The sequence below is a fragment of the Scaptodrosophila lebanonensis genome, unplaced genomic scaffold (assembly GCF_003285725.1).
Source record: "Scaptodrosophila lebanonensis strain 11010-0011.00,11010-0021.00 unplaced genomic scaffold, SlebRS2 tig00001412-arrow-pilon, whole genome shotgun sequence".
NCBI classification, from domain to species: domain Eukaryota; kingdom Metazoa; phylum Arthropoda; class Insecta; order Diptera; family Drosophilidae; genus Scaptodrosophila; species Scaptodrosophila lebanonensis.
Genome location: NW_022060739.1, coordinates 6111752 through 6243948, shown reverse-complemented (window position 1 = coordinate 6243948; position 132197 = coordinate 6111752). Strand labels below are relative to the sequence as shown.

At 38.3% G+C, this 132197-nt stretch overlaps 4 protein-coding genes across 4 annotated transcripts; 2 read left to right on the top strand and 2 right to left on the bottom strand.

The window, feature by feature from the left end:
• Positions 1-11192: 11192 nt before the first annotated feature.
• LOC115631270 lies at positions 11193-37005 on the bottom strand. Its single transcript, XM_030527982.1, has 15 exons — positions 36660-37005; positions 35887-36626; positions 31790-31816; positions 23090-23226; positions 19943-20317; positions 19462-19710; positions 19246-19343; positions 19129-19164; positions 18696-19068; positions 18417-18500; positions 14062-14277; positions 13856-13927; positions 13750-13802; positions 13415-13718; positions 11193-12347 (listed from the first exon to the last, which is right to left on the bottom strand). Exons 1-15 carry the CDS (start codon positions 36978-36980, stop codon positions 12214-12216), a joined length of 3219 nt encoding a protein of 1072 aa, XP_030383842.1. The 5' UTR covers positions 36981-37005; the 3' UTR covers positions 11193-12213.
• Positions 37006-43795: 6790 nt separating this feature from the next.
• LOC115631031 (rab3 GTPase-activating protein catalytic subunit) lies at positions 43796-71044 on the top strand. The gene is made up of 6 exons (XM_030527652.1): positions 43796-43903; positions 43960-45162; positions 45225-45397; positions 69252-69811; positions 69928-70157; positions 70219-71044. Exons 1-6 carry the CDS (start codon positions 43796-43798, stop codon positions 70738-70740), a joined length of 2796 nt encoding a protein of 931 aa, XP_030383512.1. The 3' UTR covers positions 70741-71044.
• A 24344-nt stretch (positions 71045-95388) lies between these two features.
• LOC115631752 lies at positions 95389-99421 on the top strand. The gene is made up of 2 exons (XM_030528589.1): positions 95389-96238; positions 96333-99421. The coding sequence occupies exons 1-2, from the start codon at positions 95389-95391 to the stop codon at positions 96395-96397; spliced, it is 915 nt and encodes a 304-aa protein (XP_030384449.1). The 3' UTR covers positions 96398-99421.
• Positions 99422-99790: 369 nt separating this feature from the next.
• LOC115631751 lies at positions 99791-102410 on the bottom strand. Its single transcript, XM_030528588.1, has 2 exons — positions 101561-102410; positions 99791-101466 (listed from the first exon to the last, which is right to left on the bottom strand). Exons 1-2 carry the CDS (start codon positions 102408-102410, stop codon positions 101402-101404), a joined length of 915 nt encoding a protein of 304 aa, XP_030384448.1. The 3' UTR covers positions 99791-101401.
• Between the last annotated feature and the right edge of the window lie 29787 nt (positions 102411-132197).

The window sequence follows — 132197 nt, the reverse complement described above, 5'->3', positions numbered from 1 at the left end:
ATTCACAAATTGTTTCAGTTGCCTAAGCTGAAGTCGATCACACTTCAATAGTTTTCTGGCTATGATAAAGGCAATATATTTTGGGGTAGCTTAGACTAATAGTGAAGCCTGCGAAGAGTTCGAAGAGCAATTTCAAAAGGCAGCTGAAGCCGGGAAAATGAAGTCAGGAAAAGTCAAAGATAAATAAACATCAACCCATTTGTTGGAAATAAGGCAATCCTTAATTCATTTAGACATAAGGCCACTACTTATTCGATGCAAAAGGAAACCCATCAATTGATTTATTTTGATGGCGAGCTAGCAAAGAAGGACTTGCTGCTAATATTTGGTAGCGTCAGCATTCTACCTTCTATCTTCCTGCAAGCTAATACCAGGGAAATTAATGCAAATAATGTAATTTAATAACAAAGCACATTAATATGTTGAGTACTGGAGAGGCCAAGAAATATTGCCAAAGCTTACTGCAACTTTAATATGGCTAGAAGCTGCTAATTCATGGCTTAAAGGTAGGCTGTAGGCTTTGTAAGAATACGAACACCGTGTAACCAATACTTCTAATAAGCAGATGCCTCCAATAAAAATCATCAATAAAAAAATGTCATCAGCTTGCTTATGTGGCTCTAGAAATTCCCCAACCGATTTATATAAAGTATGAATAATTAAATAAGAGTAAACTCTTAGTTTAAGGTGTATTTGTATTTTTCTATAAGTTTAATTTATGTTGTTGTAAATAGTAACATTATGATTAAAGTTTAACATTTAAAAAAATAAATTCCCGAAATGAATTCTTTGCGCTACCTTCTACTGATTCTATACCCTGTTTAGAAACTCTATGAGCTTCTCTGCAATCTTACTGAACCTCAGCTAGAGTCACTAATCACAATATCAATCATAAGTGGATTATCCCTGATCGATAAAAATCCGCAAAGCACTATTTGCTTGTCAAACAGTTCTACTTGGCAAGTTTAGTGGAACCAAGCTTAAAGTTAGCTTAGTTCGATGCTTAAAATACATTCTCCCACGGTCATAAAAATTAATGCCATGCAACTGTTGCCAATTTGTGACACTTGACAGCTGCTGTTGTCACCTGTACCTCTCCCACTCCCACTCCCTCGTCCGCGCCCTCGTCCACTGCCTCTGCCTCCGTCTCTTTCTCTCCGCCTGTGGCTGGGTCTCGGCGCAGAGCTTGGCGTAAATCACGATGCAAAAAATTAACATAATGTGTGTCTCTGCATGTGTGTGTGTGTGTGTGTGCGTGTGCGTGTGGTCGCCCACATAACGGTGAAATATTATCGACGCACACGGACAATGCAACGGAAGGAGGGACAACAGGCACAAAGGAGAAGACCAGAGAAGAGAGGCCCAGACCAGACCAGGGCCAGGCCCAGGCCCAGGCGCTGCCTGTAAATATCTTCATGCCTCAACAGGCACGTTCGGCCCGCAGACATTTTATACACGGGATATGCCTGGGATGGGTTGGAATGGATGGCCACGGGGAGTGGGAGAGGGAGAGGGAGGGTGGGAGAGGGTGAAAAGGACAATACAAATATAACAGATCGTATTGCATTCACACAAAATTTATGTTTATTTTTAGGAAATTATGATAATCAACAATGTCTAGCAATTTCTACGAGCGCCAGAAAAAAACTGAAGCGGGCAATGAAATGAAATTATGAAAAATTATGCACACAAACAAGCTGTGTTGTTGCTGTTCATGTTCTCCAACTTCTTGAAATAAAAGTATCGAATTAGCGAAATAATATCAGATATCCTGCCATTGAATATCGACAAGAATGAAGACGACGTTGTCGAGAACTACTGGGAGTTCCACTTGAATTGCCAGCCGGCATGCTGCTCTGCTTTTTTTTAATTTCTTCTTTGCAATTCCAACAACTCGCTGTCCTGGCAGCTACTGAGGGCTAGGGCCAGGAGCAGCACAGGACAGCTGTCTGTCTGTGGCACTAGAAGGATTGTTACAGTTCCACACACGCAAAATCAAACCGCAGTATATGAGTTCTGGCTCGACATATGTAAGCCTTTTGGCATTTGGCGCTAATCCGAGCGAGTTTTCTTCAGAGTCCTTGAAGAGTCCCTTCTTATATGCAGTGCACTGCAACAACAGCCGGCCACAAAACAACACAAAGGGGCAGCGGCATACGCGTATTGCGCAATGCAAAAAAACAAAATCGTTTTTGCCTCAGTGCATTAGAATCGAGGGATTGCAGGGATCGAGCCTTTCAGAGTGGTCCCTACTTGAGTCACTGAATGGCCAAGGATTTATGAAATAATGGGCGCAAAATATGTTTTTCCTTTATTCTCAATTCTCATTCTCCTTTCCACATACTCTCACAGACACACACAAAAGGCGGCGCTGTTTTTTGTTGAGCGGATTTGTTGCGGCTGCGGGTTGGCAGCTAACTGCTTTAATATTGGCAAGGAATTAGACAGCCAGCCGCACCTGTCGATTGATATTTGATGATGATGACACATATGTGCAAATAATTGCAAGCAGCAGAGATACACATTTCCACTGAATCCACAAGAGTCCGGTATGTGAGATATTACAGAACCAATCATACTTATTTAAGGCTAAAGCTATTATCCTTTGTATAGCGGCAGCTACTTGTTTGCATTTTTCAATAATATTCAAAAAAAATTGAGTCAATCGCAATAAGCAGTTGTAAGTAAACGATCATTAGTTCAAAGAAGTTGGCAGTCGCAGGACATTTCGGAGAGTTGAAAAAGAGTTGTTACTGCTTTACATTTTATGGCCTTTAGGTCATGTTCATTACTTTAGTTGTTGATCTCTATAAATGCTATTTAAATAATTTACATTTTCAAAACAGTATCTGTTTTGTCTGTTTACTTCAAAGGAATTTTAGGTGATCTTTTGGTTGCAAACATGTAAATATTTACGGTTTTTAAAAATTTGAATATCATCCTAAAGTTACTTGTTGATGGGTTTGTAATTACGAGTATGATGATAGGGTTAACATTTTTGAGAATAGATAGTCTATATGGCAGAATAGTGGGACTTGATGTGAGAATGTGTTCAATGGTAATTAGCGCTTAGTTGCGGAAAGGACATTATTGGTGAGGTATGTCCAAGCCGAATGCTATAAGTTTTATATGCGTGTAAATATTAAAAAACTTTATGTTTTAAATGCTTTTTGTTTTTCTAACCTAACCTATGTATCTTTAAATACTTTCTGTTTTAAATACTTTTTGTTTTTCTGCGAAAATATATATTCCTATTTTTCAGTAAAGGCGACACTGACTTTATAAGGAAACTCTATAACAAATAAACTATAAATATTTCGTTGATATTGGAAAATTAAAAAGCTTGAAATTGAGTAGTGTTTCTTTGCCTTCTATAACTCTATGATGAATTTTATAAAGTTCATCAAATATAGCAGCTCCTATTACTTTTCGTTTGTTAAAAGAAATTTCTTCATCAAATGGAATTGTAGAATGATCATGAATTTTAATAACTACATTATCTTCTTTAACTTTTTTTAGAGCTTTATATTTATATTCTTTTAGACACTTTTTCCGATATTCATTTAGAGGGTGAAATAGTCGGGACTATTTATTAGTACTTTAAGTAAAAAGTAAAGAAATGAATTATGCTGTGTGATCCGTCGGAGGATGCTCAGTTGGCAGTCCTTTGAGCAAAAACAGTCAGTGTCGTAAGAAACAGCTCGAAAAGCACAAGTAAAAACACTTATGTGCCACTATCTTTAGAATTTATTTATTTATTTATAAATAAATAAATAAATATACAAAGAAGACTTAAATGAAAAATACACGAGGGAAATGTATAAATAATAATAAAGTGTTAATGGAGTATAACCAACTCACTATTGTATAATTGAATATCATCAGAGCAAGATTTCACCATAAAATTACAGATGAGCAGGCGACTTCAATTTCTCTGCAGCATGAGTTATTTTTTGTGCTTCCTTAAAATCAATCTAGTAAACACCACTAAACATTGAATTGCTTTTCATCTTCAAATAAAGATGTCTTTTAAGCAGAAATCTAACAAATCAACACTCAATTTCTCTTTAGTTACCTTTGAGGTTTTTCTGTTTATTGCAATTCTTGCATAAGTATTAACTTATTTAAGCGATTTCTGATATAACCTGCAAGGCCAGGCACTCACCACTCCGCAGGAACACACTCACACACCCACACACCCACCCACCCACAAGAGTTGCAGAAATTAAAACAAGAATAATGATAATCCATAAATTGGTTGGAGGGGCAGTGGAAAGGCCAGCATCGGCCAACAGGCAAAACAAATAGTTGAGGAGTCCGACTACAAAGCCAATTAAACAGAGGACGCCGGCACACGCCTAGATACAATTAAAAGAACAATATTTCATATGGAGGCGCTGGACATTTGTGCGATTGCGTTTTGGTATCTGTCGGATGGCGAACTGGTTAATTCGTATCTGGGCAATCGATCGGTCGAGAGGGATGCCATGAAACAAAGAAAAAAGTTTCAATTAGAAAAGTTGCAATATGATTTTTTCCTGTACGATCGGGTGGAGGCCAACAATCGTTAGTTGCGATTGCATTTGGCATGACTGGCAGGAGGAGGGGGGGGAGGTAGGGGCCAGTTAGAGGTGGAGGAGGCGTGGTGCATCATCGAAGTTATGAAATTAATTTTCAGCTGGAGCTAAGCTGCCGGTCCATTGCGTGTTGGACATCATTTGGCAACGTTTATTGACTTGCCACAGACTGCAACTAATTCGATTTGTTTTGGCCATTAAATGGCAAACAGGGCGCCCTCTCCCTCTCTCTCTCTCTCTCTCTCCCTCTCACTCACTCTATCTATCGTTCTGTCTTGCTGTCCAAATCAACTCTTGAAAGACGAACAAAATGGTTCTGTGTAATGCAATTCGAAGTTCTGTTTGGCGCATAAAGCGAACATATGTTGCATTAATTGTCGATGTTGCCACACAAAAAAAGCAGTTGAACTCATGTTCAATGATTTTTATTGCTGCTCAACACAACAACAAACATAACAAAGAAAGAGAGAGGGCGAAGGGGAGAGTGGGGTGGAGGGAGAGAGGGAGCGAGGGAGCGAGGGCGAAATGAAAAGAAAAATTGCGCACAAAACATTTTTCATTACGTGATTTTCAAACATGCCGTGTTATGTTGCCTCTCCTTGCCTCAGCCATATAAAAGGGGGCAAGCGAAATGTTTCTGCTGAAGTGGCGACAGCAGGCAAAGTGCCATGTATACAACAACAAAAACAACAACTAATACAACAACAACAACAGCACGAGGGGCTCTTTAGGGTCGTCCAACGTTCGCAGCCATAAGGATCGCATCGCATCGCAGCGGATCGGATCGGATCGGCGGCACTCAAGCGAGCGCTTTTGCCTGAGCTTGCAACGTCGCTGTGTTGCTGTTGTTGTCGCCGTCTGCGGCATCGTCTTCTTCTCTGCAGCCCTGTGGCTGCATTCCCACACGCGATCGCAATCGCTGCCAACAGCAAACGACGAACAGTTTGCAGCGCACTGCAGCAGATACAAATGTATCTATGAGCTACAAACACATGCGAGCACTGCTCCTCATAGTCGTAGTCGCGACTCAATTACAATTTATTAAAAAGCCGCGCTGCCTGCCGCACATCCACTGATTTATAACTGAGCAAGTGTGTGCTCAGCAATCGGGGAGTGCAGACCCTTTTGGCCAATGTTCACGTCTTCTATTTTCTCCTCTTCTTGTTCTCCTTTTTGCTGCTCCGTCCGGCCAAATTGTCGGCTTATTTGTGTGTGGAAAATTGTGTGCCTGCCATGGCAGCCGCTTCAGTTTTAAGGCTAGTCGAGCCTCCACAATATGGCGCTGGTGGTGACAGTCGCTTGTCAACAACTTACACGCTCGCGCACCCAGCACATGATCTACGAGTACGAGTCCAGTACGAGGAAGGAGAGGCGCAGGCGCAGGCGCAACATCGCTGCTGGGATTTGCGTTTGCGCAGGCGCAAAAGACCGCGAACAGCTGCATTTGTTAGTGGGTACGAGCTGTATTTTTGGAAATGTTTCAAACTCAACTTGAAACGACTCAAGCCAAACTAACTTGATCGTGTATCGCGATGTTAAAAGGCCTGTCGGTAGCTGCAAAAAAATATATGGATATCATGGATTCGAAAAGCGTTATTGTTTAGTTTCTTTTTTGTTTTGTGACTGGCATTTAGGTATTTCAAATTGAAGAGAAGCCATTTGGCTATTCGAGTCGGCAGTCTGGCAAAAACTACATTCCAATTATTATTATTAATTATCTCAAGCTGATATATTACCTACAGAACTCTTTCTGTTTTTAGATCTCACCAACATTCTCATTTCATGTCTTCTCATAAAATGCCTTAAATATATTTGGATTCAAAGCTATAGGACTGAGTTAATTACTTAAGCTGGCGCCAAAATCTAGACACTTTAATCATTGACATTCATAATAGTAGAATATACGATCAGATTGAATCTAATTGCTAGGCTAAGTCTTAGCTTTGTAGTTGTTATTATTATTAAGTAGTTATGTGCATATTAAGGAGTATATTAAGTATTTTTATCAACAATATTAATGGTAATGATTTAAAATAATAATTTAAAGTGTTTATGTATATGAAGGATTATATTAAGTATTTTGATCAACAATATTAATGATAATGATTTAAAATAATAATTTAAAGGTTTAAACCATCTCTCTTTGCCTCGGTAACATTAAAGAAGCGAAGTGTTCTTGGCAATTTTCGAATAATTTTCTGCCAAAGATTTCTTCTTCTATATTTATGCTCTATTGTTGTGTCAATTGTGCCTGCAAGGCATATGTTTGTTATTTAAGATTAAATAATGTACATCTTTAAGACTAAGAGATTCAGCAGCGTATTCAGTTTTCAACAGTAACTATTTTTCCAAACAACACTTCTTCATACGTGCTAAAACTATATAAGACGTTTGTTTCATGTTCTTGTTCATTGTCACATTACACATCTATATACATACTATATATATACAGTAGTTATAGTTTCATATAATTTTTTATTTCCCCATTATTGCATATTAGGACTCATATCTCTACCTCACTTGTACATTCATAACTTCTTTAAGAAAAGTAAATAAATTAAATATTAGAGTTATAGTTATAGAATACAACTCTGCATTGAAGCTCTCTTTTGATGAATAATAAGTCGAGGCCGACCATATCAGTTCATTATAGAATCGGTGTGGTTTAAAAAAGTTTCTGCATCAAATAATTGTGTATTTCTAATGCTATGGAAACCAAAAAGCATATTGAGAATGTTGAAGTCATAGCTGATGTTTATTTTAATAAATGATATGATATTTGAACATGAACAGTTCATATTTATTTTTGTGTATACTTAAAACCTTAAATGCTTTTTTCTACAGCACAACAATCTTAAACATACAACTTACCTAACTGGTGATTACAATCATGCCAAAGTAGTTTCCGGTTTTTCAATATTTCAGGAGTAAAATTGCAATTGTTTTACATTTAAACTTCCAACAAAGGTTTAAAAAAAAGTCAAGTCAAAGAGTTTTAAAATCGAATCAAAATAGATTATTTAAATTCTAATAAAATTATGTGAATTTCGAATTATGAAACAGTTGGCTTTCTTAACTGCCTCGCTTCAAGTTCGCTGAATCATCGCTTCACGCATCCTTTTTTTCGTCCTGACCCACTGCCAATGTCTGCTCTTACTTTCAGCTTTCTACCTTTTGTTTGATTTATTGTCACAGCAGTGCGGAGAAAACAAAACACAACGCAACAGTAAAGATAACAGTTAGAGAGCCGGCTACACACAACCCGCTAATCAAGGGCATATAAAACCCCATATTAATGCATTTAACACAAAATATGATTGCCACAATTTCTGCGGCCCGGGTTTCCGAAACCCACAATCAGCTAAACGTTGTGCGCGTTAAGAGGAATTCCAAAAAAGGGGGAAAAATATTTGCAAGGCGCGCGTACGAATCCAAAACTTCGGCTACTAATGCAAAGGCCAAGCGGCGACAGTTGTCGATTCGCTCCGACTAGGGAGAGACAGGCAGAGAGTTGGACTTGGAATTGGAGTTGGAGCTGGAGCTGGCGAACCTGGCAATCAACAGCATTCCTTTTAATTTCAACTTTTTGCAGGGACGCACGACGCGTCGAATCGAGCCGAGCCGAGCCGACCAAATCAAAAAGTCAGAATCAAAACCAATAATAAACTTAAATCGATAATTGAGGTCAAGAGAATTTTGCGTATTCGTTGGCCGCTCAATTTTCATTGTGGTGCGGCCCTAAACGTACGTGATCGTTTAACTGTAAATTAAATATAATTTCCCAATAATAATAATCACAATAGTAGTTCTGTTTAGCTGACCAGCGCCTCAACTTTCGCAAATCTTCCTCTGATGATCCCTTAAGCCGTCGCAGACGCATAAATCATTCCACCGGCCTCGAACAGCGCGAACATTTCATGGATCGATAACTGTCTGTCGCTGTCGCTGTCGCTGACTGCCTCAAATCCTCTGACTGACTTGTTGAACGGCCGTCTGTTGCCACATTTTGGGGCAATAAGATAACGCGCGCCACATTCGCGCAGCTGAGGCGCTTTATTAACGTTTTCGACCGCTGATCGATTGGATTTCGTCTCTCACGCCTAAGATGCCTCGCCATATCTGTCTGTATAATTAAATGCTAAGCAACTAACTAACTAACGAGCTGTTTTTCTCTAGAAACTTAGTAATAGTTTTGTTTGCACATCAACTTACAGTTTCATTTGCATTGTAGAAGTTTTCTTTGAATTCAAATGAATACTGTGTGATTAAGAATGATTTTTATGGGGAAACAATTTATTTTTCTCCTACTGCGAAATGGTCATAGATATCTCATTATTTTTATTAATGGATTGACTTTCAGCGTCGATATTGTCGTTGAAAGAAGTTTGAAATTGAAAGCTAGTTTCATACTTCTTTGATTGCACAATTATTTCAAGAATGAAGCAACCTCAATCAACATCATACGATTATTAATAAGTACCCAGTACTCTATTCGACCTCTCTATTATTTGTTGGTCTATGTCTAGCCTATCAGTCGTATATATAGTGTCTTCAAAATCATGTTATTCCCATGTTAATTCCAATTTAACTTTTGTTTATCCGCCCTTTGAAATAAATCTTATACTTACTTAGTATGTGAGCGTTCCGGAAAATAGGAAGCATATAGAAGCGGCAAAGCTTTAGATTTTGAGAATATTACAAATAGCGTGATTTCAAATTTGTGAGGATTGTGTTAAAATAAAAAGCCGAAAATTGACAATTTATCATAGCACCGAATATCGACAATCAAATATCTTGAAATCGTTCCAGTTTGAATTACAATCCAACATCTTCACTTTTGTAAACAAATCTAGCTTAAAGTTTTTATTTATTTTGTTTCATTAATTTATTTCATCGACCTACAATGTAGTTGATGTAAAAGAAAAAAGAAAACAAATAAATACAATAGAGAACTTAAACTAAATAAAACTAAGGAAATAAAAAAGCTTATAAAAATGCCAAAAATATCTAATAACGAATCCGGTACGGTAAGAGAATTTTATTTGCCAAACGATCAGCTAAGCCCAGATTCGCAGCAAAGAGTAGTCAGATACGTTATTAGAATTAACAAAAAAGAAGTGGAGATGAAAAAATAGCAATTAAAGATAAAAGAAAAAAGTTCCAAGAGCTTTTGGACTTATTTAACACTGTTCCAAATAAATTAATGACCGCTAGACCACTTGTCTAGTACACCCTGTGCTGAAATAATGCTCATGTGTTTTTAGTGTCCTGCAAATAAAGCGGATCGAATTGGGTCGGTCCAGTAACATTTTCTTCTTTTTGCTCTTCGCGATTAGACAGCGAGAACTTCTGCTTATTAACGATTCTTCATTAGCTAATCGTAGGATAGTTCATGGGGTTAGGTTTCTATACAAACTGACTGCCGAAGAAGTGGATTCCTCTGTGGTATTAAGTTCCTTGTATCTTTCAGACCAATAAAGGGGACAAGTTGATTCCTCTGTGGTATTCATTTACTAGTAGCTTCCACTTCTTGCCTCTGCACGTTCCTTTTCGTGTGTTTTGCTCAAACTCTAACGAATTTACTCACCTTTTCTCAATCGAACTCTCCCTCTGCTCACTAAAAAGCACCTGTTTTCAGCTAATTCCGAGAGAATCACTGACCAACACGGCTATGAGACGGGACACAGCTCGCCGGACTGACAAGTGAATCCTTTACCGAGCAGGGCTGTGAATCAAAAATAAATTCCCCCTCGAGTCGGATTACATAGATATTAATGTAATTTAAAGACTTTGCAACTTTTTAGTGAATTATTTTGATGACATGAACTGTTCTATTTGTGGATAAATAAATTAAGGAATTACACTCGTATCTGCAATGGGTCCTATTCGTCAGGCAGGCATTCAATACTGTTAACAGCTTGGCACTCCACATCCTCCATTAAAGCTTCAATAATCGCAAACATCAACGCATTGTTATCGAATGAATCCTGCTGACAGATTTAGCTGAAATGCCCATTTAATTGACTCGTTTTAGTTTTAAAGCTGAACTCTAAAGCCAGACAGCGCTTCGGAGCAATTAAAATGTAATTAGTGGCGCAGCGATTCGAATTAAACGCTCAGTTTAACAATTTTTGATATAAATTTCGATGCAAAATCAGAGCCCAATCCCCTCCAGCCCCTCCAGCCCCTCCATCCACTCCATCGAAATGAAAAACAAGTGTTGCTTATTATTTTCTCAATAATAATTTATTATTATGTATTATTTTCAAACTTGTTCGCTTTGTTGTGTTATTGTTTTTGTTGCTGTTGCTGTTTCTGTTACTGTTGCTGTTGCTGTTGCTCCGTATTATTATTTTAATTCTCATTCATGTTTGTTGTGATTATGTACTTTTCTGTGTAGTTTTTGCAGCGAGCGGCGACTGTTGCACAATTATTTGTGGCATTCAACATTTATTTGCCATGTGTTTGTTTGTTTGTTTGTTTGTTTGTTAGTTGGTGTGTGTGTGTGTGTGTTTTGTTCTTTGCTCTTTGACTATTGTTATGACTAAAGTTAATGCGTACATATATATGTGTTTATATATGAGTATGTGTGTTGGTGTGTCTGTGTGTGTTTGTGTTTATATAATAGCATATGAAGCGTTTAAATAGTTGTTGTTGTTTTTTTTGTTCTTGTATTTTTAATGTCAATTTTTGTAACATATTTCAATGATGGGCATATAAATTTTCATATTATTTGCATGTATGTGTATGTATGTATATATTTAATAATTTTTTGTTTATTTGTTTAATGCTTAGTCAGAGTTGCCTACGCAAGTGAAATACTTCGAGTTAAATATTATGTTTAAAACTAATTTTAATAGTAGGCTTAATGCACGGCGCTAGTGAATAAATTAAAACTTACTTATTTGTAAATATTATCGGGTTCTCTTCCTCTTCAATAATGGCTTAACTAAAAACTGTGTTCTATGCCACACGCCCTCCATTCACCTCCATCTATCTGCTTAAACACTAGAAGCGGCGCTTTAAAATTTAAAATTAATATAAGTACATAGTTTTCGATTTATCTGAAATATGTGTTTTTGAATTGAAGCTACTACCAAGCACTGTTTTAATGTGTCTCTATTTAATGCTAGGCGTATCTACTAGCTTAGTCGCTCTTTCGAGTCGACGCGTTTTTGAGAAAAGTCTTTATATGCTATTTACAGAATGCAGCAATCTAATTTCCTCGCACTTTCTTATATATAGTACTCGTAGGTAGTATGTAGAACTGTAAGCTAACTTTTAATCGGGCTGCTCTACTTTAAGATGCTATTTACAACAAAATGGCGCAAACGTTTGCAACGTTCTATTCCTCCTCTCCTCCTGTTATCCTGTTATCCTCTTTTCCTACTCACTGGCTGACATATGAAGCACATGAACAATTTCATGTTCACCATCAATTTCCATTATATACTTATGTACAAACTGGGCATTATGCTAACTTGCGACTACTTATATAGTATAAGCCTTGGTGCCACGCCTACGTGCCATCGAGATATCGAATTCAATGCTGCAACTGCCGCCTGGATTGCACTTTGAGATCAAAAAACGCATCTACTTCAAGCTTACCGCCTTGGACCTGGGATGAGGGTCCCATTTAGTTGGCGCTGCCAAATAGCACCGAGTTCTTATAATAGGCCGTGGGCCGTTCGGCCAAAGGACTCTTCACATCGCGCTCGGCATTGGCAGCGCGGCTTTTGCGCTCCATTTCAAGCTCCTGCGCCAAAGACTCTACGGATATAAAGATGGGAGAGGGAAGGGAAATGTGAAATATTAAATTTAGAATGATTTTAGGTAAAATTTTAGTCGACTTAATAGCTGGTTTAAGTGTAAAAGAATTAATTGGCCTAATGTTTTTATTTTCAGTTACACTAATATTTCACCTGCAATCAACCTATAATTATGATATTGAAAAAGATGCTATTTTTAAAAATTATTTGAAACTTGATGTAATTGGAAGTCCGCTAACATTACAGCTTTATGAACTTATCACTGACTTTTGCCAAGACAAAAATAACAAAATCCCTTCAACATTTTTGCTTTAATATAACATTTCGATCCCCAAAACTATTTATGTAGATTCAAAATAAGCAAACCAATTAAAATGAATTCCAAATATGAATCTTTAAGTCGCTAATAAAATAATAAAACCTCCAAAAATGACAAAATAAAAATAACAAATTCTTGAACTTATAAATAAATACCCTTTTGTCGTATTCTCCCTATATATCTATCAACTATATCCATCATATGTCCATCAATGACATCATATTATACAGCCCACTCCATTCAGAGATATTTACATATATTCTCTCGAAACCTTCTTTAAAAAAAAAATATCCAACTACTCGACTCAGCTTTTACAAACACAAAATCTAAGCAGACCTCCCCTAAATTAGTTGTAGTTAGTTTTAACTTTAGAAATATTTGTAAAAACAAATCAAACCATGTTTCTTTATCAATGTATCACTAACAAAAAACAATTATCTAATTCTGTTTTTACACGGTTTGAAAATTACAAATTTCATATACTTGTATATTGAGATAAGGAACCAATCACCTATTTTTGTATTTGATAAATGTCTTTTTTACACGGTTGTTTCTGGAACCAATCTACCGTGTAAAAACAGAATTAGGCGTATATACCAATGCTATATGCATTTACTTGCAGTAAACAAAATGAAGGGAGAACAAACATATAGAAAGAATATAAATGCTTCGATTGTAATTCTTGAAAGTAAACCCCGTTAACTGAAAATTGTGAAGAGCCATATCTTATCCCTCTTGAGTTAACTTACCCGAGTAGTTCTGCCAGAAGGCGCCGGTGGCCATCAGGTCAATGCCCGGATAGTTCCAGGGCGCCTTTCCATTGCTGGCCGCCGCTGCTGCTGCGGCCGCTGCAGCCGCTGCCAGACTGCCCTCTGCTGCTGCTGCGGCAGCGGCGACAGCGGCCGCACTGGGGGCTGTGACGGGCGAGTGGGGGTCGTGGGAGCGCTCGTCGCGCTCACGACTGGAGCAGCGTGTTTGCTCATCGGACGCACGCTGACGCTCCATGGAGCCCTCGTGATCGGAGTGGGGCTCCCGCTTGAAGTGGGTGGGGCTCTCTGAGTGCTGGCGCTGTTGTGGCGTTTGCTGTTGTTGTTGTTGTTGTTGCTGTTGCTGCTGCAGATGCTGTTGTTGCTGCTGCTGCTGTTGCTGTTGTTGCGGCGTGGGCGTTACTGCAGCTGTGGGCGTGGCACAGCCGCGCGTTACATCACAGGAGCTCAAGGACTTGTCAGACTTATCACTGCCGCGACTGCCGCCATCGTTATCTATGGGGGTAAAGACAAAGCAGAGGGCGCTGTGTTGGTTAGAAAAGCGAAGGGAGGAACGAAGGGGTGAGGGGGTATTAGCCATGCGTATTGCGTGTGTTCGGCGGGTGCTGCACGACGACTGTTCAACTTACCTTGCTCTGGCCGACGCCCATTATCGCCGCTGCTGCTGCTGCTGCCGCACTTCGAGTCGCCGACGGCGCCAACGCTGCCAGCGCTGCCCGCACACTGATCCCCCTCGCTGCAGGCGCCCCCACCATTGCTCTTGTGCGGCGCCTGGCCGCCTCCCAACTGCTGTTGGTAGCGTATGCGTATCTTACGCTCTCGTCGGAAGCGCTTCTGATAGAGCACTGCAAGCACAAAGAGAGAGACGAAACAAGAGAGTGAGAGAGTGAAGGCAGGGGGAGAGAGAGAGAGACTTGTAACTTGAGCCGCCTGCCAACTCAACTGCGCATCCGCCTCGTGTGTGGGCGCCGCGAAGCAATTATGATTGATCCTGACTGCCTACAAAGAGAGCAGCAGCCACAGCTCTGTACGACCGTGGCCCATTAATTCAAGCGAATCATAGAAATTCAAGTCGTGCGCTCTGGGGTTGGGTTAGGTTGGTCCGGGTCTGGGTCTGGCTCTGGTTCTGGGCTTTGTGCCTAGTCGACAATCGAGCGATCAGCGATCAGTCAATGTGCGAGCACTGAAGCATTGTGACAGTCGTTTTGAGGGTGGAGCTGACATATCTAGCATTATTCCAATGCACAATGGAGCAAATGAAAAGCTTAAATGGGCAAAAATTAAGCAACATTTCTGGACTCCCCAAATAAAAGGCTTGAAAGAATGATGCTTTACCTGAAGACATGTGCAGACTTAGCCATCAGAAGAAGGGATTATATGGGATCAGGGAAAGAAGTAACACTTAAAAACTATCTCATCATCCAATTATGAATTGGGTTGAAGTAAACAATTTTAGAAATATGAATTTAATTAGGGGGTCAATATATTCATTTGCATTAGAGTACCACCACTTCGCGACGAAATAAAGCACAATAATGTCGAATTTCAAGCTGACAAGTAAAACGCAGAGACGCCTCATTTTTGTATTCTTGAAAGCATTTGTAGAAACAAGTCATTAACTAGGAAGCCTAGTCTTTTTGTCCACCATTTGAAGATATTAAGTAGCATTGGTAGGATAAGCTACTTAGTCGTTACTTTAATAAATATGCTATATACATGTATCATAAGCTGATTCCTAAAATACGCTAACGATCGGAAGATGATTTAAATTATAATTAAGACAAATTTTACACACAAGTTGCTGTTGCATTGGAAAAAATATACGAATATTAATATTTGACATTTAAATTAGACATATTTTCTTCAGAATCGCATACTAAGCATTACAAAGAACATTTTTCTTCAAAGTCCTCAGCAGCTTACAAAAGCTCTTATTGTGGGAACAACGGACAAAGAAATCGAAACCCAAATAGTGAATAGCAATACAATAATAATAATAGTAAGAAGACAGTTTTATGCCGTGGTCAGGCATGCAAATAAATTGCCTACAAATCTGTATTATTTTACAAGAGGGATTGAAAAGTAAATCTCAAAGAGGTTTCTTGTAGCAAGAATCCATATTTCAGTACACAATTATTTGTTTGTTTAAATCAAGTAAAATCCATGACATTGGTATAAAATTCAATAAATTTTCATGAAAATTATTTGTTTGTCTAACCATGTTTCAATTATTATTTCAAAACCACATACATATATTTAAAATTTTGTTTAAATCAAATGAATGAAATGAACGCCATGTCCATGAAAATATAATTTCAACTGCCCTAATTAAAAAATTGCAATTGCCAATAATAAAGCAACATCCCCAATACGATTAGATAAAGCAGTCAATATACCAGCATTATAAGATTTAAACTTTTTGAAAATAAATTACTAAGCAATAAGAAACTGTCCTCAAATCTAGGCGGCAATTAAATTTGGCAATAGTATCATAAGAAAATTGGAGCTTTCGCTGGCGGAATATTTTCACTTAGTACAATATTTCACTGCGAAATACTCCAATAATCCGAAAGCATATTGAATGTCCCACATGCCATATGCTTTACTATATACATAGTATGCATCGGTACGATCCACGTGGGTGGCATTGCGCCCACGCTTCTAATCGATATGTTCTTTTTGCAATCTGTGCAACCACAGCAACAACAACAACAACAACAACAGCAACAAGAAAACAGCCATCCGACTTCGTCTCGATGTTTATCGCAGTGTTTTGGCTTTATTATTAGTTGCAATTAGATGTTTGTGCTCCACGAGCAGTTGCAATTGCAGTTGCATGCAATTTGGCGCCCCAGCTCCGAAGACCACAGCAACATATGTTCTCAACTGCAGAGCGAACGGGGCGGCACCGCCATTTCTAAATGTAGTTTCGGTTTTTGATTTATGTTGTTTTGAATGCAAAGGCAGCGCATAATTTGCCCGAGATTAAGTTATAGCTGCCTCATGCGGCATGAGGAATGGGGCATGCGGCAGTGCAATTACACTCGAAATGCAAACTCGACTTGTGGGTGTTACACCAACTGTTGGGAGTCGAGCGGCGCTGAAATTTGAGGGCGGACATATAGGTAGCTATATAACTACCGAAACTTAAGTGCCTGGCGAGCTGATTGGAAGCCATCAGAAGTGAAGTCAACGCCTTAAATGCCAAAACAAGAAAATGCGCCAACTACGGGTCAACAATGTAAATGATGCCGATTTCTCAATGCTTATGTCTTATGCAATCTATGGGAGCTTTAAATTATGAAAGAAATACTGCCAAGTTTCGGTTTTGAGGATCGGCCAAGATTTCTCTTTAATTCCTTAAGAATGATGCTCACAAACTATGAATTCTAAAGTCTTGCTTCGAGTACCTATTCACCATTTCGGATTGACTGGAAAGATGGTCTGCATTGCGGCAACAAAGACATATGGACAATATTTAAGCCAAGACTTCTCTTTAACTTAAGCTATAGGGATTCTAGAGTGATCGATTCTTGTTTCGAGTCCCTATTCCCCATTTTAGATTGACTTGAAATATGTTTGGTATTGCGGCAGCAACGCCATATAGACATATTCAAAGACCAGATCCAGCTCTAGCGACTTTAATATGAAAACATATGGTTTAAATTACAAATTTTAAGGTAAATTACGACGAAATTGTAAGTCTCTGGTTAAGCAAATTAAAGCGCGTAATCAAACTTGTCCACCTCAGCCAAGTCGAAGCTGTAAAAAAAAACTATAGCAGTCCGTTCGATTTCAAAACATAACATTTTGTGCACGAAACTTTCGATTTAAATTAAATTTAGATCGTGCATACTTCTTTAACAACTTAACTCCTTTTTAAATATATTAACAAGTTATGTGTCCATAATAGCGCTATACTTTCAAGCTGAGTCATTAAACCAACCCCCAATCCTGCACACTAATTGACAACCCTTTTTAGAGTCATCGACTCATCCAAAAACATAACAAGCAATTAAAAGATGTTTGTGCCAAATGAAACTTTTTGTCTGTAACTAAAAGCAACTCGAATTCCACTCGCACTCGCACTCTCCCCCCCTCCTAGTTCCCCGATCAGACCAGAGACAGAGAGTCAAGCAACGACCATTATGTCTTATGATGTGGCGTCGTTCGTTCTTGTCGTCGTTTGTAGCTACTTTTTGCCAAATCATTCGAGTGTAACTAAATAATGAAATGATATTAAATTCATTTGAATTGTGATTTCTGTTGAAAAAGGCAGGCAAGCCCAACAACAACAACAACTCGAACAAGAGCAACCACTATGGGGCTCGAGGCTCGAACGGCAAAGTCTGCCTTAAAACCCTTTTGCGCTGACTTAAGGCAGCATGGTTGCGACCACCCCGAGCGCGGGAGAGGGGGGTACGCAGCATATCAGGTGTCATTGTCATTTGAGTCAGTTTGCATTAAGCGCACACGATTGGAGTTAAAACATTTGGCATAGTACGGAGTACAGTGGAAGCTCACATTAAGGGAAGATCTAGTTGTGCAGGAAATGCAGATATTTCCGAAAGAGACCCACTTTCAAAAGCACCACTAGCGTTTTACGCATGAAATTTGTACCTCAATTGGGTTAAATAGTACTAGAAGATTTACATCGAAGCATTTAATTTGCATCGCGTATTGGTTTCCTATATAAAGAGTTAATTGAGTTCCATTTATGTCAAAACAGTCCCACTTTCAAAAGCACTTCTAGCGTTTTACGCATGAAATTTGTACCTCAATTGGGTTAAACAGTACTAGAAGTTCGTTCTGGATTCGCATCGAAGCATTTAATTTGCATCGAATTGATTCCCTATATAAATAGGTCCTTGAGTTCCATTTATGTTATTGTGAGACTATTGCTCCCACATTTGGAATGGGGCTATTTGTGGAACATTTCACTGTTATATCAGGGCAACAAGAGATGGTTTCTTTTCAAACTTACCACGCAATTTACGCTCATCGACGAGCTGCCGTTCCAGCGAATCTTTGACCTCTCGTTCGCGCAGCACATCCATCTTTAGCTCAGCTGCATGGCCAAGAGAAGAAGCAAGAAAGAAAAAGGGAAAGAGAGAAAGAGAGAGAGAGAGAGAGAGAGAGGATGACATTAGTTACGGTCACGAGACTCACGACACAACGTCAGCGTCGACGTCGGCCACTTTGCATATCAAAGGCAGTTGGTCGATCGGGAGTCGTGGCATATTTAATGCTGCGGCCCACTCACCTTTCTCATAGCTAATCTGTCGCTCCTGTTGGCGCGCATTATCCGCCGCCACCTTCAGCAGACTCTGAATGTTGCGCAGCAGCGTCTCCGTCGATGAGGCGGGCACAGCGGCGTGCGCATCCAGGCCCAGCGGTCCGAGCGCCAAACCGCCCGCCAACGCAGCCGCCGCAGTAGCATCGTTGGCAGCGAGCAGCGCCTCGTTGGGCGTCAGAGCGCCACCGGCCGCACCACCCGCCGGTCCATTGGCGAGCGCTGGATTAGCCACAGCGACTGCCGCACCACCCGCCCCATTGGCGACGGCTGCAGCCGCCGCCAGCTGCGAGTAGTTGAGCGCCCGCTGATGCTGCAGAGCAGCCACAGCGGCTGGCGATTGCTGCAGAGCGGCGGCGGCAGCTGCGGCAGCGGCAGCAGCTTCGCGATCGCTGGCCGAAGCTGTGGGAGAGCCGCGTGCCAAATGCTGATGATGGTGCTGGTGCTGCTGATGCACCAGATGGTGGGCTGCCTGATGCGCTGCCGCGTGTTGTTGTTGCTGCTGCTGCGCGTGCGAAGCAGCGGCCGCATGCTGATGGAGATGTGCAGCGGCGGCGGCTGCTGCGGCAGCGGCCGCTGAGCCCGTGGACAGATTATCACGCTCCGTGTCACTCAAGTCTGTAAAGCACACACACACACATGCACAAATAGATGACAGAGTTGCATTGTCAGTCAAGTGAAGTCGTTGCTCGTCTCGCGTTTATCGTTATCGCTTTGGCATGCAAAGTTCACTCACCCTCGTCGTCTTTGCCGAGGCAGCGTTCATCGACTTCGGACTGATTCTCATCACTCAAGTTCTCCTCGTCCTCGTCCTCGACACCAATCACACCGCCCCGACTGCCATCGTCCAAGCTGCGGGCCCGTGGCGACGCCGCCGTTGAGTGACAATCGCTGCGTTCACTGCCCGCGTCGCAGTTGCTGCCGTGATCGGTGTTGCCGCCGGATTTCGAGAGATTCAGCACGGGACTCTGGCGCGTGGGTGAGCCTGCGAATGAGAAGACAAATTCCATTAGAGCCTCAACTATCTCGCTTTTCCTCAATGTTTCAACTCCACATTCACGACCTACTTCTAAAATTCGACAATTTTGTGTGCAAATTATTTGCCTGTCTGACCACAACTTTTTGAAAATTCATTTTATGTTGTTTAACTAGCAGTTGCACAGACAGTCTTAAACACTCACTAGTTTTGATAGAAGTTGTTAAAAGTCGTTACTTACAATTGCGTGAGCTCAGATCCCTGGGCTTTATGTCGCCCACAGCGCCGCCAGCGCTTAACTGTTGTCGCTCATCTGTACGCTCCTCGCGCAAACGCTCCAAATGCTTCACGATATCCTCGTAGGCGGCCCGACAATTCTCCCATATGCCCGATCGGGCCAATGCGTCCATATTAGCCGCAGACATGCCACTCTGTGCTGCCGCCTTCAGCATTTGGCTCTCGGGACGGGCATGCAGTCCATGAGGCGGCATTCCGGGGGACATGAGGGCCGCCGCGCCCGGATGATGTGCATTCATCTGCATGAAGGCCATGTGATTGATGGGCGGGGGATTGTAGCCGTTGGCCAGCAGCGGCGATTTCTCCAGACGATTCATATCTGCAATTGAATGTGGGCCATGGCGCATATTTAGATAAACTGTTTTGGAAATGAGGAGATAAATGTTGTGGAAATCTGGCTTACATCAGGTTGTCTTAGGTATGCTTAAATGTAAATCGAACAATTGAGAGGTGTTAATAATTGAAGCGACCAGTTTCAGAGGAAAAGTGGAGCGCAATGTGTTAATCTTAAAGAATGGCCGAAACGAATGGAGTAAGCAGTGTTGGAAGTTGGGCAGAAAAGCAGACTGAAAACAAAAACTTCTAGTGTCTTGGATGTGAGAAATCTGGGAAGTCTACAAAAGTATGCCTTTTACAATTTCCAGTACTTTAACAACATTTCTTCATTTCTATTCTTCATCTTCATTTATGACTGGAGATACAAGTATATAGTATTTCAAAGTTTTTAAAATTTAAACAAAATTCTAGTAGAAGAAATTAATCCTATTGGCTAAAAAAATATAACAAGAGAATTAACTTCTACAATTTATTTCATTACATTTATTTTAAAAGCTGAAAATGTTCGTTTAGTTGAATTTGCTTCTAAGCTCGAAATCAACAAATTATTGTTATAATTTATTTTGTTCGCTTTACTAATTAATTATGTCTTTAAGCTACAGCAATATGTTTAGAGAGGTTTGAATACTTGAATAATTTGGAATAAAAGCCTGCCATCATTGTGATTTGGCTTAAGCAGACCTGACTGCTGGCCAAGCAGATTTCTAATTAGATTTCTATAACATTTACTGCCGGCTAGCCTCAAATAGAGACGAGCAAACAAAACAGAGCTCGTTATATCTTTTTGTTGAATGCATATTTATGTAGACTGCCTCAATTGTTGGTAGATACATACTCGTATATATAGTAGCATGTGTGTGTTGTCTGGCTAGACAAATTGCAAATTATATTGAATATGAACTGACATGTTATATGTATAAATTATCTAAAAGCTACAAATGCCACCCTCGTGCCCGACAATTCCAGTCGGCCAGTCGCTTAGTTTTTTAATGGCGTGCAGACTGCCACCTGTTTCGACATACAAAGATACCTATATATAGTACATATATAGCCGGTATATATTAAATAGCTATTGTCTGCGCGGCCAGACTAAAAACGGCAGCTAAAAATACATGCACAACCACCTAGATACAAGAGTATCTACATATATGCTGCCCACTGAATTTGTTCTCAGCTCGCTTACATACATACATATATTGATTATATAGTATATACGTATATATATAAGTAATTTGTATGTATGTATGTATATGGGATGTCGATTTGCGCCGGCATTTGTGACAAGCTGTCATTAAATGGCTGGCCAGTGTCACTAAATTGCAACGTTTTATTAAATTGTCACAAGTTTCATATTTTTGTTGTTTGTTGTTTGTTGTTGTGTGTTTGTTTATTGTTGGTTTTGTATCTACGAGTTTGGTGCGCAAATGAAATTGCACAAATGTTCAAAGTGCTGGTGCCGCACACTTTTGAGAATGCAATTAAATTTTTAGACTGCATTCCAGTACACACTATTCGAGTAGAATACTCCCGTGAATAGTGCAGTATCACCTAAAAGTCAACGCCCATAATTCACTCAATGGAGGCGAACAGAGCAGATGAACAGAACCTACATACATACATATATGAGATGCGTGGCGCATCTTTTGATGACTCCGTGACTTGGCAGGTTTTGGGAAGACTGAGGCGTCTAAGGCGCCGCCGGCTGCGAGTTCTTAAGAAACAGAGTGTACCCAAATGAAAGAGATATTCGACTTTTATATGAACATATTAAAGCCAACGAATGTATGTGAGTGTGTATTCGTACAAATCACGACTAGACACATTAATAGAAAGGGGCGTGTCGCCTGTCAGCATTTACAATGCTCAGGAAACCCTAGAGATAGAGAGAGGTTGTTCGGACAGATACAACAGATACTCGCGTATGTAAAAATCAATTAAATTGCGCGCACAGAGTCTCATGTTACTTTTCTATGTACTTATGATAATTACACAACAACAACAATAACCACAACAACACAACAAATACACATAATGTACGAGTATCTGCAACAATTCAAAAAAGAAACCACAAATGCGCATTGAATCTGTATCTGCATTCGAATTTGTATTTGTATCTCTCTTTGTGTGTGATTTCCTGCATTACAAATCATATGCCTGCCGATTTCGGTTGATTGCTATTTGCTGCCTGCTTGTTGGTCCAAAACAACAGAAAAACGGCCTTTATCTCAAGACTCAAGACTTCCTCGAAACGTGAACAAGAAATCACATCGCGAGCCGAACGCTTTAGGTACATTTTGTATCCGTCGTAATAATAAAGCGCGCTGCAACCAAAGTGGCATCCACAAATCAAATGTTGCCCGTTCTGCCCTCAAACATGGGCTGCCACTCTGGATCTGGCTCGGACTCTCGGCCTGCAATGGCGGCTAACTGTGCAGAGGAAAAAGTACGAGTATCTGTGAACGCTGCTGGCCATGATCTGCAACTGCCAGGCTGCGACTTCAAATGATTTCATTTACAATTCAACTGCATTTGCTGATTGATTTCCACAACAACAACAGCAACAGCAACAACAACTACTACTATTACTACTTGAACTCAACAGATACGTCGTTATGTTTACGACGCTGCCGCTGGGCACGACAGGCATAACATTTCAATTCTTCTTTCAATTCATGACATACTCGTCCATCATCGACTGGCCAAATTGGCTGGGAATTTCAATGTCTAGCCAATTGGCAATCGCCAATTTACTTACCACTAATATGGCCATTCTCGTAAGCATAGTCCCCATTGTCGAGTCGATGCTTCTTCAGCTGCGGATGCTGTGTGAGGTGCGTCGGGGGCAGCGATAAGCCAACGGGGCCCCGTTTCGGCGGTCTACCCGGTCTGGAACTGCGGAATTGCAGAGAGTTACTGTTGGGTTGAAACAATGACAATGGCTTGGTATCAGTAAACGGTGATGAGCACAATATGCACAGACCAACAATAACAGAGTGGATAGCGGGGAGGATTGGAGGGGTTGTGATTTCACTTCTGGGTGAATTGTAATCGTAGTTGTGAATTGTGTTTACTTGGGGAATTTGAGTGTGCTGCGTACATTGTTGGCTGTGTTGTGCTGCATTATTAATTTCAGAAGAAGAAATTGACTTAAATTATAACATACAAGATTGATTAAAAATATTATTTATTTTAAAAATATATTTGAGAGTTAAAAAGAGCGAAAAATGTATAAAGTCATTATAGAGTTTTGTATAAATATCTAACTACCTATAATTAACAATGAAACGGAACCATTACTTGACCAAATACAAATATATCATTATTTTTAAATGCTTCATAGATTTATTAAACTGAATAAGATACAAATTCAGTTTAGGTTTAGCTGTAGTTCAGACTTGGCTTGAGTTCAGTTTTGTGTATCAATACATTCACACTTTTTTTCAGATTTAAAATCCAGCAATCAATGAAACTGTTAGATTTCTTTGAAATTCTATAATATTCTGTATTTCTGTAACTCTCTGAAAAGTGAAACTCTTGTTATTCCTTTAACAAGTGTTTCGTTTTTCCCAGTGTTCCAAGTGATTTCCAAACGTTTCTTTAACAACTACGTTTATAGAACAATGGAATTAAACTAGCTTCGCAAAGTTTTAAAAGTATTTCTGAATATAGGACCAGATGGTGTACAGCTTTTCAACGGAGAATATCATTTTTGTACCCAAAGTGAGTGAATTGGAAACCTTAACAGATATAGGGGAGGCGTACCTTTTATTCATTCGAATCCGAAAAAAGTTTAATGTAATATAGGTATGTATACTATATGTACAAGTATTTCTATATTTTATTTGAAATACAAACAAAATCTTAAAAAATCATCCCTGATATAATTCTACTTCATGGCAATAGGTATTGTTAACAATAAATCCACCACAGTAACAATACGTCTACATATGAAACGGCATTGTTGTTAACAATAAATCTACCAATGAAAGAGAAACTCTACAGTTCTATTGCTCGTAGTATAAGTTTTAATATTTCTGTAAGATCTTAATAGGCAGCCCCCTGCCGCAGAGCTTCGCACGCAACATTTCTGTGGCGATCGTAAAAAATGTGCTACCGATTTAATTGTGTGCCATAAAAAGAATAAAGAAAAATAAGAAAAACTATTTGCGTTCTTATTTAGCGTAATTTATGCCTGCAATTGCTGTTATTTGCTTTGAAAATATTTAAACAAGTCTAGGCAAATAGTTCACATACCGACCACAATGGTCCCAAAAAGCACAAACAAGTTTACAGAGCAGGAAGTTGTGACAAACAATACTCGCACTGGGCTAGAAGTTAGATAAAGGAGATCTGTATCTGGTTGCGGCTGCAAATAAACAAATACTAGTAGCCGGAAACTAAGCAAATACTCGTACACGATGCTGGTTGAGATCTCGAGATGTTTTTTGGGGCCAAGCGCCAGCTGTCGAGTGAATCAGAGATCCCCTATGTATCTCTCCACCTCCAACCATTTAGATTGGAGCCGCAGGCACGAGAGCAATTAAAAAATTACACAAAATATTTTTTTAAATGTTTGTGCGCAACAAACACAACAAATAATCGTACACAGCCAGACAAATAAACACAGGTAGCAGTTTCTAGAAGACACAGATTGAAATATTTATGGCCGTAATTGTGCGTAAGTGCAGCATGGCATGTTGGTTAACGCAATTGCAAATATTTACAGTTATTTAAACAATAAATATTTGAATATCAACCCATTTACTGCTTCTGATTCTGCTCCGAGACTTCATGGTGCAACGCGGTTGCACGATTAATGGAGTCACTGTTCGTTGGGTGCATGGGGTCATGTTTAATGTTTAATATTTAATATTTGGCATTTAATATTTGGCCTCTGCTAATGAATCGCACAACTTTCAATTCGACCATAAAAGAAATGGGAATAGCGCACGATTTTAAATTAAATTTAATACTTTTTATTTTCCGCTAAGCCAAATCGGAAGGTCGAAGCTGACGTGCAGCATGAGCGCCCATTTATGTTGTTGTTGTTGTTGCTGGTTGTTGCTGGTTGTGCGTGTGTCAGTTGGGTGTATTTGAATGTCAGTCAAGTTAATGAATTTATGAAGAGTGTTTCGTCAGTTGGGGCAACACTTGTTCTTGTTAACGGCGATAAGCAGGGCGACTTCGTGTATCGCAACAAGGTCTGTTTGCTTATGTTTGTGGGGCACTTTCATAGAAAAGCTTTCTGCGCTGAGTGAAAAGTGCATAGACGCGTTTATCTTGTTTGTGATAGCCCGAAATGGGGTTTCTTCATAATTCTCGTCATTTGGATAAGTTCGGATAAAATCGGATAACGTCGGATAACGGCATTATGATGTCCTGACAGTCATTTGCCTCTTCAAAATTTAAATAAAGCACGTGAAATACGAATAAATAACACAAAGTCTAGTTCGGTTAGATATGTAAGTAGTACTACAAAAAAACATGTTTGTACATACGGTGTATGTATTTAGTTGTTTGTTTTTTAAAAGATATATAATCTTTTGATATTTAGAACTAGTTTATTTGCGCAAATGCCTCTAAAACAATATGCTGTTTAAACAGAGTGAATTAAATAAACGGATTTTGGGCAATTTTAAATAATGCGAAACACTAATACTATAATTCTAATAACTGTCCAGTTTATCCAGTTCTACAAATATGCCTAAAGAATGAAGATCTTTAATTGTGTGCTTTGTTAGACTTTTCTAAATAATTTATGTTATGCCGGATAAAAGCGAGAGTAGTTCTCTAAAGCCGGACAATGGTTATTAATGCATACTTCAAATAGTCGGCAACGGATAACAATATTGTACGATAATTGTAAAGCAACCATTTTCAAAGAATGAAGTCCTTTGGTTATAAGCTTTCTTAGAAAATATGTAAAAACGATGATCTGCCGGATAAAAGCGAAAGTACTCTTCTAATGCCGGATAATGGTTATTATTGCCTCTATGTTTACTTCAAGTAGTCAAGTATTGAAACTATTCGCTAAATGTAATATATTTAGCTTCGGATAAGAATGTTTTACGATATTTGTAAAACAACCATTTCCAAAGACTGAAGTCCTTTGATAATGTGCTTTTTTTGAGTTTATAAAAGGGTGATCACTTGCCGGATAACAGCGATAGTTCTGCTATAATGCCGGATAATGTATATTTCTGCAGTAATGCTTAGCTCAAGTACTTGTGTGTGGAAATTATGCGCCAAATGCAATTTGTTCAGCTGCGGATAACTGTTTCTCTCTCCCTCTTATCCGCGCGATCCATGCGTACACACTTTAACTGTCAGTTAACTAATTTATGCACCGTCGCCACTTGCAGCAAGTGTCAAATTTTGTTGTTTTTTACGTTTTTACCCGCCAGCAACAACAACATCAGCATTGATGACGACGACAACCACAAACGTTTAGTCAGGAATAAACAACAATTTGTCAAAATAGTCGCACAACTACAACAAGTACACGGGGGCTGCCAAAACAAAACCATCAAAGTGTGGCGTTGTGTCCGAAACCGGTTCGTCGGCTCGTCGGTTTCTTTCGTGTCCGTGTCCAGGTCCAGGTCCAGGTCTGGACCTGGGTCTAGATCCAAATGCAAAAGGCATCGCGAAAATTGCTGTGTCTGGAAGCCAAAAGCAAACCAGTTTGCAGCTGTGCTGTTCAGTGCTGTGCGTCGCCTTCTCCTTTGCCAACAATATGTAATACATAAATATATTTCAATAATCAAGGGATAGCCGAGTTGTTAATTATTGACTTGTGGCACAGCAGCCGCCAAAATATGCAACACTTACGGGTACGAGTACGAGTACGAGTTCGAGTCGCTAACTACGACTAGTACGAGTATGAGCCCATAATATCCATTTCGAGTGACTCTACACATTTCCAATTGCATAAATGTGGGGCGTGGCCGGCATTTGTCAGCGCATTTTATATAAATACGAGTGTAGTACTCGTGTCTACCAACTTGAAGTTAAACTCAACGTCAACGTTAATGTTAACGTTAACGTTAACCCACTGCCCACGGGCGTGTCTCGTACGATTGTCGTTTTAAATTGGCAAATCAATTAAATTTATGGCCACGTTGCCACCTTGCAACGAAGCGTGTGATTGCAAACGCGAGTAAATCAATGAAATGCAGCAACAGATAGATTTTTCATAGCCATTATGCAATGCCATGTAAGTCGGGGCTTTAATTGAATTTCAAATTGTTTTCATCCACTGCTCGCATGCCATTTGTCTATTAGTTACCATCGCCTTTGAACTCTGGCGCATAATTCTCTGAGCCGCTTGCTTCGAGCTTTCCACGAAGAAGCCCTCGTCATAGACAAAGTCAAAGTATTCTTGGCCCTAATTGTCCCTTGTAGTCGGCTCGGGTTTCAGCTCAACTCGTTTAGCTGCAGTTTCTGGAATTGGCTAAACAATACGTTTTATAGAATTCTGCTGCAATGCGCTCGGCTCGTCTCGTTTGTTTTCAATGTCAGCTCATGTTGTTGAATTCATTGTAATGCGGCATGCAAATGTACAAATGACATGGCAGTGCTCAGAAGGGCCGACCCATTGCTAATTGTGGGTTCTGCAACCACTGTAGCATGTGTGTCCCAAATGGACTACGAATTGGCGGGCCTGAATGCTCGCATCGACTATTATTGAAGCGCACATTTTATTTGAATGGCCATACTTCAGAAAAGTTGCAATAATTTGAAGAGCAGTTCACAAGTTGTCAGCAATGCGCGCACTTCTTAAAGGCAGTTACAGTGTTGATCAACAACTTAATTATAAAGTGTTGATCAACAGCTTTAATTATTAAGTGTTGTACACTTGACGTCGATTGGAAGAGAGCTCTTATTTGTCAATAAAGTGAAACGTATGATGACGATCTTCATTAGTAAATAGCAGTTTTTAGTCTTAAGATGCTTGAATAGTATGATTCTTTAAAATCAGCCATAAAGGATTATGAATATATTCATGAACACAACAAATAAGTGATTTTTCTAATCTTGAACTAACTCTCTATTAAATATATATTATTATGTTTGTTTGTTTTAAAATTTTAGGCCTTATTTTAAGAATTGTTGGACACGTTGGATTGCATAGATAGCTGTTGTTATATATTTCAAAACTGCAAACATTTTAAATGAATTCATATTTCATTTGTTTCGTTATTGCTTTAGAAGCTTCCATTCCTAGCACTCTTTTTTTTGAGAAATAATTATAAACTAATAGTGCTTTGCAAAAATTATGATTGCATTACGCTAGTAATTTTTTAATTTTAATTCATAATTTTTTAATTAATGCACGTCTTTAATCTGCTACAGAATATATTTTTGCCTTACCTAACATTTTAAACTCTCTTTTGGGAAATTATAATTCAATTATAATCCTAACATGTAAAAGTTTTCAAGGCCCAGCAGTATTGGGCACACTATAATATGTAATACACTATAATTGTTGCTTGCAGTGCCATTTCCATATTCGATTTCTTTGGCAGGCAACAGGGGCCCACTCGTAAGTATTTTCGCATATTTCTGGGCCAGTTTTTGTTTGTCTCCTCATCTGCCTCTGCGCAGTGCAGTTCACTTCAATTTCAATTGGCGTGCTAATAACTCATTTAGTTCGCATAAAAATTGCAAACATGCAGAGCTGCTTTAATTTTGCCTTTTTTTTATTTTTAATTCAATTTTTTGTAGTGCTGCCTGCAACTGAAACTTTGTGTGTCGATGTGGATGTCGTGTGTGCGCGCCTTTTTCTTTCAACAGCCACAAACAAACTGCTAATACCGCTGCCACCCAGTAAGGCAGCCAGTGCGGCAGGTAGGTAGCCAGGTATAGTGAGGCACACAATAGGCACCCATACTAAGTATATACTAACTATATAGCCCGCTGCAGATCCGCCCCCCAGCCGTCGCGAACATCTCGTGCGCGCGCATTTGATTTAACTTTTTGCTGATGCTGAGAATGTTTTGGCGGCTGCGTCGGTTTGAGGGACTGGGCGGGGTGTTGGCGCTGGTGGGGCCTGCAGGGGGCTGTGTAATTATTTATTATAAAAATAAATTGAACTATTGTTGCTTCATTTATATTAACAGCAACAATGCGGACGATGCTAGAGCTGCTTTTGTTATTTGGTTACACTCAATTAAGTCGCATTTGCAAAATGCAAATAATACAGAAACAGAAACAACAACAACAACAACTCACACCTCGCAGCCAGGCGTTGCAACGGTAAAAGCACATTTAATATTTTAGAAATTTAATTAAATTTAATATAATTTTACACTTCTTTTCGACAGCCCGCGGAGTTGCTTTGACTTTTCTGATTTGAACAGTTTTATAGTTGCTGTTGTTGTTCTTGTTGTTAGCAATAATCATAAATTACAGTCGGAAAAAATTGCATAGCATTTTGATTTTTAAACAAATTATAAATCACTGCGCTATCGTAATTTGTCTTAAGTTATTTGCAATCAATTTTTTTTTCTATCGTTATATGTCATGTCTGTGTTGTTTAAAGAATTGCATTCATAGACTTGCATTGAAGGCATTAAAGATTTGTGTACTATTTTAAAAAAAGGTATTATTTTAGATGTAGTTATTAAAACAGAACGCAGTCTGACTAGAGAAACGGAATCTTGAAATATGAGATACCGAATCAAACCAGCAATCGTAATGATAGGCTGAATATTTTTAGCAAATTGTTTCTTGATCAAATTTGTGATTAATTTTAACTTATCTCTTAGATTCCGTATACTCTCCAATGACCGAATTGGGTTTGTTTTGTGCTTTAGTTTTTCATTTTCTCTCTTAATGGGTCTTTTCATCCAACAGACTGAATTATATGCGATCACAGCGGCAAATATTTTGCCCACAACTTGAAATATTTATTCAGGTAATAAAATTTTAGTAAAACCTGAACTGTATTAGGCACAGTAGATAGATATAAAAGAATGTTTTAGTCTATTTTAGTTGTAATATAATACAAGTCTCATCATTCTGGCGTTTTTTCCTGGAAAAGTGTGTGTGTTTTATTTAGAAATGCTGCAGAATTATCAGATAAGGAAGGATACCCATTTTGGACAACTTTCTCATAGTTTTTTTTTGTTCATAGTTGAGATCTGTTTTCTATAGTTCCCACAAAAATTTGCCAAGCTCAGATGATTTGCGGCCAAGCCCCCCACATATTGAGGCTATCAATAAAAATTGAGTTGAAATTTGTCAACAAATTAAAGTCGCATGGAGTCGAAGTCAATAGATTGGCATTGTTTTCTTACAAGCTTACAAGAGCGCGGGCAATTTGCATATTTGCGGTTTAGTTCAGCTTCATGAAAACTACTCCAATTTACGGGTAAGTCGAAAGGTGTGCCCACAAGCCAAGTCATAACACGTTTGGCCGACTGTCTCTCTCTCTGTGAGTGTGTGTGTGTTATTTTTTTCTTTATTTTCTTCAGCGATTTTAAACGGCATTTTAGTTAACGTGGCGCGGCTCCAAAGAGACAACGGCCAACTGTCAACTCAGATCGAATTCAATATGCTAAAGCCAGCAAGGCAAACGAAGCGGCAAAATGCGTTGCCCCAAGCCGATTGAAGACTGGACGGACTGGACTGCTTGACTGACTGACTGACTGACTTAATGAGTGACTGTTGAAGTGAGTGCTTGTGTAGGCGCACGTTAAATGTCAGTGTCAATAGTTCTTGATTCTCTATATACAAACGAGTATTGAGATAGATGTTGTTTTGCTTGGCTAACAAAAGCGCCGAGTTCGAAAAACCAAAAAAAAAAACGTAAATAATATTGAAAAGAAAAGAAGAAAGAAAGACAAAGTGCCATGTGGAAAAAGCCCAAAAAGTAGGCAAACAAATATAATAAAAATTATTGCAACGTAACAAAAACTGATGAGCTCAAGAGTGTTTTAGAGTGAAAAACAACATTAGGAATGCGAATATAATGACTTTTGCATTAGTGTGTCCTTTTTGTCTGCCGCAATACATATGTACATATATATTATACAAGTATATATCTATATTTCTCCTACTAATAGCGCTTCTTTAGAAAACACAGCCAAGTACTCGCACTGTGCCCACACACCTGTCTCTGGAACAGGACAGACACCGTTATATTAACGCTTATCAGCACATTTACACGCTCTATTTACGCTCTCTTATCCTGTCCACTCACACAGACACACAAAAACACACACACACACACACAGAATAGACTTGCATTTCCGCACTTTCGATTCACAAAACTCGTTCGGCCCATATCCGTTCACAAACAACACAACACAACGCAACGCGAACTAAGTAATTTAATAAACACATTTTTCGCTCTAAAAACTCTCAAGTGTACATCTCTATATATGCGATCGATTAATGCCGCTGCTCGAATTTATAAAATTGCCATAGTTTTTATTATACTTGAATGTTTTACCTCTCTGGTGGCTTGATCGATAGGCATCTGCAATTAAAAAGAGAAGAAGAGAGAAGTGAAGTAATACACAAGCAACAACAAAATGCAATATATGTAAGTATAGTAGTGGTGTGTTTAACTTTTAAGGAATAATATTTCATTGATACACGCTGCGAAAAAATAGCTCAATTGTTAATACATTTTTTTTTTATTGGATATTTTGTGTGGGTCAGCAATAATAAATTATTTCACTCTTCTCCGGAACGCTCTTTTCCCACTCTGCGGAATTTCTTTCTCTCTCTCTCTCTCTCTCTCTCTTTATAATAATTATATTAGCTACTAAATAACTCCAAATTTATCGGATAACGGAAAATATATTTTGTAAATATTTTGTTTATTGTTCTATTTACAGTTCTGTCTTCACTTGATGGTGTATGGCCGGTTGGGAGCTAATTTGATTCGATTTTTCCTATTCCTATTCATTATTCTTAAGTTTATATTGTTATTATTATATTAAAATGAACAAAATTATTAAAAAACAGACCCCCATAATTATAAACTATAACTAAACTAAACAAAAACACGATTTTGAAACAAACTATAAATAATTCTAATAGTAAATAATTCCAATTGTGTTTTGCATCCTTGACATTTTTTTTTATTTTTATTTAAGTTTTTTAAATAAATGCCTAACTTATTCTCTCGTTCCCCAAACGTTGTATTGTTCGAATTTTGAAATTTGTTTTCGGCTATACTATTTTATAATACTTTCTTATTTTCATCATTGCTTTGCGAATATTATGAAAATTATGATGATTATTATTTGTATTATTATTCAACCTTATTGTAATTATTACGATGTTATTTTTCTTGAAGTGCGCCATAAAACTTCAATGCCAGGCAATACAGTGTGAAAACGCACACGCCCATTCCCTACCCCGCCACCTCTGAACCGCTCCTGCCGTGCCTTCAGCCTGCGGCCGCCCTCCCTCTTTCTCTCTCGCTCTCTGAATGCGCAATAAAAACGGTTCGAAAAGAAAGCTTACGCGCTACAGCAGCAACAACAACATTACAACTAGAATACGAACAACAACAACAACAACTACAGTTTGTAATTACACTGAGCACATCCACACACACAAACACACTCACACACACACACGGCTCAGAACACGCAGTGGGGTGCGAGCCCGCTTCGAAACAGGACCATGGCCAGGCCACTTACATAAAAACTGCCTTTGGCGGTTACACGCGTTACCCTTTTTGGACAGACCGGCAGAAATGCACACATGTGTGTGAGTACGTGTGTGTGTGTGTGTGTGTGCGTTTTGGGTCTACTACATACATACTATACATGTCCGTTCTCTTCTTGTTTCAATTTAGCGCAAGTTTTTGTGCTAATAATAGGCTTAACCGCATTTTTAACTGTTCTTTTGGTCGGCTGTTGGCCGCACAGGCGCTACAGAGCCACAGAAAGACTTAATTCAGAACCTGGCTAACTAACCGACTGCCTGAACGGTCTGCCTAACTAACTGATGGCCCGCTGAGTCTGAGCCCAAGCTCTTGCTATTTTTACAGCTCTTGCGCTGTTCTGGCCATTGTTTCATAATTAACAAGATGGGTTTCCATTGCATTTATTGTGGTAAGTCAGCTTTGGTTTTTACAAACGGTTACGTTTTAAATGCTTTCTACTGCCAACGGGAGGCGACGATTGCATGGAAAGCAGGCTATTTAGTTTTAGCATTTGAAGTTAGAGTCGCATTGAACAGAAAACCTATTTCAAGAGAATTTAACACTTTCCTAACTCTGCAGAAATCGTAGACAAACATTATTAATATTATTATCATTATTGTTAACAGCATTGACATAAAAATTGGAATTTTCAATAAAATTCAGAACTCAGAGAAGCAATCATCATTTCAGATCGTAAATATGTTAAAAGTTCTTAGCTTTTGAATATCAGTATGAACTTAACGATCTCTCTATGGAATACTGATTTTTGAATCGATCACAAGGATATTTGCAAGATTAACTTTCCTGAATATAGGCTATACACAATTTATATTTCTGATTTTTTGGCTCATTAAATAGTTTGGTAACAAAAAATTGAAAATAATTTTTAATTGAAACAGAAACAGAAACATCTCTATACCTAAAAAAAAAGTCATGGATATGTGAAGTACTTTTTGTATACCAATTGTTCACTATTTGGTACTGTCTTCTAATAATTTCTAAGCTCAAATGATATATTAATTTATACAATTATTGTTTAATTTAACCTTAATGTTGGAGAGATCACAACCAAATTAATGCTGCATGTTTTTAAAATCTTCAAACTGTACTACTTGCTTAAATTGTTAAAGCCTATGCGATCTCTATAATTAATAATGATAATTTAAAGAAAAGGGTGAGTGCTTGCTTATTAAAACGAGGCGATTTTAAAATTTTTCGAAAATGATTATATATGTTTCCAAATAAGTATTGACTTTAGAAATACTTCTTTCTCCATTTAATTCGATAATATCTCTTTTATAACACCGATTAATTCTTATTTTATCTATTTATTATTTTAGAGATTATAACTCATAATGTTGATTAAACATTTTTTCACGAACTCTCTTATCAACCATTAAATTTTTTCCTATTTGAATTATTAGCAAATATGTAACAATGATTGTACTTCGATTAGAGATCACTCTATTTTACTTGAGAGTATCTTTACGAACTCTCATCAATTTATTAATCATAGAACATAGCCCTAGCCTTTAATGAGAGAGGTCAGGCTTTCATTGAAGCCACACCTAGAAAGTTTGTGTGCAAGTGTGTGTTTGGAGTGCCTGATTGCCTATTGGAATATTTTTTGCAACGTTTTTTCCACTGAAACGGAAATGCTTTGACAGCGGAGCAGAAACTACAACAAAACTTTTCGCCAACTATTGTTAGAATCGCTCAAAAATTACGCAGCTCTGGCCATGTTCTGGTGCCCGGAAGGGCGCTGGTGGGGCCCAGTTGTTAGCACTGATGGGGCGTGGCAGCCGGGGGCGGGGAAGTAGGGCCAGCAGCAGTTACGTTTGCATTGCGTATTTCCGCTAAATGTCATCGCAACGCAAATGCAAAGTTTTTTGATTAGTTGCCGGGTATACTTGAATGCAACTCTGTGTGTGAGTGTGTGTGTCCAGGTAATCGATATCAAGCCGATTACTGGATGCAAGTTCTATTTGTATTGGCAACGCGTGCGTTGCAAATGTTAAATAGTGCTGGGAGTTGGTGGGGAGGGGGAGAGCAGGAGGGACAGCACACGCAATGGGGCATCTAATTTTCAGCGTGCGCCGCGAACGGAAACAGGAAATGAGAAAATTTTGTAGCAGTGACTGACTGCTGAATGCCAACTAAGGCAAGAACTGCAGCGACTATAAAAAATATAATAACTACAGTAAACACTTGCAATAATGGGTGATAATGGCTGAGGGCCAGATCTGGCTGCATAGAGACTGAGGCTCTTGCAAAAATCTAGCAGGATGTTTAAAAATTATGGACAGCATAAAATATTGAGCCTTACAAAAACAATGTGAGAACTTTCTTTAAATGTCCAACGAATATTTAATAATTTATTCGATAGAAAATCTAGTTAGAAATCTATAAAAACTGAAACTCTAAAGTTTACAAATTGTGGCGTTAAACGAAGTTCTTTAAAGGCATTATCAAGTCTACTGAGATGTATTGATAAATAGATGCTGTTGTAATATTTCTAGTTGGGGTCCAAAATTAGTTTTGTTTGACACGATATCGGCGGAAGAACCGAGATATTTATTTGAAATGTAATTAAAAAGCATGCTGATCTCATCAAGCTAGAGAATTTCACCTATTTTTAGAAATTATTCACCCAACAATCTAGCAGCTTGAGAGAGTCATGGCTTTATCTTAGGAATATGCCCTTTTCACAATTATTTGAGCAGAACCTAAGTTTTTTGATTAATTTACACATTATTTCTTTAAGAAGCATAAAAAGGAGACTATTCTCTAGCAACTTTATGGTTCTCACTATTCTTGGACACACTATTTTCTGCCCTCAAAGGCCCTACTGTACTGCACTGAGCAGTTGAGCTTCGGTTACCTACCTGGCAGTGGTGCAGTCCCTGTAGAGCACATCGAAGTCCTTGCAGGAGAGCAGCTTGCAGCGATTGACGCCCGGCTGAATGGCGCCGAGGCCGCGCAGGATTCGCACCTGCTCCACATTGCACACCAAGGGCACAATATCCAGGCGCTTCAGCTTGGTGTACACGGTATGGAGACCGCCGACCAGGTGCTTGAGGAAGAGCTCGAAGGCCTGTGGCAGGCAGAGCATGGTCTCATTACTGATGATGAAGGCGGCCACTTTCTGGCCCCGGTACTCGACCAGCTTGCACTCGTTGGCGCTGGGATCGGATGTTGAGATGGGCGGCGGCGAATTGTAGGAGCGAGGGGGCACATGGTGATGGGCCGCTGCCATCAGTTCCAGTGGCGAGGCGTGATGCATCATTTGGAGTGAGTTGAGCAGACCCAGCGAGTGTGGGGGCAGGCCGTGTGGCATGCGGGGCGGCAGTCCGGCGGGCAGACCATTCGGTGTGGGCACGCCGCCCACATGTGGGGGCGGACTGAGCTGATGATGTTGCTGCTGTGCCATTTGGGCCATCATCGAGTGGTTGAGCGAAGTCACGGGACTGACGGCGTTCGGATGACGGGTGGGGGAGCTGGCTGGCGAGCAGCTGGACCCGCGACCCGTATGGGAATTCCGGCCATTGGGCCGATCATCGCCAGCGCCCCGGGAGCTGTTGCTGCCGTCACGATTGCTGCCGTTCTGTTGTTGTTGCTGTTGTTGCTGTTGCTGCTGCTGCTGCTGTTGTTGTTGGGCCGCTGCTGCTGCTGCCGCTGCAGCGGCTGCTTGCTGTTGTTGCTGGTGATGCATCAGCATCGCTGTGGTATTCATGTTGTTGTTGTTGTTGTAGCCGTTCGGGCTCCCCAATTCACGTGCAATTTTGTGTTGTTGTTGCTGCTGCTGCTGAATATGTTGATGATGCGGATGAAGAGGACTCCTGCTGTTGTTGTTATTGTTGTTTACTGATGTATTGTTGTTGTTGTTGTTGTTATTATTATTGTTCATCGCCTTCTCATGCAAAGAGTCGACGGCACTGTATTCACTTGTCACCGATTGGCTATCATTGACAGAATCCATGCTTCGTCATTGGTCACACTTTTTCATTTTATTTTTGGCGTTTTTATGCTGCCGATTATTTGTTTGTTGTTGTTGTTTTTTTGCACGCTTCGAATATTTCTTTTATGTTTTTCTTTTTTCTTTTTTTTTGGTTTGAAGTTCACTAAAAAAGAATAAACACACAACCATTAAATACCTAATGAACTTTTAATTCATTTATAATTATTGCTCAAAATTATAATTATGGGTTTTGTGCATTTCAGTGCGAATTGCAAAAGAAGAAAACTCAACAAATAAATGCCTAATGCGATTAATGATGAAACCTAATGAACTCAATAATATCTGAAGATTTCAAAATACACATCCAATATCTGGAAATAGTGTTTTATCTATTAACCTGATTTTATAAGAACGTCTGTGTCGTGTAATGACAAATATGATTATTTTACAACTACGTTTAATTATCATTTGATATATTTTTTTATGAATATAAGACTTATTTTGATTGATTTAATTAATTGATTACGAATTACTAAACATATAATCTACAATTTAACATTTCTCCAAGTGCCAAATCAAGGCAATCTTTATGTTTTAATTTAGTTTCATTTTAGTTTATCAAACTGTCTTCTCTACTGAACGTTTAAACAAATCTAAATGCAGCTGCAATATTTATTTTAAATAAAATTAATTTTTTGATTTAATTCACCTTCTTGAACATAACGACTCTTACAATTATTTTTAAAACTCTTCAGATATTTTACTTTCAAATTTATTTTTAAAAACTTAAATAAGTCTGTTTGATTTGATAGAAAAACGTCAAAAACGGAACCAACTCTCCTAAAAAGTGAACCCTTATTTTAGTTGAAAAATAATTTACCTTCTTTATTAATTGGTTTATTTGAGTAGTCATTAAAATTTCACAAATAGAATTTGTTTATATTTATTGTTTATTTCAATGCAAATTTTTGGAGCCAATTACACTTGCAATTTGAACTCATGTCGAGCCATTTGATGGGCACACAAATCAAAGCGCGGCACACGACACGACAATTGGTAATTGGCAAATGGAAGGAATGCCACCGTTAGACCGGATCGTAATCGTACCGTTCCGACGGCTTGTCACTGAGCTTGTGAGGCTGCGTTTGGCTGACTGGTGTTTGGCCTGCCCCGAAAAGCACACGATTGCGATTGCGACGACGACTGCGAGAAATCAACGAAACGAATTGCATTCGAAAAGGAATCGTCACACACACATACACACACACAAACGCGCGCACTCATACAACTGCGGAATGGATGCTGCAGTGAGCGACTGAGAGAGACGTCTCATACATACATACGTACATATGTATATACAAATATATGAATATATATACATATACGGATGTATACAATTCGAGTGTTATTTTTTTAACCCACCCACACCAATGCACCGTCGGTTTATATACCAACGTCAACGTCAACACACCGACACCGACATCGACGCGAGTCAGAAACGAAATGCGCGCGCAAAAATTTTATTGCATTACCTTCGCTTACGAATGACAAATTCGTAATGAAAGGCGAACCAAATGTGTTTCGTTTCGTTTCTATGGCTGGCTGGCTGGCTGGCCGGCCTGGCGGCGGCGACGACGAACGAGAAACAGCGCAGCGGCTGCCGTCGTCGCAGCAGCAGGCAGCCCCAATTGTAGACGTCTCTGTGTTTATTTGTGTGCGTGTGAGTGCGAGTGCGACTGTGAATGTGTGTGTGTTGTGTGTCTGTGTCTGTATCTGTATCTGCGATTGTGCAAAACCCGAAACGATATGTACGAATGTTTTGTCCGCTTCGAATTGCCAGCACTCACATACACACCAATACACGCACTCAGAAAAGGGGAGTGGTGTACAATTGTGCCTGCGCGTGTGTCTGTGTCTGTGGCTGTGCCTCTGCAACCCCAAAAAACACAGTGACAAACGTAATAAAAGCAAATGAAAATGAAAAAAGAAAAACGACAAACACAAATGAAATGAAACACAGGCGGCAGCAAGCAAGGACGTTCACAAAATACAATGCGCAACGAAATGAATCTAACTGAAACGGAAGAAATGCCACTGCCATGAAGCTCACACATGCACACGCACACACACGCACATACTGAGCTGCGCTCTCACTCACACTCTGCTGTGAGTAGCAGCAGCAGAGGCAGCGGCAGCGCCGTCAGCGTCACCGTCGCAGTAGCAGTTGTCGTCTACAGGCTACAGTTACATTCGTTTTATTTATTTTTTCATTTCGTTTGTTGGCTTGGCTTTTTTTGATTGCGACGATTTCATTTCATTTGTGTTTCAATTTCATTTCGTTTCACTGGCAGCCATTGCGCGCACTCTCTTGCACTCGTTCGCCACTCTAGTGCTCGCTCGCTCACACCAATGGGCTCACACAGCAGGTGGGTTGCAACCAATAAACATGAGTGAGCATCGGCAGGCAGCCGGCGCATTTACATATTTGCATTGTATGAGTGTATACATATAAATGTGTGTGCGTGTGTGTGTGAGTGCTGCCCAGTAGCGCGCGCTCACTCACTCCAATGGCTGACGACTGACTGTGACGCAGACGCTGGCATCGCTTATATAAACAAATGACAATTGTTTTGCATTTCTGCTGCCGCCCGCCCTTCTGCCGTTTTTGTTGTTGGTTCTGGGTTTTTTTTTGTGCTCGTTGTGGCCCAAAGTAAATTAAAATAAATGCAATGCATTTGCAAAAAAAGATGTCGTCGCACTCGGCGCTCTCGTGCTCGACCCGATGCGATGCGATGCGCCTTGCCTCGTCCCCGTCTCCTTCTCGTCCTTGGCCGGCGTTTGCGCAGCTGCCCTGCAACGACAACAACAAATCTCATTTTCTTATTGGAAAAGCATTTTAATTTCAATTAAAAAAGTAAATGACAGACTTTTTTTTTTTGTTTTGTTGTCTCTTCTTTACTTTTGGGCCACAACTAGAAGAGGGCCGTCCTCTACCCCTCCACCTCTTCGGCTTCGAAACTGGCGTCATTAAATTAAACTTTTCAGCGCTAGAGCGAGGCAGCAACTGCTTATGCTGCCATCTCTCGTCTGCCCTTTTTTAATGCCATTTGTGGGTTTGTCAACGGTTTTCCTTTTCGTTTCTCATTCGTTTCAATTTCTCCATTTCGTCTTGCTATGTTCGGGGCATCGTATTTATATTTCCATTTCTTGCAATTTTTTGCGCAACGTTTCGATTCAGAGCAGTGCGACCGATCCATTGTATCGTCTCGCTCGCTCCCCAACTGCTCCGATTGCCCTCTGGCCTGGGGCTGCCGCATACGAGGCAGCCGCCTTGGGGCGTTGATACTTATAAATAACATCCCAAATACTCCTCTGCTTCGTCATTTCGTAGCTGTCGCACCTTTAGCACCTTTCAATATACACATACAAATACACACAAACATATGTATAGTATATGTATACAAATACATATACATATAGCTGTAAATATGTGTGTGTTTGGAAGCAATCCCGACACCCACCCACCACCCTACCACGTGCTCTTAATGCGATGGGTGTGTTCGGCACATTTCTCATTTTCTATTATTTGCCAAAGCGAAAAATTGTGGGGCGCTCGTCGATTCCGACTCTGGCAGTCCCGTTTGCCGTTTGCCGCTTACCGTTCTTTCTGCGTTTCTTTTGCAATTTCATTTTTTCACAACCAATCGGATTTCGTTGCTCGCATTTCCCATTTGTATGAGCGGCGTTGTGTTCGCAAAGAGACACACACACACAGTACATATGTGTGTGTCCGTGTGTGTGTGTGTGTTATATAAAGTATATAAATATATGCAGCATTGCCACTTTCCGATGATTTTGGCATTTCACTTTGGTGCCAGCTCCTGCGAACAAACAACGAATTGTTTCTCCAGAATTAATGAGTTGCGTAAATAGCAGCGACCTCTCAATGCAATTCTCTTCAGTTTTCAGTCCAATGGCAATGACAACTTGAAACGTAATTAATCACAGCTGCTAAATGCAAGGGATAGTATGAATTTCTGAAGAATGCGTTAGCTATTTGTTCAATATAGGAAGCAGGAAATCAGAGCAGACTTATCCTTTAAAATAGACATGTTTAATTATGATCTTTGAGTTTTCAATTGACATAATTCTGAAGGGACTGAGGACTTGTGTTATTTTATAGAACTCTCTCTACAATACCTATTTAATTCAATTCATTTAGGGGACCTTGAACAATATATGCGAACATGATAGCAAAGCTGGTTAAGCCACAAAAAATAGGGCTGGCACTCCAGAATAACTTGGCGGCGTTTGCCATATAATATAGTACTTACATATGATCGACAAATTCGTGAAATTTTACATAAGAAATACAGTGAAAACTCCCTTAATGGACAACTCTTTTATCCGGACACTCTCTTCGGCGGACACTTTTTCTAAACATTCGATCGATGTATCCCCTTAAGCGGTAACTCCCATTGGGCGGACAAAAATTTGACGACCTCGAGTGTCCGGCCAAGAGAGTTTTCACTGTATTGTTAGATAGCCCTGTAAAATAATTATTTAACCGCAATCAAAAAATTTTAAACTAGTTTGGCAAATAAATTTTTAGTAAAAGCAGCTGCCCCTATATTTATATCTTCAAATGCTGCCACAAATCATAATATACATACGTCTGGAATTTGTAGCAAATTTTGAGTTTTTACAGATAACATTAATTCAAAAACATTTATTTTTTATTTTTGCTTTGTTTTTGTGAACTCGACTCTAGCATATTCATTTTTTTTACCTATTCGGGCATGAAATAATGCCACTGTGGGAGTCATAGCGTTATCTTCATAATATAGATTCGCAAATTCCACAATAGTTATTCAATTTAGTAATAAACAAAGTTAATCCAAGCGCGAAAGTGCTCGAGGATAGGCTATTTATATTAAACATATAAAAAAATATATATAAATAAATAAAAAAAAGTACCCATTGTGGTTGGAATTACACAAAATTGAACCATTCGAAGACTTTAGTTATTTTTACCCTGTACCCTAAGGGTAAATAGGGTACATTAGGTTTGTGTATGTAACACGGAGAAGGAAGCATCTCCGACCCCATAAAGTATTTTTATTCTTAATCAGCGAGACTAGATAAATCGATCTAGACATGTCCGCTTGTCCGTCTGCCTTCTGAAACGGCTTTCAATCAAAACAATAACAAAGTTGTCTATGAAACTTGTAAAGGCAACATATTTCAAGGGAAAGGGAATTTAAATTGGAATAAAGTTATAACCAAAACTGTAATCCCTGCCCGCAGCTGCTTCGTCATTTGTTGCTGGTTTGGCTTAACTCTATACTGCGCGCATGCTCACACTCAGAGAGGCATAGGTGCAGAGTATTTCAAAGTCGGCGCAACCAACTTTGTTCTTTTACTTGTTTTTTTTATAAAATTGTCTTCGAAATGCAACTTTTCGTTTTCATTTCATACTAAAAGGAACTGCAGGACACTCTTATGACGTCATTCAAAAGCAACGGAAAATAACGGAACTACACTAAACGCAATAATGAATAGGAGGCGCATTACGCAGGTCAGTTATTTAGCTTTCAAAATTGAATATGAAACTGTTCAATAATAATTCAATAATTCGTCATAATTCCTCAATTTGAAGAACTATCTCATTAAAACCTAACAAAAATGAAATTCAGAGCAAATTTTGTTGAATTTAATTTAATTTAAATTTTAATGTTTTTAATGTTTTTTTTTTAATTAAAAATTGCCAATGGGTGATTAGTTCTAAAATTAATTAGTCTAAGACCAATTAGTAAAATGAATTAGTCGACAAATAAACTCTGAGAAACATAAAAAACCTATTCAAAATGCTTAGCAACAAATATTCAAAGCAATTTATCATATAAATATTTATTGGCATAAATCCAAAAAAAAATTTTGAGTGTCCAAATCCTTCAACTTTAATGTTCTGCTTAAATAAAAAACAACCTCAAAAAGAAGCTCTGCCACATCAGCAGAGACAATCACCAGCGGAACATTTCTGCAACAGCTACTCCACTGTTGAGCAACTGTTACTGCTGCGATTTCAGAGAAGCGAGCTTTCGTCCATGTGACATAATCTAATAAATAAGCAAAGTTCTAAACCGTCGCAAGCAACACAATTCGGACTTCAAATTATTACACAGTTTGTTAGTCAATCCAGTTTCGTATAAGTTTCGGACACTGCTGCTTTAATACCCTTACCGAGAAATGGAAAAGTTTCGCAAACTTAGTTATTCATTTTTAAAATAATTAAATGCATATATTTAAGCGGCATATAATTTGCCAGCAACTCATTTTGCACAAATTAGTGCCATATTTTAACGTACATTCTTTCATATTAAAAAAGAGTGTCCTTTTCAACATTTTCCAAATAATATGATTACTATTTTCAAAACTAACAAGATTATAAAATTGAAATAATCCGCTAAAGACCAACATATTATATGTTTTCAAACAAGCCCAATAAAACCTAACAATATTTTGTAGAAAGCATTGCAATATTTGAATATATGTATAGCTCTTTTAATATATAAAATAAATAATCTTATACTTATTTATTATTTTTAAAAATGCAATATTCCTTCAGACAAAAGCTCATTACTATGCGAGCGTAATAGCCAAGAGCTCCATAACAGTTAGCTACATTCTATACACGCACTATTCTTTTCTGCTGATATGGCAGCTCTTGCGGTGGCAGTTTTGGTATTTTGCCCACACCTGGCCACCCCCTTCACAGATGTTGTTGTTTATGATTGACTTGCTGACTTGTTAACTTTGGCAATAAAGTGTGATAAATGGCTGAGGAAATCGACGACTCCGACTTCTATAGGGAGAACTTCAGCGCGGACTCCGATTGGGAGGTGTTCAATGCGCAATTGGCAGAAATACTGCAAAAGTGGGACGTGAGTAAATGACAATTTTCCAAACCGAAACAATTAAAACTCTGGTGAGTTTTTAGGTTCAGAATGCCGATTGGGGACGGGAGCTGAGGCCAGAGGAGCTGTTCTCCTGCAAATGGCAGGTGGAGTCTGAAACGCTGAACCTGCTACGCAACAACATTGCCGTGGAATACTACGAGGCGAAGGTGTCGGCGTCAGAAGTTGCTTCGCCAGAGCACGAGGAGGGCAGCAACGTCTGCCTTCAGCGCACGAGTTGCCATCACGATTTGATGAGCAGCGTCAACAGCTTCGGGCCGCCAATTAGCAGCTCCAACGAGCTGCACATGCTGGCTCGCATTTACGGACTGCGTCGCTTCATTGTCCTGCATCCAGTCAATAGCCAGTTTTTGAAGTCAACTTCCGAGTTCAATTTCTTTTTGAGCGCTGCCGCTGTTTCATCTGCCGAGGTGGGCAGTGTGGTGCCGATTTTTGTGCAAATCTACGATCCCAAGTGGAATTTCTATACCGGCTTGGCTTTTGCGCCAGCGCTGCGCACAAACTTTCGGCTGATTGGTCTGGACCAGCCGCAGAAGGAGTGCCTCTATCTGATGCGGCAGCTGGCCATGTTCAAGGAGAAGGTGCCCGCCTCCTACACCCAACCGGCGATGGTGTCTGTCCGCATGACCTACGCCTTGGACACGATGCGCATTCGCATGCCCATGAATGTGCCCTTCGACCATGGACTCAACTCGGAGGACATTGTGGTCTCCGGTGAGGTGGCTCCGCTAGAGACAATGCACTTTCACGCTCTGCCGCATGGATACACGCCCGAGAGCCGCACTGAGATCTATTTGGTGTACACATGGCCAGAGCTGACGGAGCATGTGGCCTTCGACAGCGAGCAGAGCTCGGATTTTGTGCCCTCCAAGGCGCCCCTGGGCCAGATATATCTGTCGGTGGAGGCATCGTCGTATCTCTCCTGCTGCCTGCAGGACTATCAGCAGGCTGGGCGAGTGACTCGCACCCTCGAATCGTATGTGGGCCGCAATTTCTCTGGCATTAGCAGTGGCGCCGAGGCAGCCAATCCTCTCGACCAGCTCACAGAGCACAAGTTGAAGACACGCCGGGGCCAGTACGAGCTGCCCTCTCGGGCCGGGCAGAGTAAACGCCTGCCTGGACCCATGACTGAGAACGAGTTGAATGAGCTGCTGACTTATCTGTTCCCGGACATGCATCCGGAGACGGCTCTATTTCCATATGCTAAGGAGAGCTTCAGGGATAAGGTGTGCAGCTCTTTCTTGCATAATTAGGACGGGTTTTTAACCAGTTTTCAACTTCTTTGCAGTTCGATCCGATGCGCATTAAGAGCGCGGTGCCCGATTCTTTGGTCTGTCGCTTAAGCTGCTTGCTGGCCACATGCCATGCCCATCTTGGCGGCTTCGAGGGCATGGCTCAGCTGTGGGCGGCCTTCACCCGTCAGCTACGCATGCTTTGGGACAACTCGCTATCGGTGCCGGGGTGAGTTAAAGACTTTTCCCAATATATTGAGCAATTGTTGTTCGATTAATTCTCATAAACGACTCTAAGCTGGCCCAGATGAGATTTGTTAATGCTCCTCTGGACTCTGATAGTGATGAGTTCTTCTCTTGACATTGATTTTTAAGCGTATCTTAGATATAATTTTGCCTTATCTTGCTTTTATTTTAGAGCCCAAAGGTACTATATACTGAGATTCTTAGATTGTAATGCAGTTTGTGGTCTGTAGTCTATTTTCCAAAGCATTTTTGTTTTGATAAGAGTTTCTCGTGAAGGCTAGACATAGAATTAATTAGTTAAAGCTATGATTGTGCTTTTCAAGGCGTTCTAGTAAGCTCCCCTTTCTTTCAGAACAAGTATTTTCAATAGAGAAACTCGTTTGCGTGCCTGAAATTTGCCTACAACGGCGTGTATCTATTAGAGGTGAAAGCACAATAGATGCAAATAATTGAAAAACAAAAAAATAATGGCTTCTAGGTCTGATCTCTCCACAAAATATAGTTCGGCTTTAAAAGGCAGTATGGATCCGCAGCCGCCGCTTTGTAACCAACTTTAAAATGCACAGACCTTGATCTACTCTTTGTTATAGATGATATTTAAACTAATTGTCTGTTAAGGCAAATATATACTGGGTCATACATTGATTAGATAATACCTCGCATATGCGTTAGACGTCTGTAGAAATCTCATATTTGAAATCTTCCACACAAATTTGAACAATCGGTATTAAACCCAACTGCTAGCCAATAATATATTTGCTTAATGGTTGGACTTGCTGAAGCACAATTAATCCTGCCGCGATTTTTGAATTTCTAATATTTGCAAATTCCAATATATAATAATAACAAAATCGTTATTATTCCATAGTTTCAGTTTCGGTTTCTTCCATTTCTTTCTCCGAAAGAAAAAGGAGAAGCACTGGCTAGGAAGAGTTTCAGCGCAGGAAACTTTCCTAAGAGGGAAGCTGATAGATATCAGAAGAGGAAACGCACCACGATACCCTAAAAGATAGATCATACTACCAGATTAAAGATCCATTCTATTTAGTTTCTTTCACCCTCAAATGCTATTCAGATACCAAGCATACCCTTAAAGGTAAATCATACCCCATACTAGCAGATCGAAGATCGATTCTATTTAGTTTCCGATGATCTACATTTTCGTAGAGAGGAAGAGAGACGAGTTTAACAAAAATATGCTTTATTCGGAACTCAATGCAATGCACAATTAAACACAAAACTTTCAACTTCCAATACAATGAAATTGCAAATTCGCTAATTATGTAAAATTTGGTTTCGCTAAATGTTTTGTTTCTTTTTCTTTTCATTTTCTTTTTTGTTTTGTTTTGTTGAAGCCGCAAAGTTAACATGTATAGTTATCGGGTTTTCTTTCTTATTTTTGTTTTGTTTTTTTCTTTATACATCAACAATTGAACGCACATACGAGTACTTATGTACTTGTGTATGTATGTTGTGTGGAATTCAAGTAACTTGCTCCGTTCTATTCATAAAACCAGGGCTCTATCTTCTCTATATATATATGTATTTGAGTCTTCTCTGGTTGTTTGTGTGTGTGTGTGTGAGAAACTAAACTAAAACTAAGCACGTGCCATCATCTCCATCTGGTTGGGTTTCTTCTCGACCTGTCTTTGCTGTCTTTCCACTGCTTAGACAATCTTTATACATAAGTAGTTTGGTTTTTCTTCTCATCTCTTCATTGGTGCTAAGGCAGTTTATTTTGTTTATTACATTGCAATTGTAATTAGCGCTAGTTTTGATTTCGATGCGAACTAATTATACACTAAGATTACATAACACCTTGTAAGTTAGCTACTGAAACATTTTATATACCTTCTTTTGTTATTTGTTTTTGTTTGTTTTGGTTAATCCTAGAATTGAGTGTGTGTTTTGTTGTTCTTGTTTGCATCCATCTATACACACATATATATAGGTATATATTAGTTGCTTGATTTGTTTACAATCTTAGCTGTTCTTTTTGTTGTTGTTTCTAAATAATTGCTCCCGTTGTCCATCTAAATTGGGTTTCTCTAAAACTAATGCTCAAAGCGTTGCTTAAAATTGCCTTAAATAACTAAGTGCCTAATTATCAGATATATATATATATATACCTCCTATGGTATGTATTTATACTATATATATTTATATATCTATATTGTTTGTCTTACTTGGCTAAGTATTTAGTGCCAGGCATGCGCGTTGCGTTTCTGCACCCGTGGGTTCCGATCCTGCGCATGGGCACTAAATATTGTTAACTGTCAACTGTGTTCGCAAGGACTCGCAGGCTGCGACATCCTCTGTAGAATGCTAAAACTGAAAAGAGCTTAGGCCTAGGCAAGTGGTTTATTTACAAAGATTTACAGTTCATAGTCAATAGAAATAATAATAAAAATGATGATAAGGAAATTAGAATTCTCACACAATTTTATTTCATTAAATTGTCGCTATAAAAAATTACATAAGAATTAATCAAATAATTAAATCAATACTTGTAAACTTAAGGGTAGCACACAAACGTTTCAATTGAAGCCTTTGTACAAAAAGTTAAAAATCTCATTGTGGATGAAAAAATGCAGCAACTGAAGAAAAGGAAAACAAAAGCAGCGCTTAGGACAAACGATTGATAATTAAATAAAGTCGAACTCAATTGAATTGAACATTAAATCGAAATTGCCTCACAATTCGAAGCGAAATTCAATTTGCAGAAGCATTTAAAGGCAGTAAAGCATTCGGTCATCCATTTTTACGGCTAGTATTTGCTTTCTCCTCCATGGTGTTGGGGTTGACAAGCATGGTCAGCAGAGGGGGAGGGCGAAGCACCTAGAGCGGGTCTAGTGAGAAGGTTTTAAAGTCCTTCAGGAGAAGAAATGATGCAAACAATTGTTGATGGTTATTTGTAAGAAACGTTGCCTAAATCTAAAATCTTTTTCATTCGAATTTTAGCAGTGGCTTTAACTAAATGGTCTGCAAGGAAACTGGTTGGTAAATTAATTAAATGAACATAAAAGGACAATAATTAATGGAGAAATTAAAGTAGTGTAGGAATCAATGTATAATATTAGACGAAACTTTTAAATGATTTTTGTTTATGTCTTAGACTACAATTTAAAGCTTTTGAATGTGGAAAAGGTGACAAATTCATAATGAATTTGCACACGAAAATGAAAACATGGTTAAATATTTTTTTCCAAAAAAGTTTGAAATTGTGAAATATTCTGTTCTTCATTTCCCAGTTCCTCTAAAGAATTAATTTCGGCTTCGGGAAATTCAATTAAAATTGGGAATGAAAGCAGTGCCGAATATATAATTAATTATATTTGTTTGCTTGAAAATCTGTAGCAAGATACTTGTAACTTAGAAGCTTTAAAAGTAAATGTCAATTCGGCGATATGGCAACCACTTCTGGATACGATTTTGGATCTAGAATGCGTTAAATTGGATCTTCTGTCAAACCATCAGTTTCCTTAAGAAAATTGATAAGAATTGGCTGCCCTGAGAATTTGGAACAGGTCTGCCTAAACTTGATGACATATTCTACATAGATTTCACAGAAATTACAGAATTAATAAATAATTTCGTGAGTTTCTCTTTGAATGTGTTCAGAAGGTGCTTTAAGATTTCTGGATTTAATTGAAATTACAGTTCGAAAACGTAAGCTTTAAGGAGTTTAGAATCGGAATTAAATGTTCTTAAGCCGCGTTAATTTAGTAATTTAGTTATTTTCACAAATCTCAGATTCCTATTCATGGGGGAGTACAAGTAAATATTTGGTGTCCTTTAAAATGTCTTCCAACCAATTGCTTGCATCATCTTTAAAAACGGGCTCATTGAATTCTTAGAAAATAAAAGTATGCCTCACAGACTCGGGCATATCCATGCTTATCCAGCACACCATAGAGCATATTAGTTATAATCTAATGCTATTTAGTTGGAGATAGTTGTATAGACTACACGTACTATATAGATAAGTTTCCTTCTCGTATGTATATTAGTACCGTTAATTATATGTATATATCTGTGTATGTATATTGACTTATGTTTTAGTTCTTTGATTGCTTAACATGTTTGCTGTTGTTGCTGCCGCTAATGCTGTTGTTGTTGTAAAATATGCTTGTGTGTGTAAGAACAACAACAACAACAACAACAACAATGCACATTGTTGTATATTGTTCATCGTTTGCCGAGTTCTTACTTTCGTTTCGTTTCGTTTTAAACAGCTTACAAAAATATGTTCTGCATTCATTAAATTGTATGCAAATGTTAGGCCACTAGAACAACAACAACAACAACAATCACACGAGCAGCGGCGGCTACAACGACAGCAACAAAAACAACAACAACAACAGCAAGTGTTGCCAACACACTCACAGGGCCAAGTTGCTGTCAACACTGTCAGCCCTATCAGCCAAAGTCAAGTTCAACACCAGGGCCGACGCCGAGGTCGTCCTCATGTCCGTCTCTCTCTCCGTCTCCTGAAAGTCCTTCTTGAGCTCAGGCTGAGGCTGTGGCTGTGGCTGAGGCTGTTGTTGAGGCTGAGACTCAGTCTCGTTCTCATTATGCGGCTGCACTTGCTCGATGCTTGACACGGCGGTGCTGGCCAAGGAGCCGGCTGTTTGAGTGCTGCCAGAGCTGTCGCGACTGCTGTCAGATGTTGTTGTTGTTGTTGCTGCTTCTTCTCCTATTGTTGTTGTTGTTGTTTGTTTGGTTGGTGGATTGCACATGTTGGTTATGTTGTTGTTGGCTGACTCGTGGACGGGCAATCTTGTTGTTGACTGCCGCCCGTACTCATCGCTGCTTATTCTACAATTACAATTACAGCTACAGTTATCACTAAATGTATGCGCATTAGTTAGAGTGCCTAAATAATTGTTTCGTCTATATAAAATATTGTTAGTCGTTGCATTTGTTGTCAGCATGGGTAACTGTAAACGGAAGGCATGGCCACGCATGCCGCTGCGTGTTGTTGTTGCTGCTGCCGCCGCCGCCGCCGCCGCCGCCGCCGCCGTTGCTCCGGTTGCTGCAGCAGCTGTAGTTGAAACAGCAATGTTGCTGCTGCCACTGTTGCTCGTTGTGGGATGATAAATGATTTCCTGACGCTCATATTCGTTAAAATAGTTCTCAACAACAATGCCACCGTTGGCGTTCAATGTTGCTGCCTCAATTGCTTTTGCTGTTGGTGCTGTTGTTGCAACTGCCGCTGGCAGCGATTGTTGCTCGATGTTGCTGTTATGGAAATTAGATGCGCGCGGCACCACATCAGGTGGCGAGGTGCAACGTTCTGCCTGCGGTGGCGTGTAGTATTGCAGTCGTTGTTGTTGTTGTTGATGTTGTTGCTGCTGCTGGTGTTGTTCCTGTTGTTGATTGTTTCTATGTCGTTGCTCCAGTTGCTGTTGTTGTCGCTCTCTTAACTGCTGCTGTTGACGCCGGCCACTTTCACCAGCACGCACTTGTGCTGTTGTTGCTGTTGTTGTTGCTGCTGCTGCTGCTGCCCCTCCCCCGCCCTCTCCCCGTGTAGCGGCCGGCGTCAGATACTGTCAGAAAATCTCATCCAAATTTAATACAACATTGAAATATCAGGATAACATAAGCCGCCCTCATAATGGCACTAAACCGTTGCGCGTTGTCGGATTGCGCGCCATATAGATGTCCATATCATGATCGGTCCAATTATCTGATGTATCGCAATAATTGTTTAATGTGTGCGTTGAACCGGCCGTCGAATACCTGCAGAGCATGAAAACGATACACACGATATAGTTTCTGTATTTAATGTGAAAGGTGTTTCATGTTAGACAGAAATTGAAATAAGTATGTTAACAAACAAACAAACAGTTACAAACTCAAAGCCAGTGCGAAGATTAAATCAAAATTGCTTTAAAATGTATGAAAATCTGTCAGGTGAATAAACAAGAAAATCGCTGAGTAACTTAACAATTCATTTATGTAAGCAGCTGCCTCTTATTTACTTGTATGTATGAGGCAGATGAACTGTCTGTCAAATGTTGAGTGAATGCAGAGTAGGTTGAACAGTGCTTTTTATATTCCCAAGACATCTTAGGAAAGAGAGCCTGTTGGGCGAAATTTCAGAAAAGAGTCTTCTAACATTTCTTCCAGAAAATAGGGAAAACCAATTCTTTTTCAAGAAGATATTGCTCTTATCAATACAGGCTGACAAACATAGTGCCTTCTATAAAGGCATTTGTTCGTTAGATGAAAAGTCGACTGGTTTCTGGAAGTCATACAACATTTTAATTACAACTTTTTATTTATTATCGACGATTTCAAAACTAATTTCCAATACTCGGTAACACAAAGGATCCACTTGTGTCTATGTCTAGAACAATCTTCATTTTAAAACAGTCTCTCAGATTTATGAGTTCTTTAGGAACAACTTTTTTTTTTAAATACGAATACTCGTATAAGTTATATGTGGAGTATAAGTGACATTCCTCTATGAATTATTTAGTACACATTTGAATATCTTTATAGTGAAAATAATCAACAAAATGCAATCGTCATATAAATATAAAACGCATTATATATTGCTTTCGATATTTTATCGTTTAGGTTGCAGAAATAAACCCAAGCCATAATATTAAAGAGTATTTCAGTGTAGTATTAGAAATAGCCTAGAAGTGAAATCAATATATCAGTTGGTTATTATTTGAAACTAGTCAGAAACTGGGGTATGAGTATTAGAATAGAAATACAAATATTCTACCAAATTTTTCTTTATATAAGCTGACTTCAATCGTGCTAGTGGGAAGTCTTCAATCAAAACCACTTTTTTCGCAAATAATTTCGAATAGATTCTAACGTTTTGAACGAAATTTCACAGAATACTTTCAAAATAGTTTAACCTTTCAATTCATAATAAATGAATTGTAAGTCTTTTTGAATACCAATTCAGAAATCGTTGCGCCGTGTTTTGTTTTGTTGTTAATAATAACAGCAAACAAAGAGCTTTGTTTTCCCAAGCTAAACAGTAGATGCAAATTGAAGCGTATTTGTTGACTGCTCACAATACTTTCTAAGCCCGAAGTACAAACGGATGGTTATGTTTAGTTATCTTTAGGCCTTTCGCTAAGCATTGACAATTCAAATTAACGACACATTCAACTCTTCTTTTTTTTTGCACAACGCACTTTGAAAATAGAAAGAAAAAGAAAATTTGTTTAGCAAAAAATTATGGCACATAAAGGAGTTACAAGGGTGCATTAGTGTGTGTGTGTGTGTGAGTGTGTGTGTGTGTGTGAGTAGAAACTTTAAAGCAAAATTGAAAGTGTCTCGTAATTAGCAGCAGTCGGCGCTGTAAGCCTCTTAAGTTTCCACAAATACCCGCTGTCATTCACATTTGCGGGTGCTGTGAGTGTTAATTAGGCGTGTGAGTGACTGCGAGTGTGTGTGTGAGTGTGTGTGAGTGTCGACTCTCAATTATTAATGCAGGTAAGTGTGTGAGTGTGCGTGTGGGTGTCTAATTAGTCGTCTTCACCCGCTTCAACGAATCGCCGCCGTTGTTGTTTCTAATAAATGCTGTTCTACTTACCGACTTCCCGGTCGATGGTTATGTATGTGCGTCGTGTTCAGCTGATCGCGTGATCTGGAGCGGGGACGTGAGCGTCTGGCGCTCGATGCAATGCTAGCGGGTCCGCCACCGCCCACGCCCATGCCGCCCATGCCGATCAAGCCGCTGTTGCCCAGACCGCCTCCGCCTCCACCGCCGCCGCCGCCACCGCCGCCATGTATGGAGCCGGCGTAGGAGGCGCGCGACATGCGTTCCGAGGCAGCGGCCAGCGATTGTCGTGATTGACGCAACTCGGGTCGTGAGTTGACCAAATTCGATGGAAAGGCGCTGCCCAAGTAGCCCCGATGTGAGTTATTCGAAAAGCTATGCTGTGACTGACCATCGGCTATGGATCTGCTGTGTATATGTGTGTGTATATGAGTTCATCATGGGTGTGTGTTTGTGTGTGTTGGTTTGTGGGTGAGCGGCACATTTAATGCAAATCATGGAATCAAAAATGAACATAAGGAAATTATATTAAAAATGGTAAACAAAAACGAAATTCATTAAATGCTGGCGCAACAAATATTTCCAAATGCATGCAAATGTGTTTACAAAAATGTTCAACTCTATGTTCCGGCCTGTCTCTCAAGCACTCACCTGCTCTTGGCCACCTTGCCGGGCATGCCCGAGAAGTGGCTGCGCATATCATCGGGCTGTTCAACGGGATAGATGCGTGGTCGTGGTATCGAGCGTCCACTGTACGCAGACACTTGATCCCATTCCTGTAAGAAGCATTGTAAGTGAAGAAAATTAGGCACTGGCGAGCTACTCGTCTTAGAAACTACTTATATCTTTAAAGCTTTTGAAAATACGATCCTATGTGAGCGGTTCTATTTATGCTTTGTCTGTACTTTCATGACCAAAAGTACATTAACATATGTAGCTATAATTCAAATCGAGTCATCAAATAACTAAGACGCTTCTGTAATCTACAGAAGATGCTCCCATTTCCAATGAATCGTCTTTGAAGGCAATAGTTCCCTAGATTGGATGTTAAACTATTAGATATTCCGCATGAGACATTCAAATAACAACTTTAGATATCTAACTGAATGTTTTTTTTTTTCCTGGTAATACTGTGTATAGGTGAACTACTTTTAGTTGGTAAGGCAGGTAAAAATTTCACCCAAGATTTTTTATAATGCCATTTAAATTGAAACCCATTAAAGTTCTGTGCCAAAATAAAATATTTCTTTCTTCAAACAAATAAACATGCTTTTCAAATAACAAAAATGTATCTCGATAGCTGAAATAATTGATTCTTAAATGAAATCTATGTATGTATTTTATCAATCAAGGCCAACTTCTTCATTTCCGTTTCGGCTTTCTTGTAAAAAAGATATTTCAATTTGAGTTAAAATCATGCCATGAATTGGAAAAATAAAGTCTGTAATTTTTTTTTTCATTGAACAAATTTGAATAGCTTTAAGAAATTCTGCCTGAAATGTGATGTGTTGAGATAAAAATTGAAATAAAATATATTGCAAAATGATTTAATTTTTTTTAATTGAAAGTTAAGACACTGTTTATAAGTATAATTATAGAGCTTATCTTGTCTTCTTCTACAAAGCTGCTAGATACTTTATGAGTTCTAATATACTTGTATACCATGGGTTGGAATGTAATTAGAAGCTTTCAAACTTATTTATTTATTTAAATATTCATTTGTTAAAGTTTGTTTACTTTTGCTTTAAATTCTTACTTTACTCCAAGCTAAGAAGAATAAAGAAGTAATTCATGGGGGGGCTTAAGCAACAGACCTTCTGCGTGAGGGAAAAGCATTTCTCCAACCGAGTTATTAGACATTCCTCAACTTTTGTCAGAGCAGGTAGGGTACTATATAAGAAGATATAAGACTGCTTCTTAGCAAGAATGTTCGTCTCGTAACTTTTTCTTGAAGCATCAACTAACTTAGCAAGACTGTAAGTCTGCATTATTAGTTTTGAAATTGGACCTACTTTCACTTTTATGCGCGCATTAGTTTCTCTTTTATTTGAACATTATTCTTAAACTTTAATTTTTCTGCCTAAATTGCATGTGGTTTTTTATTTTAATTTAAAATATTATCTAAAGCTATCTAACAGTGTTTAGTAATACATTAGTTTCCGAGGAACAGTTAATTGAATTCCCTGCTTCTCGTAAGCCTTTTTCAAGTCCTTCTATGACCCACATCGTTTAATTTTTTATCACCCAAAGCCTTTTTTGAGATTTGTTGTTGTTGTTGTTGTTGCTTTTGGCAACTCTCGGCAAGTATTAAAAAGTTGGCAATTCCCATCGGTTTATCGCATTTGGTGTGTTGGTGTGTGTTGCCATTTCAGTTATATTGCCCCATAAATACCGTGGCCTTCTGCTGCCACCCACTTTTGCTTACACACTAGCGGCGTTTCCAATGCCATTACATGCACATCGGATACACTCACCTGCCTGGCTTGGCAGCCAGACTTACCTTGTGATTGTTAAATGCCGATAGCGTTGCAATGGAGCCAAGTGGTCCTGGCGAACCGGTCGGACCGCAACAATTAACGGGCAGTCCTCCAATTGGCAGTGGACTCTTCTGCTGGTTGTTTTGTAGTTTGCGCGAGCGTCTGCGAAGAGAAACAGCGATGAGCACGATGATGGAGTGTGGCTAATCAGACAACCCCAAATGCCTGCCAACTTAAAGCGTAACATACTTTCCCGACAATTAAGCCTTAAAGCAGGCCACAAAAGGAGTGGTTGAAGCACTGAGAGAAATCAAGCTCAAGTTAGGAGAAAAGATGAGAAAAACAGTTTGTAGTTTGAAAAAATCGAAATTCAGAGACTATTCTGATATTATGCTATATTTTAAAAGTGTTTACCGATTTATAAAGTTGTTATAGGTATAATACTCTGAAGGTCTGAAATAATTCTACAGATATTTAAAATAAAATATCCAGTTCTACACTATAAAGGGGGAATAGATGACAAATAAACCGGGCATCTATTTGTGCGCTAAGTCGTGTAAAGTCTAGAGGTATAAAAGCAATATGTTGAAACCAAATTGCTAATATTTAAGAGTTTGAAGTTCCTCTAGAATTAATTGGAAAACTAAAAAGCGAGTGGGAACGCGTGGAAATATTTCTTATATGCATTTCATAAAATTTAATCAACACAACTCCACCCGTAGAGGGTCACTATTAAAGTTATTTCATTTGTACCCACTTCGATGCGATTACGACTTTCATTTTCTCTCAGTGCAGGCCGTTCAACAAAGACTGGGGCCCAGCTAGGGTTTGAAATATTGACAGCAGTGCAAATCGCTGCACGTCAACACTGCCTTAACTAAAAGCTAGTCGGGCGCTGTTGGCCCAAGCGGAGTCGTGCCAACAACGAACGACCTGCAGACATAAATCAAAGAGCCACTTTACGTAGTCATTGGCCACGTATTGGCTTTGTTAGCTGCCACATAATTCAAGCAGCTGGTTGTCCAGCCCCCGTTTCCCAGTTCCCAGTTCCCAGTCTACCCCATTGTCTCACTGCTTGCTTCCACTAACCTGCTGGCCGCAATGAATACAATCACAGCCACAATAATGGTCCCACAAATGGCTGCGCTGGCCGCAATCGTTATCTTGTCCATGTTGGAGGTTTGTGAGGCGACGGTGCGGACCTCACGGCACTGCTGATACGGCACTGTCTCCGGCGTTACATGCAGCTCCTCCAGCGAGATGACGCACACGATAATGCACTCCTGGGCCGGTACATTCTTGATCTTGAACTCGCGCTCGCTGGCCTCCAGGGGAGGGCCCTGCTTGAAGGCCTTCTCGCCGAACAGGCGGTAGACCACGCGAAAGCCGAGAATGTTGGCCGTATCCGAGTCCCACTGTATAATGACCGCGCTATCCTGGCGGAAGGCATGCTTCACTTGCACCTCGTTGGCATCGTCGATGCGTGTGCCACGCTGCGGTGGATAGCCGAGCACCAGAGGCGGTCGTTGCGGCTTGTGTGGAGTGCCGTTAGCATTGTTGACACCGCCTTGGCGCCAGTTGGGCGACTGTTTGCTGCTCGTTTGGTGAATGCTGGTCGCCGTGATGCTGCCGGTGCCATTTGTGGCCGCTGGCGCTGCTGCTGCGGCAGTTGTTGCTGTTGTTGTTGTTGTGGTGCTCGGCGAACGCGTCTGTCAAAAGGAGTGAGGAGGGAAGGTGGAGAGTAGGAGGACCTCGGTTAGTTGTTCCTGACAGCTAAAGCCGCTTCAGTACTTACCGTGCTGGTCGCTGGACTACCGTTGCTGCTGCTGCTGCTGCTCCTTCTGGTTGTGCTGCTGGGCGCTCGGGTTGTTGTGCTCGTCGTCGTGGTTGTTGTTGTCGTTGTGGTGCCCACGCTATTGACCACAGGCGCGGAGGCTGCTGTGCCTGTGCCCGTACCCGTGCCTGTTGCTGAGCCCGTTTCAAATTCGCTGGAATCCTGTCCGGTTGGCAGCGTCGGTTTCAGATTGTCGGCCAACCCGACAGCGCCACGCAAGGCTGCATCGGCAATCTCCGGGCAGTTCAGTTCCTCGGGCTGTATGGAGTAGAAGCCGCGATCTCGGAAGCGTGGTGGCGTGCCACAGAACTGGGGATTACGTTCGCGCGAAGTGACCTGCAAAGTAAATGTTATATGAAATAGTGTTAAAGAACCCAGCAAGTAGTAAGCAAGAGGAGGCAATTGATAAAACAAATATAAAGGAAGATAAAAATTCTGATAGTAGGATAGTTGAGTACTTCTTAGTCTTCTTAGTCCCTACGAAGATCAATCTGTTCAGTGCAGACTTAGGAAAGCACTCGGGGAACTCTCAATCTGTTCGATGTTCAGACTGAGGAAAGCACTTGTCGCAGCTATACCCTTTAAAGCTCTACCCGACCCGCATCCGCACCTCCCCCATATGCACACTCACCTGCAGGTCGCCATTGCGTATCCACTCGGCCACCCAACGCAGCTTGCAGTCGCAGTGCAGGAATCGTCCACCCAGGGACAGTCCTCGGAGCGTAGCATTCAAATGCGTAAAGGCGCCTTCTGGCACCGTATTCAACGGATTTCCGTCGAGCGCCAGCAGCGTAATACTCGGATTACCCCGGAACGCTGCCTCGGGCAGGGCCGTCAGCAAATTGAAACCAATGTCCAGCACGCGCAGCTCCTTCAGCGAGTGCACGGCTCCGATGGGAAAGTCGGCCAGCAAATTGTTGAGCAAGCTCAACGAGCTCAGTGTTTTGCGCACTCCGGCGAAGGCCGTTTCCCCAATGCTCTGTATGAGGTTGCGCTCCAGGTTGAGGGCGGTGAGGGAGTCGAGGCCATCGAACGCACGTATGCCACCCGCTCCGGGCAGCTCTTTGATGCCGTTCTGCGACAGATCCAAAAAGGCAAGGCTTTTCAGGCCTCGTATGCTCTCCGGCACGCGACGCTGTCGTGTGCCTTTCAGATTCAAATTCTTCAGACCCTGCTCCAGACCGCGAAAGGCGCCTGGCGCCAGCGTCATATTGTTATCGTTCAGCTTAAGGGTAGATAGCTTGTTTAGACCCGCAAAGGCATCGTCGGGTATGTTCGTTAACTGATTTCGGGACAAGTCAAGCAGATTCAGCTTAGTAAGCACTTTCAGGGCCGCCACTGGCACCTCGGTCAGCAGATTATCCTGCAGATTGAGGTTCTTGAGCACCGCCTCCTGACCCTTGAAGGCCCCATTCGCCACATGCGATATGCCGCAGCTGGACAACTGGACGTTGTGCAGACTCAGGTTGCTGAAAACGTTGTCCTGCAGTTCATCAACCGTCGAGTTGTTGACGTAAAGCAAATCCACGGGCTTGAGACGAGCGTACGTGTTCATCGCATCCAACAGCTGCGCAAAGTCCACCTGAGCAGAAGCCAAAATAAAGAGAATTATTTACATTTTCAGAAGAAGGCAGGCGTTCTGTTTATAAAACAAATAGGGCATAAATAATGGGGTAAAAAAACAATTCAGAAGTAAGCTAAACGCCAAAAAGAAACAAAAACAACTCGAACCAAAAACTACCTAATCGATTGGACTGAACAGATATGTTACCAATCGAACCAGTTGTGTTCGTTATTAGATATTTTTTTAATTTCTATTCGCTTTTTTGTTTTTTAGTGTTATGTACTTTAGCTAAGCTTACATCAACAGCTTTGTTTATCGATGTATGTAATAAATAAATACAAAAAATAATATATAAAATATAAATAGAATGGTTATGCGAAAAAAATGTGTCACTAACCAGAAAGCTCATGAGCTAAGCAACAAATTTGTAAGAATTAACACTCTTTTGAATTGAATATAGGAATTATTTAACTTAATTTCATTTGTTAAACCCTTAACATACTACAATAACAAATGAATCATATTAGTTAAAAAGTTGAACGGAAATGGAAATTCTTGGATCTTTTTATTATGGAATTAGTCTTGGAATATTTCAGCTACCTTTAGATCTCAGAATTTTGCAATAATCATATTCTACAATCTTTGAAGAATTTGAGCTTCTTTGAATTGGATTTTAATTAATTTCGATTGTTAACCCCTTAACATACTCCAGTAATAAATTATTCCTCAGCTCTTATCAGTTAATAAGCTGATCGAAAATGGAATTTTGCAATAATCATATTCTGCAATCTTTGAAGAATTTGAGCTTCTTTGAATTGGGTTTAAACCTTATTTAACATACTTTCGATTGTTAACCCCTTAACATACTCCAGAAATAAATTATTCATCAACTTCTATCACTTAAAAAGTTGAAGGAGTAAGTCTTGGAATATATCAGCTACCTTTAGTCTCAGAATTTTGCAATAATCCTATTCTGCAATCTTTGAAGAATTTAAGCTTTTTTGAATTGAATTCAACAAGTATTTAACTTAATTTCATTTGTTAACCCCTTAACATACTCCAGTAATCAATTATTCCTCAGCTCTTATCAGTAAAAAGGTTGATCGAAAATAGAAATTCTTAGATTTTTTTTATTAAGGAATAAGTCTTGGAATATTTCAGCTACCTTTAGATCTCAGAATTTTGCAATAATCATATTCTGCAACCTTTGAAAAATTTGAGCTTCCTTGAATTCAGTTTAACAATTATTTATCTTAATTTCGATTGTTAACCGCTTAACATCCTCCAGTAATAAAGTATTCAGCAGCTCTTATCAGCTAAAAAGTTGAAGGAATAAGTTTTGGAATATTATTTCCACTGCCATTTTTAGATCTTGGAGTTTCGCAGTAATAATGATAATCTAACGATCTTAAACACGACACAATCTAGTTTTAGTTTAAAGAGTAACGTTGCATGTTTTCAGTCGCGAGCTGCACGGAAAGTAGAATCTAATCTAATTATTGACTCACCTGGTCACACTGCACGGACAACTCACGCCCCAGATTGTAGGCACATATGCAGCTGGACTGGAGGTCGGGCACATCTCGCTGCCAGGGACATTGTGCGCGGGCCGGGGCTGCTAGGGAGGCCAAGAGTAGAAAGCAGGTGAGGAAGAGCAGCTTTGGCTGGGGCGTGGTGGGCGCGCGGGCGGGCTTGCTGGTGGTAGTGCTGTATCTCATCTTGGTGCCGGCATAGAGCTGCAATGGAGAGGGAAAGGAGGAAAACCACTTTAGTTATGGAGCAGAAAGTAACAAACGTGTCTGCGTCGGGTCATAAATTATCCAATTAATATTGTCGCATAGTCTCTCGCCTTGGCCTTTGCGTGGCAACTTTCTCAGACGCCTCAGCCTCGCCACTTGGCCAGATGAAGAGGCCTCAGGGCCAGTGTTCAGATAGGCTGACAGGCAAGCAGGCAGACAGGCAGGCAGGCAGACAGGCAGACAGCTTTATCAATCAGTTTGTTGGCTACTTTCAATTTCATTTTCATGCTCGTTAAACAACAAACCGTGCGCAAGCAGCGTGAGATGCCAACGCAACCCATCACTGACCAGCTAATGCCCCACTCCCCCCATCCTTGCTCGCTCACTCGATGTGCCATTGCTGTTGATCCTTCGGCAGTTTAGTTTGATTAATTTGCTGTTGCCTGCTTTATTGTTGGCCCCGTTCCAGAGCTTCGGGACGTTCTGGCTGTCAAACGAGGTGTTCTCGGCCATAAAATAAAAATAAAAATGCAAAAAAAGTAAATCCTGCATCCCTTTTTGAGGCCCAAAGTGTTGCGTGGGGTGTGGCTTTTTGTTGGCCATTTAATTTAATTTGCCAGGCCGGGCCAAAGGTCTGCTCGAATGGCAGCGTCAGTGCCAGGGGCAGGGTTGGGGGCAGGCAGTGTCATAAAAAGCACATGATTCCCGAACCATGCCCAGCAACAACAGCAGCAAAAGCAACAACAATAATAACAATAATGTGTGCTGAGCACTTGAGAAGAGGAGCGGGCAGTGAGTGGCGGACCTCACATGACCTTTTCACTTCATCATGAGTTATGGCGACACTCGACGCGCTGTTACTTAAAAACGAAAAGTTACAAGTTTCTAGGTTTCGGTTTAGTTAAGTCAACATAAGGCCTACGATAGGTGGATGTCGGCTAATTAGAACAAGTTAAATGGCGCTGAGTAAAAGGCCTATGGCTTCCACTTGTTTTATTCGGGTTCCTTTTCTTCAGGCCATTTATCAGCTGCGATTCGGGCTGAAGCTTGACAGGTGAGCCCGGGCTTATCTCTTAACTCGCTTTGGCGCCAAGACGCGGCCATTTAAATGGGGTTTTGGTTCTGCACAGCCAAGTTAAGTTGCGGCCACCATCATTTTGTTTCGCACAAAGTTTTCAAAACTGTCTAAACTGCTGTTTCCAACTGCTCTTAGAAACTACATTTATTTATCTTGCCTTGGCTATTTTCAAAAGCAGACTGAACTACTCAGCTGCCGAGCCTAAAAATGTGGGTCCCAGAACATGCTGAGAGCTTTGAAACTAGTCTTGAGAGTAAGATGATAATTTATTTGTTATCTATTTTGATTCCTTTTAGAGAAACTTAGTTTTAGTTTAAAACTTAATTTTTTTTTATAATTTTTTTAAATGAATTCTAATAACTTGGCAAAATAATTTATTTATTTTATTGTGTTTGTTAAGATGCATTTAAATTTATAGTACGTGTGAAAAATACGAATAAAATTTCCATTTCTTTATTAAAAACAAAAAACTTTAATTTTGAAATTGCTAATCATTGATGGTTTGAAATTACCTCACAGACATATTTATTTCTATGCTTTTATAACTATTCTAAAAACTCAAAAAAAAATGTAAAAGTTGTTTGGGAACGGATAGATTATGTTATATATATTTTTTCAGGGTCTGCAAATAATGATTATTTTGTTATTTTTAAACGAAAATATTATTCACTTATAGTAAATGAATAAAAATTAAAAAATGTTCATTATTTTATAACTTTTTTAATAACACTTATAATGATTACAGTCCCTGATTTTTTTTTAAATATTTATAATAGTTTTTCATTCAAACATTGAATCTTTCTCTGCTGGCAATATACAAATCTGTTTTGTAGATTAAGTTTACAGAGCCAGGGAGTAGGAGTGTTTACTTTTTAAAGTTCAACTCAAAGTATGACTATTTCAAATATATTCATCTAATGTACATGAATATATTTTCCCATTTTTCCCATTTCTTCCGAAACTGTATTACAATTGTGTTGTATTTCCATAAATTTTTGGAAGTCAACGCTAAACATTCGTTATCCAAATTCGCTTCCGTGGGTGCATCTTTTTGTAAAGGTTTTTGATAAATGCAATTATGAAAAGCAAATATTAATTTGAACACTTTTATGCTTTGATTAATTGATGTACAGTTCAATTTTTTTGGCTTCCAGCATCGTGCAATAAACTTCATGCAACCCAAAACTTTAAATTGCTTAAAGTGAAGTAAAAGTAGAAAAAATTTGAAATCATTTTTTGTTGCGCCTCCACCAGCTCGCTGCACAAACACAAACGAAATATTGATTTCCCCTTCCACCGCCCGCCCCCCTCCCCAGTAACCAAATCCACATTTTCAATTCGAGGGCCTCTATTGTCTTGCAACCGCAGAAAACCGCAAATAATAATTAAACTCCACGCTTCACAGTCCACAAAATCGTAATCAACATTTTGTCTTTTGATTGATAGTTTTACCCATCATCATGCCATCTATATGTATAGTACTATGTAGATATAGTAGCCGCATGCATAGCCTGTGGCTGATATTTCAATAAACCACGAAAAGCACAGCAACAAAAACAACAACAAAATTAATAATAGTAATAGAAAAGAAAGATATGCCGCGTCTCGCTTGACTTGATTGTTCAAGCGATTTGCGTTTGGCGTTTTGTAAGATTCGTGTGCTTTGTTTTTTTTTCTGACTCTTTTTTTTGGCTTCCTTATCTTTTGTTTAATTTCACGATAAATTGCATTACGTGGCCATAATATTTTGCGCTCGAGTGCAGACGGAGACAAGCAGAAACAAGAAATGTAGTTAATGCCAATTTGCCATTTATATCTATCTCTCTCACTCTCTCTCTCTCTCTCGTTCTCCTCCTCTTTAGCAGTTAACTATTCATTCGGCCACAAGTTTAATTAAAAAATTCTTGCAACATTTTTTCTATTCATGCATTTCATCCATTGCTTTGTTTTCTCTGTTTTTGTTGCTCTCCTTATTAATTGCATCACTAAAATTTTAAATGCGCGAAAGTGCGAAATTGCAAATAAGTGAGAAAACAAAACAGAAAAACTAGGAAAGATCTATGGACAGATGTTTTGCTAAGGCGAAGCTGAAATACGCTTCCAAATCAACTGAGTTCTGGCAGGGGTTTTTTTATGCCAGGTGAAATCGAACCTAGTATTACATTATCCGATAACTGGTCACATTTTCAGATAAGACAACTGACTTGTTCAAAGACGAATTGCATCCAATATAAGTATATAATATATTTTTCTTTCCATATTTCGTAAACTACTTGTAGTCAGCGTTGGTAACAGACCTTTGGAATGCAATAATTTTATAAGCGGAACAGTTTTTTATAATAACAATAAATTCATTTTTAAGAAGAATTCGATCCATATTTTTATTTATTATTTATTTATTTATATTTATAAACAACACAGACAATTTTAATCATATTTTTCCTTGCGTTAGCTGATAATTGTCCTGTCGATGCGATAATTTATAAGTTAACACTAATTCCTTTAGACTTAGCAGTATACCTGCCTTTAAAACAGCTGTGAATAGAATGCAAAATGCAGCAAGGACATGTGCTTAAGCTGAACAGGACGAAATTATAAATACATAAAAAGCAACATCAGCTTCTGATGGCAAGGATATTGAAACCTTCACCTAGACATGATTGTTGCAGCTTCAGATCTGCTTGCTTGGTCCCTTAGCTTTGACTTCTGGCGCTTTGCTTTCCCAAAGCTGTCAAGCTGCCAGAATGCCCTTTCGCTTCAAGTGAAGTGTATATGTATATAGTACATCAAGTATACGCACAGTTGTGCAGCTAAGCACACAGAAAATACTCGACCACTGCAGCAACGCTGCCAACTTTTTCCATCTTTACGCTTCTCTTTTTTTCCTCGGCTGTTTTTTTTTTTTTTTTGTATTTTTTTCGAGCGCTCGCTCATTCAACTTGAAGGTGCAAAAATATTTTTGTGTTTTCCTCGACTATTGTTGTTGCTGTAGTTGTTGGCTCGAGCTGGCGCATAATTATTCACTTTTTTCACTCATTTTGCGGCGTGTTGGTAATTTGCATATTTAGACAATGGCCAGCCAGCCAGCCAGTCGGTCGGTCGGCCCTTTTTTCCCTCTATCTGTCTATCTATCCATCTATCTGTTTGCCAGGTATTTCGTTTGTGGGGGGTTTTTTTTTTGTTAGCTCCAACGAGGTGCCCTGTTAAGCAATCTTCGGCGGCTGTTGTTGTTGCCTTTGTTGGACTTAAAATGATTTAATTGAAATTTTATTTAACAAAGCCGTTGCCGGCTGCTGCTGCTGCTGTTGCTGTCACATGCCTCCTTTTTATTTTTGGGCGACGCTGGGGAGGTGGCTGCTCTGCCACCCTTGGGCGAAATGATAATACTTTTAAGCATTTAAGTGGATTAGGATTTTGAGGTGAACGAGATAGAGGGCCAGAGAGAGTGAGAGTTTTCACTTTCCTTCTTTTTTCCTGCCATGGTTTTTTGTACGTAACGAACGAAAAGTTGTCAATTGAAAAGTTTACACGTGTGCCGATCAGATTCGGTGCTTTAGACGAGATTACACACACACACACCCACACATATTTATGCGTGTGTGTAGTCTCTGTGGATTTTAAGAACTTGAAATGCATTTAATGGTTAAAGCAAAAAGCTTACTCTGACAAGTCTTGGGTGTAAAGTTTGCATACATGTGTATAGTATAGATGTATCTTATCTACATATCTACAGACTAAGTATTTGCGTATGTATTTAATTTGCAGGCGGATGTGTAATTCTGTAAAAGTAACATAAAGTAACACAGTTTTAAATTCGATTAAGCTCTTAAGTAATTGAACGAATATGTTGTGCAACTACATTTCAGAATGTCTCTCCAATTCAATTACGTTTTGATTAAAACAATTTAAGCATTACAGATATAATGTTCAACTCAACTTTAATTGAATTAAATGCATATCTGTGTTGTGGCAAGTACAAAAATACTGAGCTTTTATTAATTTACAGAAGGAAAGATGTGAAAAACACAGTGATGCTTTCTTTGATGCATTCTCGTCTCCAATGCGCATCCTTAATGTTTAGAAGCTTTATTAATAGGCGAACTTTTTTTTCATTCTATTTAAATTCAATAATAAAGGAAAAGGTTTGTTGTATTGCTTTTAAAATGAAAACTTACATTCAATTGCTGATGTTTGATGAAACAACTTTAGGGCAAGTTCTCGTCTAATATAAACGGTGGAAATCTAAGCACTAAAAAGCATACCTAATGGTTTAATTTAAACAAAAATATGACAAAGTATGCTTGAATAGGGAGCGCGTTGTCACCAGAAATGTGTTCACTTATTTAAGATAAAATCAATGAAAAGTAGAAAAGTATCCCGCATGAATTATTTTCAAGCATATCGAACAAATCCATAATCTAGTTATTAGAGATCACATTTATCAAATAAAGAGAATATTATTCATCTATAAAAGTCATCTCATCTGGTTACTAAACATAGCGCCCGATAGACTGTTCAAACATTCCCAAATTTCTTTGTAACCAGATCTAACAGGCTTGTTGCTATTGATTAAGCAATCAGCAATGTCCGAATAAAAACCATTTGAATTTTAAAATGAAACATAAACGATGTGAGGCAGCATCGTCAAATAAACTGGCACATTAAAATCCACACATAGCTCTCTAATCCATCAAGCCGTAAAGTCTTCGAATAAGAGACTATGTATTTTTAAAGCCGTTTTTCCATGTAGCTTGCTATTTGTCTGACATTTGTATCTATTGCCACACAACTCTTTTTCCGAAAGTGCGGACAAAACCCACACACTTCAAATAAATAGCAATTGCCGCAGAACTATAAAGCGTCTTCGCCATTGCTGGAACAGTAAAATAAACTACACGAACCAAAGTGTTCTGCCGCAGCTGCTTCTGTTGGCCACAAATAAAGCCAAAAGCAGGCCGGGCCATATATTCCAGCAGTTTATGGGCGAGTGATGATGTGAGCTCTGAAAGGTATACAGGACAACAGGACAAAAAAGCAACAAAAACAACATCGAAATGAGACAGACACACAGAACTACAATTAATGTTGCGTCCGCACTTGATCTTTCATGGCGGACAATGCTCGTTGAGAGCCGTGCATAATGTATTATCAACTGGGCAGCATCTACGCTAAACGACCGAAGGGTCACTAAATTTAGCCGTCCACCCAGCCAGCGCCTCAGCTCTACAGTGGCTAGCAAGTATATATAATCAGGGAAGATAAAATTGGAATTTTGTTTGACTTCAGAATATCAAAAAATAAGACAACAACTGAAATAAATTTAACAATGTGGTTGATTTTCAAGGACCTGTTTAAGATTCTTTACATTACATTCAAAGGCTTCCAAAACAAAGTTATAAGTTTTATTTATTTATGTATATAATGCTAGCTTAAAATTAAAATCTTAAAACGAGCAGAAGAGGGCTTTCAGCTAACTTTTAAAGAAAAAAGTAGGAACACATATGCATGAGTAAATGTTTGTGGCTTCTAAATATTTTAATATGAGTTAAGAGTTGTGTATTGATGGGCTTTTAATTAAGGTGATGGGATTAATGTTTGGGAGAACAGATAAGCTATGAAATCTATAAGTTATAAGCAACAAATGCTTAAATACGTCAAATTTAATCAAATTTCATTTATAAATAATGTTTACCAGAAATATGATGAATGCCATATGTTGAATGCTTTATATGTAGTTAATACAGTTAGTCGTTAGAGAAATAACTCTATTCTAAAGAACATCTAAAGAGTATATTGTTAAGAATATCTGTTCTATACAGCAATGATTTGTGGTTGAAAGTTGTTACTTTTACTGGCCATATAGGTGAGGCGTTAATTGTTTATTTCACATTCATTCAATGTACCAACTCTCTTTATTTTCTTTGTGATACGGAAATATTAATAAATATTGATAAAATATAAAGAATGCCAAACAGTGCTAGTGCCATAATTATTTGCCTCTTATATCATCCTAAAATGCAATTTAAGTTGCTAAAAGATTGCCTTTCTTGGTGTATTTATTGGTGTACTATTTAGGATTGCAACTGAAAGGGTATTTGCTTATTTTTCTCCATACAACCACAAATTATTTAGGAGTTATTTATTTATTTATTTACAAAAATTCTTATAAATTACTGCACTCGTCACAAAACTGTTTAGATACGTGTATATTGAGCTTTTATCTAAAAGTGGAAAATATGAATTAAAAAAATATTTACAACGATTAGAAATTTAAATGTGAAGTGCAGTTTTTAAACAAAATTACTTTATAAGCAATACTGAGTTACATATCGAGTGTTTGGAAGAAAGATGTGAAATTTTGTAAACATATAGATTTCGTATTTAATCGTTTTTAGAGACTTGTTGACAACTTCAACAACTTCCTCTTTCCAAACAGAGCAGCGGATATGTTTTGTTTAGTTTTTAAAACCGATTCTAGACTTCGGACCAGCTACAATGTAACAGGATTTAAAATTACATTCAAAATCCGATTCAAGCCAGTGGGATTAAAAGCAACAATTCTTTACAAACAAAGACCGAGCAGAACTAAGACCTGTTCGTTTTAATTGTTGTCGTCAGACAACTTAATGTGTTTACCTTTTCTAATACGGTGGATAGTGAAAGTGTCACGTTGGAGAATTTATTATACCCGAGTTGCGTTCCAATGTGCACAGTGGGTTGGCTTAAGTTATTGGGCTGCTTGGGTGCTGGCCGGGTTTGTTGTTTTTATGAGCTTTAAAAGCAACGAGCTGGACCACTTAAGTGTCTGTGTGTGTGTGTGTGGCTGGCCAAGGCGCCGCCCTGAGGCCTAAGTAGCCGAATAGCCTCTGCTGCTGTTGTTGTTGTTGCTGCTGCTGCTGCTGCTGCTGCGGAGCTTCTGAGTCTGTCACAATGTCCGCATTGTGGCAAGCATAATTACAATGCTTGTGGCCACTGTTGCAACGTGCTGTTGCAATTTGGAAGCTGCTGCCGCTATTTTAATGCGTTTTTCTAGAAACTGGAAAAGCTTTTAGCAATTGCTGGCCGTCGCGAATAACAGAACTCTATGCAAATGCAACAAGCTGTGCCTTGTTTGGCGGCACATCCGCTTTGCCCAAAAGGGAGTCGCCAGGTTGTCGCACATAACTGTTAACATTGGGGGTTCAATAAACCTATTGATGAGTCAGTTCCCCTGGCTGGGGAACAACACAACAGAACTCAACTCATTTACTATGCACGACCCGTCCAGCCAGACACGCACACGTTGACGAGCGACGCGCCAGAATTTCAATGCTGGGGCCTGGGTCTGGCTCTGGGTTTGGGCTTCTGGTCGCGGTTTCTGCTCCACGCCGAGTCTTTGGCAATGCGTGTCATGGCTGGAATATAGGTTGCCATATTTCAACAGCCATAACACAGCCAAAAGCACATCAACACATGCGAGTATTGGCCAGATATGATGAAGACAAGGCGGCCTTTTGTTTGCCTGCCTTTCGCGTCTTGTTCTTCTACTTCTACTTCTGATGGGCTGTACAGATAGTGTTGTTATTTGTTGATGTATTTTGCACTAATATGCTAACCATCGTCTTCTCCTTATAGCATTACGCCGGGCTTTCCCGATACGCGCACTTGTCTGCTCCACCAAAAGCTGCAAATGTTGAACGTCTGTGTGGATCGTCGCGTGCAACGTGAGGCGGCGAGTAAACGCAAACAACAACAACAACAGCAACAACAACAAACACAGCGTACAGTAACAACAAACATCACGGACGATGAGCAGGAAGATGATGATGAAGATGATGGCGAGTTCTATGACTGCGACGAGCCCACATCCGCTTCTAGTTCGCCCATCAAAGCCGTGCTTAGCATTAGGCCAGAGGGTCGTCTGCAACGCCTGAGCGAGGAACGACTGCTGGACGAGCCCGAAGAATTCCTCTACATACCCGTCACACAGGAGCCAGTGCCGAAAACCGAAGACCAGCTGCAAGATGATGCTGAGATCATGTTGAAATTGGGTCCAGGCTCGGGTCTAACCACGCAAATGATGTGCACCTCGCTGCTCTCGGATATGGAGGCATTCAAGGCGGCCAATCCTCGTGGCCAAATGGAGGACTTCATACGCTGGTACAGTCCCAAAGACTGGGAGCAGGTCGAAGATGGTAAGTTGAAGAAGGACTCGATTAGACAACCAACTCACAGCTGTTAATGCAAATAAAAAACTTCTCCACATTCTCAGTACTGATACTTGAAATCTTCAATTATATGTTAATTGCAGAATCGGGGAAAATATCGCATCAGTTGAGCGTGCGTATGACCACTCCGGGCAACACTTGGCAAACCGTGTGGCAACAGGCCCAACCCGTGCCCGTGGCACGCCAAAAGCGTCTCTTCGACGACACCAACGAGGCACTGAAGGTTCTGCAGTTTCTGGAAACGCGCAACATGAGCGAGATTTATGCCTTGACAGTCATTCCATTGCTACACTCAGCCATTCTGAAAATAATTGTGAGTAGCCAACTATCGGGAAACTAAACTCGACTACAACGATTGATTTATTCCCGCACAGGACCTCTTCAACAACGCTCAGGTGGAGGATGTGTTCAGCGCACAAATCGAGCAATGGCTGAGCGATTTGTGTCGCCTCTCACGCGCACATGGCAGCGATGAGATGCCCCTCATTAAGGGGGCATTGGATGACTTGGCCGAGCTGGAGCGTCGCTTCTATCAGTTCAGGTGTTTCGAGCGCCTCTCGGGCTATCCTAAACGCAGCACTCAGGCCCAGGTGAAGCGGCAGTTTGAGGAGATACTGAAGAACGACAATTGTTGCACGATTGTCAATAAGAAATTGAGCGCTGCCGGCGATGTCTTGGGCAGTAGTGGCGGAAGTCTGTACGACATATTGAATCCGAAGCAGGACAAAGATATGTCTGAGCGACTGATAACAAAGGACTACGTAATACGTTTGGATGGTGATGCCAAAACAGCGGAGAAGGGTGAATATCTCGGACCACAATTCATGCGCGCCATCGTCACGGGCGAAAAATTAAGACTGTGTGGTGCGTTTACCGAGAGCACAACATTTATTTAGGGATATAGGATTGAAATCCAAAATAAATCATTAGTGGAACTCTCAAAGAAATTGTACTATATCCTCAATTTATTTATAACAACACAAATGTGCTTTTTATATAAACTATATTTAATTTATATTGTAATAGTTTCCTAAAGCTCTATTGGCGTACTCATCTATTTGGAAGGTATATGGCTTAACAAATTCTTTAGATTATTGTGCACATTTTTTATAATTGTTATTATTTTTAAAACTGTTTTGTTTTATTGGTGAATATGGTGTGTTTTAAATGAAAAAAACTATTGTTACTTCTAATATATGCTTTTATACGAACTCCATACATTTTATAGAATATCAAATATATATGTAGAGACTTAAAATGAATATGAGTCTGCTTGTTTGTTTTGTTTTTCTAGATTTTTTACAGTTTGTGGAAATGTTCATTGGGGCTTCAAAATGCCTTAAAATGGGTTGAAAGTGCTTGAAGATCACAAGTCTGCTTGATCAGTTGACAGGACGAATCGATATGAGTATCCAGATGCTCCTAATTCCGAGAAGGGACAAATGTATGTTAACTCCTTTCTTGTTCTGCTTCGTAAAGTTATTAAGAACTAGTCTTTTGCAATCGAAAATGAGTTTCTAGATGGTTCTGAGATGAATCTTCAAAAGTACTTAAGCGTCTTAATTTTTAGCACATATATGGAATTGGTGATTCAAATTCATATTCTCTTCTAAATGGTTATGGCATTAAACTAATTAAAACATGCCACTTAGCCCCGAAATGCCTGCCCATTACAACACAATTTAGACAATTTAAATTGCACAATTTCAGAGCAGAATTGCAGAAGCAGTTCCGAATTGCAGATTTATTTTGCAATTTTAAGTCCATTTCAATCAAATGAAGCAAACAATACCCGTAGTGTTCGACAGAAAGTTGCCAAAAGTATGAATAGTTTAAGTTTACTTTCAAAAAACTTTGATATCCAATGATGTGTAAATATTTGTCTGGTTCTGTATTGGCTTCTGGAATCTAGAAAGTGTGAAATATTTTATAGGAAGACCCGCATAACTAGAATTTACCCGAGACCGACTTTAAGATATGCCCAAACGAATTGCTTTTGGAGGAAAGACAAGCTCTGAGGGTGGCAGGCGCTCTGGTAGTCGTCGCATCTACTTAAATTCAACTACAAACTTCAGGCATGGCACCACGGAATTGCCTACATTTCGAGTGGTAAACAAGCCAGCCAGCCCTAAACACCCCCGGCTGCAGCCCCAGAAGTGGCGCAGAGTTGTTGACTACACGTGGTAAGCAAATTGTGTGGGGCATGTTTAACTGAAATTATTTTAAGCGCACTCGGCGCGCCAGAACTCTTTGCCTCTTAGTCCCGCTGCTGGCTGGGTGGTTGTACTCGTAGTTTGTTGGCAACATAAAACATTTCCACTGCCTTTTTCTATGCGCTTTCTCGCTCTCGTAATGCTTCCTCACTAAATTACCTTCGGGCAATAATTGTTTTGTGTACTGCGGAGCGTTCGCTGCCGTGCCTGAGTGTTGGGTGGGGAGCTGGGGGGACGATGGGGGCCGACGAATGCAACCAAGTGCCGAGGCGTGGTCTGCGGTTAGTAATGCCCTCATCTATTCCCCCCACACACACACTATGTAACTACATGTGTACTAAGTCGTAAGTGTAAAAATAATTTGTATTTTTGGCAATTTCTTGCTTCCTCCATTTTCAGGCAGCTGCATCTGCCATTCATATGAATGAATGAATGAATGAGTGCATATGAATGGCCATCCATTCATGCCATTAAGCAAATCAAAAATAAATTGTGCATGAGGAAAGCTTATGCTCTAAAAATACAAATACTTTTATATACTATATATGATATGAAATAATATTGCAGAAAATTAATTAAATTCTTGCATGCCATTTGCCATGAAAAGTGGCGTGGAAGCGACGTGCTACCAATTGATTTGCTATACCTAGAGAGTTTGGGTCGCGGCTTAGATGGCGGGGACTCTGGCGGGGAGGAGCACGGCCATGTGGTCAGTCTGTCGTTGGCTGTGTGTGTTGGTTGGTTACAATCTTGCTGATGCAGTTGAATTTTAATGAAAGCTTTTTTCCCACACAAAATTGAATTATAGCACACACTCACATCCATGCACACTCACATCAATACACACATACAAAATATGTGTGCAGAGCAAGCCGAGGCATATCCCTGAAGGTCCCAAAAAAGGAGCTCTCAACTGTTCATTTTCGTTAAATTTCTGGGTACTGCAATGGTATGTTATTAAATATTGTAGCAGTTAACTTGTTTTTTAAATAAACACAAAAAATTTATAAACTATAAATTAAATTCAAAACATTTTCAAAACTAATCAAACATTATTTATAAGTTTCTTTATTTTCAACAAAAAGCAAATTTAAAAACAAAAACAAATAATGATTAGTTGTTATATATATTAAATGATTTAAGAATTCGATAACTAAATGCTCGACCTGAAGGACTTTAGTGTTAGCTACAAAAGGTTTTCATGGTCTATATTTCACAGAACTGAATGAGTTAATGTAAATATCAGCTTACAACAAATAAATTGGTAAAACCAAACCGCTCTCTTTACGTTTTTTTCTGTACATTTTCGGCTCCCCCCCCCCCCCCCCCACCCTTTATTCCAGTTAGAAACAGCTTTTTATAGCCTGTACCCAAAGGGTGAAATATAATTTAATTAATATAAATTTAAAATTAATTAATTTTTTTTCATTTTTTCCTTTTTGTTGGGAGGGGTACTGTGCACTGATTGTAAAAATTTAGGTATTCGATGAAAAATCGATGAATTTTTGTTAGGGATAACAATTGATGCTTTCGTAAAGAAAAGATAAATTGTTATATATATATTTGTAAATAATGTAAATAAATTCAAAATTAACTTATAATCAAAAATACAACAATGTAACCGATAGTCTTAAGAAACATATTGTATCGATACGTTTAAGAAAAACGATAAATAATAAAAGATGGGACACTTCATTTAGAGTGGCCGGAGAGTAAAGAACATAGTCGGTTATTAATGTTTTTACATATTAAATGATCTAAGAATTAAATACCTCTACCTGAAGGCTGTAGTACCTACAAAACGTTTTCATGGTCCATAGTCTATATTTTACAGATTCTAGATATATCAATTTCCAAAATCCTATCGATAATCAAAGGAGACAGAAAGCTTAATGAAAAGGTGGTCACCCTGACAGCATCTAGCTCTTCTGTTGCTAGGACCCTCAATGCTTGACGTGTTTCGGAAGAAACATTCATTTGAATTACTAACAGCCGGCACCAGTTCTGAGAACTGCGGGGCTTTGTGTATGCGCTTCGTTTTTGCCAGCTACTGAGATTTTCAATTTCTATTGAACTATGCTGCAAATTGAAAAGTGGCGGGCGAGCCAAAAGAATGAGGCAGCAATGAAAGAAAGTGGAAAAATCGCAAGCGCGTGTGGCGTGTGTGTGTGTGTGTGGGGGGGGGGGGGGGGGGGGGAGTTTTATAATGTGTTGGAGGTACGCGAACATCCTCCAGCATCGGCTGCAGCGGCTTACACATGAATTATTCAGCGGAAAAATTGCAATGATAAGCAGTCTTCGTCATCTGCAACGTCCCTCAGTTGCCATAATTGAGTGAAATAGAGCACCCGGCTGCTTGCTACTCGCATCTTGCTGACCCGCGGCCGAGCGCCAAGCAGCGGATATGCAATGAAAAATGCAAAGAGGCAAGACTACTATACTTGCCATTTTTCATTTTTATTTCTTATTTTTAATGTTTGCCTTCAATGAGAAGCGGGCGGAGCGAACAAAATAAAAATTAGACTAAGACTGTGGGAATTGTGGCAATACTCCACCGAAATTACATAAAAAAGTTCACAAATTTGCATATTCATCGCAAAGTAAAAATAAACATCCACACAAACAGAAAGAAGAAACGAAACTCTGCCAAAGATTATACGTTTCACAACTCAATAATTAAAAGCAGTCAGACAAAGCGTCGACGACCGGTCACCGGTAAGCAGCTCTAAAAAAGCCAAAGCTGCATAAAAAAAGTAGCAACAACAACAACAAAACAAAAGTACAACAACAGCGACAAATTGTGCAAACTAAACATTTTCATTCGCCGCAGAAAAAACAGCAGAAGCAACAAAAGTGTGTTAAGTGCTTCACAATTTCCGAATGTCACTCTTTTGGGCGCCTGCCAGCAACAACAGTACATGCGCATAGATGGAGTGGAAGATGAGGAGTTGGCAGACACACCTGCCAGTAGGCGTGGCCGGCTTAACTGAGCCAAAGCCGGATCGGGGCTGTCAGCCGGCAACTGAACTGAACAACTGAATGCGTCTTAAGTAGCTTTAAAGACGAATTTCTTGCGCACAAGCAAAGCGATGACTACGAATGGCTAGAAAATATTTGAGGTGTGCCACCGCACCACCGCACCACCACAACCACCTCATCATCATCACAGCACAAGGTTATGATGTCTAAATAAATGTGGGACCTCATTTAATGCAGATTCATGTGGGATCACAATCAGCACTTGAGAAATTATTGCCAACATGTACAGATGTGCTTCAACATTATGCCAATGGCTTAGTCGGCTACGTAACGGTGTGTGTGCGAGTGTATACACACACACACACACACATACATATGTCTTTATGTATTGTCTATGCATGCATAATTAGCCTTGTGTGGCACGTGGCACGTGGCGTATGCGTATTATTTCATTCGTTGAGTGCGGATTTAAGTTTATTGGGATTTGTTTGTATTTACAATACTTCACAATGGATTGCACAATAATTAGCGGCTAATCCACTCTTGATGGGCGGTGTGGCTCTTTATACTCGAATAAGCGGCAATGGGGGTCAATAAATTGCATGTGTGATATAATATTTATTTATGTGTTTAAGTCACAAAGCTAAATACTTAAATACCACATAATGAGCTTGAAACAGCACGCTGTGAGCCATCAAATTGAGCCTGTTGATCGATTTCAGAATGTTTCCATAACACAATTTTCATTCTGCGCCTAATAACTATTTGTACAAAATGGGTTTTGTTATAAATAAATTCAAGCAAACTACAATTCCAAATAACAACAAACATGTCGTTTCAATTAGCAATCGCATCTGAATTGAAACCAAGGCATTAAAATGAGAAGCTCTGATTTTTTTTACGTAGACGAAAATTGTGAGAACTATGAAAAGCGGATGGTCGGATTTTTGAGACAACAAATCAAAAAAAATGATTACAAAAAATAATATTATTATCCCCTAACCAATATGTTTTATATCAAAGAAGGAAGGGAATTGAAACAGTTTATAAACAAGATTTCTGTTACTGTTTGAGTTCAAACCCGAAAACTAGTAGCTGCCTAACTGGAAATCTACAAATTGTATATAGGTATAAAATATTTGAAATACAAATACAAATATCCGTAAATACAAAGGACAATTCCAATTCATAGATAAAGAGATTTTCTTATTATTAATTATTAATATTAATTTTCTTAAAATGTCCAAATAAGTTTGTCCTGGTAACTATATTTATATTTGATATTTTAAAACATATTTGACATCTAAAAGAGGGTTTGACAGATTCCACAATTCGCGGAAAGTTTAACAACTGCAAGCACCGTATAGGTTTTCCCCATAGAGCTTTCCTAACCCGAAGAAAGTTTATGTTAGTGTTTATTTCAATCCACCATGCTTGATACACAAGGTTCTCCATTATTTGTGCCATAAGAAAAGTCAATGGTCCGTCTTACAAGCTATATATACATACTCTTATATGTGTACAAACACTTTCCAACATACTCTATACACACTCTTGTCAGTCACAGCTGCCTATTTAGATTGTGTCTCGCACAAAAAAAGCAACAGCAAACTTCACACTTCAAGAGCAAAATTGGATTATTGATATCAACATTGTAAGCTGTGTGTTTTGCAATATTTTTGAATAAACAAAGCTAAGAAAATATTGTTTAAAAATTCGCTGCTCTGCTCTCTTCTCTGTGCTGTTTCTGTTTCTGTTGGCACTTAAAGCCATGTAAATGGCCTTAAAAAGTTTTTAATACTTTTAGCAGAAGGCGAGGCGAGAGTCTCGCAAGAAAAGGCCCAGAGATGGCAACTTAAAGTGCTTGTGTGCTTTCTGGGATGTGCAGATCAAGTCTGCTGACAGCCAGAACCGAACTGGGTGGGGCGGGGCGGGGCAGAATGCTGGTGGGGGAAGCGAGTGCTGGAGACTGATGGGCAGGCGTGCGAGCGGCCGGTATTTATTAACATTTTCGCGCTGGCTGCTGGTTGTTGCTTTCTGGCCTGGGTGTGTGGCAGTCGACAGTCGACGCAGCTGCTGCCAAAAGGTGTTAAGTGGCAGCAACAACAATGGCAGCGATGGCAGCTATAGCGAGCGAGATGAAGAAGCAGTCGCTTAATGCTTACATACAGGCATAAATATTCGAAAAATCTGCGTAAAATCCACGCTCCCCCCTCCCCATCCCTTCCCATCCGTCAGCCACGCGCCCAGCTTGGCATAAATGATAAAATTGAGAAATTGAATAATAAAAATAAGAAGAGCAGCACGCAATTTTTTTTATGAAATTCCATGCGCAACGTTGTAATTTTCCGGCCCGGCTCTGCAAGCATAAGAGTATTGTGTATGTGTGTGTGTGTGTGTGTGTGTGTGTGGAAAACTCTCCAAGGAAACAGTTGAGGCCATTTTTAATAGCTAATTAAATTGGCAAGTAGAGCGCAAATTAAGTTAAAACTTAAAGCAGCAGGAAAGCACGATTGCTGCTGTAAATATTGTTGCTGTTGGTAATGAGAATGGCGGGGAGAATGGGGATACTGAGGAGGATGTGAAGGATGTGGAGGAAGCGAAGCCCCAAGTAGCCAGCAATTGGAAAAGTTGCAGCAAACAAACGCAGCGGGAATAAAACACAGCTAAGAAAAATCAAATAAGCCCGAACAGAATTGGAAATTCAATTGGAAAACGACATACATGCACTCAGACACACACACATACACACACACACACACACACTTATATGGGTGGACATAGCAATAAACATTTGCACAAAGTTGGAGGCCCAGGCCGAGTTTCCAGCTCGCTGCTAGCCAAGCGTCTATCGTCTATGGTCAGAAATGCATTTACAGGCGCTCAAGAAATTACGTCAGTGGTTCGCCACAAACACGCACACACAGTTAGACAGTAAAGCTTGACTATAGGCTAAGATTCTGAGCCTGAAATCTAATTCACACTTTCGTGAGTAGTTGAATGTTTAAATTAGAAAAAAGTTGTAATGAATTCTCCCTCTTACCCATTTGTGTTGAATGAATAAACGGTCTATGAAATGGAGGGTATAGATTTGATTATTTATCCCCCATAAGCTTAGGGTATTTATTTGGCTATTTGAATATATCTGCACACCTATAAATATTTTATCTCATACAGTACATAATTTATGTTGCATATAAGGCCGCTGTCGATGCACGCTGACAGTCTTAATAAATGCTATCGTAAGTACCATTCAGATTATTGCTAATTTAGAAGACGGTATTATATTAGGAAATGTGTATATACTTATTAAGAATTATCAGCTTTCGGTAAAAATATTGTAGGCTTAAATGTATGTTCAATTTTTAATTGATAATCAATAGAATGACACTGATTTCCTTGCATATTCAGATGTTTGTCCAGCAAGGTCAAATAATATTAGAATTTTCTGTAAAATTTGCCAATTCAAATTTTGAATTATGTTCTATTTCAAATGCGATTGTATAACATTTAAAATCATTCGAATTAAATATATTTGAAATTTCGATTTCAGAAAAATGTGCTGTTTGAAAACAACACTGTCCACTTTATTTATTTTAAATTTCAAAATGCTTGTAATTTTCTACAAATTTTCCTAGAAATCAAAAATTATTTATTTGCCCATAGAAATGCATTTAGTTTTTCTACAGAGTAAGGCCTGTTAAGTATCACATTGTTCCAATACTCAAGTTTATTTTATGACTATCATAAGTAAGTGCTGTATTTTATAAATTTGCATAAACAGAAGAAAAATGTTCTGTTGAAAAATAACGCTTTATATTTTATTTATTTTAAATTACGAAAATGCTTGTTATTTTCTAAAAATTTTCCTAGAAATTAAAAATGTTTTATTTGCCAATAGACGCATTCCCAAACGAATTTAGTTTTTCTAGAGAGTTAAGTATCACAATACTCAAGTTTATTTAAGGACTAACTTATGTAAGTGCTGTATTTTATAAATTTGCTTAAGCTTTTTAGGTATCATATTTAATGACATTTTCAATACTCTCTTTAATGTAATTTTAGCCAAAAAACTGCCACTTTCGTGAACTTCCCCATACTCTGAGACATGCCTGTATCATGAATAACCACACGCACAGATAAGTACTTGGGTGCTTAAGAGTTAGACCAACATACAACGCTCAGACTTGTATGTGTGCTGTATGTGTGTGCGTGTGTGTGTATGTGAGTGTGTGTGTGTGTGTGTGTGTGTGTTGGTAAACATTGAAGCCACGCGCCAAATACGGCAGAAGCAACGACCAACGACCAACTTGCTGATGTTGCCGATGACGCAGTCGATTGAATTTGGTCAAAGAGGCTCATGCCTGCAAGTGTATTTATACTTGTATGTATGTATGAGGGCGAATGTGTGTGAGTGTGCTTATATGTATGTAAGTGATGTGTGTGTTTGTGTGTGTGTGTGTGTACGAGAATATGCATGTGTATGAATGAGTGCGGAAGAGTTGTATGCGCGAGAATTGGGTCAGCTGCCGCATTTTTGGCATGAAATTTTACACACAAGCCAACACACACTCACACATACATACCTACTATATAAGCTGCCAAGCTGTGTGTGTGTGTGCGTGCGTGCTGCGCCGTCTAACGGTTAATGCTATTGCGCTTTTGCCATTTATTGTTAGCCATTGTTCTTGCGTTCGCCATAATCGACGCTGTGATTGTTGCCGCTTTTGTTTTACCAAGAAGCCAAAACTTGCCTCTTGCCGCCTAAAGTCAAAGTCAAATAGGGTGGCGGCATCGGCATCGGCATCAGCATCAGCAGGGGCCGTGGCAGGGGCAGGGAAGGGGAGAATGGCAGCAAAAGTCAAGCGACGCGTCGGCACAGTCGTTTACTTGACTCTTTGCTTTACGACTTCAACCTATCATTGTAAACGGCATATAATGCTGAGGCTGGGAAGCTCAAGCGATTGAAGCGATTGCGCGATTGAAGCTGCCATTGTTTGTGCAATTCGCCGCATATGTTTGTGTCTGACTCTGCCAGTGTCTATGTCTGTGTGTCTGTGTCTGTGTCTGTGTGTGTGAGTGTTTGTGTTTGTATTTGTGCTTGAGTGGGTATCGCTGCTTCGGAAATTATGTGCATTGTGCTTATGAATTTCGTGAAATTGATTTGCCCATTAGTTGAAAGTTTTATGTTTACATATTGACACAATTGATTCAGTAATTGAGCCGTAATAGTTTTAAACAGACAGTGCGGTGGAGAAATTGGTAACTTGTTGTGGTTAAATGGAATTGGCTAACAGAATAAGCAAGCCCGTATTTATTAAAACGAAACTTTTGTTCGTTCAACAGCAGCAGAACTCTCCTCCAAGCTGAAAACTATACAAATGCTGGCCATAGAATTATAATAGTTTTCATTAAATAAATGAGTACCTTTCACCCGTTTGGTCGATATTGATTGTGTGCAACGGATTAAGACCGTGTGATCATTTAGAATGCGAATAGGAATAGTCTAGAAGAGCAGAAAATTATTCGACCTAATGGCAGAAATAGCCATCATGCTTATTAGTCTAGGCTAGATTATTTCGGTGGACCGTCGAGATACAAAGTCGTTAAAGTTCACGTGTAAGTATTTATTTATTTATTTATTTATTTATTTTTTAATTATTTATTTATTTAAGAAATCAATAAGTGGAGCTGTCGATATCTTCTAATACAATTATTACAAAACATATTACATATTATTATGCCTTACATTGGTGTTAGTAATACTGATATAGTTTTTGCTTAAGTAGAAAAATCTCATTTCCTTGTCTTCTCTCCGTTACCTATTATGACCTATTATTATATTAAAAATAATAATGCAACAAATTCTATATTTTATACAGATATAAAAATATACTACAAGTTGATTTCGTAATTGAAATAGAAGTAAATTTTTTATTATTGGATAACTTTTAATTTTAAGAAATAAATATTTATGTGAATACAAAATAAGCAAGATATATGCTGTGCAGACATCTGATTGCTCCATTATAATTTATTTAAGTTTGATTCACTTGGATTTCATTACTCAAATCTTGCATTAAATTTGCATGATTCTCGCCTGAGTATTAAGTAAAATATTCTATACTTTTTTATAAATAGAAGTACATTTTTTATTACTGGGGAACTTTTAATTTAAAAACAAGAAAGGAATGCTAAAGTCGAGCAGGCTCAACTCTTAAATACCCTGTACCACCCCACAAAAAAGTAATTAAATTAATTAATTAATTAAATTTAATTAATTAACTAAATTAATTTAATTAATTAACTAAATTAAATATAAAATATTCCATGCATGCATACATACATTTACATTTACATCAGAATCGTGCCTTATGCGTGTTTGTGTACTTGTACATATGTATGTATGTGTGCATTGGGCCTGGTTATATGGCTATAACTTTCTTTCCGATCATTCTATCATAATGAGACTTGGTATACGGTTATATAATAACTAACCTAATGTGACTACCAAATTTTAGTTCAAAATTCCAAGAATTACGGAAGTTATAGAAAATCGTTAATAGGGGGGGAGTGGGGGGGTGGATCAGAAAAAATGAACAAACTCGTCCTTTCTCGGTCTCAGGAGAATCTGTATACCAAGTTTGGTTATTCTAGCTCCTATACTTTCGGAGATCCTTGCGTTCATACAGACAGACAGACGGACAGACGGACAGACAGACGGACAGACGGACAGACGGACATGGCTATATCGACTCGGCTTGTCATGCTGATCAAGAATATATATACTTTGTGGGGTCTACCAAGCCTCCTTCTGTGTGTTCCATGTGCACTCGCACAAAACTAATATACCCTTGTACCCTTTTGGGTACAGGGTATAAAAATATTTATGTGAAATATATGTTATGTTCTGAGCAGACATCTGATTGTTCCATTAAAATTTCTTTATGTACAAATTTTGTTTTCATTGCATAATTCTCGCCTGAGTATTAAGTAAAATAATCTATAAAAAGAATCCCAATGCTGTCCAAAAAGCTTACGCCATTACCGTACCTCTACATGGAACTGCATTTCCTTTCCTTGGAGCCGACTCTACCCCTTCAGTTCATTGTTTTGACAGTGCCATCGTCTCGGATATAAACTGATGGACACATGCTATATCCATACTTACGCAGAAACTGTTGTGCAACATCGCGAAACACCTCATTGAAGCAAACGCGTCAAGCAGACAACTTTCAAAATCTATACGTCAGAAACTACCCAGAAGTAGTAATCATTTGAAAACGTTACTTTAATCATAACTGACAGAGACACGCATATTACATTTATATCAATTTGCTTAATAATTGTTCTTGACACGCACACTTCAATTTGTTAAATTGACCCAAAAATTAGCATTTGTCGCCATTTAATTTGGCGAACTCGCATCTGGCAGCTGCAGTTACGCATAATTATGGCAAGTTTCGGACAAATGCCATTTAATATTGAAAACGCACTCAAGACAAAGACAAACTCGAACAATCCGAAACTTTAACAATTTGCCTCGGATGTGGAAGAAAGAGCTGAAGAAATGCGAATGACGACAAAGTGCTGTGAGAGATTTCTGAGGTTTTTTCTTTTTTGACAGACATTGTCTTCTTGTTGAAAAATTGCGCATATTTCCGTTTCCGTTTTTGGCTTCTTGGGGCCAAAAGTCTGACGGTGCGTGTGTGTGTGTGTGTGTGTGTAGCCTACTAACCTCGTGGCTGCCGAAACGTTTGGAGTTAGTTTCTGCTGCTGCTGCCTGATAACGTGGAATAAATTAAAATAAAAGTTGCGTACCGGCAGAGACACAAAAACACACATGAACTCACTTCTACTCGTACACATACACGTGTGCGTGTGTGTGTGTGGGTAAGTGTATGCAAATTAAAAATCAAATGCAACATGGCATGTAAATGAAACTTTTCGCACTGCAATTTTAATGAAATGAAAAATTCTCTCGTTCGGAAATACACACAAAATAAATTATACTGTTTTTCATTTATTTTTATTTTTTATCAACTTTAAGCAGCTGTCAGCTTATAAATGAATATCAGATTGGTTAAGGCAGCTCGTAAATAATACTTACAGCTCTTATGCTCACTGTTCAGTGCTCACTTATTTATGGCTGGGCTTCTCGAATTATTATGAAATCATATTACTTTGTATGTATGAATTCGCATTTATGGGGACATGTGGCCATAAAATTTCGTACGATTTGTCAGCAGACGAAATTTTATTTTGTTGATAAAATGCGAGAAATTTGTAATTTAAAAACCAAACCAAAATGGTGGTGCTTGCAGCGAGGGCTGTGCGAAGAGTTGTGCCATTAAATTTGTCTGGCAATAATGTCACAAGTTTCTATTTTTCGATCGTCACACTTCTGACAGGCCAGCAACAAAGTCCCCCATGTGAGCGTGTTTTCTTTCAGCCAATATGGCAACAACAATAATCAGAACAACAACAACAACAACGACAGCAGCAGCAGCAGCAGCCGTATTTGATGACTGACTGCTATTGATTGCGTGTGCGTATACGTAATGTGACAGTTAGAGAGAGATATTGCGTATACGTAGACGACATATGCCATTTGTAGCAAATACTCGTACACACACACACAAACATACATCTATAGGTCATATTTGTATATACTTGTAGTAGAGTGGCTGATAGTGCCAGAGTCGGCGTATTGGCGTTCAGTCTGCCGCCGCCGCCGCCGCCGCCGCCGGAGTTGATGTGATTTTTAATTTTACAATTTTGACATTTGCGTTTGCATTTAAATTAGATTTTACAGGCGTACAGCGAATAACAAACACTTACACACATACACACACACTCACACATACACACATTTAGAGTGTACAAAGCTATTTAAGTGTACTATACAGTAGAAATCGTGGAGTTGCCTCTTTATTAGGCGACTGAATTCTCCGAAAGACACAAATTAAATTAAATCGAGGCTCTCTCGCAATTCTGAGAATTGTTAACCAAAGCTAACGATAGACAATTATTAACATTTTATAGTCAATTCTACAGTAATAGTAAGCAAGTAGTAAAATAGTGGTAAAGTAGTAGCAAAGAATAATACTTATATACTAGAGAGGCGCATTTCCAAATTCTTTGTGTGTTTGTTATGATGAACTATCTATTAGTGACTGAGAGCTATGTGAGACACAAGTCTCTTTGTTTTAATAATGTATGGTGCAAAAAATATTATAAACATAATAATAATAATATATTATAACAAGAATATATTATAAAAAGAATCAGATAATCACATTTCAACAGTGATTTGTCAAATTTAAATCACCACTTATTTTACTATAAAGAATGATTTCCATTCAAAGGTTTTGAGAGTTCAATTAATAACTGATTAAATGGTTCTTACTAGTAATGCCAATTTATCATTCGATTAGTGTTTGTCTTCTAGTGCTACTTTCTTCTTACGTTCTCAAAGTATTTACTTTATTTATTTATTGCTCTAAATAGCAACCAATAACTACTACAATTATAATTAAGTTTTCATCTAAATAAAAAAAAAACAATTTATATTACATATTAAATATCTTCAAACACAATTCTTCTATGTTACTCATATAGTTCTTTATAATACTTTTATCCACTAAATCGCATGAAATGAAGGATTTTGTGAAAAACAACAGCGACTTTGAATTTATTCTTCTCACACACTTACCATTAAGCTGCCTTTTCCTAGCCATGCATAATATTGTTATCCCAGTTAAGCAAGTTCCGCTGTACTTGTCTGTGTTTAAACGTGCGCTGAAAACTTTGGTAACTCCCTCAGGTGGCGCATACGTTTCCGGGTCAATGGAGACTGACAAACCAACCAGCCAGCCAACCAAGCAGCCAGTGAGGCAACCATTCGGGCCCCAACTACCTTCCAAATTCCTCCCGCCCCCCCACAATGCCTTTCCTTGACTGTAAGTTGCAAGCGTGACAAATGGGATTTGTGTGTGTGTGTGTGCATGTAACATTCTCAAATATGCACATATTCATTCGTTTCGTTCATATGCGTGCCATGCGCTCCACTGTTTGGGCGATATTGTAAGCGCTCAGGACATGCTGCAAAGGAACTGCTTCGGTGAGCAGAGAAGAGCAGAGCAGGGCAGAGTAGAGCCGAGCCGAGCCGAGCCGAGCTGAGGTAAGGTGAGGAGCTTACGAAATTGCAGCTGCTTGGCATTTTGAGTTGGCATGCGGCGCCATGATCCTTTAAATACAAAGTGCCTCGGCTGTATGAAGAGGCACGTAGCATAATGGGGTCTAAGTTCTACCCCAAAATGTTGACGATGTCTCATAAATTCCAGAGCGCATAGCTCTCCATGAGTGGCTTGAGAGCTCGAGAGCTGGCAGTGCATTTGGCAGCTGTTAAATGCATTTGAAGTTGGTTTCACTCAGAAATATGTAAAATCATTTCAATTTGCTAAATGACTCAATTCACTTTTGAAGCCGCAAGCAAACTTAAAGCAAAGCAAAGCCAAGCAAACTCTGGACGAGGGGCAGCAAAGAATGCTAAGGAACTGCAGTTATGTCTTGAACCGAACAAGTGGCTCACGGTGTGTTGTTGCTGCCACAACAGTTGCTGTGTGCATCATTAATTGCAGCAGCGACAGCTCCTCATCATTTTGCCTGGCCATTGGCAAATGGTTGGCCAAAAACAAGCAGCAACAACAACAGCAACAAAAACGTGCCGGCAACTTTGCGCCATAAAATTAATTTTAATAATGATGACGTTCATTAAATGGCTGTAATTATAATTACAGATTTTTGGCTGCCGAACGTGTCCGACACAACATCTTCGCCAAATTTTAATTAAACTTTAATAGCTGAGACAAATTTATATGCGAGTATGAACGGCTCTGCTAAGGTTATAAAGCAGCAAATTTTAATGTGACTTAAGCAGACTTCGAATTCTCTTTTATTATAACGAGGCGTCAAATAGGAAGCAAGCGAGTGAAGAAAATATGCAACCGAAGATAAATGCATGACTAATTAAACGAATTTATGGCGAAAATACATATACGGGGTGTATGAAAAATTGTTCAAAATTAGGTAACAGTTGCATAATTAAATTAAACTTCAGCCGCTTACCTTTAACGAGTTAGCTTCAACAATTCGAAACAAATCGAACAGTTACTAATTTATAAGCATTTCAAAGCATAATTTCTCAAACTTCATGAAAAATACATACATTTTTGTGTAAGAGTAGTGGCTACTAAAAAGTGTGTATTCTCTTTCTCGTATGGGACCTAATATTTCTAGACAAAATTATATTTGAATAGATCTGTGATATTGCCGGAAACAGATAGAAAACTTGCCATCATAAGATAGCACATTTTTGGAGGCACTCATAGGGATACATTTTAAAGTGTAGTAAGAGCTAATTAATAACAATCACCAAAATGGAATAAAAAAAAAATAAATAAATAATATTTTTGATACATTTTTAAGTCAGTCAGATATGTATATAACGTTTTGCACATTGCCAGCTATTATAGAATTTTTTTTCCCGCTTTTTTGGTAAGTTTACAATCGTCTTTGAAAAATTAAATCCATCTTATCACAAACTATTTTGAAACTGTTTTCAAGGCATTTAAATTCTCAACATAATTATTATCGACAGTACTTCATAGCGGCTAGCCAATGCTTTAAACAATTGTGTTACTTAAGACGTATTCGACACTATTTTTAACACATTTAATTTCATTTAATTAAAGTTTAACAAACACACGTATGCATAATGGCTGTATCAGATGGACATATATACTATATATATATATTTAATGCATCAGTTCCTAAATTAATCAATTCAAAGGCTTTGCTTGCATTCTTTTTGTATGTCGCTTTCGCCAAGCGGCTTAAGTCCCCTCTTGACCTTCTCTCTCTCTCTCTCTTATTCTGAATTTGGAATCGCCCTTGGATGTCATTAAGGTCTCCCATTCGAGCAGTCAAATCGCAATTGTTAATGTCTTATTTAATGTCCTCTAATCAATTACAAATGCTAATACTCCCAATTTATTTCCTCTTAGAATCAGTACGCTCTCAAAATAGGAATCATTTCATTAGATTTTTCAAGATTTGGTGTCATTTATCCGATGTATTGCACTTCCTAGCTGAAGTTGAAGAGTGTTTTATATAAATTTTATACAATTCAAAGCAATTAAACAAGTGGAGTCAGTTTCAGGCACTCATTTAAAACTCGCGGCAAGGCACAAGAGACACAACAACCTCTATATTTATTGCAGCGCTATAAATACTACGAGCATTTAAACAAATAGCCAAAACCAACACAAAAGCGAGCACATTTCTATAAGCCACAAAAGTTGTGCTATATACATACATACATACAAGTATGTATATAGTATGTTTGTATATTTTTATAAATATGTGCGCCAATTAAAAAAGGCGAATCGATGATAAATTAAATGTGTCGCCGACAGGGACATAAATGCGACTGACACATTAAATAATGTGCTTGCCAAAGTGCATTAACATAAAAAGCTTAAATGCAGTCGAGCGATATTTTAAATATTCAAATTGAAAATACAAATACAAATACAAATAATGAGGGAAGCACGAGCCAGAGCAGGAAATGCAATTCATTGCGAGGTGCCTTTTTTATGATTTTGGTTTAGTTTTATTTCATTTTCTCGTGAAATGACACAACACTTAAAAAATGAGCGAAAAAATTAATTAGAGACGGCAACTGCGGCAACGACGATGGCAGCGGCAGGTTGCAATAAACAGAAAGCGCTGCCCATTTTGTTGTGCGTCCATCGAGCTCCCAGTTTGCTGCTTCCGAGTTGCCACGCCGGCAACCGGCCGGCCGGCAAGCTAGCCAAGCTGGCCAAGCTGGCCAAGCTGACTAGCTGGCCGGTCAGCCACCGAAAAAGCCAAAGCGGAAAAAGCTGAAAACAGGTCAGTGAATAAATTGCAACAAAACGTAAAAGGAAGGCAGCAAGTGGAAAACCAAAAGCAAACAGGCGGCGCAAAACTTCATGAATTGTGCAAAGGCTTGTACATACATATGTATGCGGCACAGTGGGGCAAGTTCAAGAAAGAAATAATGATATTTCTAGACATGTTCATAACAAGTATTTACCAAACATACATGCGGGAGACAGTGGATGTAGTCTCGATTAGGAAAGACTACAATAACATGGGAGAGAGAAATGTAAAAAGGACGCTCGGCGATTGTTTCTTGAATTACTTTTGAATTTTACTTTTAAATTTGACACTTAAGATGTTAAGTATAATATTAAATATAAGCCCGCAAAGCATATTTATGAATGAAACTGCACCATTCGAAAGAAATTACTTGAAGAGGAAACTTTTTAAGCATCAGTTATGGTTGTACATCAGTTAGTTGAGTTTTTAAATGAAATTAATTCCAAACGAAGGTTCTTTAATCTACTACAATCTGCTTTTTGGAATTCTACGAACTTGTGTGCAAATTATTTTCCTCCAAGCAACAATCTGTAAAATTTAAACATTTATTGATAAAGTGAACTTATTTTTATAGTGTGATCTTAAGGCTAGATAGGGGAAATAAAATGAACACAAAAAAGTTGAGTTTTAGTTTAAAAGTAATAAGCAACAAACACTCTACAAATAAAGCAGTTTGCTGATAGATTTGTAGTTCGCTTTCTAATATGCTTTTCGTAGCATTCATGTATGTAGCATTAGGATCCAATACTGTAATTATTGAAAACCTGTTGATAGTCGGAGCTGTAAAACAAACTCATTGATATCGGAATCAAACGCGATATTGATTTACAATTACAAAATAAAAATAATAGTAGTAAGTATTAATTACAATTAAGTTAAATGCGAAATTCGAGATGTAGGGAAAAAATTGCTTTAAAATACTCTTAGAATGCATTTTTTTTAGTTCTGAATAACTTTTATTTTCAGCAAGTCGAGTAATTGGACTATGAGTACAAGCTGCAATACTTTTAAGTCCAAAGCTAAAATTATTCATGCTCTTACATGTCCAAAAACGTTTACTTACTTAACTTTCTTTACTTATGTTGTTCTGTATATAAATTTGAAAGTAACTTCAATTCCCATAATTATTAATTTATTTTTAAAACTTTTCTATGCTATATATGACATTTAATACTGTTCTATATTTTTATTTTTATATATATTTCATGTTTATTTTTATTTTATTTTTTTTTTGTAGAATATATCGATATTTTTCAAAGGCCAGTTTTGTATTCTGAAATGGTGTCTGCACTATCGTTTCATTTTAGAACCTCAATTACAAAAACTTTGCCTTCTATTCAATCAACTTTTTTTCACAAAGAGACCACAGTATGTTATTGAGGAAGTATTCAAAAAACAAAATATAGATAGAGTACATATTGATATGGCAACAGAGAGGGACAAGGAGAGGAAGCACGAAGAGAATAAAGGAGAAGGAAGAGAAAACATATAAAACAATAAACTCAAATGCAAATTTAGACGAAAATAAGTGTAAACAGAAAACACTTTACTTAGTGGCTGTTGCATGGCTTTTCGTTTAACTGCATCCAGCAAAATATCGTATGTGTATGTGTGTGTGTGTGTGTATGTGCATGTATGTGTGGCTTCCAAGGCTGCGGTGTGGCTCAAGAGGTTGCAAAAACAATGCGCGACAAGTGGCGACACTGCGACGACGACTCCATCTCGACTGATTCGCTGATGAGGCGGAAGTGGCGAAGCTTTGAAAGCGAAAAATCAGCAACGGAAGCGCCAGACGGCCGCGGCGTCGCCGACAAGTGACCCCAAAATAAAGAAAAAACTGGGGTAGATATGTAGCTATCTGGCTGCATGCCACATCACAGACATACATACTGGCAGATGCAATTGTATCTGTATCTCTATCTGTATTTGTATCTGTATCTGTATGTGTAGCTTTGGCCAGACACGTGAGTTGCAGATGAAGGTCGTGGGAGTTGATAAAGCCACGACGACAAGTGTTGAGCAAGCGCCAACTGTCTGAGCTAATTTGGCCCCAAAGTGTGATTGCGACTCACCCATAAACCGTGCCACTGCCACTGCCGATGAGCACTTTATTATAGCAGCTATATAATGTCCAATTATTCAAGAGCACAATGCGTAAATCGTCAAATGCATCAAAGTTTCTGGTACGTTACCTAAAAATAGACGGGGAGAGAGGGGAGAGAGCGAAACAGAGAAATTAATAGCGGTAATGGTAACTTTTTTATTTGCTAAAAACTTTATTTTGTGCAAAATTATTTATTGCCGGAATTGTGTGTCTCGGTGTGTGTGTTTTTTTTTGGGTGTGTTTATGGGTGTGTGTGTGTGTGTTTGTGCGTTTGCTGCGGGTTTGTCCACAACTCATTTTTTCATGCTGCGCCAAAGTTGGACGAGAAATTCCGGCACCCGCAGCCCACACACCAGAACGATATAAAACTTTTTGACAATTTTTCGTTGTGCAAATAGTACAAAAAATGTATAAATAAAATGTTGTAGTTTTGACCAGCACCCACAAAAAGAACAACACCACCAGCAACAACAACAACACAACAATTGTTCAAGCATAAAAGTAGCCAAATATTGTAAAGTTAAAGGGTAATGAAAAGCAATGCAAATAAAGTGGAAAAAGCAACAAGCAATCCAACAAGCCAGCTCTTCTCTCGCACACTCCTGCAAATTGCAGGAAGTGTTAGTTGGCGTAGAGCTGATTACCTAATGAATGAGAAAAAATAAAAAAATGGCTGCTCTTGCATAAGCTGCCCGAGTGTATTTGTATTTGTTGATAAACAAACGCCAGTTGTTGGATGGCAGTTGGCTTTAAATGGAAAAATCATCGCTCTCTGTCTTTGATAATGAAAATGAATAAAATAGTAGTTGATATATAATTGAAAAGTTTTTTTTTTTTGAACGCACTTTTGTTTTAAGTGTCATTTCAAAAAGACATGCTGGTCGTCAAGGCACTTATAACGAACTATCATGGCTAATTAAATAAGTAGACTTGTCTTTCAATTTGATGTTAACTTGGATAGCTATTTCTCAATAGCTCCCCATTGCCGCTTCACTTTTTATATGGACAGATTGTTTGTTAATATAGTATAAATTTATTGTGTTGATAATTGTCATATCCACATTCTGAATATTGTTCTCTGAATTATCCATAAATGCTTTATTTGTATTTAAATATTTAAAAACTACAGTTATTGTTTTTTTTTTTCGTTTTGTTGACTTATATTTGAAATTAAATTAAAGGCTTATTTTGCATTTATATTTACTTATTCAGCATAACAATATTAGCAGAGCATTTACGCTGAAAAATAATAAAATCATTTAAAAAAACATAAAAATATAAAGCAGCGAGTAGATTAATTTTGCAAAATATGTTTAATTGGACTGACAGGATATGCTCGCTCTGCACACCAGTGCGTATGCGTCATATTAAAGACTTGAAACTTAAACGTGTTCTATTCTCTTGTAGAAGTTTAAAAAAAGAACAACAACCTTTGCATGCCAATGAATTGAAATGAATTTAAAATTAACCCCCAAAGTTTGGGCAAAACTGCCAGCTGGGCCTGCCACACATTGAATTCGCCTCAATTTCAAATAAACAAATGTTATTATTTTATATGAAAATGTTCACACTTCTCACACCACTCATCACCAATAGCAATAGCAAAGGCAGGGGCGGAGGCAGAGGCCGAGGCGGAGGCAGAGGCAACAACACGCAAATGGAACACCAACGGCTTCAATTCAATTCGCAGGATTTTCCATCAAATTCAACACGTCTGCAATGTTTACATAGGACCTCAGAATACTCGTACAGTAGTAGGTGGAGGTGCTTGCCGTAGGCATTTCAAAATGAATTATTGCTCTTAAGCATTACTTTGCGGTGGCTCAAAAGTATCTGCAAACAAACTGTGCTCCATGGCCCAAAAGTAACACATGCGTTCCTCAATCCTAGAGGCTCAACAACAACAACAGCCCGAGAATGATTTTAAATAAAGTTGCGAAGAAAAACATACAGTCAGCGACAGAAACTTTTGCATTTTGTGTGTGTTTTGGCTGCATGGCCAAAAGAATTGTTATACATATACAAGTAGTCGTGTATATAAATAGAAAAGGCAGAAAGGCAGCAATAGGCCAAAATAGAAGCGGTTGGTAATATGCTGCTGCTATTTTCCTGCCCGCACTTTAGAGAGCCCGCAAGCCAACTAAAATATCCACTTAAGGACGAAAGCGAGGCGAGCCGAGACGACCCGGTGGGTCGCCTGGCCTGGTCTGAATGTCAACCTTGAACTGCACCGTTTGACAGCTGAGCAACAAATAAACACACACCCACATAGTGTGTACCTAGTATATATAGCCCCCATATGTATTTGAACAACAAATTTGTGCAAGCTGAGACAGTTTGTTGTCTCTATCTGTTTTTCTAATCTCTTTTGTTTTGTTGTAAATTACGGTTTTGCTTTTTTTCCTTTCCTATTTAGCATTTTTTTGCACTTTGTCTCCGGCTCTTTTATACAAAATTAACATTAAATCTTATTTATTTTTATGTGTATTTTTTCTTGCAGTTAAAAACACAGCGTTTGGTCTCTTCTTGTATGTGACTTTGGACACATTTGCATAAACCGCAAAATCTGCTCGTTTGTATTAGCATTTCCATTTCATTTCCCCTCTGCAATAAATTTTATGCTCTGTCCCAACATCTCCTGTCTGTCTGTCTGTCCGCAAAATAACCAAAAAAGCCAAACTTGTATTTTTATAAGCGAAGTAACAAAAATACCGCAAATAAAAATTTATTTAAATCTGTTATATTTGTTTTCTGTTATTTATACTAACTGGCAAATGTTTAAAACAGCTGCCTGGCACAACTACACTGAGAGAAAAAAGGTGTGATGATAAGATAGGAACATGAAATTGTTCTCAGAGTAGCAAATGGGAAATAAAGTAGCTCTATCACAGATTTTCAATTCATTATCTTATTTTGAATATATACATCTATATATATAGATATATATATATATATCTTTAATAATATTATATTTTCTATAACAATATTATATATACTATAAACTATTATACAAAATATTTTAATACGAAAGTTTGAGGAACGTTCAGCCGTAAGTCGTAGAAGCAGAAGTCAACGGCAGAAGTTAGTCGTTTAAGCAGATAGATAAAGTCGTTATAGGAGTCAGAAGTCGGTCGTCGAGCAGCGTGCATCTACGTCTTAATTCAGTCGTGAATGTAGCCTACGAAATTCTATTATTCAATTAAGTATTACTGGGAAAGTTTATCCCAGACACATATTATATATGATATAAATTATTTACGGACATGGCTAAGTTATAATTAGAAAACGAATGGAAACTGTAAAAAATAACATAATTAGTGTTCTTATGAATCTGCATTCGAAACATTTCGAGTTTAACAAGTTTCGACAAAAAGCTGGCCAGGCAGATGAGGAAAAGATTAGATTGAATCATTTTTTCAATAAAATTCTTGATCAAATGCTTTCAATTGTTCTGTGATTCGAGTTTTAATGCATTTCGAGACCGACATGTGGCTAAGAATTTTGCTTTTCTTTTCTCAGAGTGCAGCTCATATGTATATTGAAGGTTGTATCTTTGTACTGGTCGAACGGCTGTGTGCATATTTATCTTTATTAGGCATTCATTGAAGCGTAGCTCCAAAAGATAAACGACAAAGACGACAAGGAACCAGAAGCAGAAGATGACGATGAGCATGTGTAAAAGTCGAAACAAAACTGACCGAAAAACAAAAGTTTAGCAAGCATGCAAAGCACCGATTTCTGCTGCTGCTGATGAAGATTATGAAGATGACGATGATGATGATGAAGATGACGACACAGGCTTTAAGCTTCAGTTTCAGTTCCAGTCCCAGACACCAAAAGCAACTCAATAAGATATCAATCAAATTTTTGGCAAGCATTTGGCGCAGAAAGTTGGTCAGATGGTGAGCCAGCCCTTCGGTCAAAAGAAATCAATTTCTGTGTGTGATATAAACTCGATGCGATGGACAGACGGTTGAGTTAAAGCTGGCAGGGGATAAGGGATTTGCCTGACAGTTGTAAAATGATTTGCTACGTGGTCTGCTAATGCTCCCAACAGCAGTGGGGGAATAGGCGGGACGGACATAGGGAGGGCATTGGCATCGATTTGAAAATATGATTTGTGCGCTTTAAGCAACTTATAAATGCAAAGGTACGCTGGCGAAATTGATTTGAGGTTCTTATGACGGGCATGTCGTGGTGTGGAGTTGAATAAAGCTTGGATGAGAATTGCATAGTCGCATTGGAAGCTACTAAGCTGATTTGGGATGAGGAACCGAAAATCTTCTTACCGCTCCAAAGATGAGCTGAGATTAGTGTTCATTGCATACGATTGTAAGCATATAATTTAATTCATTATATCATAGTAGCAATAGCGTTATTAAAATGATAACCATAAATCAGCAGAGACTGGTGTTCAAAGATGATGAAGAAGCGCTTTATTAAAAACTTTTTATTGCCTCAATTCTTTTGTTGTGCTCGAGCTATTATGCTTCTCTGTGGATTGGTATATTTATACTATCAAAATATATCTGCATCCTTTAAATGTACATGATTTAAGAATTATGGGATTGTTTTTAATGGTTTGGTGAACTTCTAACAGTCTTCTGCTCACCAAAACCATAACAAGATGACAAATTAATTAGGATACGATTCTCTTTCCTTACCCATACTGTTCTTTGAGAGATACGAAATAATATAAGTGCTTCTAAGTGCTGAATTTCCAATTAAAAATTTGTAATTTATACGAATACCTTGCATTGGCCAATAAATTGTTCCGAATTCCCAATTACATTTAACTCATCTATTCAGAAAATAATTGTTTTAATTTCGTGCATTGATTGGAGAGGGAACTCCACCTTATTGTATTTATAATTGGATACTTAGTTCCGCAATTTGGCAAAGACCAACAAGTTTCATGCTAATATATGCAATAATATTGTTATTCATTTTTCATAGCCAAAACACATAGTCAGCTGGCTAAAAATAAACGCACGACCGGCCATAAAACAAACTTCTCTTCTCTTGGGTTGGCCAGCAACCAAAAACATATTACAAAAGTGTTAGGTATTCGATACCTTGTTAAGTATTATTGTAAAAGTGTCACCTGGTCACATTGATCTTGTGCCCTTTAGCTACACATTTTGAATTGTAACACATTCTGGAAATATACGCGGCCTGATACACAACAGAATTGGCGACGAGGAAAATAAAAGTTAGGAAAATAAAGGTTAAGAAAATAAAAGTTAAAGAAGAACAAATAAATGACCAGCATGACTACAGCAGCACCTATAACTCCACAATTTTATCACATGATAAGCATACCCGAGTTTGTGCCAAACAGTGAAACGTTTGCAATTTGGAAAGAAAAATTTGAAATACACATGTGCGAGCAAAGTGTGAGTGAAGAAAATGCAAAAAAATCAACGTTGTTGAAATCAATTGGAACAGGCCCGTATGGTGTATTACACAGTTTATGCAGTCCAGATTCACCTGTATCAAAGTCATACAAGGAAATTTGCGAAATACTTTCAACGCACTACACACCACCTACACTTGTTTTTCGAGAACGAAAAAAGTTTCATATGGCAGTCAAAGGCGAAAATGAGACAATTGCAGAATGGTATGCCCGTTTAAAACAGTTGGCATGTAGCTGTAAATTTGGTGTCTATTTGGAAGCATTCGTACTTAACCAATTTGTGATGAGTCTTCCTAATGCAATATTTGAACGCATGTGCGAAGAAGATGAACGTCTATCTCTTTCTGACGCACTAAGAAAGGCAATGATAATGGAGACCAAAGATTTTGCAAAGAGGACAGGAGAGAACATCAGTTACGTGAACAGAAGCAGCGCAAATCAAAGAAAAAAGCGAAACTGCAACAATAGAAACAACGGCAGTTATGACACTGGAAGTTTCAAGGGCAACGGAAGATCACATGGGATGAACTTCAAAAGCAGTAGCAGCGACGGTAGTGACGGCGACGCAGGCAGAGGCAAAAAGCAGCAGAAATTCTGTGTGCACTGTGGTTGGAAAAATCATCGATCTGAAGAGTGCAAGTACAAACATCTAAATTGTCACACTTGTGGGAAGAAGGGTCATTTGGCGAGCGTATGTAATTCAAAACGAATAAATTGCGTATCGAATTTACAATCTGAAGATCCTATGTTAGATACTAAGCTAAATGAATTTAATTTTTCTGTATTTAGCGTGGCACCAACTTCTTCTGGTGAGGTTTACGTGTTACCGGTTACAATTGATGGTTGTAACATGAACGTCACTTGCGATACTGGAGCATCTTGTACAATTATTCCATATTCAGTTTATGAGAAGGCAGTGATGAAGAAGCCGCTCAGAGAATGTAATGTTCCGTACATGGACTACAATGGTCGTCTTATTGAAATTGTCGGTGAGTACGATGCAACAATTGAATATCGAGGCATAAGAAAAGAAATGGTTATAGTAGTTGCGAAAACAATGAGTCCAGCTTTACTTGGTAGAACATTTTTGAGATCGTTTAATTTTGAATTAGTTCAAGTTAACAATGTTAGCGAAAGTGAACAACTCTCTGTACTTACAAAACAAATAAAAAGTGAATTTGCAGATGTGTTTAGACCCGAATTAGGTTCTTTTAATGGGAGCAAAATTATGTTACAAATAGCGGAAAACACCAAGCCAATATTTTTCAAGCCTAGGCCGCTACCATTAGCATGGAAAGACCGCGTTGAACAAAAATTACGCGCTTTGATTGAGTTAGGAGTTTTAGAACAAGTTGATAGTTCTGATTGGGGAACCCCATTGGTTCCGATTCTTAAGCCAGATGGTGATATAAGAATTTGTGGAGACTACAAAGTTTCCGTAAATAGATCATTAGTCGATGTACGATATCCGTTACCACGAATTGATGATATTTTTGCAGCACTTCAAGGAGGCGTATTATACACTAAACTTGATTTAAGCAATGCTTATAACCAGTTGCACCTAGATGAGCAATCTCAGTTGTTGTGCACATGGAGCACACATATTGGACTTTTAAAAGTCAAACGATTACCTTTTGGTATAAAAACAGCAGCAGCAATATTCCAAAAGACAATGGAATGTTTATTCCAAGGAATAAAAGGAGTCGTAGTTTATCAGGACGACATTACAGTAACAGGAAGCAATCTTCAAGAACACATTTCAAATTTAAAAACAGTTCTTAGCAAGCTGAAATCAGCCGGACTAACTTTAAATGCAAACAAATGTGAATTTTTCAAATCTAAAATTCGTTACTTAGGGTTCTCAATAGACAGGTACGGATTAAGCAAAAATGTTGATAGAGTTTCCAGCGTTTTACTAGCACCCACACCTAAAAATGTATCTGAATTACGAGCATTCATTGGAATGGTGAATTATTATTCAAAGTTTGTTAAAAACTTCGCACAGATAATGAGTCCATTATATGTACTTTTGCAGAAAGATTCAAAATTTGTTTGGACAGTTGAATGTAACAAAGCATATGAGAGAATTAAAAGTGAGATAACTTCAGAACAAGTCTTAGTGCATTATGACGCAAACTTGCCTATTGTCTTAACGACTGATGCCAGTAGTAATGCCGTATCTGGCGTACTAGCACATAGATTTGCTGATGGTCTTAAACCGATAGCATTTGTTTCCAGAGCCTTATCAAAAAGTGAAATTAATTATAGCACACTGGATAAGGAAGCTCTCGCGATTGTATATAGTGTAATGAAGTTGAAACAATACCTTCTAGGGATCAAGTTCATCTTGAGAACTGATCATAAGCCCCTCTTGGGAATATTTGGAGATAAAAAAGGATTGCCACTTATGGCGTCTGCACGTTTGCAGAGGTGGGCTTTAATATTGTCAGGATTTCAGTACACAGTTGAACACATAAAGGGTTCATTAAACGAGGCTGACGGACTTTCAAGGATGCCTCAGTTATACAAATCAAACGAAGATGAGGAATACAATTATATTAACTTCATTCAATCTGATATACCGTTTAAATTGAATTTCAAGAGTATTGCTCGTGAAACAAGGCATGATTCAATCCTTTCAAAGGTGTGCGAAGCCATTAAAATTGGATCGCTACAAAAATTAAACAAGGCTGAATTCTCAAATTTCATAAATAAAGCAAATGAGCTAACAGTTGAGTACGATTGTATCTTATGGGGTCATCGTGTAATAGTTCCAACAAAACTTAGGAATCAAGTTTTACAAGAGTTCCACAAATCTCATTTAGGAATGGTGAAAACAAAAATGTTAGCACGCTCATACGTATGGTGGCCAAATATGGATTTAGAAATTGAAAATTTAATAAGAGAATGTATCGCATGTCAGGAATCACAACCAAGTCCAGAAAAGTCTACTTTGATACCGTGGAAATCAAATGGTCAGGTATGGAGTAGAATACACGTAGATTTTGCAGGACCAATAAATAATTTTTATTTATTGATATGTGTAGATTCTTTCTCTAAATGGGTAGAAGTTTTTAAAACAAAGGAAATTACGTCATCGTTTACAATAAAAACCTTAAGAGAATTATTTTGTAGATATGGTCTAGTTGATGTATTAGTGTCTGATAATGGTAGACAATTTACTTCAGAGGAATTTCGCATTTTCATGGCCAACAATGGCATAAAGCATGTTTTGACAGCTCCTGGTCATCCAGCGACAAATGGCCAAGCTGAAAACTTTGTAAAGACTGTAAAAAAATCAATAAATGCAAGCATTAAAGTTAACAGCAATTCTAGTTTTGACATAATCCTGAATAGATTTTTAATAGATTACAGAAACACGATTCATTGCACGACCGGCGAATCGCCAGCCAAACTTTTCTTTGGTAGACAACTAAAGACCAGATTTTCGTTTTTAAAACCTCCAATTGTACATGATCAAATAAGCAAAAAGCAGGAGGATAGTGTCATGAGTTACAGAGGTAATCGCGACATAAGATTTAAAGAAGGTCAAAAGGTTATGGTCAGGGACTATAAAAATCCTAACAAGGCAAGTTGGACTCAAGCAACAGTTAGCCAACAATTGGGACCTCGATCTTATTGTTGTATCTTAACTCATAACAATCGTGAAATAAAACGACATTTAAATCAAATTAGAAATCAAGAAAGCAAACACATTGCAACAGAAAAACGAGATAATCAAATCGAAAGTGATTGTTCAAGTGAATCTAAAAGTCAAAATGACACTGTAATTCCTTCTGAACCAACACCAACCAGAAGACAGCTAAGACCACGTATAGAGGGAAAGGTTGTTAAGCCTTCCACTTAAAAATTAAAAATAGAAAATGAAACTTATGAATCAAATATTTGCAATTAAGAAAACAAAATGAAATGTATTAAGTTGAATTTAGACCTGAATTTATGATGAAATCTCTATTGAACTCCATGAATAATTGTTTTGTTAATTGTTAAATATCTCATAATGTTAAACATGTATCAATGCAAATGTATATATTTTATTGAGTGTTATGACAAAGCTAAGGAGAGGCATGTTAGGTATTCGATACCTTGTTAAGTATTATTGTAAAAGTGTCACCTGGTCACATTGATCTTGTGCCCTTTAGCTACACATTTTGAATTGTAACACATTCTGGAAATATACGCGGCCTGTGTATCAGGCTCGTTTAATGAACCCTTTATGTGTTCAACTGTGTACTGAAATCCTGACAATATTAAAGCCCACCTCTGCAAACGTGCAGACGCCATAAGTGGCAATCCTTTTTTATCTCCAAATATTCCCAAGAGGGGCTTATGATCAGTTCTCAAGATGAACTTGATCCCTAGAAGGTATTGTTTCAACTTCATTACACTATATACAATCGCGAGAGCTTCCTTATCCAGTGTGCTATAATTAATTTCACTTTTTGATAAGGCTCTGGAAACAAATGCTATCGGTTTAAGACCATCAGCAAATCTATGTGCTAGTACGCCAGATACGGCATTACTACTGGCATCAGTCGTTAAGACAATAGGCAAGTTTGCGTCATAATGCACTAAGACTTGTTCTGAAGTTATCTCACTTTTAATTCTCTCATATGCTTTGTTACATTCAACTGTCCAAACAAATTTTGAATCTTTCTGCAAAAGTACATATAATGGACTCATTATCTGTGCGAAGTTTTTAACAAACTTTGAATAATAATTCACCATTCCAATGAATGCTCGTAATTCAGATACATTTTTAGGTGTGGGTGCTAGTAAAACGCTGGAAACTCTATCAACATTTTTGCTTAATCCGTACCTGTCTATTGAGAACCCTAAGTAACGAATTTTAGATTTGAAAAATTCACATTTGTTTGCATTTAAAGTTAGTCCGGCTGATTTCAGCTTGCTAAGAACTGTTTTTAAATTTGAAATGTGTTCTTGAAGATTGCTTCCTGTTACTGTAATGTCGTCCTGATAAACTACGACTCCTTTTATTCCTTGGAATAAACATTCCATTGTCTTTTGGAATATTGCTGCTGCTGTTTTTATACCAAAAGGTAATCGTTTGACTTTTAAAAGTCCAATATGTGTGCTCCATGTGCACAACAACTGAGATTGCTCATCTAGGTGCAACTGGTTATAAGCATTGCTTAAATCAAGTTTAGTGTATAATACGCCTCCTTGAAGTGCTGCAAAAATATCATCAATTCGTGGTAACGGATATCGTACATCGACTAATGATCTATTTACGGAAACTTTGTAGTCTCCACAAATTCTTATATCACCATCTGGCTTAAGAATCGGAACCAATGGGGTTCCCCAATCAGAACTATCAACTTGTTCTAAAACTCCTAACTCAATCAAAGCGCGTAATTTTTGTTCAACGCGGTCTTTCCATGCTAATGGTAGCGGCCTAGGCTTGAAAAATATTGGCTTGGTGTTTTCCGCTATTTGTAACATAATTTTGCTCCCATTAAAAGAACCTAATTCGGGTCTAAACACATCTGCAAATTCACTTTTTATTTGTTTTGTAAGTACAGAGAGTTGTTCACTTTCGCTAACATTGTTAACTTGAACTAATTCAAAATTAAACGATCTCAAAAATGTTCTACCAAGTAAAGCTGGACTCATTGTTTTCGCAACTACTATAACCATTTCTTTTCTTATGCCTCGATATTCAATTGTTGCATCGTACTCACCGACAATTTCAATAAGACGACCATTGTAGTCCATGTACGGAACATTACATTCTCTGAGCGGCTTCTTCATCACTGCCTTCTCATAAACTGAATATGGAATAATTGTACAAGATGCTCCAGTATCGCAAGTGACGTTCATGTTACAACCATCAATTGTAACCGGTAACACGTAAACCTCACCAGAAGAAGTTGGTGCCACGCTAAATACAGAAAAATTAAATTCATTTAGCTTAGTATCTAACATAGGATCTTCAGATTGTAAATTCGATACGCAATTTATTCGTTTTGAATTACATACGCTCGCCAAATGACCCTTCTTCCCACAAGTGTGACAATTTAGATGTTTGTACTTGCACTCTTCAGATCGATGATTTTTCCAACCACAGTGCACACAGAATTTCTGCTGCTTTTTGCCTCTGCCTGCGTCGCCGTCACTACCGTCGCTGCTACTGCTTTTGAAGTTCATCCCATGTGATCTTCCGTTGCCCTTGAAACTTCCAGTGTCATAACTGCCGTTGTTTCTATTGTTGCAGTTTCGCTTTTTTCTTTGATTTGCGCTGCTTCTGTTCACGTAACTGATGTTCTCTCCTGTCCTCTTTGCAAAATCTTTGGTCTCCATTATCATTGCCTTTCTTAGTGCGTCAGAAAGAGATAGACGTTCATCTTCTTCGCACATGCGTTCAAATATTGCATTAGGAAGACTCATCACAAATTGGTTAAGTACGAATGCTTCCAAATAGACACCAAATTTACAGCTACATGCCAACTGTTTTAAACGGGCATACCATTCTGCAATTGTCTCATTTTCGCCTTTGACTGCCATATGAAACTTTTTTCGTTCTCGAAAAACAAGTGTAGGTGGTGTGTAGTGCGTTGAAAGTATTTCGCAAATTTCCTTGTATGACTTTGATACAGGTGAATCTGGACTGCATAAACTGTGTAATACACCATACGGGCCTGTTCCAATTGATTTCAACAACGTTGATTTTTTTGCATTTTCTTCACTCACACTTTGCTCGCACATGTGTATTTCAAATTTTTCTTTCCAAATTGCAAACGTTTCACTGTTTGGCACAAACTCGGGTATGCTTATCATGTGATAAAATTGTGGAGTTATAGGTGCTGCTGTAGTCATGCTGGTCATTTATTTGTTCTTCTTTAACTTTTATTTTCTTAACCTTTATTTTCCTAACTTTTATTTTCCTCGTCGCCAATTCTGTTGTGTATCAGGCCGCGTATATTTCCAGAATGTGTTACAATTCAAAATGTGTAGCTAAAGGGCACAAGATCAATGTGACCAGGTGACACTTTTACAATAATACTTAACAAGGTATCGAATACCTAACAGGCATGATAGTAATAATAACAGATTGCGCTGCAGAAGCACCAAGGAGCCAAACAAAAACAGGAACAACCGAAACTCACTACAACAACACTTTGTACGATTCGATTTCCTGTTTATTAGCAAAATTGTACAAAGTTTTTCCCAACAGCAGAAACTTTGGTGAACGTAACTGGACGGGTGTCTATAGAAAAAAAACTTGGCCCAACTCAAATGTAGAGAGTGAAGATAGGAATCTGAACGTTCGTTCTGTTTATTAATGTGAATACACTCACACACTCGAACGCACTGGCTGCGAATATTTGCAAAACTAAAGTCTTAAAAATGCTAATTCTGTGTATAAACAACCTGAAATGGGATGCGGACGGACCTGCACAATGAAGCGAGAACAATATATACAAATTTAATTATACTTTTATTAACTCAGCAAACAAATTCAGCAGAAATGGCTTCGAATGGGGCCCGAGTTGTTAGTCAGCCAACGTGCCAGTGAGTTAAAAATTATTCATTTGGCCAAAAGCCGCGTGAGTGGCTTAAACAGCTAAAAAGTGTTTATTAAGCTGATGCTGCTGGCCGATTTTGTTGGCTAGTGGATAGTGATGAAGACGATAATGATGATAACGATGCTGTTGTGCCATTGTGATGATGATGTGGGCAGCAAGAAATGTGTTTTTTCGACTGCTTACGAAACTTCAAAAATATGGCGAGCTGGCATCGAGGAAGTGCGCGCTTTGGAATTCAAAACGATTCTGCTCTGGGCGCTTCGGACTGAAGGTCAAGCATTACGCATCAATGACAACTAATCAATAAAACAACAAATTGGATTTGCTAGTCATTTATTTTCTTCTTCTTATAGTTTCTTTTTTTTTTGTGGACATTTTCTGCTGCTTCTGCCCCATATGGAGCCTAAGCGCCAGTTTCGAGAGCTGCTCGTATCTGAAGAGGCCGTTGATCGAGTTGTGAGAGACTCACGAAGATGACGACGACTTTGGGTCAAGTGCCAAGCAAAATGAGTTGTAAACTAATGTCTTACATGCTATGTCCATCATAGACATTTGTCTGTGTGTTGCTGCATTTGGTAAATAAAGTAAATGCCTGTTGGCCTCAAGTGTTTGTAAATGTAAAAGGGCTTGCAGTGCAATTAAAGAAGCTGTTGTGCTTAGTTTGGATTTTATTTTAGGTAATGGCCCCCAGTTAAAGTCAACACTTGGCTCGTGCCTTAAAAATTAATTGTGCCTTGACGTCAAGAGATTTGTGTAGTCAAACAATTGAAATGTTCATCAAGTTTTGTGCGCAGATATTACTGAGAGGCGGCTGGCATCTTCTTTAAATGTAAACAAAAATATACGAGTAGCCCGAACAATTTTTTAAAAACTTAACTGAAGAAGAAAACTATCAACTATACAGATTCTATGGTATGACTATGGATTTGAGCTATCAGCGTTATTATACCATAAAATATATGTATTGCAAGCAATAAAAAGCATAGCTTTGGAGATACTAAATATTCTAAACAACTTACTAATTAAAGAGATATTGTATTTTATTCCATTAATAAGCGCCATATCTAATTAGGGGGAGTAAACTAAAATCGTTCTAAATTTAAGATATAGTTCTGAGAACTATCATGATATTATATGAAATATGCAGTATTTCCTAACTAAACTGCATGCTCGAAGTTGCTTTTCTATTTCTGTGGTGTTTCATTTATATTTTGCTAATTTCAGCCACAATATACATTAGCTATTTCCAACTAAAAATGTACTCAATTCTAAACTAATTAACAACAGTTTTCCAACAGAAAAACTTTTGGGATTTGAAATATTTTCTTATTGGAAACTGAGGTACTTGGGAAGATTCAATAAATAAATGTTACGAATAATAAACAATTATTGTTTAAAAAGTTATCTTTTGCATTGCTATAAAACCTTCCAATATGAATTTTAAAAATCCATATCTTTTGATATAAATTTGGAGCATTAAATAACAAAACTACAGAGATATTTATGAACGCTTATGGATTCTCTCAAGTAGATAAAAAAACCTTTAAAAATGTCTGGAAAATTTGGCTAAAACCATTAAAATTATACGCACTTGCATCGAAACACTCACTTTTTCATTGCCTGACTGAATAATTTCGAGTTAAGGCCGTTCAGATGCACAAACAGCTGACAAAAGGGGCGGGTGGAACACAAAAATAAGAAGAACATAAATGTTCTTGGGTTTGTTTTATCATTTTTTTGGCTGTTAAAAACACATAGTTTTTATGACACACTCTTGTTTTGCATGTCTAGTTATGGTGATTAATGTTGACCTATTGACCCGATTCCCCATGATATGGCACGCCTCCCGCGTCAGATTCAAAAGCTATTCAATTTCAAGATACATTTGTCATTCATCATGTTGCTGGAGCAATGATTGCAAAACACTGAAATATTAGACAGCTAAATGTCAATTAGGTGCACAGATTTAACTGAAAATGCTTTAATTTTATGACCCTCCGAAATCATAAAGCTGGTTCATTATAAGGCAAGATGAAATAAATGGGCGGCCATAAATCATGCGAGAAAAATAACATGAAAAGATTGCGTTTGGTGCAAAAATTATCTCATTTGCTTGCATTCCGTAAAGTGAGATTTATTGTGTGTGTGTGAGTGTGAGTGTGTGTGTGTGTGTGTGTGTGTGTGTATTTGTGTTTGTATTTGTGTGTGTTTGTGTGTACACTTGGCAAGCTGCTGACTGCCATTGACATTGAAAGTAGTGCCAGATGCTAATTAAGTTCATAAAAAATGAAACTACCCAGCCGCGCAACTTCTGCTTTTGCTGCCCAGGCCGCATAAAGACATTAACATCAGTAACAAAAACAACAACAACAAAAACAACAACAACAAAAACAACAACAACAACAACAGCAGCAAAAACGAGAAGAGTCGGTAATGTTTTGTTGTTGGCAACAATAAAAAAAAAGTGAACGCATTAAAGAAACCGCCGGACAGCGATACACACTCATCATCGCACACTTTACTTCTTTTTTTTTGCCACACACTCTACACAATGTTGTTGTTGTTGCTATTGTTGTGGTGAAGATGAAAGCGATTTTCACTGGACAAACAGCGCAGCTGAATGAACTCGAAACTCGAACTTATGAGAGCAGCGCTTTTCCATATTTATATTGTTTGGCCTCCCCCTCTCCCTCCCTTCCCACCACTCCTCTGCCACTTGCTGTTTCTTTTCTTGCCTCACATTTGTGCGTATTTTCATTTTCCTTTAGTTATTATGTTGTTATTACAGTTTATTTTTTATTTTTCGTTTGTACTTTTGTATAATGATGGCAATTTATGATAATTTGTGTTGAGGTCGCCGTGTAATAAACATAAATTTCAGTTAAGAGTGAAAATTAAAGCGGCAGCCACAACGCCAACGACGATACAGATACAAGTATGATACAGATAGTTGAACTTCTGGCAGTTGCAACTCAAAAGTTGCCGCAGCACAACAAAATTTGATAAATGTTGCTTGGGGGCGGGCGCACAACTATATGAACAATTTATAAACAAATTTTCATGTTGTCAAATTATATTGAAACTAATAAATTTGACAGCGCGTAACGGCCACGCACGTAGCGCTATAAAGGAATGAGGATGAGGGGAGTAGGGTGGGTTGGGAAGGGTGGGGAAGACGGACTATTTTTTTTTTTCAGCTGGAAGGTCGACACGCACACTGAGGCTAAGTTGGCCAAAGGGCGTTGGCGTAAAAAATTGACTTCTCAACTTTGCACAGGTTATTGCTGCTGTTGCTGCTTCGACTGTTGTCTGAAATAAGTGAAAGTGTCAACGGCATGGAGAAAAAATGATAAATGGCCCTATACGTATGAAAGAGAATATGGAGCAACATGAAATGACTGCGGGCGTTAACTGGCGGCAACACCAACAACAGCCACTAACGACAAAAAAGAGTGTGGAGAGGAAGCGAGAAAATGAAAGACAAACGCCGGCAAACCAATGCGGCGTATGCGTAATTTATGGTGTACATACACATGTATCTGTTTCTGATGCTCGTATGTGTGTGTGTGTGTGTGTGTGGGAGTGAGTGTAACTCGGCATGACTGCAAGTGAAAAGTTTGTCGCCACTTGACATGAACAAGCGACACAACATCATTAAATAAAACCGAAGTGACATGACAAATAAAATCTGGCCAATAAAACTCTGACAACACAGATCGCCACAGCGAAGGAAAATGCAGACAATTATTTGCTCAGCAATGTAAATGCAATTGTTCACAATTATTTCACTTAATTATGCACAACAATTTCATCTCGCCGAATCAATTTTTTGATATCGTTAATTAAACTTGATTTTCTTTATTTATATTCTCGTTTTTAGCCGCCAGACGTCTCCACTATTTATGAAGACTGGATGGAGAAATAAAATAAAATACAAATTCTTCTCAGATTGTTCCTATTCTGCAACTACCAAACACTTCAATAGACAATTTCTATAAAAAATATTTAGAAATTTCATAGCTCTTACTATACTTGTATGTGAAACATATAGTATAGATAGTATTTTGTTTGATTTGACTTCAACTATTGCCATAAAAAGTTAATTGATTTGCTTAATTAAGCCAAATGAAATGATTGTTAATATAAAAAGTTGCATTTGAAATCTGCACATAGCCATTACACAATTTATACCTTTAATTGAATATGGTAGTCACCATATAAAACGACGATTAAATTACCGTTAAGTAACTAATATGACAACTAAGCTGATTGCACAAATAAAAAACAAGACAATTAATGTCAATTGAAAACATTAAAATATGTCGGTTGTTAATTTGTTTTCCTTTAATGTGCATTAAATTATAGATCCTCACATACGGCTATGAATAATGGTTATTAAAATTTGATAACATGAATCAGCAATAAAATATTATTGAAAAAGACAGACGAAGACAGAAGTGTCTGAATTCGATAGAACAGCAAATTGGAATTATTTGTTATACTCTGTACATGAAATGTACAAGAGCTGAAAAATGTAACAGGCAGAAGGAGGCGTGGCAGACCCCACAAAGTATATATATTCTTGATCAGCATGACGAGACGAGTCGATCTAGCCCTGTCTGTCTGTCTGTCCGTCTGTCCGTCCGTATGAACACCTGGATCTCAGAGACTATAAGAGATAGAGACACCAAATTTTTCACAAAGATGCGTTATGTGTGTATTCTATACGAGTTTGTTTTATTTTTTTGATTTCCCCCCCCCACTTCCCCCCTATGGGGGTTTTCCCGATTTTCCATTCGTATAATCGCCTATATCTCGGAGACTATAAGACCTAGGAACACCAAATTTTAGTCCCAGATGCCTTGTATGAATACGCAGAAAATGTATATTTTGGAATTCCCCTCCCTCCCTCCTTTACCCCGCAAATCGTAGCTCCCGTAATTCTTGGAATTTCGAACTAAAATTTTGGAAATACCCCCAGTTGGTTATTATGTGTCCGTATGCCAAATTTCATTATGATAGACCGATTTAACAAGAAGTTATAGCCATAAATATATTTGCTGATGCAGCGCTGCTGCAGCGCTGCTCAAGCGCTGCCCGCGGCTGTTGTTGATGTTGCTGTTTGGTTGACTGCGAAAATGCTTACACAGACACGAATTGATGCGCATAGGCATACATACACTCACACAGACGCAATTGCTATGTAAATGTTCAATTATACACCCTTTACGTGAGTTCGAATACCGAGAGAGGTAAAATCGATCAATTTTTTTTTGTTTATTTTCTTAATTTTTTTAAATTTCTATATTCATTCTAAACATATGTACAGAGTATTTCAAAGTCGGGACACCCGACTTTAGCTTTTTTACTTGTTTAATATATAAACATGATTCAATTCATTATATCTGTTTAATATATAAACATGTAAATGATATCCACGCACAAGAGTAAAGGACTTCAAAAATATTTAAATTTAATCATCATTTATAATTGTTAATTGTGGCTAAACACATTTTTTAAAAACTAACAAATGTCACATAATATTTTCACAAATTGTTCAAAAGCTAGTACCAAAGCAATTAAATGATCCATTATCTTAGCAAATAAGAAATGAAGTTAGTTACTATATAAGGCTTGATGAATAGTTCAATTTTGAATTCAGCAAGTGAAGTGGCATATTATATTTTAGTTTTTAAGTCCCCTTCCATAGTCTAGTGGATAAATGTTGGGTCATATATTTAGATTGCATAGAGAAGGAATAGACTAAAATATTCAACAATGGAAAGTCTTAAAAAGTGTAATTTTATGTTTCACATTTATAATTATTTTTAGCAAAGTGAAGAGCTCTTGTGAACAAAAAAATAGATATACCACTAGTCGAAAATATCAATTTAGCCCGATTATGTTTTATTTTCTGAATCTGTGATTAATATTTTAGGTTATATACAGGTTTAATGTCAATAATTAAATTTGAACTGAAAGCAATGATTGAACTTTGAAGACTAAATGGAATTATTTTAAATTAGGAATATGGCAGACAGCGCTCTATCCCAACTTTTCACCCAACCAGGTCATAGAAGTATCGAGCAGGATGCTCGGGACTAGAACAACGCTGTGTAAGAGTTTCCACGCATCTACCCGAGCTAATGTCGTTTGTAAAAGACACATACTCCTATACGTAGCATGTAGAAGTCTAACATACCAAAATAACAATGAGGCCGCAAATTATAACAAATAATGAAATACGAAGACAGGAGGGGAAGTTGCGTTGGCGTTGGCGCTTTTGTCTGCTGCACATGATAAACAGCCTGCGTTGCATGCCCCACGCGCCATGGGCACAATTTAGTGTGCCGAGCCCACTTGCCGCCCCGACTATGCCTCCTCTCGTCGGGGCATCCAACCTTTATCAGACTGGATGGTGACTGCGGCCTGGTAGCTGTGGAAAGTGGAAAAGCGCACGCCAAGGCAGATAACTGCCAGACTCATGGCTAAATCGTGAGCTGCATAATGAAAATGTTGCGTGTGCGCGGATTGAAGGGATATGCCGATGGCGATGGGGAGTGTAGGGTGTGGGGTGTAGGGTGTAGGGAAAAGGGGTGCGGTGGGTGTCTGCTTAGGTCGCTGTCTAGCCAAAACGTTTGTCGTCAGCCAAGTAGCTGCAAAATGTTATGAGCGCATTAAGGCGACTATTTAGTGGAATTTATTTAAAGTGGGGCAGGTGTGTGGCAGGGCGCGGAAGAGGAAGTAGAGAGCGCTCAAGCATGGCGTTAATTTGGTTGCCATGCAAAAGGATCCGCGTTGACTTTCAAGTGTTAATTTGCGGCCAAGCCAGTGACTGCAAAGCTCACTAAGCTTGAGTTACTTTGTTGGCAGTGGAAGTGTAGAGCGTTGTTAAGATGATGAAGTAAATGTGTCGGAGACTCTGGAGAGAGTAAGTCTAACTTGTTTAATTCAAATGCGATAATTGGGAAACGCTTCCAAGAATTCCTTTTATTTATAAATACAATTTCTGATAGTATGGAATCGTTCTGTTGAATGAAAACCATTCAAGGTAGAGTGGCTTTTATTTTCTAGAGAACGAAATTGCTTCCAAGTAATAAGTATGTTGTTATTAATATGGAAGCATTTTCAGAAAGTAAATTAATATTTGTATGCATTTGTTTAAGTATTCTTTCGAAACCTAACTCTTCGACATTTCTCTTTCACATTTCTGCTGGCCATCTAGAAGCCAGTCTTTTTCACTCCAAAGTGGGAGTAGACCTTTTCTCTTAATTTCTTTTCCTTTTTGCTTTCTCAAATTTTTAGACTTTTTAGTCTAAATTTCGAAGCGATATCTTAAAAATCACTAATTGTTGCATCTTTTAGATCATAACAGATTTGTTAAATTTGCAAAATAAACAAAGGAGTGGTGTTTGAATAGTTTAGACTGTTAATTGGCAAATTAAGCGACTAAACTGTCGAAACAAAGCATTAACCTGTTTTTATTTTTCAAACTAGAAAAGTAGGAGAATGTAGAACACAAAAAATGAAAGCAGCTCGAAATACAAATTTACAGGTTTGTTTTATAGCTGGGAATTTCATTTTGAATATTGGTATTTCGTGCCACTTAAGAAAATCGAAAGTTTAGCTCGAATTTCGTTGATTTTCATTTCAAATTGGGGAAGAAGCAAAGAAAATAAATCAAGAATTGCAAACTCGCACGATATATAGTATTTCCTCAACTTCAATTTACGGGCTGCGCCGCGCTTTTCTATCAGCAGGCAGTTCCCAAAATATACACTTAACAATCACATGAGTTCACAGTAAACTGTAAAATGTAAATAGTCAACTGTAAAAAAAAGGCAGAAACACACAACAAATGGGCATGTGGGCTCTAATTTACAAATGTGTGTGTGTGTGTGTTTGTGTGTGTGTGAAAATATATGGACTTGGCTATTGTGCGTGCTCGTTCAGCACGCAAGCGCCGGCAGAGCCAAGCAACCAGACGGGCCGACAAGCAGCCAATGCGAGTCTATGACCTAACAACTAACAAGCAACTAGCAGCGAACGACAGCCAGAAACAGAGTCAACAGTTCCCACTGCCACTAATACAGCGACTGCCGCCACCACCGCTCTGCGCCAGCCCCAGTCCCAGCCCCAGTGCCAGTCCCAATCCTAGTCCCAGCCTCAATCTCAGTGCCAAACGCTGGCAATCAAAGGCGGCAGTGGCAGCGGCAGAGCCATTTGTTTGGCTTTGGCTAGAATGCTGCGCTCCTCAACTTAGTCCGCTGCGACGCCGGTACAATGAACTTTCGACAGCAGCTTCGCTTGATGAGCGCGGCCTAGGCCTAAAGGGTCCTCAGCCGAGGGTGGGGGTGCCGAATACACTTGAAGAAAAACATCAACATCATTTAACTCAACGCTTTGAAGACTGCTGCTTCCTAATCAACAAGAAATTGGAGTGTGCCGGCTGGCTAACAAAATATAATTAAACAGTCATTTGTGGGCTTAACATTAGTTTTATAAATATTTAGATAGATCGCTAAGGCCAACGGATTATAAACATTATTTAAATTAATTGAAATAGAATTCAATTGATAAGAGTTCTTGAGTTGTGTACCTCGTATTCGACAGTTGAAAGAATGGAAGATTAAAGATTGCTTTAATGAGACATTTGATAATTACAAATAAATAACAGGACCTCTTGCATAGATTAAAAAAAGCGTAATTAATTTAATTTAGAAATAAAAAAATATTTTCACTAACTGAAAAAAGTGTGAAATAAAAGAAGAAGAAAAAAAAAACAATTTTGACATTTCAAAAAGACGAAAAAAACAACGCCATTTTCCAAAAAAAAATATAATAATACAAAAATAGATTAATGGTATTTATAATATAGTGAAAAAATAATTCCTTTATACTTATATTGAATAGTGCCGTGCAAGTTTGTAAGTAATGTTTATTAATTGTGAAGAAAATTTTTACAGTGCCGCTTCAATTAGTTCAAAAAGGTCTAAAAAGTCGTAAGCTAAGAAGAACTTTGATTTTGTGAATTGCATACTAATATATAGGTTAGAATATATTGTGTACTAATTAATGGCTAAAACGATTAGGATTTTTGAAAACAATTGTATAAGCCACCACTTACTTGTTAGGCCATTTATATTTGTTAACATGTATTGTTGAGGTGCTAAACCTGTATGCACGGATCCAATCCAATTTTGAATATATTGTATACTAATTAATTGAAAATGTGATTATGTTTCGAATTGACTGTAGGGATACCCTTTTATCACTCACTCTCGTCTTTACTTCCTTAGAATATATTTCTTTCAGTGTAGCGCCTGCCACTTGTATCGTGTAGTGCTGTGCAAGCAAAACGACAGCTTTGCCGCCGCCGGCAGCGTCTGTTTACATTTAAATTTTTCACATTCAATTCGTTTGAGGCCTGCCAACTACTACTACTACTACGACTACTTCCACGTATACTACAACTATACTACATATACAAGTATATAAAGAAAGGAAAAAACGTGAGGCTAAAAGTTACAAAGGCGCGTTGCGTTGCAAAAAATGAAGCTAATATGTTGCAACTGCCCCCAGCCCGGCCCCACTCTCTGCCCCGTTCCACGCTCCTCGTTTGCCGGTGCTGTTTGGCACTGCAAAAATGACTTGCGGGCGTAATTCTTTTTATTCAGTTGCAAAGTTGCTTGTGCTTTGTTTTCCTTTTGTTGTTGCTGTTGCCGCTGCTGCTGCTGTTGCTGCTTCTTCTTCTTCTTCTGTTGCACTCATCTCCAACCTTTGGCGCTCTGTGGCATCATCACATTGTTGCGTCGCTTTGACTTGACTTGGAAAAATGCCTGTGGGCGTGGCAAAGGTGGGCAAACAGTGGCACACACACACAACTACGCATGCATCATGCATGAGTGGGTGTGTACAGCTCCCCCCACCCCCCCATTCCTTTCACAGCTCTGCCATCTCTTGAATTCAAAGCAATTTCACTCATCTCTTTCACTTGCTCTTTTTGGGGGCGCCGAGGCAATGTGCAACGCAGCCAGGAACGCGTCTCTGTTGCCCCTTTACACTCATTTAATGGCCCACAGTTCATCATCATCAGCAGAAGCACCAGCAGCACCAGCAGCATCGTTAATGTCATCATTATCATGAACTCTAGTGGAGGAGCGCATTTGCAAAATTTTCAATTTATGCCGCCCAGGTAATTCAAAGAGGAGATCGACTTTGTGCTTAAGGTGGTTTAAATTGAGGAAAAAACCGCCGCTTTTTGAAAAAGTTTTAAGTACTTCAATTTTTAACAACAGTTTATCTATAAGTTTCATTTTACATTAAACAACACTTTTGAAATCATCTATTAGACAAATAAAGGCCTTAATTAAAAGAGCTGCTAGGGATGGATATCACATTTTTTTCAACATTTTTTAGGTTTTGTTTTAATATGGAAGTAGCTCCCTTCCTTTTACCTATCAGTCTATGCTTTAAACAAAATATCAATGTTGTCTAACTTATATTTTAAATATGGTTTGGCGCAGAAAAACATAGTTATTTTGGAGCTCTGGCAGTCACTAAAACTGCAATACATAACCTCTCTTTATTTACTTTCATAAATTGTAAATATTAACAAAATCGTGCTATTCATCTGTCTTATTCTCGCTTCTCCTTTCTATGCACAATTAACGTTAAAAAGGGGCCAATAATCTATATAAGCTTTCTAAACTCTAGAATAAAAATGTGCCCAACATTTATTGGAATTTAAAATAGAATATTTTACTAAAATCCTGTTAGAGCTGTTTCTATTAATCGCAATAGAACTCTTACAACTTCGTATCAATTGCTATAATATATTTGTGCAATAGATTTTAAATGGTCGATCAGTTGGAAAAAATCAAATATAAAATGCTCTTCCTGTGAATTACTTTTGAAAGTAAACAATTTGTGTTTTTTCCATGCACACTTGCAGATTTACAAATTGTGTTTAAAATCAAAAACCAAATAAGAGTTGCTAAAACAAATATGAAGGGCATAAATAAATAAATTCAAACTGTCGTTGGAAAAAATGAAATATTTTCCTTTGATGTATTTCATGGATACGCCACAGACGCACAAATATATTCGCGCAGGTATGTTGCGTATGTGTGTGTGTGTGTGTGTGTGTGTCTGTATGTGTGTGTGTGTAAAATACCGTACACTTGCTAACAAGCCAAATACTCTCCGGCTAACGTCAAATGGGCACAGCCAAATGCACCAGAAAGAAGCGCCTGATGCTGGCCGGGGCTGGTGATGGGGCCGGCGCTGGAATTGGAGGATGCTGTCCAAACAGGCTGGTTGTATATGAGGCCACAACGGTAAATCATCATGCATTCACACACACACACACACACACACACACACACACACACTCATACTGATACACAACCACATGCACGTACACGCGCAAGCTTTCATTTGCGTCGCGCATTTTTCGATGACGACAAAATTCGTAGCAGAGCCATTCGTTTTTTATGCTCTTCACTTTCAGCGAAAGGGTATGTTGTATTTCACATGCAAGTTTGTAATGAGTAGCAAGTGGAGCTTTCAAATATTTCTATATATTTGTTTAATAATATTTAATGTTACTTATATATTTATTACTATCCAAGTCGAATCAACACAACATATCTTTATTTAATCTAAATATAACATACTATATTTTGTTCCATTAAGTAAACTGTTGGCCGTTGGCTTACATTAAATTTGAATAATACGCTTTGTTGGATTACTCCTTAGTTTTCTCCGGTACTGCTCTATTCCCCACTAAGCTCACAGAAGACAGGAGAGCGATAGCTAAAATTTCTATTTATAGCACAACTTTTGAGATTATAAATATATTTGAGTGTTTGTTGAAATGGCTTCTACGAAATACTAATGAATTGCTTAATTTATTTAAATTAACAACGAACCACCAATTTACTCTATTCTTTAGCATTTAATGATTATGTTTCAATAGAAAATACACACAGCAGGCTATCAGGATTTATGTTAGGAGTTGTCTGTAGATGTCTAGGTTCTAAGTCAGATATTTAAGCAGCGACACTAATCATAAACTAATTAACAGAAGAAGGGAGCATGATATTTTAATCAGGGACTGTAATAATTATAAGTGTTATTATAAAAATTACAAAATAATGTTTATTTTTTTAAATTTATTCATTCGCTAAAACTCATTGTTTTTTGAACAAAAAATAAAACTCATTAAATAATGATTTTAGTTTTATTTTTGATCTAAGAAAATAAAACTCAAAGAATAATCATTATTGTATGAGTTCTACTCTTTTGCTTAAAAATAATGATTATTGATTAAGTTGTAAAGTAAAAATCGAAATTAATCATTAAATTTAGAGGGAATGAATTAAAATTAAAATTTTTAAATCATGGTGAGAATGCATAGATAATCCTAAAAAAAGGATATTGGTAAATTCTTCAATTTCTCAAAGTTAATATACTTGTAAGTGAATAATTTTTTCGTTAAAAAATAAAATAATCATTATTTGCGGTCCCTGACTTTCATTGAATAATTGATGTAGATTTGCTTGCATTTCCATTTTTTTTTACTTTATCGCACAAATTTGCTTTAAATGTATTACTATTTTGTTGCAGGAAGTAATGTTAATTACAAATGAAATAAAATATACGGCAATCCAATAAAAATCGGCTTCAAAATAAAGTTATCATGGCGACATTTTATACTACTTTTCTTAGGCATATTATAAGATATGGATTAATCTTAAATCGAAACAACTGCGTTTTGGTGTTCCCTTTAACGGACAATTTCAGCTTGTAAAGGACAGTAAAGGGTAGCCAAGTTCGATAAAACTCTAGACATTTCTTCAGATTTTTATGAAAAAACGTTATGGAGGAGTATGGAGAATCAGCCAGCATCAGCACCAGCGCCAGCGCCAGCGTCCTCGTCATCGCCAATTGAATGCCTTTGTATTTGGGTCAGCAATGCTGGCGGGCGGACAAGTGTGCCGGAGCCGGTGCCGTATGTGGGCCAAGCTGCTGGTGCTGGTGCTGGCTGCCGAGGATGTGGCTGGCAAACTTGTTTTTAATCGTTGTCAATGGCCAAAACGTTAAGTGTCCCGTTGGCCGTTCGCTCGTTGATGGCAAAGGCGCGAGAGTTCTATGATCTCTACAATCATACATATACATACATACATACATACGAGTATATAGTGGAGTATATTATTCTAGCTGTTAGTTGTGGAGCTGGAAGGGGCAAGAGGAGTACCTGCTTCGGTATTTGCCAACCAATTTGCAGGCAGTCTTTCGTGTTTGTTGTTTTTTTCTTCTTTTCTTGGCTTACAGTTCATGGCAAGCCAGTCAGTTAGTCAGTTAGTAGCCAGACAGGCAAGTTGCCTGTTTTTTAAAAACTTGTTTCGAGTAGTCGGGATTGCTGTTGTTGTTGTTGTAGTTGTAGTTGTTGTAATTGTTGCTGTCGGCATGCACTTCAAACAGGTTGCACTGTTAGTTGCACTGATTTCGTTTCATCGCTGATTGTTGCAAGTCCCTCGACCGCCCCCGGCATCCAGCCGCATTCGAAGCCTGTCCAATAAATTATTACCAAGTGGCACAAACAAACACATATACATGATTGCCTATACGCTTCCACATACATAAATAATTGTCTGCACAAAACACACACCAACACACGCACACTCAATTGTTGTTGTTATTGTTGTTGTTACTTGAATAGCTAACTAAACTAAAGCGTTTTATGTTTGATTGCCCGTTTGTGTGCGTCTGAATGTTTATTTGATGTGTTCATTTTCAAATAGTTGTCTACGATTCATTCGTGCGCATCGATTTAAAATTTAACAATTTATTTTATTCCATTTTACATTAAATGCGCATGATTTCAAATGTTTGTATATCCCCGTTACTGAAGCCTTTCAAGGGTTAAGCGTTTGGGAAAATGGAAGAAAGGTTACATCAATTTTAAACAGCAATCAGATTCTTTATTGAAACGAGCAATGAATATCTAATCCCTAAGGTTAGCATTAGATGCAGAGCCCTTAAAATTCATCACATATAAGAAAAAATAAATATATGTTTGCACAAAATCTCTTGATAATGGATATAGACAAACCGATAAAAATGTATTAAATAAATGTTAATTTGCTTTAAACATTATTAGATCTGAGCATCTTAATACACTTCAGTTCTTCTTGCAGTAATAAATAGGAGAGTAAAGGATTTGTTGCTTATTTTTAGCTCCATGAAGGCAAATGTTGTTTTTCTGATAACTGCTGTGCTTTACGGAAATAATGATATAATTTGTTTACTCTATGGCCATATTTATGGTAAGCAAATTTTTGTTCTCTGTCTTCTTGTTCAATTAACTAAGCAACGTGATGGGATTATTAAGGTCTTTGCAGATAATCAAAAGAAGATGAATTACTGTCTTGAAGGTCTACGAACTGCGATTAAAGCAAATCTGCCCTATCCTTTAGGTAGGAAAGGAGGTAGGATACCCTTTAGGTAGGAAAGGCATCTGAGATCCAGTCGCTTGGATGGAAGAAGCTCTCATATTGCTTATAAATTTAAATGATTTCGATAGAATAGAATAGAATAGATTAGACTACCTAGATTGGTTGAATCGGCATTACTTATACTTATTTGAATAAGAAGGTGTATAGCTTATGGATACTTCTTTAGATGGGCTTGTTGTTTTCTTTTTGATCATCTGGTTAGCTGTCCTTGATTAAAAATTATTTAGACCACAAGAGTGTAACTCAATTACCTTTTGCCATTTGTCTTTTTCTGTTTCTAATAATAAAATTTTTGCTGATTTATTTGCCAACTTCTCTCGGTGAACTTTTTTGTAAGCCTCTTCAAACTGAAATCATCAAACGCTTCTGTTACATTTAATTGTCTGAAATGTTTGATTTGTTGTCTTATGAGTATGCCAAGTAAAAGTTGTTGCATCTGTTTAGATGTCCGTTTATATTTCCTAACAACTCGTCTCGATTGCAAATAAAGTCGGTCATAAATAGGCATATAGTGTTGGTATTGCTGCAATTTGAAAAATATGGAACCAACCGATGCGACAACTCGGCAGTTACCTCATCATTAGCGATGGCAATAACATCATTACGATTATGGACGCTTAAACGGTTGGCCAGTTGCCCAAAACGAGTCAATCGAGTTCGAAAATCTCTATTGAAAAATGTTTAGCATTTTGTTTTGCTGTGTAACTTAAGATGTGGAAAATTTTCATGGCAGCCAGAAACGCAACGAAAATCAAAAAGCGTGAACATCGACGAACACAACTGGCCTGACACTCGAGGCTATTAACGGTTAATCTGGTATGTAAGCCCATTTATGAGCCGACGATATGGGCCATAGAGAGCAGCCCAACATCGGAGCGAGTCGAATGTGTGTCACACAGAAATTAGTTATGCCATGTCAGTTACTTTGTATCTTTCGGATGCTGCCCCACTATCCGACCTGACCTTCGTCGTTTGGCGTCCATTTTGCTGCCGCAGCCATCGTTATCGCCATTGGCAATTAGCCACATTTATGTGTTTTGTGTGCTCGAGGCTCGGATTTTGCAGTTAAATGTTGCACACGACATTTGGCACATGACACGCGACATGTGTTTCTGATATGCCGCTGCTTCTGCCTTATTATTATTATCGAAACTGGACGTCGCCGGGCATTATGAACATACACATAATGGCTAATTAATGAAATTTGCACTACATTTCGCACGATTTGTGCCGCTGCCAACGTCGACGTCGACATTGACGTCGCGTCGCTGCTCCTGTTAATTGGTTATTTATTTTGTTTTATGGAGCAACCATTACGACTTGTATGTAGGTAGGAAATGACGGGCGATTTGATAAATACTTTATGCGATTCGCATTTAATTTCGAATGCGTTCTTTGCTTTTATTATACAGCACAGAAGGAAGCTTTGCAGGGGGAATACTTAACATGACTAACAACTATCAGTCACTTCTTTCAGCTATAATCTAATTTCATTAAAATTTATATGTATTTTATTTATTTGTTTAAAATACCTTACCTTGATTGAAAACTGTCAGCTAGAGAGAAATTATAGCACAGCTAAATATGTACCTTTTGTAAGAGTATTTTCCATATATACACGTTTTATGATTTTAGGCTTGGAGCAGGCTTAATAATTCTTTGAATTGTAAATTCTCAGTATTATTTGGATATTGGTTTTGTTCAGATAAATATTTCCCATTTACTAATTAGAACAAAAGTTTTAGTTCTGAGAAGTCGAGCTATGTTTGTTATAGTTGTTTGTGATGATTAGGGGGAGTTCGTAAGCCAACATAAATAATTTGAATACCCTAATATGATACTCAATTCAAAACATACATATATAACACCAGTTTGAAAAATACCCCATTAATTAGTAATACTATTTCGATATGTTTTCTATCAACACTGTTGGTACAGGCCAGTGCTAACCCATACATTATTGCAGGTATTTAAATGAACATTTTCTGTTCTTGACAAAATATTATTCATTTTGGTTCTACTATAACTAATATTTTTGTAAGCTCGTTTTCCCCCCTTTGGAGCTCGAATTTTCCAAAATATTTCTTAGCGCGCACTAACACTGCGATGGATGCTATGAATACTTAGATACTATTATACTTGCCCCCTCATTCTACATATTATGAATAAATAACGAGAGCAGATTATAGTCTCTTACGCATAATAGTCTGAAATTTAAACCCACGATAGAGTTTAACAATCAAACGTGCGAGACATGCTTTGAACAATCTAAAGATTTCCAACAGCACTCAATTCACCTTACTATTTAATTTGTATTAGAAGGACTTAAGAAAATAGCTACACAATATAAATAAACGAAAAGTGAAATCGATTGTATGCTTTGATTTTCATTTGTTAGCCTTTAATTCATTTCAATTAAGCAACAGTCTGAATAAATCAATTAATAATAATTGTGCTACTTGCTTTTATGTTCAGTTTTTGGTAACCAGTAAGTGCTTCACATACCTGCAAATAGAAGAGGATGGTTTTGCATAAATTAAAGAAATGTTAATTGCTTATTCTAGAATCTAAATGATAATTACTCAACTTTTACAACACTTTATTTATTTGTAATTAAAGTGCAGTGTTAGCTGGAATTGAGCTGAACTTAGGAAGTTCTATGATTTCCCCAAGGAGTTTTCATTTCGACGAGGCGCTGTCAAAAGTTCTGACGCTAAAAGTCAAATTGAAACGCCTTTTAGTAAAAATAAACTTTCTGCCTCGACGCGCACCACTTAATGACAAGCAGCAGGGGAGGCACATAAAAAATGCATTCCTTTTTCAATATGCATATTAAATTCAATAAATTTCATCCCCACACCCACATACCCACACACTCATAAACTCGCCCTACAAACGCCACTGAGCAGTAGTTGAACAAAATTGATAGATGGTTACATAACCTACATATATCCATACTTATTCGTATATGTGCTCGTATATACTCGTAAGTACGAGTATATGAAAATATGTTGCTAAAAAGATAGTGTGATGGCAATGGGGGAAGAGATGATGGCAAGGGGGGGAGAGATGATGGCAATGGGGGAAGAGATGATGGCACTGGGGGGTGAGATGATGGCGATAGAGTAACTGTAACGGGCTTCGTCGTTGCCAGCCAAATTGTCTAAAGCTTTTGCTTTTGCCTTTGCCGCTCCAATGTTTATTCAGTTCTTGACTTGAAATTTGAATTGCTGCCGAGCTACAGATTAAAAGCACCAGCTAGAGGTGAGTGCCAACTGAGACGCAGCAGCAGCAGGAACTGCTCAAGCGGCATCAAGAAAACTGCATAAATCGAATCAGTGACACAACGACGCAGACTTGGGTGACTATTGGAATGGTGTTCGGCGGAATAGGGGGAATGGAGGGATGGGTGCTGCCTTTCGCTAAAAAGAATGCTTGAAAATGGCAATGTGATGAGTATTTGAAGTGCCAGCGTTGACTGTAGCGCTGATCGCTTTAACCCAATAATGTCAATCTCAACGTGGAGTTAAGCTGCAGCGTTCAATCCTTTCAAATGTGAACAATCTCTGACTCCGGCAGACGATTATTCAGAAATAAGATATGCAAGATATGTATAACTAGAAGCATGCAAATCTTGTCATCTCAGTTGAGATAACTCTTACATAAATAATATAGTTAGTGATCCGCACACTTGACATCAGCAGATGCGAGTAACAGATGACAAATCAGATAGTTATAAATCGTTACATTTAATTGTAAAAAATACTGAACTTAATTTGCATTCCTCATTATAAAAAGACTTTAAATACCAAATACAAGCGTAATCAACAAACTTCTGAATTTTCGGTGAATTGCTTGTAATAATTAAGCAAAGTGGTATCTCGTTAATAAATCCATTGGATGTTTGTTATAATTTTCTAGAATCGTAGCGGGTCCTTAGCCAGCATTGAAATTAAATCTTTAAGTTGTATAAATAGGTACTGTAGATGAAGCCATATGCCACAACATATTGCTGAGACTGAAAATTAGAAAAAGAAATCAACTCAAAAATTCGTGCACTAAAATGGAAATACATGTGAAGTAACTATAAATTTATAACTAGAATACTAGATAATATAAATAGCTCTCCAGCATTCGAACAAAACGAATGACTGCAATACTGTCCAACAATTAGTTTTACAATTTAAATTTATTCATTTCTTTATAAATTCTTAATTAAGCATGATTTACATGAAAGGGTTATATTGTTTAGGCCGGAAGCATTGCGAAGGAATAAGCAATTTGTTTCAATTTTATTTACTTTTGCAGATTATCAAAGGAAACATAATGAAAGCAAATTATAATAAATAAATAGAAGTAATGGTAGAAATGGGGCTTATAATAATAATTCTGCTGTAGAGTTGTAAGAAAAACTAAATAAATAAATAATAATAATGGTAGAGATGGGGTTTATATAATTCTCTTGTAGAATGAGATGGGGCTTAAAATAATAATTCTGTTAAAAAAACAGCCGCCTGTTGTTGTAAGAAAAACCAAATAAATAAATAGTAATAATGGTCGAGATGGGGTTTATATAATTCTGTTGTAGAGTTGTAAGAAAAACTAAATAAATAAATAGTAATAATGGTAGAGATGGGTCTTAAAATAATAGTTCTGTTAAAAAAACAGTCGTCTGTTTTAGAATTGCAAGAAAAACTAAACCTAAGCTTAACTAACAATTTCTAGTGCATAAAGAATTTTAGTGGGTTAAGCAGGTTCTAAGCCAAACAGAATCGCCATCATTACGCCAGAAGAGCTGAACAAAGACGATGCCGTGGCATCGAACTAAAAATAGCTTCTGATTTATTTTTAACACTCAGTGCGGAGCCACAGACACAGAACGCATAATTTGTGTGAGCAGAACCAATCATTATTGAATTATGGGAGACTTTGGAGAAGTGCTTTTTGCTAAGGCCACTCTCTGGCGATGATAATGTTGGCCTTGCAGTCCAATGCTGATTGTCTTACCCAACGCCCCCTGCAGAGCAGCAAACACACACACACACACAGACGCAAAGACTTCCCGACAATAAATGAATGCTGGTTGCGCCCTATAAATATCTATTTATATGTTCATATGTCCGTTTGACGGTTTGTCGGTTTATCTGTCTGTCCTGCTGCCTCCGGGTCCGACCAAAGTCAAAGCAAAAATGCGCGCAACATTTAATTAAATATCAGTCAGTCAGTCATTCAGTTAGTCAGTTAGTCAGTCGTCTGTTGCCATCTCCAGAATACGCTGCCAATGCATCTGTTACTGTATTGGGTTATGTGCGAGTGTGTGTGTGTGTGAGTGTGTTGTTATTGCAGCCAACTTTTCAAAAGCCAATACTCCTCCCTACTGCTGTTGCGCCATTCCCATAGTTCGGACTCTAAAATTGCAAAATTCAAAATAACAAATTGCATTGATGCTCCTGCCTCGGCCTCTGCCTCTGTTGGGTCTGTTGTCTCTGCTGTTGTTGCTGTTGCAAGTGTTGTTGTTGTTGTTGCTGCTGTTGCAAGTGTTGTTGTTGTTGGCATTGCTGCTATTTGTGTAAATGGTGTTTTTGTTGCTTTCGATAGCTGTGGTCGTCAACTTTGCTGCTTGCAACTTTTCTGATTGGCAGTGGCAACCGCGATTGCTCGTCCTGCTCCTGCTCCTGCTGCTGCCGCTGCCGCTGCCTCTGCTCATATTGTTGTTGCTATTTTTATTGGCAGGGTCTATAAAAAGTCACTATTGTGTAATGGACGTCGTTGCAGATTTCAGTAACGGGGTGCTAATGCAGAAGATGGAAAATTGTGCAACATGGTCTCTAAACTACAAAGCTAAGATTTTAAATCCCAAATCAACTGATTGCAAAAGGACAGACTCCTGACCATCGCAGAGATAATCAATTTAATAGCGATAGCAAGTTCTACCATGACTTAAGATATAAATCAGGAACACAAGATTGCTGCAAAATCTTTGAGTCAGAATATAGGTTTATAGGGTAGCATATTTATTTTTTATTTTTCATGAATTAGTTTTATTTTGTGATGCTAGGTATTTGTTGAAAATGATTTATACTAGATTTGATATTGACATTTAAAACTTAAAGTGTGGTCAGACAGGCAAATAGTTTGCACACACATTTGTCAAATTGCGAAATTATATCAAGAAAATATTTTTTCAATTATTGCTAATCTATACAAAAATATAGTATTCTGCTCAAAAGAATAAAATAACAGTTTCTGTTTAATCGGTTTATTTGGAATATACTTAGTATTCTTCAATCTAATTTGAGACTGACTTGAAAAGATTACTTTTTAGTAAAAACTCGATAAACTGAACTTAATTCTTGAAACATTAAGCTTAATGAATCAATTATATATTTGTTAAATAGATATAGTAAAACAAATTTCTAGTTGCGTTTGAAAATTGTTTTAAAATAGAATACATTTCATTATTCAAAATGTAAGTGTGAAATCTGCATTATGAAATTTTCACTGCCCAACCCCAATTAGTTAAATGAATTGACTTCCATTTGAGAAAATCGAATTTATTTCGAACTAAATAAAATGCAATATTTGGTTTGCATGGAGTTGAATGGGTATTTGTAAATTAAATCGAAAGGCATTTCTCAAACCTAATCTAAAACAAAATTAAACGCTTTCTATGTTTATCTTTGGGTTGCTTGTTGGATTCAGAGCCCCATACGCGGCGCTGGCTGCGCCCCTGTCATCAACTTTTATGGCTGCCTAATGTCCTTGCTGTATCCTCTGATTCTGTCAGTCGGTGCTGACTCCGTCTCCGACTCGGTCTCTGTCTCTGCTCGGCGATCTGTGCTTTGATGCGTCAACCGCGAGTGCAATTAAATAGAAAATATCGCTGCTGCTTCTGCTGCTGATGTTGCCGCTTTTGTTGTTGCTGCTGCTCTGCGTGTTGTTGTTGTTGTTGTTGTTATTTGCTAGACTTAGTGCCTTGGTTGCACAGCAGGCCCTAAGGTCTGCGGCTTTTGTGTTGGCAATCATCAAAAAAGCCCAAACTCACACGCCATTTGTTGTTGCTGCCCATTTCCACAGACGGGCTATAATTCAGCTTATGTTGCTTCAGTTGCTGTTGCTTTGTCGTTGTTGTTGTTGGTGCTTTTGGTGCTTGCTGCAGTTGCTTTTGACCAAAAAATGCGCCTGCCTTTGCCTTTTCATTGTACGAGCATGTGGAGAGTCGAGTCGAGTCGAGTGGAGGCGAGCCGTCCATTGCAGTTGGACCGGACCGGACCGCTTGTTAAGTAATTTCGTTAATAGCTCGCCCGGCTTCAATAAATCTTTGTGGCATGCGCGCTGCCAGAGTTGCCACAATTCGTTACACATTTCACGCTCTCATTGCTGCCTATTGCCCGCCGCCTGCCGATAAGTGCGCCGCATTAGATGGAAAGGAAAAAAGTGGTTCAAGCCGCCGTCGCAGCCGCCGCGTTTGCAGTTTCCTCCGCAAAGCCCAATGGGGCTGTCGCCTCAGCCGGCAGCGGCTACCCCGCTTTTCACCCAAAACAAAAAGTGCTGAGCACACACCCACACACACACACACACACACACACACACACATGTGCAACATTGTTGCACGCACAGCCACTTGCAGCAGCTAGCAGCAATTTTCACAAAATGCTGGCAAATAAAAATAACTCGAACGTAGGCAGGCAGGCAGGTCGGTAAGCAAAACTTTCACCAATTTGTGCCAACCACTTCGATTGTAACAATAACATTATTATTATTATTATAGTGCCTGCCCCCCTCTGCCACCAGCCACCCACTCACTCACACATACACACACACACACACACACATACATTCTGACAAACGCATCATTGTAATTATTTGTTGTTGTTTCCCTTCTTTCTTTTCTCATTGTTTGCCGTTTCTCAAAGCTGACAGCCAGCCCCTCGGGCTATTTTGCGCCTATTTGTCGGGGAGACGGAAAGAGAGAGAGAGAGAGAGACAGAGAGAGCGAGAAAACAACAACAACTGGAGAAGTCAACTGGCCAAATGGCCTTTTGGCCCACTAACAAAGTGAGCTTGCGTGGTTTTCTCACTAATTTGCTTCTCAAAGAATTTCCTAATTTTATTTTATGTGTAAAGCGCCCATAAAACGAGCCGAGCTGAAAACCATAAACCAACTATTGAATACCCTATACTACATGTAAATACACACATATATTTATATAGAAATTTTGATGCGGCTTTTATTTGTATTATTTAACGAGTTTTCGATAAATTGCTCAGCTGTCTGAAGAATATCTTATGATACTGCATACAAGTATTACTGCAATTTAATGATGCTCAACAATTTGTAAAGGCAGTTATATAATTTAATCCGTTTGTACGATTTTCTTGCTATTTGCTGCTATAGTGGATTAAACCATAATTGAGACAAAACTTGAGAAATATGATTATCTGATTGATATACACAACAATTTCAAGGTTTGCAGCTTCTATAGTTGTGGAAATCGAAACGGTCATACAGTCAGACAGATTGTTAATTGACAGTGAAACTTTAAAAGATCTGCTAGGTCTGCTTTAAAAGATTCACCAGTTCCTTAACGTTACATACTTGTGTAGCTAAGTATCCTAAATATGAAGCTGAAAAATTAGAATTGGTAGAGCAGGAAGTTAGCGCCACTTTTGTCCCATTAGCAAACGGGAATATTATATAGTAACCAGCGCCTTGACTACCCTGGTTTGAAGCGTGATTTATTTTCGGACTTGTGAATTTGTGAAATCAGATTTTAACTAAAGTAGTTTTTGACTGCTTATCTAGCTGTGGGTCTCAATGGTGGTCTCACTAGGGCATTCGCCCTGCACTCACTGCTGATGTAAGTCCCTAAAAGCAAGCAGTAATGCCTGAAGGTCAGTACGGAGTTAAAGGGAATTTATTTCAGAAAACATGAAGAAGGTTTGTAGAAAGAATTGGACTTAAATGCGACAACGATAATCATTTAGTAAGAGTTTCTTTTAGGATGTGAAAGCTCAAAATATATTTTTGTAAGGATTCTAAAGTATTAAGAGGTACATTTTAATTAAACATGAAGGAAGTTTGTAGAAAGAATTGGACTTAAATGCGACAACGATAATCATTTATATTTTTTAAAGGATTCTAAAGTATTAAGAGGTACCTTCTAATTAATTCACAAGGACTTATAAATGTTGTTAAAGAGCGTAGTTGTAAGGCTACCCTTAATAGCATCAGAGCCGGAACTTGTTCACTCATCTACTAGTATCTAAAGGGAAATAGGGCCTGGCCTAGCAGTCTACATAGATTTCGCTTCGGTTTATTACCCAAAATGCCAAAAACTAATTTACTCTCTTACACATTGGGGATAGGGAATATAAAAGTGCTGCGAGTCGATTATGGCGCAACCTGTTCTCTGCCACCACAACCCTCGACTCTTTGTCATTAACAGCTGTGTGTCTGTCTAATTGTCTGTCTGTATGTCTGTCTGTATGTCTGTCTGTATGTCTGTCTGTATGTCTGTCTGTATGTCTGCATGTCTGTGTCGGTAAGCGTTTTCCGCTGGCGTAATTTACACCTGTTGCGCTTTGCTTTTAGCGGTGTTTTTGCCAATGGCCAGAAGCAACAAGAGCCAACCAATGAAAAATTTACAATGCTTACACAGGAATTTAGCAATTTTAACTAAAACGCAACAACGTTGATATGAATTGTATTTATTCATACAGAGGTAGTGTGTGTGTGTGTGTGTGTGTTGGTTGGCTCAGTGTTTTATTAAAAGGAATTTAATTATAAAATAATTAAGCGCTCATTTGTTGCTTTTGTTTTAATTGCTTGACGCTCGCCTGCTCGCGCTTTTGCCTCAAATTTTGGCTCATTAGAAACTTTTGGTATTTGGGTCACTCACTCACTCACTCGCTCACTAACTATTGGTTAGTTTTTCATGTGCGACGCCTTGTCAGTTTGTCAGTCTGTCAGTCTGTTTGTCAGTTTGTCGGCTCAGCTACTTTGCTATGCGCATAATTTTGCAATTCGGCATTCGGCATTACACTTGCAACTTTTGTCCGACTGCATTTTAATTTTTTTAAGCAGCTCAACAAAATATTTACAAATCATTTAAATTGGCGCAAATAAACTAACAAACTACTACAGTTGTCTAATGAATTTTTAATGTTTGAAAAACAGCCATAAGGTATTTGGCTACTTCATTAATATGAAAATTCCTAGCCCGACTGCGTTCTGCAAAAAATCGAATGTATTTTTTTTTTTTTAAACAGCTGTGCAACATTTCGTTGTGAAGGGTTGTGGCATGATGAAATGGCGCCCAATTGTCGCATTAAAACTGTTCTTCTTTCTTTTGTGTTGCTAGGGCTAGACACGAGATACTAGAAAAGCAAAAATTATATTAAGAAATAAATGCAAATTGTGGTTTCAATTGAAATCCTCGAAATCCTTTTGTCAAAACCACTTTTGCTTGGCAAATCAAAATGTTTTAAAATATTGTCTAGATTTAGTTTAAAAAAGATTAGTTAAGAAGTTCAAAGCAATAAAACACAGAATGGAAAGCAACTTTTAAATGCTCTTTACTTCACACTAAGTTACAAAATCTAGGGTACTTAATCCTTTGGGTACAAGGACATAAGGCCGGAATGGAAGAACTGATAGACGCTTATTATCATTTAAAAACACCTTTCACCTCTCAAATAAAGTGCAAGCCAACTAAAACATTTGCTAAAACAAAAAAACACAATTACGAATACTGTCAACTGAACAACGTATTGAGTTGTGAGAAGCGCAGAGAAGAAAGACTGCATAAAATTTGCAAAAAGTTTTAACAAAACCAATCAAATTTAAATTAAAATTTTTTTTTTAATTGTTATGATATTTATTTCAAATAACATAGCTATTATACAGAAATGTCGCTTGCAAGCAGTTTGATATTTCAGCTCTCTTGGCTTTAAACTCTTTAGCGTTCATCCAAAGAATTGACAGATTGAAGAACATTTCTTTAAAGTAATTCCTGAAAAAAATACGCTAAATTCTTTGATTCTTTAGCCTCAACAATTAAAGGTAGAAGTTATAGAAAGCCCTCTGATTACACTGACATAATACTTCTTTTCTTAAATCTAACATTTTTTCAACATAATGATAATGAACGTAATTAAAGTCCATCCCAAACTAATTACATTCATGACTTAATTTTTTCAGCCTGAAACTTTACGAAAAGTAAACCCAAATTCTTAAATGTTGAGCGAAAAAAAAAAACAATAATAATTGCATTAAATTTATTGCGCATAATTTACTATTTTAATGGCTTAATACATATTTTAGCAACAAACGATGGGCACAAGCGTAAACTTTCTACTTAATCAAGAGTCCGGTCACGTCTATTAGGGTTACTGCCTTTGTTGTCGCTTCTGCTTCTTCTTCTTCTTCTTCGAAATACTAGTATATATGTATATTCCTATTGCCTTCATTATGCCAAGTCATGTACTATAAGTGTATATTCTTTAATTTTGCAATTCTATTTCCACACACCTTTATACCACTCGTATTATAGTATCATCCCGTGGCTTAATTAACTAATTGACAGGCAAAGAATTGCGAAATTTATGGGTTTTGTTCTATGACTTGGTTCGGTAATTTCGGCCCTATTCCCAGTCAATACACTGATTGATGGCAATAATCGATGCATATATCAATATAAACACTTGTGCTGCCGCTTTGGTGCCCTGTGTCCGTCCTCGGGGCACCGCTTACTGCACAACTAAATTACATGGCGAATAAAGAAAACGCGAAACGTGAGGGGCATGCCACAGCACTCATTTGGACGGCAGTTGGAGAAAGGCCGCAGCAAAGCGACACGAGCCATAACTAAATCTAATCTGAGTTATATAATAAAAGATTCACTGAACAGTGCCAGGCGCTGTGGCAGTGCTAGTGGCAGTGGCAGTGGCAGTGGCAGCAACGGCGGTGTCAGTAGCCAGATGAAATATTAAGCAGTCAGCAGGATAACTGGCGGGGCACTGTGGTTGAGCAGCTGACGTCCTTTGAAAGTATTCAAAGCATTTTACAACTAAACCACTTTAAAAATGAATAACCTGCTGGCAAAGCGAAAATAAAATATGATTTAACCACAGTTTAACCAAATTTCAATCCTTTGACGGTTGGTGAAGAATAAAGGTGCCCTCTAATCAAAGAGTATACCAGTTTTGTGCAAATATATGTAACGCAAAGAAGGAGGCCAGTTCCGTCAAAGTATAAATATTCTTGACCAGTATGACAAGAAGAACCGATCTAGACCGTTCGTCTATACTATATGAGCTCAAGGATCTTTTAACTTATGTGGAAAGTATTTTTAAGTAGTCCCTAAAATATAGTCAAATCTATTCAAATTGATTATTAACTGATAATTAAGCAACTTATACCATAAATTATATTTTGAAAACATTATTTTAGTCGTAATTGTAGATCTTGATCATGAATCTAAATTGAAAATAAAAAAATAATAATTGTTAAGGTTTTCATAACAAATTATAAATAAAGTGTAAACATTTTCATCTAAATATTTAAATTTAAATAAATCAAAACAGGAATGATGTAAAAGAAATACCGATGTAAATAATTAATAATGCGCGAGATGTTCACATGAATAGAGCCTGTACTTACAAATTGTAAATCAATACCTGTGCAAATTTTAGAGATCAATTGTTAAAGCTGCCTAGAGGCACCAATAGATTCTATTCTATTTCAGGCTGTATCGTTTCTACTTGCACAACTGGACCTAGAGTTACATCCACTTCAAATCTTCTGCGGAAAACGACACATGTAGTCTGTTTAACATCTTTTCGGCTATGTCCCCAGCCATTATTATCCCTCATATACAGAGAGGACAGTCAGCAGCCAAGCATTCCCTTGGATTATTCGATATTACATTTAATTCGACATACAAGTATTTCAGTAACAAATAAATACTTTGAAGAAATTACCAACATTTAAATCATATGCATTACAAAATTCATATATTTGGGTAAATGTAGCAAAGCATTTTCTGGGATTATTCAATATTAAATTTAATTCGACTTACAAGTATTTCAGAAACAATAAAATACCTTGATTTTTAATTTTAAAATTTAAATCATATGCATTAAAAAATTCACATATTTGGCTAGGGATTCTTTTATTCATATTCCGCGAATAGAATGCATTTTATAAATTCATGTAAATAAATTCTAGACCAATGTGCGTTGGCCAACAAAGAGCTAGATGTTGGCTACACAGTTGCCGGGTGCATCCTTCTGTTGGCGTTATAAAGAAAAATCGTGCACAATGAAATGAAATATGAGTGGACACAAAGCGACGCGTTAGTTAGCCAACGAAGTCGGAGAGAAATGTCAGCGAAAAATGTTTTGGCATGAAATGAATTCGTGCGCAAACACACACACACACACACCCAAGCACAAACACACACACACTCACATGGTGACAAAAAACGTTCACTAATGTTATTAAATGCGACAGAGCACACATACTTGGACAAAATAAATGAGTCGCATAGTCTTGGCTATAATACAATACGATTTTTCGGCTTAGCCATTTTGCTAGGTCGTTGGCATCTGCCCAACAACAACAACGAAAGCAGCTAGAAGGGGAGGCGAAAGGGAAAGGGAAAGGAACGAAAACGAAAGACACCGAAAAGTCACAAACTCATAAATTAAATTCCAAGCCAAAGTTACAATTTGCAAGTGAGTGTGTGTGTGTGTGTGTGTGTGGCTCTCTCTAATTGAAACTGCAATTAGCCGAAAGAAGGGCGCAGGTAGGAGCAGCACCGTTCACTAATTAACACGCATTTTAATTATTAATTGCAGCACTTATGTATTTCTTATGGCCACCCACTAAGTTGGGCCTCCAGCCCTCGGCTCCCTCCTTCGACATCCTGGCCATTGAGCCGGCGTGTTGGCCTGAAACTAATTGCAATTTAGCTGAAGAGCGCCTACCCGCAGCCCCTTCTTCCTGCCTCCTTCCAGTTGCATGGAAAACTTTCTCACGTGCAAGCTGGCAGGCAAGTCGAGTCAAAAAGTCTTTCGAGTGTCGCTGATGCTGCTCCTCTCTCTTCGCTCATCTTCCTCTTTTGTGCTAAAGTATCTTCTGGATGTGATTTTTGTTGCAATTCGTCTTCTGCCCTCTGCCCGATGTCTCTTCTTTAAAAGCATAAATTGAATTTTCAAAGTTTTTCCTTACGAGAGATTCTTTTTCGGTTGAGCTGAGTTTATAGCTTCTCTTGCAGTGTATTTCCCCCCTCCCCCGCCCCATTTTCTAGCTGCTATTTTCCATTTTCAAATTAATTAAGTATGCATGCAGCTTGCATAACGGTTATTCTGTAAGCACCGTACCATTTTCACTGTCTACCGTGCTATTCGCTTTGAATATGTTTCCACCAATTCATTGCATTGCGTTCCATTTTATTTATTGGCCTTTCAACAGCGGTGCCGGCAACAACAACAACAACAGCAACAACTAAGACCTGTAACTAACTACAACAACATCAATTCAAAGCAGGAAAAGTTCT

Excerpts from the sequence above, each read along its gene's own strand:
- LOC115631752 (XM_030528589.1), top strand. The coding sequence starts at position 95,389 with ATGACCAGCATGACTACAGCAGCACCTATAACTCCACAATTTTATCAC. Across the intron at positions 96,239-96,332 it reads GGGTCATTTGGCGAGCGTAT|CGTGGCACCAACTTCTTCTG; the intron begins GTAATTCAAAAC and ends TTCTGTATTTAG.
- LOC115631031 (XM_030527652.1), top strand. The coding sequence starts at position 43,796 with ATGGCTGAGGAAATCGACGACTCCGACTTCTATAGGGAGAACTTCAGC. Across the intron at positions 45,398-69,251 it reads AACTCGCTATCGGTGCCGGG|CATTACGCCGGGCTTTCCCG; the intron begins GTGAGTTAAAGA and ends TTCTCCTTATAG. Across the intron at positions 69,812-69,927 it reads CTGGGAGCAGGTCGAAGATG|AATCGGGGAAAATATCGCAT; the intron begins GTAAGTTGAAGA and ends TGTTAATTGCAG.
- LOC115631270 (XM_030527982.1), bottom strand. The coding sequence starts at position 36,980 with ATGGATTCTGTCAATGATAGCCAATCGGTGACAAGTGAATACAGTGCC. Across the intron at positions 31,817-35,886 it reads AGGGACTGCACCACTGCCAG|ATGCCTATCGATCAAGCCAC; the intron begins GTAGGTAACCGA and ends TTTTAATTGCAG. Across the intron at positions 14,278-18,416 it reads CGATGAGCGTAAATTGCGTG|TGCTCTATCAGAAGCGCTTC; the intron begins GTAAGTTTGAAA and ends TTGTGCTTGCAG.
- LOC115631751 (XM_030528588.1), bottom strand. The coding sequence starts at position 102,410 with ATGACCAGCATGACTACAGCAGCACCTATAACTCCACAATTTTATCAC. Across the intron at positions 101,467-101,560 it reads GGGTCATTTGGCGAGCGTAT|CGTGGCACCAACTTCTTCTG; the intron begins GTAATTCAAAAC and ends TTCTGTATTTAG.